This window comes from Rissa tridactyla, chromosome 2 (assembly GCF_028500815.1).
Source record: "Rissa tridactyla isolate bRisTri1 chromosome 2, bRisTri1.patW.cur.20221130, whole genome shotgun sequence".
NCBI classification, from domain to species: Eukaryota; Metazoa; Chordata; class Aves; order Charadriiformes; family Laridae; genus Rissa; species Rissa tridactyla.
Window position 1 is genome coordinate 7,889,442 of NC_071467.1, and position 144,179 is coordinate 8,033,620.

The 144,179-nt window shown below is 38.7% G+C and overlaps 1 protein-coding gene across 5 annotated transcripts; it reads right to left on the minus strand.

Annotated features, from left to right (window-relative positions):
- Positions 1-12,986: 12,986 nt before the first annotated feature.
- KHDRBS3 (KH RNA binding domain containing, signal transduction associated 3) lies at positions 12,987-107,005 on the minus strand. 5 transcript variants are annotated; one of them, XR_008464992.1, is made up of 12 exons: positions 106,505-107,005; positions 82,853-82,971; positions 71,439-71,555; positions 66,013-66,159; positions 60,773-60,912; positions 51,296-51,406; positions 49,720-49,912; positions 38,419-38,501; positions 21,966-22,024; positions 17,873-18,022; positions 16,441-16,497; positions 12,987-13,729 (listed from the first exon to the last, which is right to left on the minus strand). XR_008464992.1 is itself a non-coding variant. In XM_054192344.1 (10 exons), the coding sequence occupies exons 1-10, from the start codon at positions 106,590-106,592 to the stop codon at positions 17,931-17,933; spliced, it is 1,146 nt and encodes a 381-aa protein (XP_054048319.1). In that variant the 5' UTR covers positions 106,593-107,005; the 3' UTR covers positions 17,413-17,930. The 5 variants fall into 5 exon arrangements, 4 of the variants coding, with proteins under 4 accessions (XP_054048319.1, XP_054048318.1, XP_054048320.1 ...); XM_054192344.1 differs by lacking the exons at positions 12,987-13,729; positions 16,441-16,497 and having other exon boundaries at positions 17,413-18,022; positions 51,296-51,403; XM_054192343.1 differs by lacking the exons at positions 12,987-13,729; positions 16,441-16,497 and having other exon boundaries at positions 17,413-18,022.
- Between the last annotated feature and the right edge of the window lie 37,174 nt (positions 107,006-144,179).

A 144,179-nucleotide genomic window follows, 5' to 3' on the forward strand; every position in this document is an offset into this window, starting at 1 on the left:
AACTGTGCAGTCATTACCCATTCAGATTATCGGGACAGAGATGGGAATTAGGTTTCCTATACCACAAGGCCTTTAAACAGCCCCGAGTGGCAAAGCCTGAAGCTTGATATCTTATTTGAAGCCTGGCAACCACCCCCTTATAGGGCCCTTTGCTCTGATACTGCTGCTATGAGTGCTGTTCGAGTGTCATCACTGCAGATACATTTTCATTGAGGAGCAACATTTGGTTACAGACTGAGTTTGCTGGTGCTAATAACTTGGGCTGCTTCCAGAAAGAGGAAGGGTGGGGGGGAAAAAAAAAAAAAAAAAAAGAGAGAGAGAGAAAAAATCCAAAAAACAGGAAAGGCACCAATCCAAATATGAATCAAAAGCTGTGCAACCCACGGAGTCAACAGGGGCCTGAACTGAGATAATAAATACCTGGCTCTGGATGAACGTTAGAAGGCTTAGCAATATGGTTCACTTGCTTCTCAAAGTGGGAAAACAGGGTGAAAAATTAATGCTGTTGCTGAAAATCTGAAAGACAAATAACCAGCTTCGCCAGAGGCTTAGGAGGTGGTGGTGGGTTTCCCCATAAAGGAATTTTGGTACACCTGATTAAAGAATCGATACATGTAAAAGGCATCCAAAGAAGGAATATCTAAGCACTTCTTGTGAAGGTCACAAATCACTGCTATAAACAGAAGGCTGGTGGTCTGTTACTACCTTCCTACACAGGTTTTAAGTCATCAGAAATGCCTGTTTTCATAGGCTTTGCATGACCTGCTTGCATGACAGGAGTATGCCACCCTGCCGCTAACCCACGGGCCTCTTCGGGAGAGCAAGAGGTGACCTTCATATGCAAAACTTAGGCTTAAGTGAAAGATTTAGACACTGATAAACAGACGCTTTTGAGTCCCACTGGAGGCCTGATCTATACCACCACCACCACCACCATCTGTAACAATATGGGAGTCAGACCTGCTCCTCTCATCCATTCCATATGGACCCATGGTCTGGCAGCCCTATGTACTCAGGCTTTCCAAACAGCCATCTCGAGCTTCGCGTGCCAAGTAATGCTTAGATATCTTAATCAGACATTCATACATGAGATAGGAGGGGGGACTTATCCAAACAAACCTCATCCAGAGGTCAATACCCCTTACATTTTTTTTTTTCTAGTTTATTTAATCCCCAGAATATTATTGCAGCAAAGCGTTATGCATGACCATAGCAGTACTGTAACAACACAGAATTGATCCTGGAGCACAGCACGCTGGTAACTGAAAAGAACTCATCATCAGAAATAATTTCAGAGAGTTATTGTAGAAGACTGAGACATAGTACGTGGCCTCTCAGGCAGGGAACTCGCAGGCCCAGCAGAAGACAGTTACACCAAACACTGTGGGACTTCTGCTCCTGACGCTTTCTGCCATGTTGGAAATGGAGAGATATGTAGGTTATAAAATGAAAAATCACTAAAAAGTAATAACGAAAGATTGAGGCTACTATAAATATGCTTAAGATGATGACAAAGGGTGTCTGTGTCCTGGTGGTGGCAGTGGCGCTGCCGGGCGGCCTGTGTGTGGCGCGGCCGGGGCTGCCCCGTGCCGGACACAGCCGGTCCCAGCCGGTCCCAGCCGGCTCCAAGGGCCCCAGCGCAGGACACAGCTGAGCCCCTCAGCCAAGCTGGGGGCGCCGGGGGGAAAAGAGGTTTGCGAAAGGGCCGAAGGCGGCCCAGGCAGAGGAGGAGGAAGGCAAGGAGGGAGCAGCAGCAGAGGGAGCCCCAGGGCGGAGGAGGAGGAGGGCAGGAGGTGCTGCAGGCCCGGAGCAGGGATCCCCTGCAGCCCTGCAGAGACCCCGCTGGAGCAGAGACCCCCCCTGCAGGCCGGGGAGGGCCCCAGGCCGCAGCGGGGGGATATTTCCTGCAGGAGCTGCGGCCGTGGAGAGCCCAGGCGGGAGCAGGTTGTCCCTGAAGGACTGCAGCCCGGGGCAGGGCCCGCGCTGGAGCAGGGAGAGGGCTGAGGAGGGAGGAGCGGCCCCGAGGGGCTGGCACGGACGGACCCACACCCCCATCCCCAGCCCTGCGCCCCTCGGGGTGGGGAGAGGGGTCGGGACTGAGGGGGGAAGCTGAAAATGGGAAAGGGATGGGGAGAAGGTGTTTTCATTTGCCTTTTTTCTCACCCGTGGATCTAATTTAATTGGCTGTAAACTAAATTTGTTTTCCCCAAGTTGAGTCGGTTCTGCTTGATGAGTGATTGTATTGGGTTTATGTGGGAAGGTTTTGGTAATGGAGGGAAGGCTGTAGGGGTGGCTTCAGCGAGAAGATCCTAGAAGTTGCACCCCCCAAGTCAGAAAGAGACAATGCTGGCCAGCTCCAAGATGGACCCACTGCTGCACAAAGCTGAGTCCATCAGTGATGGTGGTAGCACCTCTGTGATATCATATTTAAGAAAAGGAAAAAAAAACTACTGTGCAGCAGCTGGGAGAGAAGAGTAAGAAAATTACAAACAGCCCTGCAGACACCAAGGTCACTGAAGAAGGAGGGGGATGAGGTGTTCCAGGTACCAAAGCAGAGATTCCCCTGCAGCCCTGGTGAAGACCATAGTTGTCACCCTGTAGCCCACTGAGGTCCACAGTGGAGCAGATCTCCACTCCGCAGCCTGTGGAGGACCCCATGACAGAGTAGGTGCATATTCAGAGGGTCACAGATTCCTTCAGAGAAGAACTGTCTCCCGTGGGAGGAACCCCACACTAGAGCAGAGGAAGAGTGTGAGGAGTCCTTCCGCTGAGGAGGAAGGAGTGGCAGAGATAATGTGTGATGAACTGACCACAACCCCCATTCCCCATCCCCCTGCCCCGCTCAGGGGAGCAGGTAGAGAAAATCAGGAATGAAGATGAGTGGGAAGAAGGGAGTGGTGAGGAGGAAGGTGTTTTTTGATTTGTTCTTGTTTCTCATTATCCTACTCTGATTTTGATCAGCAATAAATTAAATTAATTTCCCCTAGTTGAGTCTGTTTTGCTCGTGACGGTAATTGCTGAGTGACCTCCCTGTCTTCATCTCAACCCATGAGCCTTTCATCATATTTTCCTCCCCTGTCCAGTTGAAGAGGGGGAGTGATAGAGCAGCTTTGATGGGCACCTGATGGCCTGTCAAGGTCAACCCACCACAGTGATCTCCCAATCTTTATCTTTATCCATGAACTTAAGAGGTCTGCTTTTTTGGGTAAATGTAGCATCCCTGATTTGCAAATATTACCCTAATGGCAAAATTTTGAACTCCATTTGCTTCAAGACTGGTGACTTGTACTTGGGCGAATAGCTATCATCTAAATCAAAGCTGTGAATCTTTTAAGGCTTGCTCCATCCTAATCAAACTATAATATATTATGGCCAGGTACTTAAAATTCTGACTATTGATCTTTTGAAAGATACAGGTGGATCAGGAGGCCCATCCTAAAATATAGCTGAGGTTTTTTATATTTTAAAGACTCTTACGCAGAGCTAATAGGAACAATACATTCACAGACACGTGAACTTATGCAGTGTTGTGTTCTGCCCACTAGATGTGAAATGCTGCAGGTGCTCGAAAGTAAGCAATGAATTGTGGTTTGCTAGGTTTTTTGTGGTGGGTTTTTTGGGGGTTTTTTGTTGGTTTTTTTTGTTTAAATACCAGGAATCTCTTTGAAAAATAAATGCCTGCATACAATTGAAAATGTCGCCTGCTCTCTAGATGTACCTGCAGTGGAACAAAAGATCTGCAGGGATGATTAATAAGTAGCGCTGTTTCTCAAGCACTATCTGATTAACAGCATTCCCGTTTACACAACCCTCCACTTGAATTAGCAGAACAGGGTATCGTCAGTGAATGACAATAATGGGTCTGGTGGTGGAGTAGCATAAGGGAGTCAGCTCTTTCCTGCTAAGATATGCTGATCATTGGGAACTTATTTATAATCAGCTCACTTACAGTCTGTGTTTGCACAAGAGAACAGACAGAGGAGGGAGCAGAGACTTCATCTTGTGTTTATTCATTACTAAATTAATTCAATTACTATATTAACAACTACAATTATTTCAAAAGCCATTCATGTGGGTCAGCGAGGAGGTGCTGGCCAACATCAGGCAACCAAATGAGGCTCCTAGCATAGAAGAGGAGTGCTCTCATGTTCCTCAGGCTAGCCAAATCGTACCTGGCACACCTCTCTCTCTCTTTCTTCAATCGCTTTCTATCACAACTGTCTACAAAGGAACATAGAAAACTACAGTCCAGACTTAAGATCACGTGATGTGGGTCCATTATACCTGAAACATGTAAGCTTCAATATACAGTGGAGGGATTTACACTCCCTGACGCTGTAGGTACCGTTGAAAAGCCTGAAGATGCTTACAGCATCCTTCAAGACTGCACTGAACAAAACTCTTGTAATGGTCCCAAGGCCTGTTGACTGAGGGAGAAAAAATGATGTGTAAACATCTTTCTTTTGTCATGACTGACTTGAGAGAATAAGTAACAACAAGAAAGCACGTAGCATATTTTGAACCTCCTTTTCATGCATTTTACAGAAGGGAAAGGAGGAAGGTTCTCTACAGTTTCAGGTTCCTCTCAACTACCTTCAGATGGGTAAATGCTGAGTAACTAGTCCAGTGTACTAGGTAATTAAGAATACAGGAATATTTGGGGGAAGACTCATCCCACCTCCCTCTCCCCTGACATATATAAAATTAAATTTACAGAAAAAGAATTATGTTCTTGATACCTGCATGTCATGTCCACCATCAGGAATGAGGATCAGGGAACTACAGTCTGTCTGGCCTAACCTTGGCCTCTGAGAAGATTATGGAGCAAATCCACCCAGAAGCACAGTTCCACGCATGTGAAAGACAAGAAGGTAACAAGGAACAGCCAACATGAATTTACCGAGGGCGAATCATGCCTGACCAACCTGGTTGCCTTCTGTGGTGACTGGCTTGGTAGATCTGGAGAAAGACATCAACATCATGTACTTTGACAAGCGTGGCAAATGTGCAGTCAGTCTGGGTATATAAAGAGTGGTTGGATGGACTCCATGATGACTGGAAAACCAGGCTGTATTGATAAAAATAACCAGACTCCAAGGGTAGTGGTCACTGGATTGAAGATTTAGTGGCAGCCAGTTCCTCACAGCGTGCCTCAGGGATTTATACTGGAGCCAATACTGGACAATAGGATGGAGTGGCCCATATGTACACCTGCAGAAACCAGTTTGGGGGTAGGGAGGGAGGGGGATGGGGACACAGCTAATACATTGCAGGACAGGTCTTCTATTCAGGTAGACCTCCATCGCAGTGACATTATTGTGTTACAGAATCACAGAATGGCTTAGGTTGGACGGAACCTCTTGAGGTCATCTTATCCACTCCTCCTGCTCAAGCAGGGCCACCCGGAGCAGGTTGCCTGGGACTATGTTAATACAAAGAACTACAGTTTGAGAGTTCTATGTCAGTGTCCTGCTATTCTGGTTTCTACTTTTTTGTTGTTTTCCCTCCTGATTGATTTTCTCATGTCTGTTGAGTGGACATGCCAGCAACACCAGGCTTGTCCTGAGGGAATGTCATGCTCTAAAAATATACATCTTAAAAAAAAAAAAAGTTTTGAAATAATTTATTTTAAAATGAAATAGTAACTCTGTTCCCAAAACCTGTTTTCCTGCAAACCAAAGTTTTTCTGAGAAAAATACAGTTTCTGAGGCATAGCAAAATTATACAAGTTCAAAAGAAATAGAAAGCCTTATTGGAAGAATAGTATCCCCTGAAAAATTGCACCAATGGTAAATTTCACGCTCGTTTTGGCTCTCCTTCTGTGTAGTGCAAAATGATCTACATGTATCACCTCTTCCTTAACACAACAGCGTTTGAAAGTTAGCAAATTCTTTAAATGTTTAGAAGCGTGGAAGTATTAAGTTTTAGATTTCCATTAGCAGAAGTGCTGTATGTTTTCTGTTTCCTAGTTAAAAGATTTCCTGCACACATTCCAAAGAAGAGCTAATCTTACTTATACATCTCTGGATAACTGGATAAGTACACTGGAGATTTTTATTTTCCTTCTGTGTGGCATCCAACTGTTATTAGTGGGGGCTGGATACTAATATTTCAGACACCAGGCTGAAATAGGAAATCTTTTACTTCCTATTATTCTAAGTTTTTATGCATAGAAATTCTACTCTTTAGACTTTCCTTCAGCCAATCCCATTTAAACCTTTCCTTTAAGCAGGGACTAACATTTCTAGCATAACCACAAATTCCCTTTTTGTACAAGTCCTCTCAGCCAATATTCTAGTTAATCCTGAGATTTAAGATGCTTACAAACAAATAAAACCATGTAGCCATGTTTAACAGAGGGCTCTGGAAACAAACACAGAGTATTCAAATGTCCTGATAAATATGCTAAGGCCGCTGTGTCACAGAAACATTCGGCGCAGAAGCCATCAACGCACAGTCTGCCATTTCTGCTTACAACAAGCAGAGCATGAAACTTTTGCTGAAGGAAGGACAGAGAGGACAGACAGCAGGTAACAAACATGGTTACAGACGCATCCTCTCACCTACTCCTACCTATTTGGAATAGTCCCCTCTATACTGTGTAGCAAACCACATCTTCTATGCACATTGCTATGAGGGCTGACTTCAGTGATTTTCTCCAAGTATCTATTTATGTCCAGGCCTCATCAATTGCTATTGTTTTCAAGGTATCAACAAAGCTGGATTTGGAACAGAAATATGAGTGGGAGTCACCATGCTTCACTTCAGACATCTAAAGTTTAAACATCCAAGTACTGCATCCAGCTTTGGAGTCCTCAGCACAAGAAGGACATGGATCTCTTGGATCCATGGTTTGCATGGCCCCGTGCAAACCTCATGAAGTTCAACAAGGTCAAGTGCAACGTCCTGCACTTGGGTCAGGACAACCCTCGTTATCAATACAGGCTGGGGGATGACATGGTAGAGAGCAGCCCTGCAGAAAAGGATTTGGGGGTACTGTTGGATGAAAAGCTAGATACGAGCCGACAATGTGTGCTTGCAGCCCGGAAGGCCAATTGCATCCTGGGCTGCATCAAGAGAACTGTGGCCAGCAGATCCAGAGAGGTGACTCTGCCCTTCTACTCTGCTCTGCTCTCATGAGACCCCACCTGGAGTACTGCATCCAGCTCTGTAACCCTCAGCACAAGAATGACGTGGACCTGTTGGAGCGGGCCCAGAGGAGGGCCATGAAGATGATCTGAGGGCCGGAGCACCTCTGCTGTGAGGACAGGCTGAGAGAGTTGGGGTTGTTCAGCCTGGAGAAGAGAAGGCTCCAGGGAGACCTTATAGCAGCCTTCCAGTACCTAAAGGGTGCTCACAGGAAGGATGAGGAGGGACTCTTTATCAGGGAGCGTTCTGATAGGACACAGGGTAACAGCCTCAAGTTGAGAGAGGGTAGATTTAGATTGGATATCAGGAAAAAACTCTTTACTGTAAGGGTAGTGAGGCACTGGAACAGGTTGTCCAAGGAAGCTGTGGCTGCCCCATCCCTGGAGGTGTTCAAGGCCAGGCTGGATGGGGCTTTGAGCAGCCTGATCTAGTGGGAGGTGTCCCTGCCCATGGCAGGGGGTTGGAACAGGATGATCTTGAAGGTTTCTTCCAACCCAAACCATTCTATGATTCTATAATAATGTACTTCTGTCTCAAAAAGATGAGTTATCCTTTGGGCTCTTTTCTCTTGGTTGGCTATAAGGGGAGCCCAAGCAAACAGTCAAGAGTTTGTCATCTCAGTTGTAGATACATAAATCAGAACTGAAAAATCCAGCGTGTTTCTTTTCTTTAACAAAATTTAGGGACTTAATTTGATAAGTAGGTGCTGTTTTTCAGAAAGCATAATTTGCAAGTTAACCACAGCAATATACAAGATTTCTAAATGTTGCTTGCATGAGGAACAAGAATCAGTAAATAGCCATTTACCATCACTTTCACTGTTTGTAAAGGCTGTAAGACATATAATAAATATATAATACATATACAGAAAAGAAGAATTTATCCTTGCTAATAAGGATGTATTTTGATCATCTTAACCCTCACAGATTACTCTATTAGCCTGCAAACCAGGGAAAAAAAAAACACTTTCTTGTGATGGTTAGAATTATTATACAACAATCATGGATCCACGACTTTCAAGTTCAGACATGGTTATTAGATCATTCAATCTAGGCTGCTATGTAGAAGAGCGAACAGAAGCCCATTCTTCTGTACGTAGCTTGCTGCTGCGGTTAATCACTCTCATTTGAACCTAATTTCTCATTAGTGGGGCTTTTACACTCAGCGTTAGCTCTTACTTTTTTCCACTACCAGATTAGAGTCATTTAGTACTTGTTATTTTCTCCCTGTGCAAGCAATTATAAACGATAATCAAGCTTTTTAAGTCTCTCACAGTAAGATATCATCTTCTGTCCTTTGAACTATTCTTCTGAAAAGCCCTTACCAAATACGTTAAATTATGTACACACGCATATAAATATTATTCAGGAGTACACAAAGTGACCTTTCAAAGGGGTATTGACTGTGGCATTTACAAAAATTATCTGCTTATACCTTTGAAGGATATCACCAAAAAATAATAAAGTTATTCCTACCACATGAGGGATTCCAATGCCAGACTAGCTAGGTATAGGAGGAAAAAAAAATGGTAGTTATCATAGACCATGCCTGCAACCCATGTTTCTCTTACCCCTCTGACCTAGGATGCATCACTTCAACTTCCTCACATCAAATATGTCTAAATCAAGAGTGAACTCCAGGGAATAATTCTTGGAATAGTCTATGCCAAAAAATGACATTTAAAAGATCAGCAGCTATTGCCTGGCTTCCCAAGCTAGCTCAGGGAAGATATGCTCTGGAATATGAAGGCTTTTCCCTTCCATTCTAGAATTTGAAATCCAAAATGGCTTTTAGTATTTAGATTGATTTTTAACAACCTATCTTCTCCACCCCTATCCGGTTTCCTGTTGTATAATATGTTTTTATTATTTTTTCCATTTTCATTTCCTCAAATCTGTAATGAGCGTAATAAAAAAGTACACGCAACTCATGAGCACCACCGTAAAACACAGCACAAAACTTTACCACAATCCCTTGTGCATTTATCCCGCAGTTCTTTCAAGAGGAGTAACTGCCTGAGGATCATCTCTGCTTTCTTCACTTGTACTTCCTTAATTCTGTCAGTCTTAGAGGGTCTCTATTTCTGATGAAACAATAATACAGTCTTCAAGAGAATAATGAAAAAACCACACACGCTTGTCTTATTAATATGCTGTACGAGAAAATCATCACTGGAATATTTTAAGTATCTAAGGGAATTTTCTATTCAAACCATTTCAAGTCAGAGCCTCAAGTGCTGTGAGAAAGTGAAACTTACACCAAACAGAATAAGGTTAACTTTCAGATGTGGATAATTCTGATCGTCATCATTAGTCAGATGATTTCCAATATGCACGTAGGCAGCATTCACTATAGTTTATACTTAGTCTTCTCATTTGCTTTCAAGCCTGTAATTAACTATCCTGAAAGGTCTACCAAATTTTTAAAACAGTAAGTACTTATATCGATATGCACATTGCAGAATAATTCGGTAAAAGCCCAAAGTGCATGAATGTATGTTCAGCAGTGAAATTCCGTAGCAGTCCTACTATCTGTAGCAAGAGCATCTTCACCCATGGGTTTTTGAACTCATATTATCAGAAGAATGAACTTACGAGACAAACGTATTTGCCTTCCTTTTTTTAATATATCCTTAATAAGAATAGTGAATTCTGTGAGATGGGTCTGCATATTTTCTCTCGGTAAAAAACAGTTACCTCCACATTAAGAAACCCCAAGTCTTAATAGAAGAGAGAAGAAACAAGGCAATTTATCAAACAAATAAAAAGCGAGTGTTTCATCTTTGGAACAGGTTGCCCAGAGAAGCTGTGGATGCCCCATCCCGGGAGGTGTTCAAGGCCAGGCTGGATGGGGCTTGGAGCAGCCTGGTCTAGTGGGAGGTGTCCCTGCCCATGGCAGGGGCGTGGAACTAGATGATGTTGAAGGTCCCTTCCAACCCAAACCATTTTGTGATTCCATGATCTTCATGAGATGTTTAGGGCATCAGGATGTTTTACAAACAGATCAACAGCAATAGCACAAGTTGTCACTTACTCTTTTGCCATAGCAGACAATGAACTATTGAGTTCATAGTTGGCTGCTTGACTCAGCATTTGGAGCCATTCACTGTGTTTTGCATAAAAGTGAGCGGGGAAAAAAAAAAAAGTCTATGAAGGTCAGTAAAAAAAAAAAAAAACCAAACCCAAACCAACAACTTCCCTTTATCTTCACAAAGGGGCCAGTATTTCACTTCAGGTGAAAACTTTCTCTCTTGATTCTGAATTTCAGCAAGAATATAAAGATAAGCTCGTTTTAGCTATTTAATACCAAATGGTTCTAGGCATAAAGAACTAGTTAACGGTTTAGATTTGCAAAACCAGAAACGCAACTCCAAGGACTGATTTACATTTGATTTCTCTCAGGGTAATAAGAGCAGAACATTCTTTCGTCAGGAATTTTAGTTAAGTACCTTCCTGTCTTGAAAGAGCATGAGTTATTTTGATAACTGGATATAAAGATTCCTGTGAAATTTTGTCATAAACCTTTATTAAATCTAAATTATTTTAATTTCATAATTTTCAAGCACATCTTTGACTGAAAAGGGGAAGTTTCCATTAAGCCTCTTCCCTAATTTGCTATTTTTAGGAATGCAGAGATTTCGTACTTTCTTAATACTTTCCCAGTGAGGAACCTAAAAAAGAACGACACAGCAAAGCAGCTTTATTTCTGCCCTCGGCTACAGTTTCTAAGCATTTTTAAAACCCGAGTTTGCCAGAGATGTTCTCTTGACTTGCAGCCATAGAGGAAACCTGCCTGAAGACAAGGGTCAATGCACCACAAACTCATTGAAGTATCTGAGACTGCACAAACATTTATCATCTTAGCAATATGTGCTTTAAACGCTAAATACCTTCAATAATTTCCATTACCAAAGGGGTTTTTCTCCCCATTAAACAAATGCAGCTGTCTTGGACAAAACTGCTGAGCTTGTGAAAATGATTCTCAGCCCATTCATCCAATTAATCTTTTTCATGAAGTCAAAGATATTCTGATTCTTGGTGTGCATTTGCTCGGCTGCAGCAGTACTGAGGTTCTTGGACACTGGTAACCTGGAAATTCTACTTTATGGTTGGGCCTTTCAGCACACAATTGTAAGCCTGCTACAAAAATCCAACTGTAATGCTAAATTAGTACAATAACCAGCAAAGGTCTGTGTGGAGAAATGGAAGCAAAAACCACTCAAGGGCACACTTGATCCTATTTATCAGCAATCATTATATAGATATATTAACTTTGCATTTTGGTCTTTAAATTATCTTCAGTTCCTTTGCCCAGAAGGGTAAGTCCCAACTTGAGAAGAACGCTCTGCAACATCATTAATAAAGACGTAGGGCCTTGATGCTTGTTTTAATACATGCTGTCACAGAATATTATTTCATACATTTATTATGTACCTAAATGTGCGGAGATCCCCACAGTAAGAGAAATGCTATTGGAAAGACCGTGATGCAGACTGGACAATGCATTTGAAGCAGCAGGCTCACATCCTTGTTTAAAAGCTTAAGTAAGCCGATGTCATGGAGAACTGTATCACGGAGCAGAGCATCAGGACCGCCTCCTAGTGCAGGTTAAAGTCATCAACAACAGCACGGGCAGGATGCAGATATACACCCGGTCTCTTGAAGTGAATGCCAGAACTATCCCAATGATACCCACATTTCACTCAAAACACAACCACAAGAAATACATCAATCTCCACTTAGTGATAATAAAAACCAGCATGAATTAAGTCCAGCACAGAAACAGTCAGTCCTTGAGTTTTTAGTGAGATCAAGCAAAGTACTTGCAAGACAGAGAGCTGGATAGACTGTAGCCAGCCCACTTTGGACCCTAACAGTTCCTGTGTTCGGCCACTCAGCAACCAGACAAGATCTCAGAAAAAATACCAGATTTGCAAGATAGCTTTGATAGCCGCATATTAAAGTAAATCATATTAGCAAAATATTTCAGTATTGACATTAAGAAGCTCTGTTGTTCCCGACTCCAGAGTGGAAGGCTTGATGTGTCACTCATTAAAAAGCTCACAGCACTCCTCAAATGAGATTGTGTTGCCAAGCCTGTTGTCCGGCCTGAATTACAGCAAGTGAAATTGCATTCTGCTTATCTAAATTCCCCCCACAGGATCTATATACAATTTTTATACTTGGCTAGCATTTCAAATGTTAGGTGCTGTTCCACACCAGAGGTTCCTGCCTGTCAGTCTGAAGGGAATCATTATTATACATCTCTTGCGCTTACTCAAAGGTTTTTGGATTTTGCGTTTACTAATTTAAATAATTACTATTGCTTGCTGTGGAAAACATTACAGAAACGCAGTTGTAGTCTAGTGAGAGATGATGGCAGGGAAAAATCTTTCCAGATTCTGAGAACATTAACTGATAAAATCACCTTAAATATTTGAAGGTTAAAAATACAGACTTTTTTTTTTTAACTGTCAAAGTTTTCATCTATTAAAAATGGTATCTTACTTAAGCCACTTTGATCAGTACCAGGTTTAATAGAAAAACCTTAATTTTCTCCACATGCCCACAAATTTTAAAGCCATTCTTCAATAGTCAGCATATGATATTAGAAGTTATGAATACACATTGAAGAGCAGGCATTTGGTGTGAAACTGCTAAGTGATACTGCTTATTTTCAAAATAAAATAAGTGAGACACCCAAATTATGCTTTTCTTGGGATGAATGAGATTCAGTGAAGAAAAATGCATCTGATAGAAACATAACTGAGGGATGGGACACTCATCTTCACAAGTAGTATTTAGGAAAAAGACGACAAGAAAATAAACTATCAGAATTTTATTTCTGTTACAAATTATCACAATCACAATTAATATAAAACAGAGAAAGCACTGAGGAAACTTGACTGTTAGGTACAAGATCTATCAAGGTGTAAAAGCCTCATCCAAGACTACTACTAGAAAAACCTGTGACTGTATATTAGAGAAAACATTTCTATGCATCAAACACCAAGTGAAAGAGAATAAGCAGCAGAGTATAACTGACAGGGATTAAAACACCTTCATGTTATAAAAGTTTCTGAAGAAAACGGAAGTTGGATCATCATTTCTACCCAAGAGTCTTGTTTTGAGTAGAGCCCATTTATAATTAGCTATGAAGAAAAGCTTCAGCATAAAACACTAATCTTCATTTCAACTTATCCATGTCAGTTCACACATTAGACAAGCTATTTCCAAAAGCATTTAAATTCTAGTCATGAGACTTCACGTGCTCTCTTACACTTGCTGCGTAAGGCTGAAAAGACAGACTAGAGGGACATGAGCTTGCATTATTGCTTTGTAACAGGAACTTAGATGAGAATTCTTTATTGAGCTCCAAATAAAATATTGTTGCATCACTAAACAATTAAGAGTTTAAATATACCATTATTTTAAAAAGTCTATAACATTATATACTTTAAGGCTTTAATACAAGAAATACAGAATAGGGTTTTCGTACTCCGTAGCCTGTCTCATCGTTGTCTAGGCACACGGGTAAGTACAATGCTCTAAGCAGTCCATAATTAACATGGCAGAAGTTCCTGAAAAAGAGCAAAATATAATTTATTTGTATACATCCCGACACTACCAACTATGAATTCTCTGAAGACTGTCAGATTATAAGCAGTGGGATCAGGCAATTATGCATATAATAAATGTATGTAGATTTATGGAAACCATTGCAGGAACTGCTATCATTGAAATTCAGTGCAAATGTGATGAAAGGGTTCAATAAAGGCAAATTAATAATATGGTTAGTGATAATCATTACCATTACTTGTTTGACAAGTAACACAGAAGTTGACCAGTGTTAGAACACAAAACCCTACCAGAATGGATGAACACTCCTAGGTTAGTTTGTCACAATAAAAGAAAGGCTGCCTTCTACATTGTTGCTTTGGTTTTTCTTTTAAATTTAAGGATCTTTTTAGATTATTTTTCCCTCTTTTCAAAACATAAAGGATTTCTTTGCATAGATTACTCCAAAGGAAAAAAAAAACAAACAAAAAACCAAAAAATTGCAATAGCAGAACACAATGCTAGTGCATGGTATTTCAGGAACTGTCAAGGGACGTTTTGTACCACAAATATGTAGTTTCTTAGAAGATCTAATGCCAGCTGTTTGAACTGATGCAGCTTATTGTGCACACATGTATAGGATGTGAGAACTGATACACATTTTTAAGAGATACAAACCCAAATTTTCATAGGAGAAATAAGATGTATTTATTTGGAGCATTGGAAGAAGGAATCATAGAATGGTTTGGGTTGGAAGGGACCTTCAAGATCATCTAGTTCCAACCCCCTGCCATGGGCAGGGACACCTCCCACTAGACCAGGCTGCTCAAAGCCCCATCCAGCCTGGCCTCGAACCCCTCCAGGGATGGGGCAGCCACAACTTCTTTGGGCAACCCGTGCCAGTGCCTCACCACCCTCACAGTAAAGAATTTCTTCCTAATATCTAGTCTAAATCTCCCCTCTTTCAGTCTAAAACCGTTACCCCTTGTCCTATCGCTACACTCCCTGATAAAGAGTCCCTCTCCACCTTTCCTGTAGGCCCTGTTTAAGTACTGGAAGGCTGCCTTAATGGATTTAAAATTCATACAGCTATCATGCAAAATAAGCAGACTTTCTTAGATGTGTCAAATCTAAATCTTGCAACTCAGTAAAAGAACAAAACTGGACTAAAACGGTTAATTTTTCTTGTCAAGGTGGGACTCAGCTACTTAACTGGAGCACCTCACAGCCACAGACTACTCCATCGTCTGTCAGAGGGACACCTGGCCCATGACCAAACCAATCAAGGGCTGCGCTCTTAGGAGGGGAATTTTCTTTTAATTCACTCATATGACCTGCAACATCCAGTCATATGACACTGTCACACAGCAGTGCACCCAAACAGCCTCTGCATGATTTGACAAGGACACACTTTCCCCCCAAAACGGGAACCTGGAACAATTTAAATGTTTATAGGACTTCAGGGCAGAGCAGCAGAAAAGCAGCACAAATGCATACTGGTACGTTCATCCTCCATATAGGAGGCATTAAGCAAAGATAGCATAAAAGTAAAAAAGAGTTGGATAAATAATACAGAAGGTCGAATTCACTTCTGATTCACGGATTCATCTACTTGCCATCTCTCTACTAGGTATTTTAGTTTCAACCCATCAAAGTTTCTTCATATACGGTTAATATGAAACTTCATATTGAAAACTTGTTATGACTTGTATACTCATATTACATGGTTTAAGATTTGGCCAATTCAATTATAAATATTTTAAAAGATATTTATATACTCAGTTTTGCCATAGCAGTTCTAGCAGCTGGTATCCAGTATTTGCCCTCTGAGCCCCAGAGGGCATAAATCATCTTCAAGCTCTCCTAACCTTAAAAGGGTCCTTTGCTTTAAATCTTTAAAATACTCACAAAATGGCTTTAGAACAATTTTGAATGCACAAAAAGTTTCTCTAGCCTGTGACAGCAGTCTCTTAAATTTATTGTTGTATACAGAGGCCGTGCAATGTATGCAATATTTCAAAGTACAGAGCTGTATTCACCTAAGTTATGTCAAATCAAGGCACTGAGATCATGGGCTTAGCAGGAAGAATTACCATTCCGAGTAGGAAATACAGGAAAAAAAATCAGTTCTATTTAAAATATACAAAAGCTCAGCATAAAAACAGTCAAATTATTTCTTACTTTATATATTAAATTCACCAGAAACAGTAACGCTAGCTATTCTTCAGATGTTTCTCAATAGACTTGTCCTCCTTTATTTGTGCCAAAAATCAGTGTGCTCCTCGTGCAGAAATGGTTGTCTTAGAAAAGTTATTCTACAAAATGCTTTCTTCAGCTTTCAAAAATCATTTTAGACGTGTTTGCTGACCAGATTAGAGTTTTAAGTTCCCATTTGAACACTACTAGCATAGTTACATTCATATTCTTTCACCTTCCTCTGCCCAATGAAATACTCAATTGGTTGAAATGTTGTAAAAGCAACATCTACCTTTCAATAAACAAACAGCCAGAGGACAGCGTCCACACACCGGGACAGTTTAACGTCCCATTTAATGATAGTTTAAAACTACGATTTTTCCCTCCAGAACTCAACATAGCCAATGATTTTTGCTGGCCTCCAGCTCAGTACCTGTAATCATGATGTAAATTAAAGCCTTGTGTATAAGGAATTATGGACCCGATCAAAAGCTCCATTATTTCTCTAGTAATTTCACAGATGAGTAGAGACACCTACCAAAGCATCAGGAGATTAAGGTTTTTGTTCTCTTGGCTGTCCAAGGTGGTGGGTTTCCTGACAAAAGAAAAAAAAAAAAAGATATTTTTACTAAGTTTCAAAGACTTTAAAATAAAAAACTATAGAAAACAATGTAAATCAAACTATAATTCATAGAAACTTAATGATTAACAAAAAGCTTTAGATAACATTTGTAATGTTTAAGTTACTAGAATTTATGGAAAAATAATATATTACAAACTATTGGTTATGAGGTTTTACAGTTGTTTAATAGGGAATAGTTTGTCCAAATTTAACTAGCTAAGCTAAGGCTTTTTAGATTACTAACACAAATTAAACGTTTTAAAATGAGAATTTAGGTGTCCTTACAGTCTTTCCTACATTCTACAAGGAAACTTTCTAAGTTGTAGCCTCCCTGTTTTTATTGGTTATATTAAGATAAATTAAGTGAGATTAAAATCTTATTTGATTTATTTACCTTTGCAAATGAAGACCGTTTTAAGGGTTACACATCCTCTGCCTCTGACGAAAGCGACCTCAATTAGTCAAGTCAGAAAGTCTTTAAAAGCTTTGTGTTTATTGCTTCCAGCACGGAGCGAGGTGGTCATTAACGTACCAAAATTCTCATAAAAATTCCAAAGTTGCACTAGTGAAAAAATGCTCAACAAGATGAAAACTAGTCACATCTTTTTCAGAAAATTCATTAGCTATTTTAAACCATTTTTAACAAAAATATTTTGATTTAATGTGGCACTCAAGCAGATCCATACCATTTGGATACTTTAAACAGCATTTATATCTACGGTGAGTATAAATATACATTTAGGTTTATACCATTTTTTAAAAGAAGTCGCGCAATGTTTAATATGAGCCTTTTATGCTGATCACTGTTAAACGTATTTCTCCCTGTTTACTACTATTTATGAAGTTTTATTATGAGATAAAGCATAAAATTAATCTCACACACACTGATTTTTCTTTCAAAAGTTTATTTAGTATCAAGCAAGGGTAAAACTTTGCTTAACACTACAGAACATTTCAAGACTTGAGTTACAAAATACCACATTATTTGCATTTCTAATTTGCTTCCCTTTTTACGCATGTTTGCAAAGAGAAATACTAGCAAATGGCTGAAAATAAAAACTAAAAACTAAATTGTTGAAAACCTTTAAAATAAAAGGTTACGCTTATGTTAAAAGAATGGACTAACATATTTAGTAAACCTATTTTTTGTTTAACACTAGTTAATCAAAGGTTATTTTTTTGATCACCTATTTTTTCAAATACAGTTTGGAAATAACAAAGTTCCTTGTTTTACATATCTTGCTGTCCCAGTTGTTCTTTCGACAAAATATTTTAAGTTCAGTCCATCCATTCAGATTTTTTAAGCGCTTTGATTTAATAAAAAGGGATTGTTCATAGAAAAAATTACTTTGAACAGTATACAGGACTGGTGGAGATTGGATATTTCACAACATCAGACAGTACAATCAGTATCTGGCATATGGCTGGTCTCTGTAGACTCCTTTTGTTGTCCTTGCAGAAGGTGCCTTGTGTCTTGAGTTGGTCCATTCTTCTTGCCCTACAAGAAGGGACAATATAGTTAGACCCCTTCCCGTGTTCTCAGACACTGTACTTATTTTTTCCTTATTTAACTGTGAATTAAATAGTGACATTTTATTTTCTGAAACCAAGGCGTGCAAAGTGAAGTCTAACACTTGAATAACAAAACTCTGGGTACAACACATCTACATGTACATACAACAACACTCAGAGTTATGACCCCACAATGCTTTTTCAGCAGGTAACAGTAAGGAGGGTGACAAGTTAATGGCAAAAAATATTTAGGGCTCTGGCATTCAGCTGGACCTGCTTGTTGCAAATACAAAGGAATGCCAGCTATCGTAGCAGACCTACAAATAATTATGCTAGGATGAAATGAATGGAGGATATGAATGATGTAGAAGCAAATAAGCTACCCTCAGAAATAAGTTTATTTGCATCAGTACCAATTTAGGCTTAATTCAAATATGCAATCCAATAGAGAAAAGCCTCAAGTATAACTACAAGCACCTGTGGCTTCTAATAATCCAGGGGCAATATTCAACTTCACTGTAAACATACACCTCCTCTAAAACACAAGGAGTAGGAAGATGATTATAAAAAAAAATTAAAAGGGGAAGGGAGATTGCTTGTTTGAATTCTGTCAACAAAGCAAGTTTTTGAAAAGCTTGTGCTATATTCAATCCTTCATAGTCTCACCACGTTTTAGTAGTAATAAGTATTACCAAAAAGTAGCAAACTATTGTGTTAATAAGAACCAGACCCACTGTGCCATGCATTTACAACAAAAAGAGAAGACACAGGACCAAATGCAGAGTATAACGCAACAGTACTCAGGTACACTCTAATCAGGTAAACAATTCGGAGTACCAACCCTGAGCAAAAAAAACCCCAATAAAACCCCAAAAGCAAACATGCCTGAAAACCGCGTATGTGCTTTCGGGCCTGCTTTTGGAGAATTGCCCTGCCCTAAGCAGACAGGTGTCCAAGTGCAGTCCAGAAACTAAGGGTGGAATCCAAATGACTGGGTATGGTAACCTAAAATGCAGGCATCAATTCATCTGTCTTTTTAGTCAATTAAAAAATAAAAGTAAACAGTCAAAGAACCGTTGTACTCTGAATGGCATAGTAACTTCCTCAGGTAGCAGATATCTGAAATTAGGTGACAAGAATCCTCTAAGTGAAGGGTCCAATTTCACAATCTCTTTGTAAAAGTCTCATCCTAGCTGCTTTATTTGTAAAAATTCAGGTGGTTGCCTGAAGATCCCAGGTTATATATGACACCTGGGTGATCAGAACATTTGCCTAGGTGCTAAAAGGAACAAGTTCAAGTTTGGTGTAAGGCTGAAAGAAACTTATACATCAAAGTTCCACAGGAATCTGATAATAAAATAACATACACAAGAAGCAACTTCTTTTGCTTAATCACACAGAAAGCAAGGCTCATATTAAGTATGGAAAAGAACCCCAGCCTGACAGTAAAGACAATTGGCAGAGCCGTAAGAATTGAAGAACATCCTAGCTTTTTAGCACAGCTGCAAATAGCCATTTAAACGTAAAAAGCAGTCTTGGTTACAGTTTAAGGGGAATTCTTGCTCCTTGTCAAGTAATTGGCTAAATCAATATGGTAAAGAGTCACCTTACTTTTTATCAGTTTTCATTCTGTTGCCATTCAGGGCTCCGAATTCTAAAAAAAAAAAAACCCTGTTACTCTTCCTGTATCCTCTGGGTTGGCACCTGAGCTTCTCAAAAGAGGAAAAGTTAAGGTACTTCCCGAGGAACTGTTTCCTGCTGGCCAGTACTAGGCAACTGTCCTGGGGTGCATTAAAAAGAGTGTGGCCACCAGGTCGAGGGAGGTCATCCTCCCCCTCTACTCTGCCCTGGTGAGGCCACAGCTGGAGTACTGTGTCCAGTTCTGGGCTCCCCGGTTTAAGAAGGACAGGGAACTACTGGAGACAGTCCAGTGGAGGGCCACGAAGATGATCAAGGGACTGGAGCACCTCTCTTATGAGGAAAGGCTGAGAGAGCTGGGTCTGTTTAGCCTAGAGAAGAGAAGGCTGAGAGGGGATCTCATCAATGCTTATCAGTATCTAAAGGGCAGGTGTCAAGAGGATGGGGCCAGACTCTTCTCAGTGGTGCCCAACAACAGGACAAGAGGCAACTGGCACAAACTGTAAAGCAGGAAATTGTCTGAGCAGAAGGAAAAAGTTCTTTACTTTGAGGGCACCAGAGCACAGGAACAGGCTGCCCGGAGAGGCTGTGGATTTTCCTTCTCCGGAGATATTCAAGACCCACCTGGATGCATTCCTGTCCAGCCCGCTCTGGGTGACCCTGCTTTGGCAGGGGGGTTGGACTAGGTGGCCTCCAAAGGTCCCTTCCAATCCCTACCATTCTGTGACACTGGGATTCTGTGATCTGCTCACCATGCAGTCTCATGACTTTTAGTTCAAGGCACCTAATATTCTTTATATATTGTAAGGATGATTACTAGTATCTAACTCTGCATTTAAGGATGTACTTGAGGGTCGGCTGGTTCAGAAATAAAGCACATGAATAATTTGTAAGTGCAAAATCTTCAGTGGCTGTAACCCATAATCATTCTTCAAGGTATTTAGTCTTCCTCTCAACTTGAGTACATACATCACTTAATATTCTGAGTGGCTGTGCTTTGATAAATAGAAAACCAATTTTAAATGCAAAAGCAATGAAAAATCCATATTTCCAACCTTAAACACTACAATCCACATTTTTCCCCTATCAGTCAACTGTCTGCATTAAGCAGTTTTGTACATTTTTTCCCCCCATCAATTTTTCATTCATAAAATAGTCTTAGAAATATCAGGCTTATAACAGCAAATAGTTTATTTTAATGCAGAAATAAAGATTTAAGCTATATATCTATCAAGACCAATTGAAAGTGCTGGGGGACAGAGGAATTTCAAGTGATCTCTTCTTTTGATGAACTGACTTCCTCCTCAAGCGAAATAAGAAGTTTAAGGAGACTACATTGAGTAAACTTCTGTATTAGGTGCATTTATCACAACTTAGTTGAGGTCATTTTATTTTTCACCAGGAAGCACTTCAAAATGGAGTTCAAGAAATACACCACTGAAAATTTTAAGTAGGGCTCTAAAAATCACTGAAGCATCCATTACGCAGAATTACAACTCTTTTTAAACTAGTTACTAACAATCAAATGTTTGAGATTTGAGTGATCTAGATTATATTTCTGTGATCTCTAGCCAGAGATTTAACATTTATCCCTTAAGCAAAGGTGCCTTTTAACATGCATTATGCTTCTAATCTGTAACAGATTTCTTTAATTAAACCTGTCACTGACACACTTCTAGCTTAAGAAAATGTGATCTTTACCACTGGCATATGTTTTTTGCTTCATTACGCATTGTTTTGTCTCCATATGAGTAACCCACTGCCCTCATGTCTATTAGCTACCTGAAGTACTTTCATAACCTTTACATAATGACTCCCTGCTTGATTTCACAAGACTGATGCATGAAAATGAGCTAACGCAAAGAGACCATACGAGTCTTAACTGCGCCCAATTAGGCCCCGATTCAGCTGAGAACTTCAGCATATTCTTACCTTGTACCAAGTTTCAATGCCAGTTGTGCCACACTAGAAGCATGTGCTTCCAGCTGCAAACTCATGAAAAAAGGTTGCACATCCCCTCGAATCTCATTGAACAAGATATGAGAAGGGTAGGTACGCATTATTTTTTTTTATTTCTTTGATTTTATTTTCACATGACTATGTTAGCTAATAGACCACAGAAACCTCCTTGGGTATTTTTCTCAATAACCACGCGAGGAGCTCTGTGTCAGTGCAGGAATCCCTGAACAGCTGTTACCCACTGCAGAAATGAAGTGTGCCTTCTGGAAATTCTCCTTTGATTATTTTTTCAAGAGTCTACTACTGTAGTCACTCAGCTCAAAGCTACTCACCATAAGAGTCATATGTTTCTTCACTCAGTCCATGGCCATAGTCATAGTAATCTGCTCCACTGTATGGGAGAGGGGAAGTAGGAAAAAGAACAGGAAATAAAGTAGTTATTCAAGAAGCAATGCTTATCATTCTACCTCTGAAAAGACGACAGTTTGAAGGATACAGACATGCCCTAAGGTAAGAAAGGTAAGCGTCATGTGACACAATTTCAGCTTAGGTCCTGTTTGTTCATTAATTAGAAGAGAAACTAAACCATATGTACTTTCATTTGGATTTTTTTTCATTACTGAGCCCCTGGTCTGCAATGTCAATGTGGATGTGGGAATTTTATATTTAAAATCATACTTATAGTTGGGAAGGCTAAAGATCTTACAAGTGTCACCAAAAGAATAGGAGGTGTAGGTACTGAACCAACCATTTGTCATATAAACTGCTGTTCATTACCTACTGCTGCCCGGTATTTTGCCTTTGCATCTTTGAATTTACTGATAAAAATACAATAAAAGGACAAGCAACTTGCTGATCAGAGGGTTATATAGTTGCTATACATGTACAAATTCCAGTGTCTTCAAAATACGACAAGTGTGCACATATGTAAATGCTATCATTTTAATAGGAAGACAAGAAACAACAGCAGCAACCAAGTTAAAAGCAGAAGTCTGCAGTCATTAGGATTCAAAAGTACGGATGAATACCATAACCATGGCCTAAAAAAATCTTCCATTTCATAACAGCATTTCTACTTGTATTAAGACCACTGAATGGAAACTGAAGGACAAGCCTTATTACATACTACTTTTCCATTAGGCTTTCATATTTCATGTAAGCATACCTATGTACAGTCTTTTACATAGTTGACAGAACAAAAGTCTATTAGAGGTGTTTGTAGCACATCAAAAGCAAGTCCCTTAATTGTTTCTTTCCCTTTTTTTCCTAACCACAGCCAGACCCAGGGCTGGCGATATTCGGAAAATGCTCTACAAACTAATGTGACCAAGTCTTTACCTTCTGAGTGAGAAGGAAACCACTAATAAGTGTTCACTAGCAAGTATTTTCTAATATTGACAAAATGTTTCTAATATTAGATTGATAACGAAACAAAAACCAGAGAGAAAAAGCAATTTATAGCCTTAACATGAATTAGCAGGTAAAGCATTTTTATAAAATAAATAATACAGGACAATTGCTTCTAAACTGACAAAAGACAAAGATCATTTGTAGTGTTTGGGTTGCTTATGTTTTGGTTTGGGTTGTTGGGTTTTTTTAAACTAAAAAGTTCTAAATACCACAAAATAATCCAGGCTAGAAATAATACAGTTCTGCTGTGTGAAAATGCTTACGTAAAAAGTGTGGATTAGCATTTGTTCTTGCTACTATAATTCTTCTCTAAACAAAAACTTAACTAGAATGCACTATGAAGACCCACAAAAAGTGTTATCTATGGTTTGTCAGTCCCTGTGATGAGGACCCCAAAATAATAAGGGCAAAGTTTGAAGCATAAAAAATTTGTCCTGTAGCAGCCAGTGATAAAATAGCCTTTATTCTCACAACCAACTTAAAACTGACATTCACAATTCTTCCCCACAGTACTTGATTGTTTATTTTAAGGCTGTCATCAAGTTTAGAAGCCTATAGCAGCTGAGCCTATCCCCGTATCTGTCCGTCCTGTCAGAACGGCTCTTGCAGGGTTTCATTTCATAGACCTAAAATATCTAATAAACAAAAAATGACTCATTTTACAGCATGTAAATTGCAAAGCGAATAAACATCAGAAAGGAAAAGTCTTTTACTTATACTGAAAGTATATCACAACCCATCTTTATTCATGGACAAACCCTTCAAAATTGATAATCTTTCCAAAAAGCACAAGCTATAATGTGAAGTAATGTTGCTAGCGCAATCCAATACCCCCTACTCCGACCACTTTCATTTGTGCTCTATGAACGTCAACACTCTCTCAATTCAACTGTACGTTAAACAAATGCAAAATTTCAGATAAGACAACTTAAAGACTATGACCCAAATAAAAGGGTACATACAGACAGCTGTAAGGAGTTCTGTGTAAAAAAGAAAATGTTAAAAAAGTTTATTTTTCTTTGTTTCCCCTGTAACAATCTGCATGGCCTATGGAGTTCACAGCCAGAATCAAGATAACTGAGTTTTTTCGGGAGGAATTAAAGAAAAATCTAGTACCATGTATGAAGTTATAAGCTTACAGAACTGTTTTCTTTTTTTCTAAAGCAATCACTTGCTAAATGGAAAGTTAGTCAAAGGAACATGCAATATCAAACTTCTTTGTAAATTGTATGCTTGAAGACATTAACTGAGATAGTGGAGGTCAATTCTATTGTTAGGAATTAAGTAGCTCTATTAAATAATTCTCCCTTTGGACAGAAGGTGTGATGTCAAGGATGCTTTTAAAAGAAAAACTGACCTTTTTTTTAATGTATATTCTCTGGCATCTTGGCATTCTGACTGGAGACTATTCAAACTCAATTTCCCTTTAATGGATTTATTCTGGAAGGGAAACCCTTTTCTTCCTATTAATTTCCTATCATAAAAAAGAGAACAAAACCACAAAATAGGTTTGTTCTTTACCTCATGTGCCTCCCTCCTTTCAGAACAAGGGAAAAACCATACCATGGATCCCTTCCTGTTTAACCCAGAACACTAAACCTGGAGTCTGCTTTGAGTTCGTACGAGGTCATTTTCTTCAGTTTTCTTAATTTTCCCTTACTTCTCCAGTTGTCTGCAAGCAGTTTCTTCCTAGCGGCAGATGGGGGCAGTACCTGAAAATTCCACACTGTCTACTTTGCAGCTGGATAATTGCATTGCATGATAGTCAGGTGAGTTTTCAAGCATTTTCCTAACCATCAGGTAAACAGTACAAGTGCAATCAACACTGGAGTATCAGCTGTGAATCAGGTCTTTTATACATATAGAGCCCTTGCTTATATCTACTCATATTTAACTTTCGTATTCCCACTCCAGCACAATGTCTTTGGGCTGACAAGAAAGAAGCAGAGATGGCAAAGGAAAAAATGCTTTGGTTTTCCATGTCGACATAAAAACTTGGAATCACACAATGGCACAGAAGGATTAGCAAACAACAACAAACTCAACAAGTATGTCAGATCTAATTGCTGAAGGCTGGGCATTAATTCTACAATGCTTAGAGGAAGCATGAAGTGAGGTTTAAGCAGTTTAAATAAGGCCAGGGCAAAGTATCTGCTTTCTCTGATCAAGAAACAGCCTGAGACAGAGAAGAGCACCCTCAGATTTTAGCACTGCATCATTGATGAAGGAAAGCCTTACAGAAGCTTTTTTATCTAGTAAAACAGAGGACTGGGAAGCTTCTGCCGCTTTTCTAGAATCACTGTGCTGTGAGAAATGTCTTAAAATACTTTAATTTAGAGGTATTCAACATAAGCCTTCGAAGGTCTTATGGAATATGACCTGAATTTCTCAGGCTTTTCTGCTAAGCTGATTGTTTCTGAAAATATCTTGATGAGCCATAATAGAAGAACAAATCTTTATAAAAAAAGATAAATAGCAGCAACTGCTTTTGACATGATGTCTAAGTCTTAAGGAACTCTTACCTTTTATACTATATTAACTGCTAGCTTATTCTGGGTAGCAATGTTGGGATATTCTCTTGGGAATGGTAGACAGAATGGTAGTTTCAACCTAACCCTCATGAAGATATCAGAATAGGTCATTAGGCTATTTTTGTGACAATCCTAGAACAGGCGTGCCAGCCACACAGTGCCAGTATTCTAGAGTATTTCCAAAATATGCATAAATGTAGTCAAAATACATTGTGATTAATGAATGCGACTGCCATGGCCCTTTAGATTTGAAATAGGCATCTTTTAGAATCAGCGCTATGCCGTTTCTGTGTTTGAAACGGCAGCAGTATGGCAGGGGGCCTCATTGCTATGGGGAGAGTAAACGGTGTCTGATTGAAAGCTTCTAGTTTAATGGAACAGCCCAGTCTTAAGCACTGACATGGCCAGATACCAGGTTTAAGCACTGAGTGACTTGAAACTTTCTTCATCTTCATTGATGAAAAATAGTCTTTGCAACCAGTTGAGCTTCCTGTAATGCTTACTAGGGAAAAATGGAAAAAGTACCCTGATTTTTCTTTTACACATTATTATCACATGTAACTGTGGAACTGCTCCCTTTAGACAGAAGTCAGGGCAGTTTGAGAAAGTGACCAAAAAACCTTCCAAACATGAAGGTTTCCTTTTGTGCCAACATCACCTTTGTCCTTCTACACAGAGGTTGCACAGAACAGCAGCAAAGTAGGAAGAACAGAGGACGTCTCATGTTGAGGATATCCCTAGCAAGAGGTCTTACATGGCAGACCCTGACTGATATGACCACATCTGAACAGAACTCTTCCACAAGGACGCGGCTCTTTCCATAGAATGGTTCAGGTTGGAAGGGACCTTCAGGATCATCTAGTTCCAACCCCCTGCCACGGGCAGGTACACCTCCCACTAGACCAGGCTGCTCAAAGCCCCATCCAGCCTGGCCTTGAACACCTCCAGGGATGGGGCAGCCACAACAACTCTGGGCAACCTTTTCCAGTGTCTCACCACCCTCACAGTAAAGAATTTCTTCCTAATATCTAGTCTAAATCTCCCCTCTCTCAGTCTAAAACCATCACCCCTCATCCTATCACTACACACCCTGATAGAGAGTCCCTCCTCATCTTTCCTGCAGGCCTCCTTTAGTGCTGAAAGGTCTCCCCGGAGCCTTCTCTTTTCCAGGCTCAACAACCCCAACTCTCTCAGCCTGTTCTCATAGGAGATGTTCTCCAGCCCTCTGATCATATTTGTGGCCTCCTCTGGACCCACTCCAACAGGTCCATGTTCTTCTTATGTAGGGGGCCCCAGAGATGGATGCAGTGCTCCATGTGGGGTCTCACCAGAGCACAGCAGAGGGGCAGAATCACCTCCCTTGAGAATCCTACCAGATCCTCCTTCCAGATTCCTACCAGTTCTTCAGACGCAGCTGCTTCTGATATCAAAAAGCACCCATCTACAGTAAACAGGAAGAACAATGTAACGCAAATGTTGCTGTCAAGATAACAGTCACTGTAGTGAAGCTTCTCATAACTCCACAATTGTCTTGAACACTGAGTTGAGTACCTGTTCTTAATGCTTCTGTGGATCACTAGAACACCATATTCTGTAACCCAGTTAACAGCAGGACAATACAAAACCAGGATATCAAGAGGAGATCCACATCTTTTCTTGTACCTTGCAGACAGATTTTTATTTAGTGGCAGAAGTGGCACTTCTTAGCAGAAGCTTTTGGTACATATTCTCATCCCTGTTTCTCAGTTTATGTCTGTAAACAGATAATGATCTCAGAAAACATTTGAGACCTATAAGTGAAAGCTTTATAAAATACAGAAAAAATGATGCAATCTTCCTTAAATTATATCCCATTGTGCTCTCATATGGATAATACAAAGAGCAAATCTATTACCTATAATCCTAAAAGATGATCAGAGTGCCCTCTCAAGGATTCCCTTAGCTATCACTATTTAGAAATTACTTTTTACAGCAGAAGATGTAATAGATTTCACTTTTGAAGCATAGTGAAATGCCCTCGGAGGCATCTGTGTTCTGGTGCTACCTGCCAGGCAGGGAACTATACAGATTTCCCTAAAGCCAACAGTTTTATGATCTGAAACGTCCAATTACTGCTGTCTGTGAACTCATTTAGTATTCCCCCTTCCATGTCCTATCTCTCAAAACAGGAAAGGTAAATGGCAAGTAGCAGAGGTGACTGAAGCAGGCGGTACAAATAAGGCTTCTTCTCAGGAACAGCAGAGGCAGCTATAGCTTTACCTTGAAGCTGTGAATAGGATACAGCAACAATCCATTCCTAAACACGAAAAATGTTAAGTAAAATGTCAAAAATTTGCTACTTCAAACAAGAAAGCACCAGCAAAAAAAAAAAAAACTCAGGCTGCCTTAATATCACATTTTGGTTCAACCTGTGAATTAGAACCAAATCCCAGCCATCCCCACGATGCATTTGTCTGGTTGGCAAATGAGTCTGGGGGAAGTGAACGAGACTGGTGTCAGAGGAAACTGAACTGGGAGTCTTAAACTATCCAAGCGTGTACCAAGTGTGTTCCAACTGCTAAATGGAGAATGGAGATGAGAACTAACATAATTATTAACATGGAAAATGATGCGTTTTCTTCCCTTTCCCTCCAGACAAGGCTACTCGGGACAGCAGAAGCAGCAGAGAATAGTGAAGACCTGAAAGGTCAAAACCTTTAGACTATCCATTGCGTGTGGGTATTATTGCATTTAGTTCTTGCTTATCCCTCGAGCCCTGCGTAAGATGTTGTTAGGGATCCAAGGTGATGTTACTTGTCACAGATTGGAGTCCAAGTGAACACCGCCTCTAATACATCATCGTCCACAAAAACCACACAGACGGTATGTCACCATTCTGCCATTAGAAACACTACTCAGGAAGTATCAGTACAACTTTCGCCAGTTTCTTATAAATTTGATACCCTTACTCATCAACTGAAATTGAATAGCATTTGAGAAAAAAAATCATAAGAGTGCCATCAAGTAATGCATTCGATTAAAGAAAGATTATGCTTACTGTTTTCGGGGCTCCATAATCATAAGCATCTGACAGATTTAAAAGCAATGTATTCCCAGGTTTGAGATCTTTCCAGTGCCTCCCCAGTGCCCCTCACTCAGGCGAGGTTCCAGCCTTGCCTCTCCCAGTACAATAAGGCAGATCTCTGCCTCTTGAGTTAGAGAGAATTCAATCCACTTCACTGCTAACACTTGTCTGCTGGCCTTATGTGAGCTCTACTGCTTTTATCAACATGTATGTTCCAAGCACATCGCATCTGACACAGCACAAACCTCAAATTATGATGGTTACTAAACTGTATTTTTCATCACCTGTCAACTGAATGACGACAAAATTGTGCTTAAAAGTGCAATTTACAGCTCCCAGTATTTCTTCTTAAATAAAATACAAGCAGGAGAAAGAAGACCAATTTAAAGTTTTCCTGCAACCATCTCTGTTTTCTGGAGTTGTCCAATTAAATAGATATTTCCTCATAAACACAAAGAGGCGAGACTTTTCTTCCCTTGAAAGCAACCAAGTACTACAGGACAATCTAAGAGAAAAAACTGCAACTTTCAAGTACTGCTAGTAAGCAGACATCGTATGTTGACTAGCAACCAGCAAAACAGTGTCAAATCTTCAGCTACAAAAAGGTGTTCTGTGACAAAAATATGTTCTGAACTGATGAAGCCTGATTTCTCATGCCTCTCTCATTCAACTCGTAGACACTGGCTTCCAAGAAAGCATGGGTTTCCAGTGAAGTTCCTTCTCCACTCCACGCTGGGGAAAATAAATCTTCCCTATGGATATTCTTCACTGTCTGCTGTGAGTGTGAATTTATGATGCTGCCCTTTCTCTAGTCATAGAGAGACTATGTCGTCTCTCTTCCTTGTCCTGGCATCTCCTAATGAAACCAGTAGGAAGTTCATTATGTGAGACATTTGAAAAGTTATTTCTAAATGAATAACTTTAATTTGTAAGATTCGGAAGTCTGATTATCCAGGCTCTGTCCCCAAAGACAACACATCTAGGAGCACTGCTGCAGCATACTGCTGAGGCCTAGCAACAGAATACACTCCTTCCTTTTTCTTACCTCCACCATCCAAGCTTAAAGTACCTTTTTAAAAAAAACAAACCATACTGTAATTAAATTGAAGCCTTCATGTAATTACAATATTTTAAAACTATGACTAATTCAACGAGTTACCATTAATAACTACAATATAGCATTTTATATTTCAAAATTATTCACCATTAATGAGTTTTCTTTCTAAGGACTTCTCAAAAGATCTTATTTGACCTATTCATTTGTCTTGTTTTCACCTGTGCAACCAGTCAAGGAAAAAATCCTACAAAATACTCGTCCTCTTATAATTATATTGTGGTAATTCAAGCACCCAGTTTAAGATACTGTAGGATCACCCAAGTAAAATTAAACCAATCACACAACATAATCTAATTTTATTAAGTAATCGCTTTTTTGGATTCCTCAAGTAGTTAAAATTTCATGTTACTACTTTTTGTACTACTATAACACCCCTAAGTTTTCTCCAACAGGTCTCTAAATTTATTTTAGAATGCATTTTCATTTGTTTAGAAAACATTGAGGCATAGTCATAGTCAAGTTTAATACCTAAGTCATGAAGAAAACAAATTATTTTTGGTATCTAAAAAGCACTTTACTAAGTATAATTAGTACAAATTAAAAGTAATCCTAACATTTCTTAAACAGTAATTTACTAATGTTAACATGACAAGGATTTTAAAAACCTTTCCCAATTTTATGAGTGCAGCATGTGATGTACTTGTGTTAAGATTAATTTTTTCTTTAAAGATAAGCTTTCTTCCATCATTACGCCTGGATTGCCTTAGTCTTATTCCTGCTTACTGAGGTTTCAGACCAGATTTCTGCAAACCGGTTTTAAAAGCAAATTGAAACGTGTATGCGAGACTCACAGATGAAACTATCTGTGCTATTGAGGCATGTCCGATTATTTTATCGTGTCACATTTTAACAGGTAACAAAAAAGGAAAACAATCTATCTAAACCTGAAGAACTAGATCTGAAAAACTGCAGAAAATCTCTTCCAATAATATGAGCGTAAAATTTAAGCAGAAAACCACATAGCAGGGATTTTCAGTTAAAAGATACATTAGCCTCTTTATGCTAATGCTTTTGCGGCTTTAGTTGTGCAGAATTATAACCTCCAATAAGCTCGTACATAGCAGGTGTTCAGAAGCAACAATTGCAAAATACTAGCCATTTGCACTGTGCCCAGAAATCAAACTGCTGTGGATTGATTTGATTTATTAGCCAGAGCATGAAATACAAACAGCTCCTAGCATTAAAATCCAGAGCATTACATCTTGGAAAGCTACAGTAACAGACACTGCTTTGCATATAATGCATATTTATACACCCTGGAAATGCATGATTGCTGACAAACTTAACAATGTAAATTTAAAACACTGAGCATCACAAACAAAATGTTAGCAATTAACTTTCGAATACCAGTAGCAACACCTCTATAATCTAATTTCAAATCCATATACTCAGCTCTTTATGAAAATCCTCCTCTTTTAAACAATACTGTCGTCATCTTTTGTAGGACTACTAAGCATGGTTTCAGAATGTACCTAAAAATTTGAGTTCTAATGGAAAAATGGGGAGGGTCTTGCCACAAACTACATAATAGGAATCAGGTTCTCTCAAAACTAAGGTGCCTCTGGAGCCGCATAAAATCAGGGATTTAGAGATTTGAAGGATTTTAGAAAACCAATTTATTTGCATTATTTAGGCATCAGTTGAACAAAGGCCGCTGCCAGATCTGAAGGTGGGGTTTTTTCAGTCCTCTTTTCAACCCAATCTGGTTACTTAGTTCTTCAGTAACCACCGCAAGCTCTGAATGACAAGGTTCCTCAAACCCTTCAAACCACGAGGTCTTTGTGCACAGTCCTCCCTATTTTAAAGCAATTTTGTGTCTTGAATCAGTCACTGTTGAAAACAGTGGTAAAGAACAAGGCTTCACCGCACGGTGTTTGTAACGCTGCATTTTTAACATGCTTAGGAATTACCACATGCTTTTAGATAAATAGAATAAAGTTGCAGTATGTACTTCTCCCTTCCCAGCACCTTCTCTAATAAACAGAATGAAGTAGCGGTACTGAAACATAGGTATACTAAAGAGAATTTGCCAGTTCCCTCAATTCAGACTAGCCAGCCTGCATGGCTCTAAGGTTTGCAGGCGACTTACAGGTATTGGAATGTACCACATTTTGGTGTGATTTGGAATAGTAGCCATTACTGGCAGGTATGCAAGCAGAGCAACTGAGAAATACTATGTTTAAGCCAATTGCAGAATGGTTGTTGCAGACAGAGATCTAGAGCATTAATAGGCAAGCGCCCCCCTGCTCTGGCAGGGGGGTTGGACTAGATGATCTCCAGAGGTCCCTTCCAACCCCTGCCATTCTGTGAAGTGGGGAAAACAAAAAACATTGCAGAAAACAGTAGCCAAAACCAGCAATTACCCTAAATCCTAATCTCTCCTCTTTTGTATCAGTGCTTAGATTAAATTCTGCAATGGAGTGAAGGCGAAAACACCCTGACTGAAGATTTATAATTTTAAAACTGTTTTAGATAATTTCTGAGAACACAAAGCGACATTACTACACAAATGACTTTCTTGCCTGTCCTGGTTTAGCCTGGGGTGAAGCTGACTTTCTTACTGGCAGCTGGTATGGTGCTCTGTTTTGGATCTGGGATGAGAATAGTGTTGAGAGCAGACTGGTGGGTTTTTGTTGTTGCTGAGCACTCAAGGCCTTTTCTGCTCCTCACACCACCCCACCAGTGAGTAAGCTGGGGGTGAACAAGAAGTTGGGAAGGGACACAGTTGGGAAAACTGACTCTAACCTACCAAAGGGATATCCCAGACCACATGATGACATGCTCAGCATACGTAAGCTGCGGGAAGGAGAAGGAAAGGCAGGGGATGTTCGGATTGATGGTGTTTGTCTTCCTAAGTAACCGCTACACGTGATGGAGCCCTGCTTTCTTGGAGATGGCTGAACACCTGCCTGCCCATGGGAAGCAGTGAATGAATTCCTTATTTCACTTCGCTTATGTGCAGGGCTTTTGCTTTACCTTTACCTGTTAAAGCTTTACCTTTTAAACTGTCTTTATCTCAACCCATGAGTTTTTCCTCACTTTTACTTTTCCGATTCTCTCCCCCATCCTAACTGGGGAGAGTGAGCGAGCGGCTACATGGTTCTAGTTGCTGGCTGGGGTAAACCATGGCATTGCCCCTAAACAGACACAGGCATATAGTTATACAAACTATTCCTGTTTGCTGATCCAGACTGCTGATCTCTGTTGTAGATAAAAAGACAATGAAGCTAGACAAAAGCAGGTTGGTTGTTTTTTTTTTTCTCCAAGACAAGCAGTATTCAGTTTTAAATACCAGCAGACAAGCCTAAAGTTATTTGAAACTTCTGAGTGCCATGAAGCAGACAGATGGGGTTCTCCGCAGTTTTTTTTTTTTATACTACAGTAGCTGTGTTACCCATTCTCTCTTGATAGCAAACTTAAAAGCACACAGTAAACCTTTAATGTTGTTGGAGAGGTAACAAACCCGGCCCGCTTTCTCGGCAACCTTGTCACATAATCTGAATTTTAGCAACAAACATCGTTCTCTGGCATGTTAACTTTCTGCAGCATCTGTCACTGCTATGAATGGTTGATCATAAGTACCTCTCTAGTCATCTCAATGCTATTAAGCAGATGGCAGCGCTAAATCCGAATGATGTAGTACATCTCCCTGGTGGACTTTGTTTCCATACACTACCATTATTCTACAATTCCTCCATGATAAATCTTATGTATTCTGGAGAACATTAAACAGTGAACTGACAGTGGCAATTGATTTATTAGCATCCATTTCCCTTTGCCCTATTATTGTCTTCGCCAACACTTGTGCGGATCATACATGGAGCCGCTAAGGGGCAAAAGCACTTTTGCTCAATTTGAAACATATTTCAGAGATTTAAAATGAATAGATTTTTTTCTTCATGCTGAAAATGTTTTAACCTGATCTACAAATTTAAATGAAGACTGAACTAAATGCTCCCGTTTCCTCCATAATATTCTTCTCTAAATTTTCATAGTAAAATCGGTCTAGCATTAACATCAGGCCATTAAAACACCCACTACTTTCTGCAATAAATCCAAATAAAGGATTACAGTTCTAGACAGATGTGGGGAAGCCCTTTAAGAGTCAGCTAGGTCATGTAAGTAAGGATGCATATGTGCTGGTGAGGGGAGCTGACACATCTGTGTTCATCTGACCTAAGAAAATACCAGCACCAGCAGTCACATGAGTGTGACATTTCACACCTGTAACTCACATTCTATCGTAAGATCCCAAAGAGGTTTTTAGCATACAACTGCACATGTTAAGTTACTACATATGCATATAGAAGATATTTTACGAAGGAATTACTGACTGCATAATGTGAAGTCTCCCTGCCTGGCAGAGTAACGTTCAGCCTAGTCTTGCTGCTCTCCTTAGCTAGGCACTGAGTTATCAGCCATAAATGATGATCATTTTGACAGCATTCATTATGCTCTACTAAGGTAAAACTGTCTTGGCTGCTTTAAGTGTTTGCTAGCCTTTAGTTTTCAGAAATTAAGAAATATTTTGTTAAATTAATTGTATATTTTTTTTAATAAAAATACTGAACAGCCCAGTTGATTAACCATCCCAGTTCATATTGGTAAAAATAACACCTACCAATCCTCTGCAAAAACTATACACATAATTTAGTCACATCTCTTCTAAAAATCAATTAAGATATTAGTAAAGCTCAGTACAACTCCAAGGGATAAGTCTTTTTGACCATACAAAAAAAATTCTGTTAAAAGACATCCTGAAGCACTATTTGGGGCTTTGTTGCACAAACAACCAACTGTGGATAAGAAAATATTTTAAAGGAAAATAATTTTTTATAGGATTACAGGGCGTTAAGGTAGATGAGAACTCGGAGAAAACTCTGATGTTTCTCTCCCCATTAGTGCTGTGACGGGTTTTAACTAAAGCTTCAGATTGCTAAGCACAGAAAGGATACAGTCGCACACAATGTCAAATAAAACACCATTAAGCTTTTAAACACACATGATTTGGTAGCAGCAAGGAGTTAGGCTATAGAAAGGAAGAATTGTTTACAGAGGTATCCAAAGTCTCAACTACCTTAATGCACACAAATATACAGTGCGCTATTTTTCATATCTGAACATATCACCCATCCTATTCCATCTCAAATTTGGCCATTTCTGGGAAATACACTAGAAACATCAAAATTAGAAACACTAAAGGATAGTCATGTTGTGTTTTACTGAATGGTCAAATTCGGAGAATTTCCATCTTCAACAGATGAATCGCTAAAATAGGCAAAAACTTCAAAACCAAAATGAGTATTTCAACTGCCTCCACTGTATCACACATGTACACACAACGTACACTTGTGAACATTAACCAGGTAAGAGAGGCACAGGCAGAGGGGTCATATACTGAAAAACTACTGCAAATAATTTAATGAGCAAATCCACCTTTTCAGTTTACTAGCTATTTCTCAAATTTCTTCTTTAATACCCAACATCATCACAACCTTCCAGAGAAATTAATATCAGAAGACATACTAGAAATACTATTGCATTTTAAGATTACTACTTCCAACTCACAGGAGGAAAGACGAAAAGTTATTTACACACGGTAGTCACTAAATGGTGCATTTTAAACACGTGAATGCCCTCTATGCGCAAATGTATTTTCTTCACATTCTTTATGAGGGCAAAATAGCAAGAATGATATAAGACTAAACTATGAAAACAATACAATTTTCCCTAATTTCCTTCACAGTAAGGACATTGTAATGCACCTAAATATGATAAGTGTCTCTTAGTGGTTACAAAATGACATTTTGCAATATGGGCTACTATTTGATATTCAGATTAAAGATAGGAATGCTGTTCTAGGTAGCTCAGATGGCTGTTTATAGTTATTACTTTTTGCCTGCCAATACAATCCTAAAAATCTTTTTGCCAAGCCAGAAAATATGCCAGAAAATGAGTGTCGATACCCCATGAGAAACGTACAAGTGAATAATTTCTTGTTTTCTTTTACCGTGCAGCACTTAATAAAATTACAGGGAAAAAATGAAGTAATCATTCAGAAGATAATGGATTCAACAAAATCTAACAGTATACGTATTGTGAAACTACACGTAGAATACAAAGCAAAGCAATCATTTTATGAAGTATCTCCTTCCAGACTGGGATAAGCATGTGCACATATTAGATCTAAGAATATTTATATATATTCCTATGTATTAGCCCTTTACAACAGCAATTTCATTTCTTGGAAGATTTGCTTTCTGCTAATTTCAATTCAAAGGAAAAAAAATCTTAGTGAAAACCTTCTTCACATGGAAAAAAATAACAAATTCAAGTAATGTTTAGTTTTGTCTCAGGCAAATGACTTTGTAATGCAGTCCAAACGTTTGTGTGCAATAAACCCATTTACCAACACTATAAGTAGTAAAACAGAATAGAATTACCAACATAAAAGCTGAGGACTATTTTAGTAATTTTCTTTTTGGACAAAAAACCATTATCAGCAGCTGCTCCCTAAACGTAACATCCCACAGAACCTCATATTTTGCAGGTCCTACACTGCTGGTTTCTTAAGTCATATTATTTTTGTCAGTTTTCAGTAGCTTACAAGACTCCGTAGGAACCAAGTATGAGACACAAAGGGGTTTTCAATCTGTTAGTTCTCAACAATAATGACACTTGAACTTTCCACTAAGCTTTTTCACATTGACTAAATAGTTGGGCACAGGGAAATATTCATAAAGCCCTGGAGGGAAGAGTGGGCCAAGAAAGCTGGTTAATATTCAAGGATCACCTCTTCCAAGCTCAGGAAAAACACATCACAACAAAGAGGAAGTCAGGCTGCGTGCAACAGAAGCGTGGCCAGCAGGTCGAGGGAGGTGATTCTCCCCCTCTATTCAGCCCTGGTGAGACCCCACCTGGAGTACTGCGTCCAGCTCTGGAGCTCTCAGCACAGGAAGGACATGGACCTGTTGGAGCAGGTCCAGAAGAGAGACACAAAAGTGGTCAGAGGGCTGGAGCACCTCTGCTGTGAGGACAGGCTGAGAGAGATGGGGATGTTCAGCCTGGAGAAGAGAAGGCTCCAAGGAGACCTTACTGCGGCCTTTCATTGCTTAAAGGGGGCTACAGGAGAGACGGGGAGGGACTCTTGATCAGGGAGTGTAGTGATAAGACAAGGGCTAATGGTTTTAAACTCAAGGAGGGGAGACTTAGATTAGATATTAGGAAGAAATTCTTTACTCTGAGGGTGGTAAAACACTGGAACAGGTTGCCCAGAGTTGTTGTGGATGCCCCATCCCTGGAGGGGTTCGAGACCAGGCTGGATGGGGCTTTGAGCAGCCTGGTCTGGTGGGAGGTGTCCCTGCCCATGGCAGGGGGTTGGAACTAGATGATCTTTAAAGTTCCTTACAAATCTAACCATTCCATAATTATACAACAAAATTTAAGTGAGGTGTGTCAACACAACAGCAAAGCAGATATCAGGTATAAACAGCTTTGTTTTCAACTTTGCTGTGAACAGTTCTGTACTATTTCAGATATAGCTACACTGTAAAAAAGTCTTAAATATTTAGCAGAAGGTGAAACAGTCTAATCAGCATCTATTTATCAACATCACAATATCCACCAATATCTCCCTTTCCTACTGTTTTTGTCTTCCCACAGCACAAGTTTTGAAGCTCTAATCACTCCAAAAAAACCAAAGCAGTAATGCAGAACTAGAGCACTTTTTTTTTTTACCATTTTCTCAACATTCTTGTTTCAACTATTTGAAGTTTATTGCCGTAGAAGTTTGAAGAAATTCTCGATGACATTACAAAATCTACTACTGACTAACTAGGAATGCTTGGTCTAAGAGAGTAAGAGCAAGAATAAATTACAACTCAGTAAAAGGTGCACGGAAGGTCCCCTTCCAGATGTGCACATTAGAAGTACCTAATGGGACGATAAGTCAAGCTGGTAAATAATGTGTCACATGATATTTGCCATTAAGTTCAAACTATCACCTAATACAAGTAGTTTGTACTTCATAGCATTTTTCCCATCATTCGGATACATTAGTATTTCTTGTAATTCATGGAGTTTTTCAAATAGCAACTTCTTTGAAGAAAGCAACATTTTAAGAAAATAAATTGGATGTGCTTAAAAATACTCTTGAGAATAAAATGGGGAAAGGAACACAAATGGCAAGAGATTCAAATTTCTCACAAAGACAATTCCACAAAGGAGTAAAACTAAAGGGTGTACTGCTGTTTTAACAGTCAAATAAAGGTGAAATACTGGAATATAACCACATATAAGTAGTAAGAAAATACAGTCAGCTCCGTGTTTCAGATGATTTAATACCTTTATAAAGTTTTTTTCCTCTTCCTGCCCCTACTCCCTCCCAAAATGAATCTGAATTAAGTTTTCCTGAACTTCTGAAAGCTTTCTGATTTATGATTTCGCATCACTAGAACTCTTTGCAGTTCTCATTTCTGCTTCTTTTCAACTACTCAACTTTACTTTTATACTTATAGAGACAAATAACACTGGGGGTTATTTCTAATAAGCCTCTTATAACATTTTTGCTGTTTAAGATGAAATTGAAAAAAAATCTTTAAGTAAAACTAACTTTCCAACTGTAGAATATTTCAAATGTAGTAACAGCATATCTGGAGACTTACCTTTGTGCTTGAGTGCTATAGCTGTTATCATAGGAATCATAGCTTTGCTCATCATAAGCAGTTCCATAACCATCATCATACTCCTGAAAGGATATAAAATAAAGGCAATATTAACCGTAAGCACACTCCAGAAACAAAGTAGCAACCTAGTGCTAAATATAGAAGACAATACTTTCCTGAAATCATATATGACATACATATGTCATGAAATGGCAAAATCTTAGTGATATTAATAGAAACTACTTCCATTTAGGAGGTAACACACACCTAAGTCTATAATTACTTTAAAAGTATTTTGAACTATTGGCAATGTGCTTTGATGAGATTTTTTTTAAGTTAACACTGGCTCATGCAGAGACAGTACAAATGCTTCATGTCTCCACGTAATTGCATTTGAGATGATTGAATTACTGATCTCGAGAGCAGCTCTGGAAAGCACCTCAAGAATCAAGACATCTCAAATACTATGCAACTTACTTAGGTAGCTGGTTTGTTTCTGGACAATAAATTCAATATTATATATAGATTATGTAGGGGAAATTCCCTGTAGATAAGACTAGTAAGAATGACTGGTTTCCTTCTTTGAACGCCCTCTGTATACTCTTCAAGTTGTGGGAGCTCAGCATCCATTAAGAAACGAAGAGTAAAGATTTCCTCCTCCTCCCACATTATCCGCACTATTTAAGTATACACTGTAGTAACACTCTTCCCAAAATAGCACTGGATTTAAATACCAAGTTAAACAAACCACTAACTCCAGCTACAAGCCATACAGAAGTTTAAGCTAAAACCAAGTAACAATAATGCTGTATTTTCCCAGAAACGGTTGAATGACAGAAATCCAAAGAACTGTCACCAATTTGTTTCATCCAATAACAAGCCCAAGCTAAACCCATGAAAAGTGGAAATGGCACATCCTTTGTAGTGATTCCTAGGAAATCCCAGTATCCAAATCCTGTCCAAATACACCAAAGACCTTAACGGATATTTAGGCATATCTTGTCCAATTTTGCCAGATGAGTGATCTATTGAGGAGACACTTTGAAAATTCAAGGACTCAGAGAAATGAAAGTCAGGCATCATCTTATATACGATGTTTTCTGAATAAGTGTCTATCAAACCCTGGCAATGTAAGGATAGAGTCTCATGAAAGAACAAACTCTTTACCAGGAAGAGAAACCTTTAAGAATCTTTCAATGATGACAGAAAACAAAAACAACCAGCAGTATCAATTAGGTAGGGATGACAAATGATGGATTGTCCAACTCTAGTAGAAAAACATCTCCAATGATTGGAACCTGACAGCTTTCTAGGCATTGGAAGGAAAGCTTTCTATAGCAGAAGCCAATGACATCCTCAAAACAACTGATAGGAAACCGTGAATTTGCTAAGAGTTTTTAGCATTTTGCCAAGTCATTTGAAATTGCTTGTATGGAACACCAGGCAGTCTGCCCATCAACACTGCTTCACCACCGCTAGATCAGCGAACATGATTGTTTCCCAGCAGTGATTAGTAGAAGGGTGTCTATGACTATTTGCCAGCACAAATGAGTGACAGCCTATTCATAGGTATGGAAGAAGAAACGAGGATTCTTCCAATTGTCTGTTGCAAAGAGATCCCCGGATAAATAGTCCCACTTGAAAAGGAATTGCATTGTTTTCTCTTTCAGTAATTCACTGTCCTGAAACTAAACATTAAAACAGAACCTTAGCATTTTCTTTGCCCATCTGATACAGACATGGATTTTTCTTGATAAGCCACAGACTAAACCCACAAAAACATTGCCTCCTGGCAGCTCTTACGAATAAGCACTTTATTACTTATTGATGCCATACACAGACATCTGTTAACAATACAGACATTGATCAACAGCAGAAGCTGAGCCAACTTATTTGCTCTGTTCCAGAACATTTACATGACATTTGTTCTTCTCTCACAGAATCTCCCAACTGTGAAGCAGCCATCCCTACGAGGGGCTCCCAAACTTCAAACCGCACACACCCGGCAGTGACAACAAATTAAAGCAGAGGACTGAAATTAAGCGTTTTAACATGTTTGGAAAGCTTCGCCACTAAGGAATCATTGGAGAGTTCTTAAGCAATCGGTCTTGTTCTTCACATTTATGTTACTTACTTTACTAAAAAATTAATCATGAAAGAAAATGGGAAAAAAGACTACTCTGAAGTTGTGGTGTATCTATGATTTCTTGAAGGCAAAGGAACAAAGTAAATTTGAAATAGAAAGACCCTTAACAAAATGTCCAGCGGAACAAAAAGAAAATGTTGGGAAGCTCCATGCTATATCAGATTTAAGTTTTTCTAGTATTCACATTTCTCTTCCAGAGAAATTCTGCCCAGAACTCATTACTGTTCACCATTTTGTGTTAATTTCTACAGTAATCAATTTATTAAGTCCATCATTATTATTATATTGTTGAAGGTGGCTCTTATAAGCTCTGAATGGAAATATATCTGGTTTGTAGTTTATATGTGGGACACTTGTCACTTAGCATTAAAAAGATCAACCTGTGCTCTTGCAATTACAACAATCTGCTTAAATGGCTCAATTCTTCCTTTTTATTACTGTACTTACATTTATAAACCCAAAAATTTATATTAAAACAGAGATAAATTTCATGTGCCATGTGCTGCAAAAATAGAATAGGTTCAAAGAGCTGCTCTCAAAGAGCTGCTCTGTTAGAGATAAGAGATTCAAATTGCAAAACATTTGTTTATTGTGCACTATTCCCTTGAAGTAGCAATTAGGCAGGGGCAGCTGAAGTATTTTTCAGAGCTTTCCCTGAATTAGGTCTGACACAGTATTTTCTCTTAGTCATACAATATTTGAAAACTTTCTCTATCAGGAGGCTACAAATAAGGTTGGCTAAAGGCAGAACGTTTTACGTTTTAGTTTAAATCTATACTACTTGGGTATTTTCTTTCCCTAACACAGACCTCTTGTGGCTTCAATATATGTTTTCTTTAACTTCACTTAGTATCTAGGTGAAATATCCTTGGTCATCTGGCCTGCTTCAGTACTATAAAATAACATGCTAGCTTAAATGAAACCAACTATCATTTTTACACATATATAATGAAAATGGACAGGACAGACCTTAAATACGCACAGATACAATGTACTAAAGTACGTCACAGATTTACTGACAAGCATTGCTATACAAATTTCTTTGTGTACAATACAGGAAGAATTACACCTTCATAAGAATATTTTAATTGCATTTTTCCTACTGTTTTTTTGGCATATTTCAGGTATTTGTAAAAGCATTTTTATATTTAAAGCCATTATTCTTCATGTGAACGACAGCATTTGTGTTCCTACCACCTACCAAATGCAATACACTGGACTTCTCTACTCCAATGACCTAAGTCTATAAATAGCTCTTCCTGAAGGTATTCCATAATCAGGAAGAGTTTAGTGGTGAAGCTGTATTTCCTCTCCTACTCCAAAAAACAAAAGCCCAAACAAGATCACATTTTCATTCCGTGAATGGGAGCATTTTGTTTGTTACTCATTATTCCACTTCTCAGGATAACCTAGACAACTAACACTCATCAGATTTAGTCTGATCAAAAGAAGGGAAGTGTGCTGTATAGTTCATGCTTATAACAAAAATGTAGAAAAAAAATTAGCTGAAAATGTATTTTCCACACATTTGAAGTATTAAGTAGGAAGGTATCAAGAGTGATTGTCCTGACTTGTGTTAATTTCAGTCTTAAGACTCTTCCCCCAAAGTAACAGAACAACTAGAATTACAAGACAGATCTTCTGAAAAGAAGATGAAATTACCCTGTAAAATCTCAAACCTTATTAATAAAACTCCTTTATTAAGCCAGCCTACAAGCCAGAATCACATTACATCTCCTCTTAAAGAGAGCTTCTGCCCGCAGTTGTCTCAATGGCAGTGCCCGCAGTTGATATAAATCCAAAGAGCAGCACCGGTAACAGTAATTGTTCAGCGCACAAAATGCAGACATTTTTCAGGACCAGAACCAAAGGCAATGTGTAAATATGCACCCTTCAAATATATTAAATAGTAACTGACTATTACAGGTCAAAAAGATGATAAAAGCAGTGAAAACAATCTTCACCAAAACTTCTGCACTACCCAAAACATTATAAATCATGCTAAGCTTTGCTCATCAGTGTTTCTTTCTAATAATTAAGTACTCTAAACATACCCTTATTCGTGGGAAATAGGAAACAGTGGCTTTAAATGATAATCTGCTGGCAATGACAATGATGGACTAGTATTTGGGCCCTCTTTAGAGGAAATTAACAATGTTTCAAAGAGAACAAGACAGAGAAACAGGAAGAAAGACGAGGGTAAAAAGTTCATTTTAACAAAAATGCCATTTGCAGTGCTGGAAAAAAAAAATCATGAAATCAATAAGAAATCAATTTTCCAGCTCTCCCCAACTAAGGAAATCCATCCAAGGGAAAAAAATTAAGGCTGTTATCACTACAACTAAAAGGTTGTTGTTTCTTTTCCTCATCATTCTATAAAATTAATACTGATACCACTACTTTATCATGGAATACTGGAGGAATGTCTTCTTTTTAGGTAAAAGCTATCACAGTCGAAAAACTGTTTGTGCAGACATTAACTTGAAGGAGTAAGAACATGAGACATCACTACAGTGCAATGAAGAAACTTTTTTTTCGCAATTTAGAATTATAAAGGGAAGGAACAGCCATTTTGTTATGTGGAAATAACATCACTCCCATCGTTTAATCAACAGGGAATATGGGACAATCAAAAGAAATATGGGCAGCTACTACCATCTAAACTCTGAGTGATAACATTAAGGACACTAGCAGCAAACATGCACAGACTGTAACCTCTTTATTTTGTAGATTTTCATCTGTTTTCATCTAGAAGGAGCCTAGTGCATATTCAACCAGAACAAATAAGGTATTCTCGGAATAAAAGATGTTCTAGTGGATTGTCTTTCACACACCTCAAAAAAAAAAAAAGGAAGAGCTGCTAATGAACAGAGGCAGTAACATTTAAACCAAGTTACCACCAGGCCAAAACAATTTTGGTTTTCTATATACAACAGCAGGGAGCAATGTCAGAATCAGGAGGACAACTCATGGTCATTCAAAAAATATAGTCAGAAAGTGGTCAACTTGGATCAGCAGCTTTAACTCTAAAATAGCTTAAGAAAATATTTTATATGCACATTATGGGTGAACTTTCAACTTCAAGACAGGCGGGTGGAAAAGCTTTTCAGCCTCTCACCAGAAACACTCCACTGAATTCCACAGCTTGAGTTCCAGTCAAAATGAGAAGATTTTTCCATTCTCTCTCCACCTCACCCTGAAAACCCCAGAGAAGGTAAGTGCAAAAGATTAAAAATGAAAGGAAACAATTGAGGGACTTAACTTTAAAAAGGGTTGTTGGGTATTTCTTTTGTTACATTTGTTTCTTCTTGCTTATCCTATTTAGCATGAAAAAGAACATTGTAACCAGCAAAAAAAGCCAAGAAATTATGGTTTGCTGTTATGAACTTGCTTTCCAAAGTCTTACCTGAATTCACCCTGACTTTAAGAATAGTCTTAGCACTTCTGAAAAGCCACAACTCAGTAAATACATTGCCTAAAGAGACAGAAGACCCAAGTGGAAACCACGACATTATCCACAGAGGGTAACAGAGACAGAATCGACAGAAGATCGTTTTTCTAATTCCTTAAGAATGAAGCTTCCTCAAACGCTTTTCCAGGAACCCAAACAAAAAGCTTTACACTCAAAACAATTAAGCAAACAAAAACATTTGAAATTAACATTTTAATCCAATAAATTAAGGGAGAGTTTAAATTCTTTGCAAAGTCTCACATCACCTGGATTAGCCCTTACCTTTGCCACCTTAACCCCAAGAAGCATTTCTTTATAAGAGATTGGGGTTTTACATATTGTATACAAAGTTTTTGCTCCTTTTTCAACAGATCTTTCCTTTTTCAACCACAGACAGTAAATGAGCAAATGAATGTTAATTAGAAAAGTCTACATTAAAAACAGTTTACCCTGCAAAATCATCATTGTGTTAACAGATCCAAGAAATTGCTTCCACAGTATGCTTTTTTAATCCTAATTTTCAGTTTTTTTCAAATCTAAACCTAGTATGATCTCAATGAGGAGATAAAGAATTCAAACTTAATGCTGGAGATCAAAAAACTATTTGCATCAGCTTTCTAGGAAAGGGCACTAAATAACAGGCTATAGGTTATTCAGCTGAATGGGCTCTCACCTGTAAATAATAAGACTTTTGTTCATTTCTTTCACTAATGGATAGATAATGTGTATTTTATAACAATCACAGGATTGTGAAATGGATTTCTGTTCTTAGCCATCCACCCAAATGTCACTTGAGACCAAACCTCCCTTAAATCTTCCCACAAATTTGTAAGGATTTCTTGCAAAATCAACAGGACAGAAACCACCGCTCCTGACACTGTGTCTAGCAGGGCAGCCAGTATCCTGGTGGTCAGTGCACCATCTCTAGAGAGAACCAAAGGAAAATGAAGATCCACAACCGGCATCTGAACCAAGGGCCTTCCACTACTGGAGAGACACTGAGCTCTAAATTAAGAGGAGACATATAGCATTGTATCTTCTGCTCATCGTTTGAGTGGTATCTTGTTAGCCAGCATGTTGCATGTCTTCTGGGTCTTCCCCATTTTTCAGGGGAAACAGTATGAGTATAGTCTCATACTATTGTAGTATCTATAACATACATGTACCTTCTAGTATATGTAGTTGAGTATAGTCTCGTAGTACAGACTTAGTGTAAGAATTACAAACTTAAGTCTGAAGCACTGCTTTGTCCACCAGTAAAAGCAATGTATTTCTGGAACTATCCAGACACATATGCTTCAAGAACTATAAACTTTTCAAACTTAGCAATCCCTAAGGCTTTAGGATCTTCCAGAATCAGGCAATAACTTAATGTGGATTTTAACGAGTAGATTTTGAAGTCTGTTACCGTCATCCCTTTTGTATCCAAGTGTTCTGTGCACCCTTCTAAGTCTGTATCTGTAAGTTGAAAAAAATATCTTTGCATGTAATTGGAAATAGTTCATAATGTTCTCTTTCAAGTTACAATTTACATTACATTAGAAAGGCTCCCTAGGTCTCTTACTGGTAGACATTCCATCTTAATTCAATTTTTTATTACAGAAAGTAATCTCATTGAAGCATTCTAATTGAAGCATTAACTGCTAGAAATTATACATGTGGTCACTGCATTAGAGAAATCTGCCGCTGAGGTAAACCTTGTCTGAACACAAAAGAACATCAATAAAATTGCCAGGAACAGATCTGAAGCTCTGCCACAACTTTCCCCAACACGCACTAGGAACACATATAGATCTGATTGCTTTCACGAAGTAGTGTTGAACTAAGTCTCGGCCATAGCTTGCTAGATTGCCGAGTTTTATTTCTCAGTGCAGACATCCCATACTGCCGCAGCAACAGGTTTTAAATCTATGTTTAAAGTCCAAATCTTAATGCCCCCCCCGCCCCCCCCAAAAAAAATCTGATTATCAACTCAGATCTCACTTTGCATTTAACACATTTAAGCAGCCCAAACGGGACAGGGCATGATCACTAATATATTCATACAAAGTACAGAACTGAAAAACTTACAGAATTTTTACAAAATATTTACTGTTGTAAAATGAAAACAGCAGCAAATACAAACCCAATCTTAAAAAAAAAGCTTCAGATGCATTACTGCGTTACTAATTTTGAAAAAGCCTCAAAGTTTGAAGCTAGTAAAAAAAGAAGACAACAGGAAGAGGCAGAGCACAGCAACTGTTACTAGACAGTAACCGAGACTGCACCGTTATGGTTTAACTGAGGTTTGACGGAACATTGGCTAAGGAATTAACACTAAAGAATAGCAAATTGCTAGCATACTGTTACTAATTTCCTGCTTATTGAAAACTATGGAAAAGCTTAAAATCTCTACCTAGCAAATACAATTTCTATTTCTTAATACAATAAATTATCGACTTACAAATACATAACGATATTTTTAGCTAGTAAACAGTTTGGTTCAATGAGTAGAGAAAATTCTCATACAATTAAGAGAATGATGTCCCTGAAACTACCTGTAAGCACTTTGATAAATCTAACAACCATTTAATACGATTTCCCTTATCCAGGTATTATGAAAATAACCCTGGCCATGCTTCACACATCATACTAGGCTTTCTCCTGACCTGAGCAGTTGAGGACATGAAAATGGGAGGTGTGTTAGCCTTCCCAGAAAGTTTATCACAAACACAGCAGTGAGGTTAGAACAGTGATTATAAAGCTGGCTGGCCACAGAGGCCTGAATTTTCGCTATCATCTAAGCTGATGCTACAGCTATTAAAAAGACAATATTCACAGAAAGTGATAAGGAACTGTCATTTCAGTGGCTTCCAAAACTTCAGGTACTAACAATATGGTGAGGTCACAGGAGGAATGAGTCCTGGGGATGAGAGAGATCCATAAGTGAGACTGGCAACACTGGAATGGAAAAACTAGTTATACTCAACTGGAAGAAACATACAGATAGTGCTGCTAGTCCGATGTGTTGTGTGACTTCAGCCAAGAAGGCCACATCAAGCATCCAGACCCAGCATTACAAACATCCCGGCAAGCTGACAGACAGTGGAGGTAAGTCTACCTCTGAAGAGCTTTCTGTAACGGGTAAATTCTGGACAACTTCCCTACGGACTCCAAGCACAGGACAGCGATAATCACCTGGCTCTGTTCATCTCGAGCCTGCGTTAAAACGCATCTAAATTCAAATGAATGATTTTTTGCCTGGGGCACGATTGTACCCATGAGATACTGCCTCCATAATTAACCCTTCCAATTTTTCAGAATGAAGTAGGTATTCCACTTCCCATTTTGATATTATCTTTTAAAGAACAACTTCTTAAACAATTAAAAGAGGAAGGGGAAGATTAGGATAGGCGGGAGGCAGAACTGAGTAAATTCCTCGTAGGTGTCAGATTAATTATCTCAAGGACTACAGCAAAAAAGTTAGCAAAGGGAGTGAAGGAAAATGGATGCTGTTTAACTCAATAATGGCCTCATTTTTGGCACAAGGTATACTTAGTAGTACACCACCGAGGAAACGGGGAAGGACGTATTAAAAGCCCAGCATCTTTGAGATATTTACAGTTACAGGAGGCAAGTGGTTGAAGGCTTCCACCCAGAATATAGTTTGCTCCTTTCTGAACTTGCATAGTTTCACATTATTTTAATGAGTAGAAAGCAGAGGCTTGTAAGCCTAAGGGAATTAAAAGCTTCATGAATCCTGGCAGACTTTCCAATCCTCGATGGAAAAGTTCTAAAGGCTGCTCTGTAATCTCTCTGGATATCTCAGTCTCCGAGGCTCTGAAACTGTATGCTGCTTAAAATAACATCTTATGATACCCACAGCCTCACCGAGGTTTTCATTCTACAGACACTTCTCAGCAAACAGTGACACCTTACCCTGCTCAGATATTCAGGTGGGCAGACAAGCACCTCATACTAGATATGGCCACACAGTAATTAGTAACGAAAGGACAGAAATACTAGTAATGACTCCTAACCGTGTTACCTCAACCTGTAAGAGATACAGCTAAGGCACTTTGATAATGTACTACAAACGGGCAGGTAAAAAAATACCATGCATTAAATGTAACATTTAACATACAATACATTAATGGTTCATGTCCTAGCAAAACTTTATTCTAATGAATTTCCATTTTAACAACGGAGACACAGGAAATACGGAATTTTAAAACGGACCGGTTAACATTGCTTTATCAATTACGGCTTTAAATATCTCTATCCCAGTTAAGATATCTTGTTTGGAAGATATGTGATCCAGTTCTAGAGAACTTTCTTTTCAGAAGTTATTTAGCAAAGCACTGTTTTTCTTTATAGTGGTATTTTCTAATTATTCCCTCTCAGAAGTAAAGCATACATCAGGACACTGACTCAATCAGCTGTTATTTCCATGCCACTTCTATATACACGTGCTATAAATAGCAGATATATGTAAAGTATATTTTCTACCACATCACCATGTATTCTACGGTGTATGCCCTGGAAACAGGCTGTTAAATGAGGACTAATTCCTTTGAAAACATTGCGAAGTAACCACTTATTTGCACTTTGCCTAGTTAAGTCACACATGGCCAGAGGACATTTAGATACATTGTTTAAGTACTTGTTCTCATAACATTAATATACTACATTAATTTCCTCTGAATTGTTCAGGTGCATGTATAAATGACATTAAACTTCCTTCATAGAGCTATACATGTTACATAGAAATTTAGGTTTCTGATCAAAAGGACAATGGTTGACATTTGATTTAGAAGGTTTGTGGGAGAGTGAAAGAAGAGATGGAGAAGGTACATGGACGAAAAGGTTGAGAGAAAAGCAAGAAGTGTCTAAATAGCAAAACCATTTTCTGGAACTCAGGAATTCCTTTTTCACTAGTCTAAATAAGAGACAAAGTCCAGACAGACTTGGCTGTAAAGAGGGCATGCTAAAAGCTTTAAGATATATAAAAACATTTAAAGCATCGCCCTTGAAAAATGTTATTTTTCTGTAAGACTAAATCCATTTTATGACTATGGTTTTGATTTAATAAGGTTTTTTCTTTATCTCACTGCTCTGTAAGTTCAGTTTAAATTAAGTTTACCCTAACAATTCATAACTATCTATAATTTTCAGTCATATAGAATATAAAGTACTTTGATATGGTTTTTTTATTATTTTTAATACAATAAAATCAAGATAAATATGTATGGCTTATTGACATACACCGTACATTGTTAAAATTTTAGGATCAATTCTGAAGCTTTCATAAAAATATTTTAATTGTCTAATTGTTGAACAGTTATACGACCCCAAAGATAGGTTTAGGAAGAAGAGTAGAATATTATTCTCAGTTTGAGTTGAGAATTAAAAATCTACTGACAATATGATTTTTGAGATTTTTGCAAAGTGGAAACCTAATATAATACGTTTAAGAGGTACATTACAGTGCATTTGGCAAAACAGTTAACGTCTTTATGGCAGTACATATAACCTGAACTTTTATTAATATGAAACAGTTCAAGCCTGAGAAAGTGATGAGAGATGACCACATTTGCTGCAGATCTGGGTGCAAGACTCAATTAGGTACTAATTAAAGGGATTCTACTGAGTTCTAGAGTGAGAGTTAGGATCACCCCTCCAAAATTATACACTTTATGCACAGCGTATCAACAGCTCAACTTACATATTCACCATACGTCTCCTGCGCTGGAGGTGGTGGAAGGGGCCGGTAGCCTGCGGGTGGAGGTACTCCTCTTGCTCTGGGCGCTAGAAGTCCACGGCTACGACTGACTGGTCCTCTACTGGGAGGCGCTCCTCTGGGTGCTGGTGCCCCTCTGGGTACTCCCGCTGGTGGTGGAGGCACTCCTCCACGGCCCCTGTGAATATATGGACCACTTACCATTAACTACTACACCCTTGGCCTCCCTTTCAACAGCTCCCTCCCCCCACATCATGACAATTTTGCTTTGCTACCGCCACAAATAGTCTAAAAGAGGTTCATAGTTTGTCTTTTTTCTGTATGCTTTAATCCAATTACACACATTATGCAAAAAAAATGCTGAAAGATACAAACTAGGCACATGATTCAGTGATGAACTTCTCACTAGCTTGAGCCATTCTCACATACACAGAGACACCCAAACCAATTGGCTGGAATCAGTCAACTTCACTAGAATTTGACTTCTAGTATGTGAAATCACAGTCACACAATAACAGGTTAATTTGAAGCTGTCAGGCTATATCGTACTCAAACCCTGCACAGAGGCATCAGTTGCAACTCCCTTCTGATCCTGCGCAGGCGTCTAAATGCAATCCAAAGCTCACACTGCGCCTACGAGTGAGCGGGTCAGAAAAATTACGTTTTCGTCCGGTTCTAAAGAAGAGATTTCTAGCTGTTGCAGGAGATGTTCAGACATGTAATAAATGTGCAGGGTGACTATAGGATATAACCTGATGTTCTATATATATTTAAGAACACGAAATAATCGCATATTTGTTTTTAAAGATCTGAAAGAATGGTAGGTATTAACTTGCATTCCATTACTTCGGACACTTAACATATACATGAAAAATCTGAGACTTAAACAAGAACAATTTTCAGAAATATCTGATCCATTTAGAGGTGACTTTTCCCCCCCGCCTCCCTATAGTAAAGGGAGACACTTAGAGGCACAGTCTGTGAGAAATTTGCATCATTTATCCTCTTTTAAATAGGATGGCTAAAACATTACTAATAGACATCTCCTTTTTAAAGGAGATCATTTCACCCCATGGGCTATACTTGAGTTTGAGTTTAAATGACTGCTTTTAGGCACATAGACTTATTCCAAGGAAGTCACGCCCTTATTGTATACTGTAGCAGATACACAGAAGAAAAACAAGCACAAAGTCTAGTTTTCTACTTATCAAGCCATCATCTAATTAATCTCTAAGGTAGTAATTGAGTGAAAATACTCTGTCCTGGTTTCAGTAGAAATTTCCAACTTAAACAACATCATAAAGATCCAGATTTGGCCTTAAAATTTCCTATCCCATTTCAAATAAGTCATTTAATTTCTCAATGGTAAGATTATCAGAAAAAATATAATCATTTTATCTCGAGTAATTAGTATTTGAGAAACTGCATGAAGAATGCAAAAAACGTAAACACTTGACACAATCAGGATAGATTTTATTAATTCTAACTAATGATCAAAACACAGTCACAAAGTATTTTAAACAAGCCTAGAGAGTAAGTGATTTAAAACTGTGCTTATTACTTGGTTTTGGCTAATCTGTAGAATGCCTCCTCAGGACAGGGTACCAGCTGCTTATTTGACTTCATTGTAGTGGGGGCAGGGGTGAGCAGAGAAGTTCCCAGACACAGCCTGCTGAAGTAATATAAAGAAATAGCAAATGTGATACTTTCCAAGTGAAGCCAAAGAAAGGGAAATGAACCTATTGGCATAGACAATAGTCAATACCAAGTTAAAAAAAAAAAAAAGAGGACAGAAAAAGACTCAAGAATCACTAGTCATAATCTTCACGGCATCCTTCAGACAGGGTGCAAGTGAAAGCTGCAGGAAATGGGATATGCTGAAAAACATGGAAAAAAAACGTTTGAGGGATGGGAAAAAAATGGTACAGTTTTTAGAGCCAGCATAGACTTATTCCTGAAGAGTAATTAGAACACCAGATCCACGTGATGAGAAGGTCTTTTCTGCATTTTAAAAACAGTTAGCAGGGTTGCAGTGGTGACAGGTGGGAAATCATATTTCTCCTACACTAGGAGACCATTTACAAGCTTATTTATTTATTTTTTTTTAGAATTACTGTAAGAAGGCTAAACAATCTGGGATGTATAATTCAGTATTACACCACTCAGATGGTTACTGCACCAGGCTGAAGGAGACTAGAAAGATGCAGAGATAAGAAACCCAGTAAACAGGAGAGTTCAATTACCACTGTGCAGATTTGAGTCATCAGGGTATGATGCTAAAAGCAACTTTTTAGAAACTGTAAATCACTATTTCACTAAGAAGTTGGCAGGGAACTAAAGAAGTTTGATTGTCATTAACAATGACAGAAACTGACTCAAAACATTGAGGAACCACATGAACAGGAACCTTGGCAAAAACAAGAGATCGGTTCTGGTATCGCTTAATTTGAAAAAGGGCAGCTATATAAGTTATGTTTAAAAAGATTTAAAGGAGTAAAATTTATATACACAATACGGGAAGACATTTAGCGAAATCCCTTGGGAAGTCAGGGAACATACGGAACATCCGTCAAAAAAAGGAAAAGCTTGAGAAAGGGCAAAAGGAGCTCAAGTAAGGCCAGAACAGCAGGGTAAGGACAGGTATTAAAAAGAGGTATCACTTGAAAAGCTGAATCCATCTCTAACCTCAAAGGAAAAATGCTAATAAAACGAGTGTAAAATACTCAGAAAAGCAGGTCAGAAAATTAAAAAAAAAAGGTAAAATCCTAAAAAAAAATAAAGGCCCTTCAAACATTCTGGAATCAGGAAACCTGCCCGAGTGAGGCCAAATCACCAGTGAGTAACAGTATGATAGGTATGTACATATACATTAAGTTTTTATCTACACAATCAAGAAAGATTGGACAAAGTTCTAATGGCAGAGCCTTTCCTTATGGGGAACACATTGGATGGTGTCACCAACCAAAAAAGGTGCAAATAAAAGTAATTGCACTGTCTTTCTGTAAACTGCAACAGGAGTTCAGATGCCTAGCTCTTTAATCAGTATCTGAATCCCAACCTGACTGTTAAGGAAAAGAAAATAGCAAAAAAAAAAATTTCAAAGCAGCAAAGTACAAGAGGGGACACTTGGGAGTTAATACACATACATTCATTTATCTATCTTAATATTACAGGAAGTAATAGGTTCTGTGCTACCACTACCCATAGAAGATGTAGAGTTAAGATTGGTGGTCAGAATAGCAAAAACACAAATAAAATCTCAGTAATAGAAGAGAACACAGAAAACTTCGTTACCCAACTGTGTATTCACAGACCTGTTTCTTCATTTGGAAAGAACAGAAAAGAACTGGATGTGCATCAGAAACTATGTCAAAGGTGACCAACAGTACAGAACAGCTTACACCTAAGGAACAATTAAGCAGATTAAGGCACTTCATACTACAAGTGACAACTGAGGCTTATACGATAGAACTCAACAGAAATCAAAGGAATGGAGAAGCCTGAGGGGAGACCTCATGGCAGTCTGCACCTTCCTCAAGGGGAGCAGCAGAGGGGGAGGTGCTGGTCTCCTCTCTCTGGTGACCAGCGACAGGACACAAGGGAATGGAATGAAGCTGAGTCAAGGCAAGTTCAGATTGGACATTAGGAAAAGGTTCTTCATTGAGAGCAGGGCTGGTCACTGGAACAGGCTCCCCAGGGAAGTGGTCACAGAATCAAGCCTGTCAGAGTTCAAGGAGCATCTGGACAACACTCTTCGGCATATGCTTTAGTTGTAAGCAGTCCTGTGAGGAGCAGGGATTGGGATTCAAGCCTTATGTGTCCCTTCCAACTTGAGATATTCTAAGGTACATAAGGAATTATTCAGCAGTTATTTCCAGTGTAAGAATCAGGGGATATCAATGTAAAGGGACAGAATATAAAACCAGATTGCCCTACGGACTGGACCTGTGAAAAGTGATCACTGAATGACAGAACAGTCAAGGTTTGAAGGGACTGCTGGAGGTCATCTTGATCCAGCCTCCTGCTCAAGCAGGGCCACCTAGAAACGGTTGCCCATGACGGCCATGTTTGTGTTTTTTTAATGTCTCCAAAGATGGAGAACCCACAACCTCTGGGCAACATATGCCAATGTCCTGTCACTAGGCACCACCCAGAAGAGCCTTCTCTTCTTTAGGCTGAACAGTCCCAGCTGCCAGGCTTTCCTCACAGAAGAGATGCTCTATACCCTTCATCATCTTCATGGCCCTTGGCTGACCTCTGCAGTATATGCCCACATTCCTCTTGAACTGGGGAGCCCAGAAATGGATCCAGCACTCCAGGTGTGGTCTCACCAGTGATGAGTAGAGGGGAAGGATCACCTCCCTCAGCCTCACTAAAGCAACACTAATGCAGCCCAGGATACCATTAGCCTTCTTTCCAGCAAGTGCACATTGCTGACTCACATTCAACTCAAAAGGACCACCCAGGTCCTTTTCTGCCAAGCTGTTTTCCAGCTGGGTGGCCTCCAGCATGGGGTTGTTTTTCCCCCACAGTGCAGGACTTTGCAATTCCCCTCGTTAAGCTTCACAGGGCTCCTGTCAGGCCACTTCTCCAGCCTGTCAAGGTCCCTGTGGAGGGCAGCACAACCCTCATGCATATCGCCTGCAAACTTGCTGAGGGTTCATTCTGCCCCATCATCCAGACCATTAAACAGGCTGGACCCAGCACTGACCCCTGCAGTACACTGCTTGTTACTGGCCTCCAGCTGGACTTTGTACCACTGATCACCATCCTCTGGGCTCAGCCATTCAGCCAAATTTCAATCCACCCATCTCATCCAGCCCATACATCAACAGTTTCTCTATGAGAATCTTACGGGAGACAGCCTTCCTGAAGTCACAGAGACAATATCCAACTGCTCTCCCCTTACCTGCCAGGCCAGTCACTTCACCACAGAACGCTATCATGTTGGTCAAGCATGACAAGCAGCAGAACTACTGGAAATAACTTTTCCGTTTGATAAGGAAAACTGTGCTATATTAACCCTCAATCAGAATGCTTCTGAAGCTGAAATTTGATCGATCTCCCAGCACATTTCCTTGCCTGTTAGCCCCCTTAGTCCTTCCACTATTTCTTTGTTACAGAGGAAAAAAATAATTGTTGTTTCCACCTCTATAGCATTATAGCACAAAGCATCACCCCCAAACCTTGAGAACTGTACATTATCAAAACTCTTATCACCCATGTCAGCCTTGACTACCCGCTCATATTCTGAAATACAGAAAAAGGGTCTTTTTGCCTTTATTTTCCTTCCCCACTACCATGCTGTCATCCCATTCCCTTTCAAGAGTCTTTTGAATGTCCTCTTTACCCCAGTGCCCATTAAGAACGTCATCTACAGTACAGAGACCGCCAATATATCCAGGCTAATGGTGTACACAAATGGGCACTGAAAGCCCCACATATCCATCTTCAAGCTTTTTGTATACTTTGATTGTGTACTTTGAAAGAGAGTTAATGTGTCTTACTTCCAGGACACCTGAAATAAAGAGGTCCTTGCCTGTGATCCCTCAGATTTATGATACTGCAAATACACAAGTACTGAAGCATCACAGCAGACGCTAGTGTTTGGTTTGCTGTTTGATACATTTGTAAGAAAACACTATTTTTCTGAATCTTACATCAGTATATTATCCATAATCTCACAGACTTCTTTGCATGAAGGCAATCCTACTCCTTAAGTACCCATTAACTGTATTTTATACTAAACACTGTAGTAAAGTAGATAGTACTTAAACATACTCAGTAAATCCTAGCTTCTAGCCAAATGCCATTATCACCTCCAGACATGCTTTAACAACAAAGAACGTTGAGTCCTACTCAAACAAACACTTTACTGCCCTAAACCAGATTGCTACAGCTGCGTGAGAAAATTGGAAATTTATTATCAGTTTAATAAATTCAGGAAAATCAAAACCAATCTGGCAGCAATGAATCCAGTGAAGGAAGTTAACCCTTCCCCCTTAAACACGCAGGTAGTTTAGGTGGTTAAATGACTCTCATTGCTATATAATTAACTTATAGGCTCTGCAGTGAAAAGGTCTTTTTCAATCAGGCACCATGGACTAGAAAACAAAGCAAATCCCAGTAACTATTTAATATCTTTTGTTTTCACTACACACTGAACAGTGAAGCAAAACAGGGGGGGAAATAATCAAATTTAACTCGTGTCACAGCATCCCTTGAAGATAATGTCATGAAAACTATTTTTATTGAAACTTGAATCTTCCCCCCATAAGGTTATTTCATTATTTATACTTCCAATATAGTATGAGAAAAGGAAAATAAGTGAAGCTTCTATAAAACTATCATGAATACATTAAAGAATGGAAGAACCGGCCTCTCTCAAAAGTGTTAGAATGTGCTAGCGTGATTTGTAAATATAGTTAGTAATTATAGAAGAGAAATTAATGTATAAAAAAGTAAAGTGTACCTTACTGTGTACAGTTAAAATATTATGTAATACATTTTGTAACTGATTAATCTCTTACTGTTTGAATAAAGAGTTTAATGTGTGAAGAGACAGTCTAAAGAAAATCTAGTACCACTCAGACCCACATTATACTAGGTTAGACTTGGAACATTTGTGAGTCTTGTGAATTAATTCACAAGTACTAACCTAATCACTGATTGTCACAAAAATAATATTTTACCAACTCATACAACTTACATACATCCATAGAAAACTACTTAAAGACTACCTCTTTGGCCTTTTTTAGCAATAATTTGACACATCTACTTTATAGTAGTCCCAGAGTGTTTCTAGGATTTTTCCAGCAAACTGAGTTATTCCCCTTGACCATAGCAGGCATAGCATCTAGCTGATACTCCCTTCCTTTATCTTTTCACTTTATTCTGTCTAGTATTATACTGATTTTTTTATTTCAAGTTTCTCCTTTCTCTGGATGATTGAGTTAGTAAAATTACTCTGATTACGAAATCACAGCCAGAGTCAGTTCACAGCTTCCCTTCATTTGTTTTTGCAAAAGAATAACAATTAAATGAGTTTATGTGGTATGAAGCCCCTTCTCAATAGCTCCCCTCCAGAAGGGGTAGTAAACATAATAGCTCTAAGTCAGTGTTCCTCAAGCAGTAAATATTTTTGCTCATGTTTTATATTAGATATCTGAAAAATAACAGACCTATTATTTCAAAGTGTCAGTACCAAAATATTGAACACTGATATCCAGGTACCACTCACAGAGCTAGGATTCCTGCCTTTTCATCTTTAAAAAAAAAATCACCATTGAAGTTAACACACAAGTTTTATTCCACATTTTTATCTGAAAACAGCAATATGTATGTTCATGTTCCATTTTTTTTGAAAAATGAGAGATTTATCACAAGACTAAGGAAACAAAACACACGGAACATAATACCTGCCTTTGTTCTGGATCCTGAATTGGCTTTGCCAGATATTTTTTGTGCTACAGAATCTTTTGCAGTCCTACATGTTGTCAACAAGAAGTTATTCTTCAAAAAAGAAACCAGTTGATTGCAGACATAAAACAGGAATGAGCTAAGTTTGATCTGATGACTAACAAAGAACAATTGGAAGTTGTGAACACATTACAGCAGCGATCCACATCACTTCTTATTACTTTGAGGTGTAAGACAGCAAATTCTAACCTACAAGTGACATGTCACCTGTAAGTGACATGAATTGGTTTCCCTACCCCAGCAAGGAAGATTTATCCGTATTCTTAGACTTACTATTATTGTCCTCTAGAATTTAACTTATCCAATATATCTTAGTTTGAGTAAGAACTGATTGACCCTTAAATCTTATTTTTACTTATTCTGAAGATAGGAATGTGAGGTTTTAGAGAGACAACACTACTTTATTTGTGAAGTGTCCTTACAGGTGTACATTAACATGTATTTAACACATGTTTATTTGCAGTCTTTAGTTAATCATAAATCTCAATTCACATTTCAGTAGTATTATCACTTACATTGCACTGATTCAGGATGGGAATTCAAATGCATTAAAGAAACACTGATTCCAAGAGGTAGATCTTGCTAGGTACTCACTATACCAGCATCACATTAAACAGCATGGATCCTCTAAGCTTGCTAGCACAATAAATTAAGAAGTAACTGGTATTATTCTTCATTTTATACAGTTGCCTCCAAAAAACCATGTAAGAATAATGTCAGTTTACGATAAAAACAGAGGAATGAAACCCAGACTTTCACCAGGGAAAGAGTCTCATGTCCCTTGTCTTGTTGCACAGAAGAGTGCACTTTAGGCGCTACCTAAAGAGGTTAAGTGCTCAGCATAAACATCACAAAATAGAAGTGCTGTGATTAGAGCTGAAGGTCATCTTTAACTGTATTGGGACAAAGAAAAATAAAAATGGGGGTAAGAGGGCAGAAGGAAGCAGCTGTTTGCCCAAGATCAATGATGAGAAAAGCATATTCCTACAGGTAAAGCTCAAAACACATACAGCCCTTCTACATCGAATTCCATCCGCTCACCCGTAAAATTTTACTTGGCTCTAGCCATTAAAAAAAAAACCACAGTCAAGAAAATCTGGAACAAGCCAGAAGTAGCAGAATAAAATACCAATGCACAACCATTATGAATTTACTTACCATATACAGGAATACCTGTGCACAAGCTAGAATTTTGTATGCAAACACAAACAAATTGTTTTTACAAAGAAAAATTTTGGTATGGAGCTAAACATACATGTAACAAGTCTTCTTAAAAGAAGGCACTTGATAAGATGCATTATCTCCAGTTTCAACATGTCTGATAAGGAGTAAAAGAAAGGCATAAATTAGTACTTTGGTTCTTTTAAGTGAAACTATTCAGGAATAATAAAGGCTTAAAATTGGGATCTTAAACACACTCAGTTATTGCATCTTCAACAGGATGTTTCATGTATCAAGGCTAGTATCTGAAAAATATTCTATGGAGTATAAAGAGGTTAGGATGGAGGTTTTAGACTTCATTTTACAAGTCCTTTCAAGATTTGCCTCAATCTCTCCTAGATATCTCAGGGATGCTTGCTATTAAATCTGTTTTATTTAGCACTAAGACAAAGCCTTTAACAAAGCCTTCCTGCAACAAAAGCATTACTCACTGAAATCAATTTTTGCTAAAAAAGAATCAGAGCATTACAAGTGAGTTTAAGATCTTTAACTCAATGGCTCTAGTATCACAGTAGCAATGGCATTAAATTCCACTTAAGGAATCTTTTATGCTAACAGAGCCCTTGAATTTGAGGGGAAATAAGGACAAGCCAAACTTTTTCTTTAGAACATATATAAAAAAAGCAGATGACAAATACAGTTTTTAGCTGTCATTTCCAAATCAAACAGTAATAACTTTTAAATTTACCCTGAAGACACTTCAACAGTTTAGGCCAATAGGATGAACTACAAAGGATTTTGTGAGCTACTTAACAGCATGTATTATCTTATATAAATTGCAGGTTTGAAAAAATAATTCACCAAAATCCAGAGGTTGAAACTAGTGATGTTAGAAATTCAGTAGTATGAAAATTTAATTATGCATTCATGTGCTAGATACTAGTAGTGGAAATTAGGTACGACATTTTAGTGACAGTCAGACCAAACAACTTCTGTATCAAACACTAGCTTAAGGATATATGAAAAATTAAGGAAACAAAATAAAACTGTGAGCATCTCTAGTCAGCATCTGTAGCTGAGCTGTTACAAACATCTACAGGAAAGCTAAAACCAGACATTTAAGAACTGAAGTAAAATTAGCAAAAAACCCAACTCCAAAATCAAGTGAGATCTCTAATTTGCAAGCACTTTTGTATGGCTGATAAGAGTGCTAGAGATGTGAACGCTAGTATATAATTACTGCTACTCTGAACAACATTAAATCAAGAAAAGTAGAATAGATATATTACACAATATTACTTAAGGATATAAGAAAAAACATTTGTTGTTTTAGAGAAAATTTTATATTCTTATATGATACAACCAACAGTAAGTGTAAATTCTCTAAATTAAGATTAATTCTGCATTCTGTTTGCAATCATTATTACAGGATACATGTAAATAAACAGCTGTATAAATGGAATAATTCCTAGTGGTTTTTTTTCCTAACTTGCTTAATCTGAGTTAAGACACTTCAGAATACTATTTTGAAGTTATTTAAAGCACTGAAATGTAAGTTTCAAGCTTGCATTAATAAGTACCATAGCTACCACTGAAGGAAAATAGTTCACCGTAGAGAACTGTTGCACTTAGCTGCTGCAGCCACGATCTCTGTACTGTAACAGAAACAGTTATGCACTTTATTTAGTTTTTGTTTTCACACTTCAGGACTCAAAGGAGTTGAAGCTGTCATCTCAGTACTGCAAGGAAGACTGGGGATGCTAGAGTAAAAATAAAACATCTCCTGTGTCAGAGAAATAAAGCAAAAGCAGCAGCAGACTTGTCTATTCCTGACTTGAACAAAAGCCCCTTTTTTATGAAATAAGCACAACACATGAGACTAGATTCAAATTCTACCTACAAAACACTGCCATAACAGTATTTTATCAGACTATAAAAACTTTAATACCGTAAAATACGTATATTCTGTAAGTTAGAGAAATGGACCTGAAATTCATGTCTATTGAGGCAAGGTTTACCAGTTTCAGGGCCATGAGCTCCACAGGGCCAATACACAGACCCTACATGCACCGAAGGAGCAACTGAAAGTTAGAAGTCATTTCAAGTCAAGCAGCACAGAAGCAGTCTTGCTGTGCTGCCCACAGTAAGACTGAACATCAATTTACATTGTTTCTTAACTTAGGTACCATTCAAATTTAAGAGAAATTTCAGCACCATTGTTAATTCAGTTTAAGCTATACTACCTTCAACAAATCAAGTTTTGTTTCCCTTATCTTTTGCTCTTATTTTTGGGTGTCCTTCACATATTTCACTATTGTACTCTGTGGGTTCTTTTGCATTTGAAGGAAGAAGCTTGAAACAGACACATTCCAACTGAATTCCACGGCAACTGAGATACCTGGACAAAGCAGGAACTGGTACTCCTCTTGCTCGAATAGATGGTTTCCCACGAACTACTGGAACTTCTGCATTTTCTGAACCACCATTTAAATATGTTAATTCTTGAAGCTGTGCCTGTCTGATTTCATCATTGTAGTCCTAAAACAGGGGGCAGAGTGAGAAAAAAAACCAAACAGTTCAACCACTACACCAAGTTAGTATCAACAAACACTGCTCCTGAAAGTTTCCTCTTGAGTTGAACATCCTATTGAAAAAGTCAAATATGCAGAGTATTATAGGCATATTATTCAGTCAAAAATTTCTAATATAATTACAGATATATCTGCAATTTTTGCTTGGGCATGTTTTTCTTTCCCACTGCATATTACCTCCATGTAGCTTTACCAATTAAAGTGTCAACATTAATATGCTGTAGATAGGGAGAAACAACAAAAAAGTCCAATTTCTGAGCTGAGACCTGGTTTGTTGTTCCAGTTGGAGAATAATAGTGTGTTAAAAACAAGTAAAATTGCATTGCCTGGTGTTGCAAAGCAATACAGAATAAATACACTGTAGAGAACAGCCCCTGACAGCTAAGGAATAGATTAGACATCTCCACTTTTAAAATCAAGAGTTAAAGAAAGAATAAACAGTGACATTCATACAATATAAGCATGCACTATTATCTAATAATAAGAGCTCCAAAAGTTTCAGTTTCAGAACATGCAAGGATAAACAATTTGAAGACACATGGCTCGTTTCTTATTCTACACAAATCTTCTCTCAAGGCCTATCAGAAAGAAAGCTGAAGTTATTTACATGGGATTAATATGGTACTTCTCAAAGACACAAGAGCCTTTTCAGGGACCTTGAGCCAACCTCCAAAACTAGCACATCACACAGGATAAAATAGATAGAGCAATCAACTTGAGCTGCACATATTTTTCTGCTATGTTTTCTCCACCTAAAGTCAAAGAATGCATCTGTAAAGGTGAATCAGAAAAAGAAACACTTTACTCTATATACATACACACTAAGTATGAAAATGCCATCCAGAGCGACCTTGACAGGGTTGAGAGGTAGGCCTCTGCAAACCTCATGAAGTTCAACCAGGCCAAGTGCAAGGTCTTGCACCTGGGTCATGGCAATCCGAAGCACAAATACAGGTTGGGCGGAGAATGGCTTGAGAGCAGCCCTGAGGAGAAGGACTTGGGGGTGTTGGTGGATGAGAAGCTCAACATGAGCAGGCAATGCGCGCTTGCGGCTCAGAAAGCCAACCGCATCCTGGGCTGCATCAAAAGAACCATGGTCAGCAGGTCGAGGAAGGTGATTCTGTCCCTCTATTCTGCTCTGCTCTGGTGAGACCCTACCTGGAGTACTGTGGAAGATGTCCCTGCCCAGGGCAGGGGGTTGGAACTAGATGATCTTTAAGGTCCCTTCCAACCCGAACCATTCTATGATTCTAAAATATTAATAGGTCCTCTAGTAAGAATGAAGTAATACTTCTGATATGGGAAATCTGATTTTATTACACATATGCACTCGGCAGGTACCAAAAACACCATCAGGCAGCCTTGGATCAGACAACTCACTGAAACAGAACTCCAGAACCTGAAAGGAGATTAAGAGATGTCTGAACTCAAAAGATCTGTTGTCCTTGAAACATTCCGCTTCCTCTAGCTTCCACAAACAGAAGTAAGAAATTTTTCTTTTACACACAATTGCTGAAGATAGTTACTAGAGTTAATATAGTGGCACTAAAAGCATTATGTCCAGACTGTCTTAAATAGGTTCTGAAATTTAACTCACAACTGTCCACCTGAGATCATCCTCTATTTAGCAGCAGCAACCAACCAGCAAAGATGAATCTTGATCAATACACCAGCAGCAGCTCTCCTTGGGATCATCTGTAACTTGAAACCTTATTCCAATTTATCATTCTTTTTATTGAATGTTAAGACAGATCTCTGCAAAACCCTATGCAGTTTTGCAAAAAACTATAGTCTTTATCCTAGCAGTAATCAAAAAATAGTTACCAGGTTTCCAGCCACCTTTATACAAACACAATTTTCACCAGCTTGCTTAAAGAAAAGTGAGTTTGCAAAGCCCACCAGCTCTTCCAAATGCCATTAAACACTGTTTCATCATCACACCTTACAAACTGAACATGCAGGAGGCAAGGTAGACTTTAGGAAAAAAACTTGTAAATTCTGCTCATGTTGTAAATGGACTCCTAAAGGCTGTTCTCTCAAAGATATTTCTATACTTAGCTTTAAAGACATGAAAAACAAGTAACTCGGGTAACCAACCACAAAGCATAATTAATGTTGTGGCTGTCAAAAGAATGACTACCACTACTCAAAAATTAAGCAAAACAGTCTAAGAAAAGTCCTATTGGCCAAAGCTGCAGTAATCATGGTATAATACAGGACACAGAGGTGAGGGTGAAAGTACTTGGCTTTTTGTTTTAACTGACAGAAGTAACTCTGGGATAAATTAATACCCAGCACAACAGCCATCAATCTAACTGTCGAACTGACTGCTGACCAGAGGGTCTGGCCAAAATGAAGGGAGTGGCTCATTTAAAGGAAGACAAAAGAATATACTTGAAGTCAGAAACCACAATTCTACCTGCAGAAGACAGGGGAGAATCAAGGCAACATAAGCACAGCCAAATAAATTCCAGTTAGAAGGTTTTATGTCTTGTTTGAGTTATACCAATAGTTTAAAGGAAAGTACACCACTGCAGCTGCTGGAGGCTGAGCTTCACTGCAAAGGTGCTTGTCTGTGGATCTTAAAAGACTCAAGAGGAGAAGCTAAGGCATTTTTGCTATAGTCAGCTACAACAAGGATATTTTGTACCCTACATTCTAGCACCAGTTGTGATTCATTTATTCAGGCATGATCTGAAAACTGAACAATGACCATATTCAATTACAATCAGCATCTGAAGTTGCTGGAAGACACAGTTAGTTTACATTGTAAGAACACAAATTAAGATCTAACCATATATACCAATAACAGGACTTACTTTAAATAAAACTGATAGTTTGCTAAGAAAGCCACAACAGACCCTATAGAAAGTAAAAAATCACATTGCATTTGTCAGCAGTTAACCAAATGGTAGTTCTAGAGAGGACCAAGTGCTCCTTATTGCTGCCTGGATTGGCTGCTGCAAGAGGATGGGGGGAGCAGGGGGAAGAGATTAAGGCATTTAGAACCATTCTGATAAGATTACATTTGAAAAGCCAAAGGGAAATTAAGACAGTGTTGGCTTGATCCCACAGTTCAGAAAAGATTATGTAGCATCGGTTCAGCTCAGTACAATACAGATGCAGCAATCAAAAATTGAGATGGAGAAGTGTACAACCAATAAATGGAATTGCTCATTATCAGTCCATAATTCCGCTGGCTTAACAGCAGCAGGGGAATGGCTAGGTTTTGATAAGCTTGCTCCATTTATTATGATATTAGGTGAATCAGGCTCAATGAAGAGGAGTAAGATATCCGATAAAGGGAGCAGGGTGGGATCAGATATATCCTTATTTCCAGTACATGCAAAAAGTACTATCAAATTGAGCATGTTTTCATCTAAAAAGAAAACAGATGTTTCCTCACAAGAATAGCCAAGAACTTCGTTCTCCCTTAGCTCTTCATGCAACCAAATCATGAATCATGTAAGAAGAGTAGCCTTCAATATTATGACAGCCCGGCATCCCTACAAATATTCTGTTGAGTATCTCCTATCTAATTAGTTAGAATTTTTGAACAGTAGCATGTTTATTTACCTCTTCATACACATCAAGACAAAAACCATTCAGAACGAGCAGACGAAGTTATGATGTGGTACTCGCTTCTTAATAAGAGAAGATAATTCTCAGGGCATTTTTTTGGGGGGGGGTTGACTGTCTTAATGTGCAACCACATTAGTACATTATTTCACATCAGGATCTATTCCTAAATGAACCTCCTGATGATCCTTACTTATCAAGCTTTGGTTTGTGTCATGGGGTAGTATTAGGGCATATGAATTAACTTTCATTCAGACAAAAACAAGCCAGAAGAAACACTCAAGGAGCACATATCAACTCCAGTCACTTGGAGACTTAAGTTTCATGGATCCAGACTAGGTTTAGTACGAATTAAAATCCCCAAGATGCACCCAGTAGCACTCAGGTCATTAGCACCAACTGCTTCACCCTAGAGTACAGCTGTCAGTTCTGCCCCCACCAGGCTGCAGTGGCCACACAACACATCCCCAGCTGGTCCTAGAGTACAGCTACACTGACTACACTCTCTCAAATATTTATGTGCTGCTGTCACTCAGATACACACCATCGTAAAGTTCCCTTAGCCAGGTCCCCCACAAATCAAGACTAACACTTGGATAACATTTGCAGGAGTACGAAATAAACAGAAGTCAACGCACCTTGAGGATGCTTTGCTTTCTATATTCATTCCTTTGATAACCAATAAAAATAGAACATTCACCAAAGAGCTACTACAGTTAGGAACTTTACACACAGTAACACCACCTCAAATGCCTCAGCTTTTTAGGACAGCTTGGATTGTTCCAAGCAGTTAAATGTCACAAAGCAATCAAGGTTGGTCCTTACATGAAAAGCAAATAAAAGAATCTTCCGTAGAAAGACACTGGAAACCCTGCAACACCATTGTATATACATATCCCAAACCTGGAGTAAAAACTTATACTGGAAATCACATTTCATACATCCATCCATCGCAAGTGAAGTATACACATATAACCCATGTATCACTAGCTTTGCTAAAAAATACAAGACAATTTTATTGATTCTCAGCACTGAACACTAAACCAGGATTATGGGTTTTTATTCACATTTATTTATTCTTAGTGAATCAGAACCCTATGCTGGTGCTTTAGGTGTATAGAAAACACAAGGAAAAGCTCTACCTTAACCAAAGTTATTTTTCCATATTTTACAGGGTTTTTACAATTATTTGTAAGCTTAAATATTTTGCACATAACCAGTTAAGCAAGAATAAGTTGCTTTTTAACTAAAGGTCATATCATGTGGTGAGAGTGTATGTGGACAGTTATGTATTCACCCAATAACTGCCTATATCAGAATGAGAGTTATTTGTGAACATAATCACTACTTTCACAGGTGAATGAAAATAAACAACATGACCTGACCGATGTCACACAGTAAGTTAGTTTTACAGACAATTTCTCACTTAAGGCTACCAGAATTTTTATGAAAAAATTAAAATACTAACAGGGATGAGGAACTTCTTGATTTCTTCCAGTGCATGTCCCATTCTGGCATATGCTTCTGCTGGTGGAGCAAATACTTCAATTAAAACATGCAGGTCATCATTTAGGTGGAAGTACTTTGCCTCTCCACTTTTTCTCAACTCTTCCTCCTAGGAGATAAAAACATTGTTTTTTTCCACCTTCTTATTTTAAACATATTATAATGCAAGTGTTAAAGTTGCTTCAGAAGCATTTGCACATACTGTTTATTTATGTTCAGATGTCAAGAAGTAAGAGAGTATCACATTACACTTCAAACCAATCATGTTGCTAAAATACCAGAATAGTATCAGTTTGCTTATCAACAGTAAGCAACTAGCAACACACGAAACAGGGTCCATCAGCTTCTGTTCACATACAGGAACTGCAGCACACGGGAGAATGCTTCCAGGAGTCTTCCCAAGTGCACCAGTTTCATGTAAAAGACACTGAGAAACATAAGTAAACTTGAATCCTCTTTTCTCAAGAGTAAAGTCTTCAGAAACAGATTTGATCTAATATTCCACAAGAGCAAGGTTCTTTTACAAATGTTATTTCAATCTTAGTATTATTGCACTGCCTAGATACTTCTCATTTATTCTCTGTTCTCACTAAGACTTCAACCCCGTGAGTACATTCTTCACATTCTTACATTCTAAGAGCATATGAGACAAGGGAGAAGGACATCAGAGGAAAAAACTAAAGAGTTCACTAGCTATTTCAGAAAATACTTTATTTCTTTTATTCTACTTCACTCAACACGACTGAAGAACCATGATTTCAGTGTAGTGGAATGGAGCTGAGTTCTCAAATACTTGTGTTTACACACAAAATGTTCACAGACCTGAAGGACATCATTTGTTAAATCTCAAACAGGCTCCCACCTTCCTGTCTGTATCTGACAGGTGCATTCCATGAGACTGAACCACCATTAAAAATAATTTCATTGTATTACCAGATAACATCATATCAAATTCTTAGCAGTTCTGCTATTAAAAAACCAAAGCCCTAAGAATTCTCCCTTGATGCTTATGGTATTTAGCAAGCACCAGGTAAGTACTTTATCCTTTACTAAAATTATAGCTCCAATGGTAGCTGAAATCTGCCCTCACACACACCCCTTAATTGTGGGTTGAGGTTTGTAAGTGTCAATCCATTTCTGCTTCTCGTTCTTGTCATCATGCCTGGTGTTTGACTATGGGGATGCTTAAAAAAAAAATCAACATAATCCAGTCAGCTGTTAGAGCATCTACAGCAAGAATAGTAAGAGGCCAGAGTCAGCAGGGTTAGACTTTGTCAGCAAAAACATTATCTTGTCAATACAAATAACAGATCTTAGAAATAGCAAGTAAACCAATATAAACATTACAGCTCTTAAGTATTTAGTTCTAACAGGAAGTGTTTTTCACCAAGCATTTACTTTCAGAACAGTTTTCAAGACATACGAACTGTCATCTAGCACTGAAAGCTAGATGTTTTCATCAGTGGAGTTCCCCATGATTTTTGGTGTATACACATGCTATGAAGTATTCCCTGCCTCTTTTTTTAAAGGGAAAAAATACCAGTGTAGTTGATGTGCAGAGAAGTAAAAATTAAGAAAATTCATTTCTGTGGTTATCAATCAGCTTGCCTAGTAATAAGCAATAGAAGAGTCACAATTTCATGTGCAGCGCCCAGTGAAAAAGAATTTCAATCAGCAATTTTAACAAGACATAAGAAATTTCAGTGCAGGTCGTTCTAAAAATCATTCCTGTGAGCAAGCTTTTCAAGTAACTTTATTCTTTCTTCTTGCTTCACTTGTAAAGTTCACTGTGATTAAAGTTGGTGGCTTTTTTTCCAGTTCTGTATCATGACTTGGCAACATGCTGCTCTCCACAGCTCTTAACAGCACACAAGTGAGAATGAGCTCACTCGCTGCCCTACATCTCCCAACCTTGGGCATACATTAAGCATTTCAGGCTTTTTTTATTCCCCACAATGACCGACACAAAAACCACAGCTTGTTCCCATTCCAGTATCCTTCACCGCCAGTATTTAGAGCTCCCGCCAAACCCTCTGCCTTCTGTTACTTGGCAATACGCACACTGGCCAGGCTCGCCTGGTCCACGTGGATGCTGCGTGGCTGGCCAAAATGGAGAACTCTTTTTATCCTCGACTGCAATGGAGATTTGAGAGCTGATGAAAGTAAAGCAGATATGGAACAAGGGAGCTAAAAGACAGCAAGGTGGCTACTTCCTTTAGCTTTTCTAAAAACAAAATCTGTCATTTAATTCTCCATTTATCACACCAAACAGCTCATGGCTTGGACAGTCTGATTTTAACTTCATGTTTCCAGTAGACACATCCCTGCAGTACTGCACTCTGGGAGCCCTATGAGAAAGCTTACTCTATTTCCTTTGTACCTTGTGTGTCGTATTTCATCCCTTCATGGTTCCGAACAATGCACAGTACTAGGCACAACTTATGATCTGTAGCCACACAAGACATCTGGCAACATGCTTACTAAAGACAGTTAATACGCTTTGCCCCGTATTCTGTTGCACTTATAGAGCCTTTTGCTTTTCATCCTACTTTTTAAGCTACCAAGAACCAGATACCAGCCCTAGAAGTCCACTGCTTTAAATCTGAAGCTGAATAGCAGTATATCAAAATACGCTCATATTACTGTCCATTTTCTTCACTAAATCACTGATCGAAGTTCTGAGTTTCTTTAGGCACTACCTGGTATTTTTCACGTTACCTTAAATTTGGCTTCTGTCTGATTTTATAAACCATTCGGAATACTCAAGTTGAAAGGCCTGTACCAGTCCCAAACTATTGCTAACATATGAATAACCAATTTGAGTGGAAGGTTTTAACTTACTTCTTTGGATTCACAACAGTCTTGTAATGGAATAAAGAAATTCTGAAATGGGTTCTTTTAATTTTTCACTCACCCATAGACACATGAAAGCCTGAGTGGTCTAGAGAAGGTATCTCAGCACTGACTAGTGAAAAGTCAGTGATAAAGTGACAACACAACTTGAAAAAAATCACGTTAGTTTAAAAAATTTACTGATTTTTTTATATTGGATATCACGAGTAGATACATGAAAAGGTCCTCCAGATGTTGACAAGTGATGGAAATAGAAAACTAGACTGATTCTAGAACTCAGCTAAAGGAGTAAGGAAGAAAGATACAGGAAAAAAGATTTCCCCAATGTGCTCTTAAACCCAAATCTATTAGGAAACACACTGGACATTCAAAAAAGGCAATTCTCCAGTCAGAGCTGGAGAAATACTGCAAGGGCATGTAGCAATAGGACAAGGGGTAACGGTTTTAAACTAGAGCAGGGCAGGTTTAGATTAGACATTAGGAAGAAGTTCTTTCCAATGAGGGTGGTGAGACACTGGAACAGGTTGCCCAGAGAGGTGGTGGAGGCCCCATCCCTGGAGACATTCAAGGCCAGGCTTGATGAGGCTCTGAGCAACCTGATCTAGTTGAAGATGTCCCTGCTTACTGCAGGGGGGTTGGACTAGATGGCCTTTAAAGGTCCCTTCTAATCTAACACATTCTGTTATCTAGACTGGCAACTAAAGAACCAAGAAAAAGCCAAATAAAAATTTGAACAATTAATTCATTACCAAAGGAAACAAGAGAAGTTCACATGATTCAAACAAACTTTTAAGATTCTTCCCCAGGATTCTGACCCAAGTTAAGATCTGAACTTTTCAGCTTAAGCTTCTGCTTTTAATAAAGCAAACTTTTTATACTGCAGAGCCATTAGAAACACTCAGGGGCCCTCCTACTCCATGACACATCATGTTTTTATGTAGAAACATAATATAGCAACAGAAGAATGTTACACATGCCACAGTAACTGATAAAATTCACCAAGTATCATTTAAAACTTGGAGACTTTGTCATTCTAGCTTCAAGCAAGTTTAGTTTATATTTTTATTTCTTTTCTGGTTGAACTGTCTTATTTCCTTTTAAAGTTATAGCACTGTAGTTTTTCATAATTACGTAGAGTTGCATTATCTGTATTATTTATTACATTAACAGCTCCCATTCAAAAAAATCCCTCTCATCTTCAAGCCTTTATGTATTTGTATAAACATAATTTATATTTATGTAAGTTATTTAATAAAAATATTTTCAAGAAGGAATTAAAACAAAGAATTATCACAGAATAATGAAATTTCTTGGTTTTGACCAAGTTAAAGAGTAATAGTCTAAATCACATAATATTTATATTTTGCTGATGAAGAAATGTCCTGAAAAATATATAGTTTAGGAAATTCAGTAGCCAGCCCTCCAAATCACTCTTCCATATGCATGTCATTATCAGTCTTTACAGCACACAGTATCTTTTAAGTTTCAGACTACGTAACCACAGAAAGATTTCACTGGAGGCCTATAAAACATGGTATGCTACAGGTAAGAAATATATTCACTTTTTTAATTTATATCATCAGGAGTACTCCAATTAAAAAATGCAGCTTACCAGACAGGTGACATGGTATCTCCTCACTGATGTACACATATCTACTACAAATTTACCCAGATTTATTTCAGTAAAGAGTGAAACTGATTTGTACATACACCTATCAAGCTAAGAGTTTCTCTTCTGCTGTCTACTTTGGCTCCTGTAATGTATGCATCCACTATAACCAAATGTCTCCCATAGGAACAACTGCAATTTGCCAATTGCTCAAGCTGCATAAGTCATCCTCAGAACTGTGAAATTTTTTTGGTTGTATTTTATCTCCTTTCATCAGCTGTTTTTCTTTCTGTCTAGAAATTTTATGAAGTGATATTAAATTTAAATGTTAAATGTTAATGTGGGGGTGGTGCCACACTGGAACAGGTTGCCCAGGGAAGCTGTGGCTGCCCCATCCCTAGAGGTGTTCAAGGCCAGGCTGGATGGGGCTTTGAGCAGCCTGGTCTAGTGGGAGGTGTCCCTGCCCATGGCAGGGAGGTTAGAACTAAATAGTCTTGAAAGTCCCTTCCAACCCAAACAATTCTATGACTATTATTCTATGACAATATATTTTACATAAAAACGTTTGATTCTATCTAGAAGTCAGGTTCCTTCAAAAGGAAGGGCACTGCCATGTTCACTTGCGTATTACTTGCTACAAGTTGTACAAGATGAATCTAGAACATGCCACTGGTAGCACTCCACTTACATCCCCAAGCACCACAGCTGGGGGGGTGAAGTACAACTCATTGTTGCCTCAAAATACTCATCATGAGAACGGACTTCTTGGCAAAGAGACTCCATCTGAATCTAACCAACACAAGGATATCTATGCTTTTTACTTGCTCCCCAATTTTTGTCACCGTGTTTGTTCACCTCCCCCAAAGATTTTAGAAAAGTTACAAAATCCAGGTATTAAGCACTCTACTAGCATACTCAGGTCTTACCTTTGTCTTGTCCCTCATAGAACCTTTTCCCAAAATAGACATTTTTGTCAGTGTTTCTTCCTGTAAGCGCTTTAGAGAATTGCCACGTGGACCCAAAAGTTTTCCCACAAAGTTGAACTGCAAGAAAACAAAAAAGTCATTAAGCTCACTGGATTTTTAAGCATAAATGAAGTGGAATATTTTACTGAAGCAACTTTTTGTTCTAGGTGCAAGCAAGTATTAGATCATAAGCTACAGCCATTAAGTATAAATGTGTAGGACAGTTAACAGCATGCCAGTGGCTCCACCAGCTGCCAACAGAAACACAGATGTATCTGAATTCAAAGAACTCAAATAGCATAAATAGAACATTGTTTATCACATTCAACACTGAGAACAGATATGCTCAAACTGCAATTCAATTCTCAACAATTGTTACCAGGTACCTAAAAACAAAGCTGGCAGCAATCTCAGATAGCATACTAACCAACCAAGGCTCTGAAAACAAACAAAAGAAGTATCTTAATTGCCTTATCCTCCCTTGAAGATTTATGAAGTAATACAGCAACCTGTACAAACCAACCAAAGCTCTGAAGACAGAAAATATTTAATTGCCTTATCCTCCCTTGAAGATTTATGAAGCAATACAGCAACCCATACAATATACCCTACACTAAAAAACAAGCAGGGAATTAAATCCAGAGAACATCAGGATTTAAGTCTAGTCCCAAACCAGAACCAACACTCAAGATCTTCTCAACTGCCAGACAAACCCCATTATCACTGAAGTTTACCAAAACCAGTTGGGGTTCATAACCACGGCATTAGACCATTGAGACAACTAGGGAGAAGTGGTGAGCCACAAAAATAAAGGAAGACAAGGAAAATCCAACCATTTCCATTTATTGAAAACACCAAAACGTACAGCTGGTGCTCTTTCAACCTAGAAGGTGCTTCAGAGGGAAATTAAGCTAAAGAAAACACGTATTAAAAAACATTCATAAACGGACAACAAGAAAGGAGACACTGCCTATTGTCATTTCAAGGACACAAAATTGTACTTAAAGCCAGGATGTGTGAAAGTTCTTATGAGCAATGCTCCATAGGGCATATATTCCCAGCCCCACATACAGGGAGAAAAGCTGTGTACATTCAGCAGTCTGCTTTTGTGTATCACTGCATTGCATTTTGGAAAGTATATGAAATTTGAAGAAGAGTTACAGAAGAGACTTCAGTATTCACCAAAAGTATGCAGACAACTATTTTAACTGGGGAAAAAATTCACAGGAGCTGATAAACATCAGCTACACTTGGAAGTTTGTACAGAATGTTGTAAAAACTTCCTGAAAGTAATGATTTATTTCTGTATTAGATTTACATAGCAAGGCTTTGCTAGCAGGAGGACTACTGGGGTGGCTTCTGTGAGAAGATGCCAGAAGCTGACACCATGTCAGAGAGAGCAGCTCCAGCCAGCTCCAAGACAGACCTGCTGCTGGCCAAAGCTGAGGCCTCAGTGACACTAGTAGCACCTCTGGTAAGATATTTAAGAAATGGTAGAAATTTCTGTGCAGAAGCCAATAGGAGTTAGAATGTGAGAAAATTCTGCAGACTCCAAGGTCAGTGAAGAAAGTTGGGGGAAGAGAGATCCCTCCAGGTATCAGAGTGGAGTTCCCCCTGCAGCCCATGGTGAAGATCATGGTGAGGCAGGCTGTCTACCTGCAACCCATGGAGGACCCCACACTGGAGCAGGTGGACATACCCTGAAGGAAGTGCAGCTCACTGAGAGCCCATTTCAGAGTAGGCTCCTGGCAAGAGCTGTGACACATGGAAAAGAACCCATGAGGAGCAGGCTTCCTGGCAGGACCTGTGACTCCATGGGGGACCTACACTGGAGCAGTCTGTTCCACAGGGTACAGTATTTCAGGAAGGGACATATGCTGGAACAGATCTTGAGGTGTAGCCTGTGGGAAGGACCCACGTTGGAGAAGTTCATGAAGGACTGCAACCCATGGGAGGAACCCCCAATGGAGCAGGGAAAGACCATGAGGAGGAAAGAGTATCAGAGATGAAGTGTTATGAGCTGACCACAATCCTTATTCCCCATACCCTTGTGCTATACAAGAATATTTACTGTTCCAAATGAAACTTTGTAAAACCAAAATACTCAAACTGTTGGAGTCTCAAGCAACACCATCATGTTAAGATACTTTTAGACACAAGAAAAATAGTGATGCTAACCCTGTTTGCTCTTTAAACTACTTATTTGTGGCCTCAAATTTATGAAATGGTTTGTAAGTTCTTTGACTGTTTCTTTCACTGTCACTAAAGGGCCAAGATGGGCTCCTTTGATCTCCCTATTCCTCTGGAGGAATCTGAAATTACTTGACAATGGGGTAGCAGCTCAAAACAATCCTTTGTTGCTACACAGAAAGTGCTGACACAAAAAAGGCCCAGCTGCAGTCACCCTACAGCTCAGGAAGTCTACAGCTCCATTTCACCTACTTCAGCTTTAGACAAAAAGAAATGCAAGCATTAAAAGCTTACTAAATATGAAAATATAATTTTATTCCCCTTAGTACTTGCAAGTTCCACACCCAATGTGGACCGGAGTTAGAACCAAGACACAATTGAGCACGTTGCTCATGGATGACTATAGTCAACAGAAGCTACTAGATTTAAGGCCCTGCATGGACTTGTCTTTCCTGAAATTATCAGGCCACATCAAGAATTCCTCAGGCAATTTCCTTAAGTTTATTTTATTAGGTATATTCCTTTTTTCCTTATAGGTCCTAAGATACAGTCAAGGAAAACATTCATCAGAAATAGGATGCCCAGCAAAATAGTAGAAACTCCCTTGCTGAGAATATTCAGGACATTCAACAATATATTCAGAATATTCAGACATTCAGAATATTCAACAGTAGGCTGGACCACATGTTCTCTAGAGGTCACTTCCAACTTGGACTTCTGATTTTATTATTACTGAATCTATAACTGCAAAGAAAGCAAACAAACGGAAACAATTCATAACAAGTCTGGACTTCCACAAGGCAATAATTCCTTGTCAACAGTTTCCTTTAATAAAGGATCATTACTTATAAACCGGGAGTTCATAGTTAACCTCAAATGAAAGCTTTCATGTAGTAGAATACCACATCAATTTTTCAAGCATTACTTAAGATTACTTAGGTTTACTTTAAAATAGCCTTGTAAGTTATTAGGAACAAAAAGAAACACTGCATACATTTAAAAAAGATTTTTCATTTACAATGAAGTATGCTGAAATTGCTTCAGGATGTTGAATACTTACAGTCTGATAGAGTCTAAATTTCTAGCAGTAATCTTAGTTAAAATATTCAGATTAAATGTCACTCAAAGTTTTTGACTGCAATGTAGGAGTAGGCAAGCAAGTATTTAGTATGCAATGCATAGCTCTGAATATCACTTCCCAACTGGAACAAACAACTACCTGACAATGAAAATACAAACTACAAATCATGACAAATGGCAGTGCATATCTGCAACAAAAGTGAAATCCACTTTGTATGTAATCGAAGTAACTAGGCAGCTTTGGAGCTCAGAGAAGACTTGGGTGTTCCAAAGCACAATTGTTTTCTCCAGATGTATTGTTCATTTTAATTAAAGCAAAATAGTTTATTTAAATCTTGACCTACAAAGCTTTAATGCCACTAAAAGCTGCCATCTTCTCAAAACCAAAAAATCTCCAGCATTGAAGCTAGACATTATGGTAGCTATACAAGTAGCCGCACAGATGACATGTTCTAGATACCACACTAAATGAACATGAAAATGTATTAGCTATATCCTGAGATCCACTGAACTATTCTTTCCTGTGCACTGGGGCTCCAAATATTAGATCTGACAAGTCTGAAGCATGAGAAACCTGTGCTGCAAGTCTGAATTTCTGCTGATTTGAAAGCTCATACCTCTAGATATTGCTTAAAGACAAAAACAGTGAAGGTTACTAAAAAATGGCTTACAACGCACTCCCAAAGCCTTTTTGCTCCAACATAAAGCTAAAAAGCTTTGGAATATTCAGTTGATTATTCCAGAAATAAAACCCATTTATGATATTGAATGAATCCTTTCAGTAGAAAAAGAGATTTACCTTGAACAGGCACTGATTTTGTTCGAACTATTTGGTTTTTTCCCTTTTACATCAAATTGGAAACATCTGATCAGCAAAAGGGTTGGTTTTTTTTTTTACATATTTCATAGAGATAGAGAAACACTCAGAGTTAAACCACTAAGTTACTATCATTATTTATACACTTCATCACCAGTATTCAAGGAATATGAGGACACAAAGTTACAAAGCTGACACACAGCAACACAAGTTTTCACTGCAAAATTAACAAATCCAGCCTATCTGCTGGTGAACCAGAAGCAGATAAACCTGGACGATCCAAGCTAGCTCTTACACAAGATAGCTCATGTACAAGTTTCATAGGTACTTCCCACACCTCACATTCCTAAAGTCTATTTGCCCAAGAACAAAAACCAAATTCAGGTCTAGTATTGAACTCAAGCTTACAAACTCTGAATTAGAGGCACTGAAAAGTAATAAAAAAGATATCTGAGCACCTGTGTACAAGTCATATCAGTCATAATCACTAGCTCTGGCTCAGAGTCAGACATGCCAGACTCTCCTCTTCCCTCACGCTTCTCCCTAGTACAGCTCGATCATATCCAAACTGCCAACTGCCAGAAACACACAAAGTCGTCCTCAAGTTCACCAACTTCAGTTTAACCTTGTATTAAAGCAGTCACACTGCTTTCCAGAGCAAGGTGGGCTGGAAGCTATTGCCATGGTCACAGTTCTACACAACAGCTGAACTCTGAAGAGCCAGCCATGAATGTTATTCTACACTGGATGGATCATCTGTGTTAAATCAAGGATTGTCTATACCCTGAAATGCTTCAGATGTCTTAGATAAGGATCAGGTTCTTACAGATAATGGTATATAAAACAATAAAGACCCCAACTCAAAGCTGCTCCTAGACCAGCAACTTGTTACCCCCCAGCTACGGTTCAAGCCAAATAACACTCTGGTTGTGATAAATTATAACATCTGTAGTCTTACATCATGACAAAGCATCACTAGACACACATTAGTCTGAGCAAAAGGATACAGGATTTAAGAGGTGTTCTTACTTCCTAAAACCTCTGATCACTGCAAACACATCCTCCCATATCTACAGCTCAGGTTTACTTTATGGTTAAAGATACACCACGAAATGCAACAGCCCCTTCAAGTTCCTCAGATATAGGATTCTAACCCTTGGCCACAGCGTCTACAGGCCCACAGATACTGCTTAACCATACTAAAAACAAATATGTTTCCCTTCCAGAGATTATCTTAAACTGCTGCATAACTATAAAATCTCCAGTTTCAAATACATTTTTAATATAAAAATATATAAAAAATGAATCAATAATCAGCTTTTTGTTTGAAAATGGTTTCTCCTTTAGATATTCATAAGTCCTCATTTTAAGAAGCATTTTTGCAGATATAGTACAATGGAGATTATGGGTATCACTGCTTAACATCCATTTCTCCAGAACCTCCAAATCAAAATGACTTCAATAGTTATCTAGAGATTTATTTCCTTACTACATCACTGCATGAAACTATTCCCTGAAAACAGTTCTGGAGAAAACACAGCAACAAAAATGACACAAATGAGTATACATTCTTTTGTAAGCATTTAATCTACTACATGAATTTCAGCAAAAAAGGAATTAACACCAATGCTACAGTGTTTTAAATGTATATGTTACAGAAAGGGGGATATAATAGGAAAAGTAATCCTTGTTTATCCCCACCAAGACAAGTCTGCTGAGAATGGTTCATCCAGCTTAAAATACTTAGTGAAAGTATAAACACTTGACCAAATGCTTTCCTGTAAAGCCCTAAGCAAGCCATTGTCATTAAAGCCATAGAAAGCTCTCTTGGCATATCAGTTTCCTGCAATGGTTCCTCTGTGATAGGATCACTAGAGGAAAATAAAATTACTTAAATTAAGATTCAGAGCACTTTCCCTTACAATGACCTGAAACCTGGAAGACAGCAAGGTTTTTCTTACCCATTTGAAGAAAATAAGGTTCCTATAGAAAGGTAAATACTTCAAGCTTCTACATTGTACCACATCAAACTACTCTCTCCTTCACACAACACTGTAATAGGTCTTTAAACATTTATTCACAACAGGAAGCTTGGTCAATTACTATAAAGTCACTCAAAAGTTATCCCTGGCATTACATTTGATGTTTGTTCCTCCATGTCACTTAGGGTTACACAACAACATTTTCTCATTCCTCCTTTTAGTCTTTAGAGCTAAGCTATTCTGAAAAATTGTTTTCTAGTCATGTGTTTAAAATATTAATCTCTCCATGACTTTACATAACTACAGATACATTGTATATGACAATGACATTTTAAAATTGGTATTTTCACTTCAAGTGTTGAGCTAAAAGACTTACATGGATACAGTTCCTTAAGTCAGTAACTTTTGAGAATATATATTTAAAGTATCACCTCAGGGAACACAACACAAACCATTTCTTACCAACTTCTGAGATTTACCCAGTATTTAAGTGTAGCTCTATGAGTAATTTTTTTTAAATGGTAGCCTGTCACAAAATGGAAATAATTGTTCCCATAGTTTTGATCCATCTCATGGAAAACCATCATCATTTTATTTGCCATCCATGGAAGCTATTTTTCCTCCAAATTCAGAACACTTGAATTCACAGACTGTCACAGCAAAATCAGATTTCTGAAACTAAACTACTTCACAATGCATACTGATTAAATGCATGGGAGGGGGATAACACCCTCCTGCCTCACTTGAGCATATCTAAGCTATGAAACAGCTTTCACACATGCTGGGATTTCACAGCAGTATGGGTGAAAGGACTCTCTGGATCTATCCCAAGACAACCACATCATGACCTTCCATGGCCAGCTCGCTTTTTCTACCTTTATCTTTAAGTCTGTGCAAGTCTGAATACTATTTTCAAGCATGAAATGCAATGAAGTACATGTTTATGGGTCACATTTTCACACTTCACCTAAAGTCAGTTGAGGTATTCAGTTGATCAAATAGCAAGATGTATTAAATCACCCTGAACTCCATCACCTAAGCTGACAAGATCTCATGCTGCTAACTGCAGTTTAGACATACAGCATCCATGTGACTCCTACATAACTTGATTTAGAACTGAATCCTACCTCAAGAAATTGGCTCTTTTCCCAAAAGGTTACATAAAAGCCCTAACCTCTTTAATCCTTGCTTCTAGCACCTCCCAGTTACAGTAAGATCGTAGACGCATTACCAAAGCTTATTCAAGCCTCACCTAAGTACTTCAGATTAATTTCTCTGTCACAGCAATTCAGACTTCTCCAAGAAATGCGTAGAGCAGGACCAATCTAAAAAATTCATAAACAGACTGTATACAATCAGATTTTGAAGAGACTTGACTGAACCTACAATCTACAGAAGAGGTTCCACAAGGTTTCGTCTTACCAAGTAAGAATAGTGTCACCATATCAAGACTTAAGGTATTTTTAATGTATACAAGAGTCTGGAAAGAACACAAATGAAGAAATTAATTCAAATGCACAACCAGCCTCAAGCAGAAATTGAATATAACTCCTAGGACTATCCTGACAAATTATTTCATAAAGCAGACAAAATTCAGGCTGTCTTGGTTATTCTATCACCTTCTATCATGAAGGTACCTTTCATGTCTTCCAACAAAAAAAACCATTTAGGCCAACCAGCTCCAGTATGAGATATCAGGCCTGTTAGCATTGCCAAAGTCTGAGCAAGACAAAAAGGTCCCAGCTAAAGGATATAAATATATAGCACCACAGAAGCTACCAAGAGCTGTTAGATAGAAGGCAAGTTAAGCACAGGGACAACTGTTAGCACACCAAGCAGAAGACCAGAAACTCTTAAGGTTTTTTCAAGGAAAGCAAAGATGCTCAAAAAAGTGAGATAGCTACATTTTTGAACCTGAGGTCTACCAGATTCTTTTCCAATAGAAACCCAGCTGCTTTGAACTTCAGTGGAATAGCTTTCTGCTGCAGTTAACCTGTCACCTTCCAGGGCTGTCAGAGGTAATGAGGCTGAATTTGCCCAGGACCCAGCTCTGAGCCTGTGAGAATATATCTGACAGGACAGGTAATGTGAGCAGGCATTACAATGCCAGGCTGATCAGATCAGAGCTAGGGCTGCCTGACCTGTGTTGAAGCTGTTATGATTTATTCAAGGAGTCAGAGAGAAGTTTTGAAGAGGGAAAGGGCAATGAAATACTTAAAGGAAACTTAGTTAACCCTGTGTCAGGTCTAGGAAGCTGTCTGAATGGGGGTAGTGCACTGGTGGACCGCTTTGGTCCAGAGACATCATTTATCACAAATTATGACTGAAATCTCATTAATCCTATCCGTATAAGCAGCAGTCATCTTTGCTTGCTGGAGTCATTACTGGCAAATATAAACAAAGGAAAAGTTTCTGCTAGCAAAATCACTTGCATTGTAATTAAGTTTCATTTTCAGATAAACCTGTTAAGGATTTAATAACTTTAATAACTTGCTTTTTTGATCCTGTTTAAGAGCAGGAACACTTATTTGGAAAAGCACTATTCTATTCATAAAGGCAAATATTTTTTCTTCACCACTTCCTGGCTACCTGAGTTTACCAGATTCAACCCAAACTGGTACCCTGATGTTAGTTTGGCAGATTTATCAATTATTGTAGTGACTTGATCAGCTTCAAATAGCACATTCTCAGTTTACTAACTGAGAAATTAGGTGTGAGAACATTCACACCTCCTGAAATACTGAAGGTTTGTTTTTCAGGATCTTGCACAATAGCTAACAGCATTGGTGTGGACTGCAGGCATAAAGAAACAGACACCAGCTTGCCAGGAAAACTACTCTAAATTCAATATTCACATGCAGAAGAGCACAGATTTCATCCATATTTAAGTCTTAAGCTTCATTCTTTTGAAGCATGTGTCACCAATCCTGGACAGGAGGAAGGAGAAAATTGCTCATAAATCAGAACCAAATCTTGTAACCATTTTTCTGAGGAAGTATCACTTGGCAGCTTTGGCAAATGACACATTTGCACTAGTACTAACATCTCTTATAGGCAAAATGGTCTAGAAAACTGCATACAGGCACAGAAAAGAATGGCACAGAGGCATAAAGCATTTACGTGAAACATCATTTCAGGTTTATAAGCACCACATAATGCTTTCTGCTTAAGTTCTGCAGAATCTGAATATACAATCCATGCACTCTAAATACAGCTCAGTGAAACCACGATGGCTGGAATGATTTCTTATCTACACCAAAAGACTTGACAAAGCACCCCCCGTTTCTGAGTCCTCCTCTGAACACACCTAACAGGAAGAGGACTAGTTTTTAGAGCAAATATTAGGATGCAAAGAGACTTTGTTCCCCTGTGTACAGGCATTCAAAACTCATGTCACTCACTGCAGACTACAGTGTGCCAGAATAAAGCTCTATCTGCCACGTTGAAGCTATGTCACTTCATACAATTATTTCTGATATCTAATAAATCTAAATACAAACCAGAAGCCTGGTCCTAGTAAACAAGTGATACTAAACTGCAGTGACTGACTGTGGTTCAGGGTGGATGTTTTTCAGAGAAGTTCAAGAGTACCTGTCATAAGTCTGAATTCATGCTTACCTCCCAGACTACACAGTGAGAAATTTTAAATCCTTTTGACTATATGGAACCTTTAACGAGTAAGCTTAAAAAATAAATATCCATCTGTATGTAATAAAACAGAAATTTCCAAGAAAAACTGACACAAACACACCCCCTGTATTGAGGTAAAAATATGGTTAAATAGAAAATACTTTGGATTTTATTTTCTCTGGCAAAAGGGAGATTTATGTACACAGAGATACCCATATTCTGCTTTGTGTGGAAAAAGTCCAAGTGGAGCCATGGGAACTCCCGTGGCATGTCTATTCTGCACAGCAGTTGTACTCTGCCCCCTGGATCCTGCTGGCCTGAACATAGACATACAGCATTACAAAGATCTACCTGGATATAAATTCAGGTTCCTTTCCATAGCACATACCAGGCTTTCCTCCAGCTCAGACAGTTGAAGTCTCCATGGACCATCACCACTGATTACTCAGCAGAGCACACCTGCCCATTCAAAAGATGGCAAGGGCTATCCTATTAGCTATCCTAAATAACAATTCCAGTATTTAGTCCTTTAAAGAAAGTTGACACTACATAAAGAAGCAACAGAGCCTTTCAAAAGGCACTGTTTCCCTTTTTAATATCAATTTTGCCTTTTCTTCCCCTTGAGCCCACATATCTACATCAACATCTGTAAGACAAACATCCTGATTACAAACACTATGTAAGCTTCCCCTTTCCCTTACCTTCCCATCTTTATATCTATGATTGTACATAGCTCTTTCCAGTCATAAAGATGTATTTTAAGTCAAGAGTTCCAAAGAGGTGCCCACATATAAATGGTACGCAATCTTGAATTCAAAATAGTATTTCATGAAACTTCGAACAGCAGTAAAGCGATCCCTGCAAGTTACTCAGCATAGTCTGTGAGGAAGAAACTGATAGTGTGAAAGTCTTCCTAAAGAAATGGAGGAAGGAATGAAGGAATTCCTTTCCTCCATGAGCAGAAACAGAAGCGGTCTTGAAATTTCTAGCAGGAAGAAAGTCATTCCAAACAAGTGAGAGAATGCTAATCTGATTTTTCATAACATAAACCTTAAAACCTAACCAAAAGAATAAAGTTCCACAGCCTACTGGATGTTGGATAAATGCTTCCAGGTAGCAATATTTTAGCACAGGGTAATACTTGGCAGTAGTGTTAAACATTCGTGGTGGTCAAAGATATTAACAAAACAGCCACCGCCCCTCCAGAATAGACTGTATAATTTAGTAGTGCAGATTTAACTAATTCTAGACTAACTAACAATGGCTGAAACTTAAGAGGATAAGCAGAAAGTTTACTCAGCGAGTTCCTTTAACAGTGCATTTTAAGCTGTATTTCTACCTACAATAAGAAAGTTTCAAAGCCTGGCAGAGTCAACTTAAAAATATTACATTCCCTTTGCTATTCTGAAAAGGAGGATCCTGATATCCTGAAAACATGATTCATTTATCATTTGTTCCCAACATACTATTTTTTTGTGCGACCAGCACCACATTCCTGCACATTTATTCCAAAAAGAGCCATTCCTACCTTAGAACTTCTATAGAACAGACTGCAGAGCAGCAATAGTAGAGCTTGTCAATACTGTTTTCAATGTAACAGTTAAAAAAACTAGTTAAGATTGGTGCAGTATCTTTTATAAGCACTTAGATTTATCATATATGAAAACTGGTCTTACCTTAGGGAATTGTTTTACTGGAATCAAAACTTTTTGTCCCAACTTCATATTTTTATTGATGACTACATCAATATACTTTTCTTCTTCCTTTCCTTCACCTTTTTGGAATTTTTCAATTTCTGTTAAAGGAAAAGAGTTAGTTATTTTCTCAGTTTAATACAACAATCTAAAAGCTAAGAATCTTCAAAAGCAGTATAAATTAAAAACTTTAAAATTAATACTGTATGGCATAATACATATGGCATAATGTGTAATTAATACCTATAATTAGTTACATAGGTCAGTAGGGTTAACCATGTTTTCCTTTTTCAATACTCATGTTCATATCAGCACCTTGAATTAGCATTGCATTTTAAATGCTAACTCTTAGTTTAATACTTAGGATACATTTGTTCTACATGGCTCAAGCAGGAAATACTATTCTTAAGTACCTTTATTCATTTCTGAATTCAAAAGCTTACAGCATAATTTAATACTGGACTATTTTATTCCTTTATACTATAAACAAAGTACAGTTTCAATGGTGGTTGTCTACAGCACACTTATGAGCAAGTGTCAAATCAATCTTTCAATATTGCAGGAATGCAACTGAGGCACATAGCTCATATCCAAAAATCTGAGACTAGCATTATACCAATGACAACAGAATTAGAAGAGAGATTTAGAAGTTCAAACCCAAACTGCATGACTCTACTCATTCCAGAGGTACACACAAAACTGACTCTTGATTTAATTCTCTCCAAATATTGACTCTCCAGTGTGATAATGAAAAATTGTAGATTTCAGTGGTGGAGAAACATGAGGAGCATACAAGGAGACTAAAAATGAAGCACTGCCTGAAGTCTTTGCTCTATTGCAGTCCAGCAACATTGCAAGTTGCAGTGTTAAACATGTTAGCACAGGACATACCAAAATACAAGCAACTTCAGAAGTGCAACCAAAGTTCTTCTATGGACATCTAGCATTTGCCCTCACAAATCTTTACATATTGTTACTTTTTCACAAAAAGAAACACCCTTCTACTCAACCAGTGGAAGTTAATGACATTTATCAAGACCTTGACATTTCCTTAGTGGGAATGTGGTGTTATGCCAACAGGAGACAGTTAACAAAAACCTTTAAGTGCAAAGAAATTGATCAAAAAATACAAGGAGAAAGCATCTTTTAGGTACAATTTAAAAGACAATTTAGTTTGAAATGACTTCCAGTAGAAAAACAGAAGGAGTAGCAAACCAACACGTTTCTTACTACTGAAAAAATCCATGCATCATTAGCAGCTTTGTGTAATTAATACCAGTCCATTCCCACTTACCATAAAAATTAAGATGCTAACCTCTTTCCCAATAACTGAAACTCCAGTCTTTTATGTAAGTTTTCACCTCACTAGTACAGAACAGGAAATAAATTGCACTTATGCAAGTTAGTGTTCAGTGACTGAGGAACTAAGAAAGCCAAACTAACCTCAGACTACCTGAAGGCTTCTTGAAAGAAAAGCCTTCCCCAGCTATACTGTCAATTCTTGGCAAGCCCCTGGGAGGTTTTTGATTCTTATGGATTCTGGTAGTGTAAATATTATTCTGTAAAGCAACCTTCCTCTGAAGTGTCCCCTATGTCACAGCATGCTCAGAAAAAAACTGCAAACCCCTCAGCCTACAACTACAAAGGAACATATTTGAACAGCTGAATACAGGTAAAAATGGAATTCACACGTTCTTTGTAGATGCCACTTTATGGACAAGAGAATTATGGGCAACTGAACAGATGTAAAGTTACTTTGAAGTTCATTTCCAGGTAAAACTAAGACTGAAATTTTATAGGGCATGATGGCCCCACTCAAAGCAGGTGACTGGTATTTTTCAGAAGTCAAACTTTCTTAATATCACATTCAGACATAAGGGTGTAGTATTATCACAGTACTCAAATACAAATAAACTTACTTTTAACATCCCTGCCTCCTGACAAAAAAAAGAGCAGTTATGATAAAGGTCTTTGATTTCTCTTGGAAAACAAGACTGGATACCTAGAGGTTTGTATATTTTACAAGTGGAAAACAAACACAACACTGATTTTTAATGCTGCTGTTTGTATACACTATTAACAGTATAAATACTCAAAGCTCAAAACTGATCTGAAGCACGCTGTTTAGCAACATTTTTCTCTAAGAAATACCAAATATTAAAATTGTAATAAAAATACAACCATTTTGTTATGACTGAAGCAAATGCAGTTACAACAAAATTTAATATTACTTCACTTAGTCTTGCCTTAAACGTTAGGACTAGAATTTGTTCAAAAAAAACTCAAAAGAATAGTTCAACTCCACTCAGGATTAAAAATTAAATTAATGCACTGTGCTGTACTATTTTGGAACAGCTCAGTGGCACTGAAGACTCCTGGTAGACTGACACAAGATCTTCAGAAGTTTTCAATTATTATAATTACTGTTACAGTGAAGGACTTTTTCCTGAAGTAATCTAAACTTACAAAATAAAAGTACTTTTAACATCAAAGCCCACCACGTTTTTATGAACTGGTAAAGCCAAAAATTTCGTTTCTCCTATTAAGTCATATACTATTGTACACAACTGCATACACTGCAATGCCCCTGCTTACCTGAAAATTTAATTTCATAAAAATTGTACTTCCAGAAGTAGTAAGGATTTTAAATTACAACCACAAGTTTATGGATGAACAGTGGTTTAAAGATCTTAGAAATTGCCAAGAAACATTAAACCTCAGAGTTTTGTTTCAGGAACATTCAGATGTCTCAAATGGACTTGTCAAGATTAAAATGCATTTGAGGAGTTAAGAACAGAGTTCTAACCATGTCTCAGTAACACTCCTCAGATGAGACAGCTGCATAAATTCCTCAAAATCAATACAGTATTACTTGTATTTCCTAAATATTTTAGCTTAAATAAGTTATTTGAAATCAGTATTTGAAGGACTTGACAGCGACAAATTGATTGGTGCTAGAAACACTCCTAATTCTATAGTATTTTGATTTAGTTAATACAAAAAAATTAGAGTCATAGAAAGAACATTCCCTTCTTGTTGTAGTAATCACAACTTGAAGTAAATCCATTCATTACTCTCAAGATCAGTTTTCCTACCCCAAGCAGCTACAGGCTTTTTATTGACCATTTTAAGAACTATTTCTTTATTTTTTAACTTTCACCATTTCATCAACTTTTCAGTTGCTTGAAGAAGCTACTGAAACCCATAAGAGGCTTCCAATCAGCTCCCAGCAATACAGATCAGTTTTCCCCATTTGTTTTAAAGTCAAATGAATTAGCTTTCTCCTAATAAACAGCCATAGCCCATTGCCACAGCACTACAAAATAAAAGAATTTTTTCCTATTGTAGTCTGAAGTTAATCAAACTGACTTAAACTTTATGCATATTCACTTGCTATCACAAGACTTTCAATTTGAGTGAACATAGCCAAGGCCACTGAATTACTGAAAAAATATCTTACATTGAGACCACATTTTATCTCAAATTTTTCTGGGTTTTTCTTGTCATTTCTTTGCACTGAGATCTAAGATGAATATGAAATGAAGTTAAGCATTAGAATTTTATCCATATCTGCACAGCTCATTCAATATCTATCATTCACATACATCAAGCTTTAGATAATTAGGGAAAAATCATGCCAGATCACACAGGAAATCCAATCAGATTTTCAAGGTCAAATGGATAGGAAGATTTGACTTCTCTTAATCCTTAGATTACATTCTGTACTGCTTAGCTACATGAAGCAATGACATTTCCTAGCTCACAAATAGTAAATAAACATGTGATTAAAGCTTCCCATAATGCTAGAGATTAAAATCCCATGTTCTCAGACCAAAGATGCAGCTAATGCAACAGCCCAGGAATTTAACTGGATGAAGTAATAACTGCATAGATTTTTTTTCCTTTACATTTAATCATAGCAGAGAGATCTAAGCAATGATTACTCCTCAGTAAATTCACCAAATAACGTTGCTAGATACATCAGATAATGACAAAGTAGAATTGTTTCATGTTAATCTTTAGGTAGAATTAATCTTGCAGCAGAACTACAAACCAGCATTCCAGCTCCCTCTAAGCCAATATATACACTTGCTTTTATTGTGGAACAAAGTGATGCTCTGTGTTTGTCTGTAGTAAACCACTATAATCTATGTAAGATCAAATGTCAAACTCAAAGTAAAGATAAAGTTTACTGCATTTGTCCTTAATACAATGTTTACAAAACTCAAGATCAGGAGAAACAAGAGCAAGGTAAATTTGTCTGCAAGTCCTTAAGAAATATTCTAATTATTTTTCTCAGATCCAGGAGTCTTATCAGACACCCTATTAAATCCAAATAATTTCATACTAATTCTTTTTCTACTGTAGACGGAAGAATGAAGAATCCACAGCTCAAGTTCTAGGACATGCAAATGATCATGGCTTCAGAAAACAAGGTGTTGACAGAACATCATTGCAATTTCACTAGAAATAGTTTTCACATTAAATTTGAAAACGCAAATACTGTAAGAACATTATCCTTTTTATAAATACTCCTAAATAATGCCTGACAAATACACTGAAGTAGGTCTGGAAATTGCTAACACTATACAACAGCAGTAATATATTTTGCTTTATTTGGACAATTCCAATTGTATTAGCTTGTAGCTAAGAGAAAGAAACATCAAAATTTAGACCAAGTCAACCAAACAAGTTTGTTACATAGCTATGGAGGCATGCCCCAATAACAATAGTATTTCTTAGCAAATTCTCAAGACTTCATAGTTAACTCAAAAAAAACACCATCTTCATTTCAGAAAGTTCTTAAGACAAACTGAAGGCTGTGGAAGTGTCTTTATATACTTTCCCTGTCCTTTTACTTGAAAAAAAACTTTCCGCTCCTGACCATTGCTGGAGATACAGCACTGAGCTAGATGGATACTGGGTCTGACAGTATGATCCCTTATGGTTTCACATTAGAAAAAATATTAAAGTGATAGTACTATAAAACCAGACTTTGGCTTATTAGTTCAGATTTGATAAAGATCTCCTTTAAGGAACACACCCAAGCTTTGGTAAGAGACAGGCTTCCAGAGGAGGGGACTCCAAGGCAGTTGTAGCAGGTTTCATACCAAAAACAATTTTTCCTTAATGGAGGAAAAACCATGGACAATATCAGTTAAGTTTCCTCAAACTTTCTACAATCCTTCCAGTTCAGAGTATCAGCAAGCACTTTTGAAACAGTCTTTGGGATTAAGAGATTACTTTTATATCCTGTGTAAAATTCCCCAGCAGTCTATCGTGTTTCTTACTGGAAAGTTTTCATTGTGACAAAATCCATATTTATTCTCAGAAGGCACATTTTAAGCACACCTATTCTGAAAACAGTAACAGACAGAACATCTGCAATGAAGCCAAGTCATAGGAAGACTGCTATGCTGGATGTTGACTTATTGCTCACAGTCCTTCCATGACTTGTTCTGCTAAATCCAAAGTGCAGTATCACAGAATGAACCCAACGATAGGTCCAATTTTTAATGACATTGATGACAGCTTGATCTCATTATTGTCATAAAATGGTCTCAGCTGTGTTTCAGATTATACCTCTCTTACACTGGACTCATTTATTTCCTCCCCACCAATGGGGCAATTAAAAGTTATCGGAAACAGTACCTCTCCAACAAGGGGTTTTTGTCTTTTCAGCTGACAGTAGTACTGCACAACATGAACTTGGCCTATAATCAATACACTAAGACTTTATTTCAGAAAGCCTCTTGAAATTTATTAAACCCCACAGATTTCCTAAAGGCAGCCTCTAAGAGACCTACTACCCACTCTGTCCTCTTGGCCAGTATGAAGCTGGATGACCCTCCCAATTTTCACACTAAACAGGAGATAAACTTAGCCTCCTGCTTTTGGGTATCTTAAAACATGTCTAGCATAGCCTAGTTAAAGCATTTTTTTCTACATAGTCACACGATACACAGAATTCCTCAGTTTTAATTATATGTAGCATCCCAATCCACCAGAAAAAAAACAATATTAAGACAGCAGTGGCTAAACATTTTCTGAAGTAAACACTTCGACAAACATCACTTTTTCCATCCATAAGATTTTTTCAAAGCAAATACTGATTGGCGTAGCTTCCTGAAAGAGGCAAATACAAGAACTAAAGTAATCAAGCAAATAAAATATAGCCTCAAAAATTTGAAAATAAGGGAGTTAAATATATCAGGAATGGCTACATCTAGATCTATCCTGAATGTGTCTATAAGACTCAAATCAAAAATGCAACAAAGTTTTCAATTTTTAATGCAGCTGCCCCATTACTGCACCCATCCCCATACCTCCATGAACTTCGGAAAAAACCTGTGTATCCTCCTCAGCCATCAAAAAAAAGCCTTTTTAAATCACAAATTTAGCCTCCACAGTAGGTCCTAATTCTGAACTGGCATAAGTAATATGTTATGAGCACAAACTGTGCATAAGAAACACAGGAATTTGTTTCAACAAACGCACATTATTACAACAGTTGAATTCAGAATAACTGTCTTTTATAAGCCACCTTAATTTTGTGGAAGCAACTGACAATGAATCTAATTTGACTTTACAATAAAATAAGTGGTTCATGCTAGAATGATGTCTACAACATTCAGCATACTCAAATTAATAATAACCCTGTTGAAGGACTTAAACCAATCTTTATTTAAATTGCATTCACAGGCAATGTAAGTTCTATTTTACAGTCTAAGTACTACTGTCTGCACTGATCTGAAAATACATTTCAGTCACCAATATGACAAATATTTTGAATAGGCTTTTTTAAGCAATTCAAAACTAATTGAACACCTATTACCTCCACATCAAAAATGACTATACTAAAATCCATTCAGACTGATTAATATTAGGAATAAAGTAGAAAGTACGACAGTAGAAAATGTCAAAAGCAACATTTAAGACATGAACAGACATTCAGTCAGTCTTGCTAAGGAAAGAACAAGATGTAAACATCGGCTTCAGTCCCATATACCCACCCTACCCCACTGAAAATTATTATTTACCTCATTGTGAGGAGAACTTCTGAACTTATAACAAAGTGCTAAAATTTCACATATGATTTACCTACTGTTGACAATTTTCTTTAAACGTGAATGTTTGTACATTAGCACAGTCAGGAATCTGCTAACTGCAAAAACATCAACTCATTTGCTCCATAACTTAAAAATAAGAAAATTCCAAAGGCAACTTATACACACTGAATATCCAGTGTCCTTCAGTCAAGCACTTCAAACTTGGATGCTGCATCCTGGCAGGATGAAAGCACTCAACTTCCCTGGTCCTCCCTGCTTCAGGAACACCTAACCTTACTGCCTAAATACTGACAAGAGCATTGGCTTTTCTCCTGCTTTAAGCAGGAGACTGGACCTTCAGAGGTTTCTTTAAGCCTCAGGCATACAATGATTCTTCCAATATGGAGAAGGTGTCTAAAAAGGGACCCATGCTGTCTTGTATTTACCCACTGTGTCTAATGAGCAATAGCCTATAGATAATACTATTCTTTCTGCAAATACTTTTTCATGCTTCCATATGACAGCACAAGAAGTCCCCAAGCCACAAAGCTCTGGAAGCCCTCTAAACTATTTAGATGGTATGGTAGGAACAAAGTGGAAGAGTTTGTATTAAGTAGTTTCCTCAAAAAGCAGCATTTGAAAACAACAACTGGCAGCAGAGACAAAAAGCTACTTTGGATGTGTATTTCAAATGTAAATCTAGGACTTCAGAAGGAGATCCATCATAAAGATTATCTACTACTTGGGGCATAGGGCTTCGACAAAGTGAAATTAATATTTTGTATCAAGAGCCCTTACAAAAAGCTGATCCGTCTTTTTCATGTATATGTATGAACACAATCAGATAGCCCTTACACAAGATTTAACCTGTCATCTTGGTTAGTCATCAAGAAGGGTCTATATCCTTTCTTCCTTATTATGCACACAGCACTATTCAATAAACTTTCTGTGATTCCTTTACAACTTTCAACAAGGAGGAAAAGCATAATTCAGATCTCATTTGAAAATGGATATGACCTGCAGCTCTTAACATGCATTTTAAACTATTGCCAAGCTTAAACACTAACCATAGCATATCCAGTTATCAAACTCTAAGGCAGACTTGTGCACTATTAAAGACCATATTTAAAGCCTTTCAGGGCACCGGCAAAAGCAATGCAGTCTAAAAATCTGCCAAATTCAAACAAACCACATTTAATGCTGGAAGATACCCTAAAAAAGATGTGTCTTGGTGTAGTGTAGGTATCTTCCATCCCCATATTTTGTATAATTGATAGTTACACAAGTGTACCACTGTTTACCTAGTACTATGCAAGATTTATGTAGCTATTAGCAAGACAAAGCAGTATTAGCTTCCCCTACTTCTCTAAAAATCAGTTTTAGCAACTCTAGAGCTTTGCCAGCACCCTCCATCTCAACCAACAGAAGGCCAGGGTACGGCCTCACACTCTGGCAACCCTGAATTCAGTAAGGTGTCATATCCTATTGATAAATCCTAATAAAACACAATTCACACCTCTAAGTCACAATTTACTTGAAATAATCACTAAACCAGATATTTCAGGAAACATTCACAAGCACCCAGGGAACTGGCTGATGTCATTGACAGGCCACTCCGTTTTTGAAAGGTCATGGTCATCAAGGAATGGTCTTGATGACTTAGGCAAATCAAGTGTCAGTCCTATCTTCAAGAGCAAAGAGAAGGATCTGGGGAACAACATAATGGTAAGACCCACCTTAATCCCTTGGAATGTGATGCATTAAACAGCCCTGAAAAAACCATTCCCAAGCATATGAAGGACAAGGTGACTGAGTAGTCTGCATGGGCTTATGACAAGGAAGTCACACCATACCAAACAGTGCCTTCAACAATATGATATCTCTGCATCAGCAACCTGACCTCCACAGATGAGACAAAAGCAGCTGATGGGTTGTCCATCTCATCTGTAGTAGGGCTTTTGATACTGTCTCCCATACCATCTTCCTGTACACTGAGGAGGTACAGGCCAGACAGACAGACAGCAAGGTGGACTAAATACACTTGTCTGGCCCAGAGGGTTGTGATTAGTGGCATCTCAATGAGTCCAGCTGGGGGCCAGACACTAGTGGTATGCTCCAAGGGTCAGTACTATGTAACACCACCAACAACCTGGATGACAGGATAGAGTGCAGCTTCAGCAAGTTTACAGGGAGAAGCGGTTCAAACACCAGAGAGTTATGATGACACTCAGAAATACCTTGACAAGCTGTAGAAATGGGCAGACAGGAATCTCATTTAGTTCACAGGAAAGTGCAAACTCCTGTATCTGTGGAGGTCTAACTCCATGCAGCAGAACAGACTGGCAAACAAACAGGGACACAGGAATTCTAACAAGCCAAGGTAACTAGCCAGGAATGTATGCTTGAAGGCCACCATCACCCTGGGCTACACTAGAACAGCATTGCCAGTACTTTGAAGGTGGTGATCCTTCCTCTCTATTCAGCACTGGTGCAAGCTGCTGGAGCATGTCCAGAGGAGAGCTACCAGGCTGGTGAGGGGTCTGGAGACCAAGTCATATGAGGAGAGGCTGAGGGAGCTGGGCATGTTTAGCTTGGAGAAGAGGAGGCTGAGGGGACACCTCATTGCCCTCTACAACTACCTGAAAGGAGGTTGTAGGGAGGTGGGTGTTGGCCTCTTCTCCCAGGTGAATAATGACAGGACCAGAGGAAATGGTCTGAAGTTGCACCAGGGGAGGTTTAGATTAGACATTAGGAAGAATGACTTTACTGAAAGAGTGGTCAGGCACTGGAACAGCCTGCCCAGGGAGGTGGTTGAGTCACCATCCCTAGAGGTGTTTAAGAAACATATAGATGTGGCACCTCAGGGCATGCTTTGAAGGGCAGAGATTGTAGGTTGGTTGGTTGTGGTGGTGTGTTGGTTTTTTTTTGGTGTGTGTATGGTTGGACTTGATCTCAAAGGTCCTTTCCAACCATGAAGATTCTATGATTCTAAGTTTTAGCAAGCTACTTGTTTGATTTCTACTGTTTTTTTCAGAAAAGTTTTGAAAGGATTTGTTTTTAGAGGAAAGACTTTTTTCCATCTTTGGTATTTTTAAAGAATACTAGTTCTAGTGAATTATGTCCCCAACCCAAAGCATATTTCTCATGAAATACTGTAGCCCAAAAAGCCATGATTTGTGTGCAACCTGAAAGCATGCTAGATTTTCATGTTGCATCATAGGATTATCATCAAATAGGCCAGAGGAACAGATTTGCACAGATGCAGTGTACGGCAGTACTTTACTTCCCCTCTCCATAGCCCCACCATTACTCTGCTCTGCATGGCTGGGAGTGTACACATTCTTCTAAAGTCACACATCTCTTCACATCACTTCCCAGAACACCATACTGTCAAAAACAGACTTTCTGTCCAATAAGAAAACTTGTCATTGTTCATATTTCACACAGGGATAGAGAAAGGAACAGAGACAAGGCTATCACAAGTACCTGTACTACATCTAAATTCCTACACTGAATTCAGTGAAACTCAGTTAGCACCAGCCACTGTTACAGCTTAGAAGACTCATACCCACTGAATCCAATATAACCACTACCAACACGTGTTATCTCACTCTAACTACGGAAATTGAGAAAAGCATCTATATGTTCTGTGGCACTGCCCTGGTCAAGTGAATGCCACCACTGCTTTGGAGCCTGTAAAAGATTAACTATTGAAAACAGAATATGCTGGAGTAACTTTCATGCATATCTGCATTCAGTCAACCTGCTGCTCATAGTTTTCTCAGCTTGTTGATTCTAACACAAGTTTCCTGGTCCTTTGATGTAAACCGCTCTGAGACTCCTGAGACTTCACGGCTGCAACTTTGTTTACTAAAGCACAAACTCTTAATGTGCAAGAAAGATGGGTGAAGAGGTGAACTTGTACAGAAAGAATATGAAACTGCAGGCGAGTGTGAAAGGACATAACATTGTGGATGGGTTGCATTTAAATCCATAAAACAAGTATAGCTCAAGAATTTGAAAAATGCTTTCAGAATACTTATGGAAAAGGTAACAACCCAAAGATCCTGCAGTATTTGTGCATTCTGGCCCACAGATGTATGAAACAAACCTATGGAAGTTAGTTGGTGCACATAGAACAAAAGGGACTAACTACAGCACATCACTCTGGATTACTTTAACAAACTTCACATCCTTCAGAAGTCTAGTACTCCCAAACACTACTTTTGATACTGTTATTTAGGCAGTACTTTTATTACTTGTCATCCATTACAGGCCTTGGTTGCAGCAAGATAGATCATCAGGGAAAACAAAGGCAGCTTGTACATCTACTGCCCTGTGGAAAAGCACAGTTTCAGAAGCCACATCATCTCATTAGTTATGTGATGAGTTAATTTTAGAAATCTTACTGGTTTTAGTTTTAATCCAGCTCATTTCAAAATCCCAGCTTTCACTGAACACTACAGCTTTTCCTGGTGATGATAGTTTGTGTTATGAGTTTTCTTATTGGAGTAATTCCTGTATTTAATAGTTTGAATAGCAGATTCCAGTACACTTCTACAGATTTCACACAGAGTAATCAACTACTAGGAAGTGTCACATGCACCAGGCCGGTGACATCTTTAAGATCAGTGGAACAATTCACAGCCAGGGAAGTACACCTACATTCAAGCTGAGACACCAGAACTAAAGCCAAACTGGTCACTGGTATCAGTAGTGCTGGGAAAATGCTACTAAACAGGCAGCTGCCCTGCCTGCCCCCCCACCTGCCTTCATAATCCCATATATTAAAATTTCTACTCCTCCACCACTTCTGTCTGCCAAGAAACAACAAACATGTACGTGTCAAGAACCTGAGGTGCCATTATTTCTTGGTCCAGTGATGTCTGAATTGCTTCTGTATGGGAAAGGAAATTTTGATGCTCCAGTTTCCAGAGAAAGCAATAACCACTTAATATGGTAAATTGTTCTATCACTCCTTGCTACTGGAGAGAAACAAAACATAAGAGTGCATTTGGGAAGAACAAAAGACCAAAACAGAAGTCACACTGTGTTCTTATAGTCCCACAAATAAGTCTTCCTAAAGAATGGTTCATGTGCATATTAAGTTTCAAATCTCACTACTCCTCGATTCATTGATTTTAGATCAAGTGCAGGAATGACTTACCTAGTTACAAACAGACTAACCACCTAAAATGCTGGAGTGTGCTACTTCACATAAACCCAAGAAAAAGGTGCTTAACTGAACTGAAAAAGATCCAACTGCCCACTAATAATAAATCTGGAAAAGACATTTAACATGGGAAGTTAAAGTCTTTGTCAAACCAACAGGAGAAATATAGGCACCAATACCTCTACAAAATCTGATCTGAGGGTCTGAAGACTCAGCGTGCCACAGAGTCAGGAAATACCAGAAATGCTAAAATGAATCTTTGCTGAATATAAATGGAACTACATTCCCAGGATTGTTCCTTTTTGTAGTATCCCTTTCCAAAGGAACACACAGCTAGTTTAACAGGTTATTATTTCAATTTACTATTGTATATCTTACATATGAACATAAAACTAAATTATCAGAAAGAGCTGCAAATGAGGAAAAGCTTTTTTTCATTGAATTCATACAGCTTTTATTTTGCTCTTGCATAATACCTATCTATTGGCAGTACCTCTGGACAAGAAGCAAGGGATTAACTACATAGCTGGCCAGGAGCATCTATTCTCTTTAATCTATTTTTCTGAAGGAGCCATCTGCTCTTATTTCTACATTTCATAGCCTAGCCTGAAATTGCCATTCACTACTCTGTTAGTATTTCAATTAGTTACATGTAAAAATTTCTCCCATGTCAGGACAGCTGTCTGGAGGATGAAATACTGTAAGGTGAAGAGGGAAAATGGGTTATTACAAAAAGCTGATTGACTATAATTGATACAGCTCAAATAGCTAATTAGTCATATATAAAATGAAGGGGAAAATAATGCTCTAACATTTGTTTCATTACAACACAGCTTGACATCCGTTACTGACAAGTATGCACAGCCACATTTTAAGGTGCCAAATCTGAATAAAAGGACTATGTTTGCTTTCTTTGTATCTGCACTCTTTTTTTTTCAGATGACTCTGCAGAAAAGCTTCAAATCTCTCCTTTGATAACTGCACCAAAGCCTTCCAAATGAGGTACCCAAAAATACCTCATACAAATGCTGACAAGGCATACCTACATGATTAGCACGACTTGCAGACTTATGAATAATGAAGAGTTACCGTGAAAAATTTACTCACTACAAACTCCTGGTTTGAGCTCTAGCCAGGTATTACTCCTATACAATAATACCAAGTTAAGCAAAGGATTCTGAAAGGACTGTACAGAAAGCCTATAGTTTTATGTCCTACTTATTCAAGTGGCAAAGAAAAGTACTTCTGATTAATTTTTTTCTAACCATGTTACTGTTTTCCCCAGCAGAAAGGCCAAGCAGGAGTCCACCCAGCAAGCTGAGTATGTAAGTTAGTGCCTAGAGCCGCTAACTTCTCAGCATCACCTTCATGCAAGCCATCGTAACAGGTAGCCTTCCAGCCAATACAACCAGCCACTGAAAGCTCTGGTCATTGCTTTGAGCACATTGACAGAAATAAGGCAGCAGTGTCTGGAGGTCCTACAGACTACTTAGAGGCAGAAAATACATTATGTTAGCATAATGCTCAGCATACCACTGAAGTCTAAAGAAACTATGATCTACTAGTTAAGAAAGAAAATCACATACATTTTCTTCTATCAGGGGCATTAATTTAGAAAGGCTAATTTGTCTAGAGTTCTTCATAGAGCTGATCTCACAGCCAGCTACTTACCACTTATATGATAATGAAACACACATCAGCAATTTTAATTAACCTTATATTGAACTATATGACCTATTACTTAGTGTTCCAAACAAGGACTATTATTTCAGAAGACTTGTAAATTCTTTAAGTGTATCTATGAACAAACTATTTATAAGCAGCATTATAGAACTTTCCCTGAACTCTCCATTTAATCAGCTGATCATAACGTGATTAGGAAGAAATTCTTTACTGTGAGGGTGGTGAGGCACTGGCACAGGTTGCCCAGAGAAGTTGTGGATGCCCCATCCCTGGAGAGGTTCAAGGCCAGGCTGGATGGGGCTCTGAGCAGCCTGGTCTGGTGGGAGGTGTCCCTGCCCATAGCAGGGGGTTGTAACTAGATGGTTTTTAAGGTCTCTTCCAACTCTAAACTTTCCAGGATTTTAAGAGCTTAGATCTTAAAAGTCTGGCAAAGTACTTCTTTTAAAACTTCATTCAACACTTATCAAATTGGACTAACAGCAATCTTACTAGTTAAAGCATACATCAAGAGAACAGCACAGGCCAAAGCTATTTCAGCCCCCATCCACATCTCAATCATATTTGGAAGCCCTGTGTCCAAAGATAAGGCAGTTCTATTACAGCCACAGCATTCTGTCTATTTTTGAGCCTAAACTCGTGCTTGAGGTATGAGCAGTAAGGACAAATACGTCCAAGATGGCCAAGCAGAAAGATGCAACCAATGCTAATTTCAAAGAGACCAGTTACCAATTAAAGCCTTTACACCTAGAGCATCAACCGTTTATATCCGCTATGTGAAAAGTAACATTGGCAAAATGATTCTCGAACTCTGAAGTCGCAATCAACGGAGTGTCCGCTTTCAGCGGGGACCTGCGTCTTAGGATGTGGACGGAACACGTCTGGCTGCAGAGACCGCTGTCACCCAGCGCCCGTGTGCGGGTCCCCGCGGCGGGGCTGACACGCACACATCCCCCCCTCCCGTGCCCGGGGAGCCCCGCCCGGGCCGGGCACCGGCTCCCCCTGCGGGCAGCGCGGCGGCACCGCGGCTCCACACCGCGGGGAGAAGCACAGCTGCATCGCATCTTAAATCATCGCATCTTCAAAATTTCAGCATCACTGTATTTAAGATGATCTGTAGGTATTCTACAGGAAAACCTATTGTGGAACACTTCTGCTCTTTCCAAAGTGTGTTCATATTCATAATTGCCCGAGATCCCCAGATTCACAGAAAAAAAGGCTGGAAGAAATCTTAAAGGATTATTAGTTCCCTCACAAGCATTTTATATTACAACACTTATGTCATTCCCAACATTTGTTCCACATGGTATTAACAGGTTTTGTGAATATTTCAAGTGTCTGCAGAAAAAATATCTGAAGAACAGATACAGTAAGCTTCAAAAACATGATAAATCTTTGTTGTATGCTTTTATACAGTAGGCCAATAAAAACCTAATCATTTTTCCAGACCACAGATGCATGGTGTAATAAAAAGGTCAAGGGTATATGGTAAGTGAAAAGAATCTTTAAGACCAATTTGTGCTACACAAGACAAGTCAGACCACAGTGGTCCTTCCCAGTCTTAAAATCTAGTACTAAGATGCCACACTTCACCTTGCAGGCCGGTCAGCCTAGGATATCAATTAGCATATCTCTAGAAAAGCAGCAAGCATTAACTAGAGCTAAAGATACCACTGAAATCTATCTGCTGTGAAGCAGATCAGCTCCTCCACACACATCAGGATTTAAAGGGAGAAACCAAGTCTAATCATTAGTTAGAAACCATTTCACTTTGAACAACTCCTCCACCTACCACAAAAGTTTTGGGGAACCCCTGTAAGGAAGACAGAAAAGTCACTGTGATACTACCTTCTTCCTTGAAATTAGGACTTCTTGATCCTAAAAAAAAACCCCACAGGCTGGAAGTGGTCATGAAGCAGTCACTAATTAGTAAAGTGCAAAACCACTCTAGGTTTCTGAACTTCCATGACTGTACAAATGGACCAAGAGCATTGTGATCAAACTATGTGAAGTCAAGTCTAGAAGAGAAAAAAATCTGTTTTCCTTCAAACTCAGGAAGAGGTGTAAGGTATAGTTAAGCATAAAAAACCATGAAAGGATGAGTACTTTAGTTAGTGCCTAGAGCAGTGCTTCACTGCCACCTCTAGTTAATTAGGACACTGATCAAAAGGGACCAGAAACAACTTTTGTCCTTTATCAGTTAACTGGAAAAAGACGACACATGAAAGCAAGAATAACTGCATTAAAAGCAGTCCTTCCACTTCTACACCCTTTTAAAACACCATCACAAAGCAGCAGGGGAAACTGGCTGAAAATATCTAAAACTTTTTGCTTTCAAACACATCTGGTTCCCAGAGCACCATTACTGGATGAGGCAGTAAGATACTACAGGTGCATTTACTCTCCAAGCATTCAGTACATGCAGCATCAGAGCAACAGAAGCAATTTTGACCTCCTCCTAGATTCTGTCTTGTCCACGAAAAGGCATCTTCCTCTACCGACTACTCCTTTTGTACAATCCAAATGGATTAATAAAGTTGAAGAAAATCAGTAAATCCTCAAAGGATTTGCAACTTTGGATTTTCACTGTCAGTACATTATACCAAGATCAGCACAGCAGCAGTTGTTATAACAAATTTTCTTTTGGATTAAGTGCCAGAACAATAGGTTTACTGAAATGATTTCTAATCTTTTTGGTTTCCAATTATTTTGTCAAGAAATGCCTCATAGAAAATGAAGACCTATAAAAGAACACCTATATAGGCCAAAAAAGTGAAAGATTTACCAACTGCAAGAATTAAACTGACATTTGTTTGCTGCCTTGCAACTTTGTTCCTGTTGAGAGCTGCTAGCTGAAGCCAAAAGCCTGATAAACACATCAAAATAAGAAATGGAAGGCAGCCAGCAAAACAGCAACTGGAAATGGAGAATAGGAAGGAAATCCATTTAACTTTCCAGTTTCTTATTAATTTTACCTTGACAAAAAGGTAAAAGGATAAAAATAACACAAAACAGAACAGTAAGTGATAAATATGACAGAGTTGAGTTCAAGCAAAGGAATATTTTCAGATAGGATAAACACAAAGAATAACACGTGGACTGCTCAGTTGTTGAAACACTCAAAAATACAGCTTTCTCAGCTCAACAAAAATGTTTCTTCATTCCACCTCCCCAGTTGCTACTCTTTAATCTGCTCCTTACCATAAATAGCCAGTGTATACCTATTGTATATCCCAAGTCACTGGCAGTTTAAAGAGCCTAACAATTTAGTAAAGATTAGGTGGCCAGAAATGCATCTCATTTTGAGTTAAATATGCCAAGAGATGCAAAGTCTACCCCGTTCTTCTATTTAAGAGTTAATCATCCATTGCTAAAGCACTGTGCTTTATTTTTTCATTCACACTTTTTTGGCCAGACACCTCATTACCAGTTTGAAGGGCCTCTTAGCACCTTTATTTACCTCTGTGAAGGCAGTAAGGCAGACTAGCAAGAGGCCTACAGACCTTCTCAAGCTTGCAAAGCATTGTGGGTTTTCCCGTTATCTTCTTCAAGATTAAGACACATGATTTCTGGCCCTAGAATGTCACAACAAAATGAAATTCTCTAGTCCGTAAGTGCTTAGAGCCTTAGCTTAAGGCCATAAAGACACTCATTTTCCAGCTAGTGATGCACATGGAGCTCACAATTAGCTAGCTTTTAAGCCATTCCCAGAACTACTGCCACCCCCACCATGCAGCTCCCATTGCACAGGTGAGACTGGCCTTCCCAGCTCTCAGGGGTAGATAACCCCACTTTATCAAGATACTCCACTTGCCCAGTATAAACATCCTTTATAATTTTCTATTTGAAAAACAGTATTAATAATGTAAACACTAAGCTTGCAAGATTCCTGCAGAGCTCAGCTAAGAACAGTTGGTTAATTCACCATAAAATATTAGGCATGTCAGTTACCAGTTCATCTGTTTAAACATGCTTTTTACTGAAACTGCTAAATGCTAATTAAAAAGTCATGCAGTACCACACTGAATACTTTACACAAGCTACTCAGGTCTGAACTGTGGTACCTAATTCTTTCAAATCAAAGCACATCCTAAATTTTGTTTCTTAATTACCCTTCAAGTCAGAGGGGGGGAAAACTCAGAGGGCAGGAAGGTCACATACATAGATTTTAAGTACATGCAAGTTAAGTCAAACAAGCCACAGGCCAGGAGAGCAGCCATTTGGTGCTGTGACCTTCTTTCTGATTTCTCCAGTAAATAAGTACTCAGAAGGTTACAGTTTTAATTTGCATGGCTGGTGTCGAAAAGGATTGAAAGTGACAAACCATGTCAGTCTAAATTTGAAACCTTTAAATTCGATCTCTCTCATTGACTGCCAAAGTAAGTGTGCAAGTGAATTAGAAGTCAGCTTTAGACTAAATGTGATCATTGGTGAGTGGCTGCAGGCTAGAGTCATGCTTCAGAGCAGATGAGCCTAGGGTGAAGTATGTATGATTATCTTCAGCTGCATTTCACAGCAGCCCTGTTAACATGACTGGAATACCTGATAAATCACTTCCCCAGCCTTTTAAGGGACCAAGACTGGAATCTAATTGTTAATAAGTCCTGTGACTTTCCCAATACAGTTTCACTGTAGTAAAAGCAAATAGCCAACCATTAGAAAAACATGAAGTTCTGAAGTGTTACTGAACAAGGAAGGCTGAGACACAAGGGACAGTCTCTGAAATATCCCTTCTTGACTCCGAGCTGTATTACTTTTCATGCTGTTTTATGAAAACAGAAATAGAACCAACATCAGCCTTCTGTTATTTTTATGGTTCTACCATCACATCATATCCATTCCCATTACTGTCACTAAATTTCTCATCACACTGAGCCTGACAAACAACTAATTCCCCCCCCCAACTTTTCATAAACTGTTTTGAAGTCTGATTACTAGAAGACAACGGAAGAGTTCCTTTTGTCTAGTTAACCTCTAAGAAAGATGACTTAAAGTGACCTGCTGTCTGAAAAAAAAATCTTTCTCTGAAAGGCATATTACAAAATTTACTATGTTATTCAAATCAATAAGACACTCCAAGTAATCTTAAAACCCAATCATCTTTCTTCAGTTATATTTGCTTTACAAAATGCCTATGACCTTCATAAAGTGTTTTTCCAGCCTCTAAGAGCAAGGACACTTGAAACAAGTGTTGCTCATATGATTGAGACTACAATGAGAAACAAAGGAGAGTTTGAGGTTATTCTGCAACGGAGTACATGTAACACCATTAGGGACTGGGAACAAGCAGCACCACACATCTGTTCCATGCCATGAAATGACTGTCCTCAGAGGAAAGTGGATAATTCAGTAGCAAAGTGATTGTTTATATCACAACATATACATGTCACTTCACTACATATAATCAAATACATCTTTTAGATCTGTGAAAATTTAAAGAAAGTCCTTGCTAAGGACCTAGAAGCCCTTACGTAACAAGACATTTATTCAAAATCAATAACAGTATGAAACCTTAATTTATAAGTTCCTACTTCAAAGATTTTTTACAAATCTATCCCTCACCTGCTAAAAAAATCAGAGAGTTAATATCTTCCACAATGCAGAAAGTCAGTACACTTTTCCTCACACTCCAGTCTCCCTGATATTTAGGGAGGTACTGGTCTATTTGATTATTGAACTCCTACTCAATTTGACACAAGCAGCAGCAAGCCTCTGCTGATCACTGCTAGTCACATGGCTCAACAAAGTCATTCGATATAGAGCTAGCACATACAGCCATCTACTGATGGAAAGCCTTCTTATTCCTGTACATCATCTCATTGACAATAATTTAAAGGTAGCCTCGCCAATTTAAGACATCACCTCAAATCTCAGTGTAGCTAAAATGAGCTTGGAAGGACAAATACCACAGGTACAGCCTACAGAAAAGTAAAAGCTGTCTTTCAGCAATGGCACCAGGACTCGTAAGGATTTCAGTTGCCCTAACTTTGATTACAGAGTCCTCTCTACCTACATATTTAACATTACACAGATCAAACAAGTGCCAGGCATTCATTTTAATGTCTCCCCTGTGACAAAACTTGTCTGGTATCAACATGTTTTATTTACAGTTAGCTTCTATCATCTGCAATTTCACATACTTTACCCAATATTCACAAAATACTTGTCATGAATCAGTACTATGCATAGATGTGAGAGAAGGCAATGAAGATAAAGTAACTCTTCTCTTAGAGATCTTCCAAATTTTTTTTTACCAGCATCACTCGCAAATTAAGTTGTCACAATCAACATTGCACTTGCACATTTACATACAACCCCACATGCAAACAGTCAGCCTCCAAAACAAAGGTCTCAAAAAGGTTAAAAAGTAAAGCTGCTCAGTACTCTGCAATGATACACACAAAGAACCAGCCTGATTGCAGAACAAGCATCACTTTCACACACAAAAATATTTTTCAGATTATGCATAAATATCAGCTGTAAATAGGAAAAATACAAATAAACACGTACTAAACTCACACTTCACAGAAACTCCTCTTTCCCAAGGTTCTTCAATTACAGAACTTATAATAAGATAATAATTGGACATAATGTTCCAGTTCCCATTGTCTGTACCAGCTGCAAAGTAATCTTATTAGCATGGTCACCTTACTACACACGCAAAATAAGTCTTCTGCCAATCTATAACATGTTTAAAGGTTTACAGGTAAAAATATCCCTTTTCAGGAAGGCTTAATGTTCAAGTATACAAATAAATCATCTTAATGAGAGTGAAGGATATAGTCTAGTCTCCTGTTCTAAAATTTAAGCAGCAGCTGAATGTTTCAATGACCATTTAAAGCAAAATTTAAGAAATACATCTTATATATTTGTCCCAAAGAGACAAGTCATCAAATACTTTAGCAGAGTTTTCAACAAAAAAAAAAATCAATACTTCCATGCACTATTCAGGAACAATGAAGGACACTGATCTTTGATTTTAATGCTTTCAAAATGCTTAAAACAAGGTTTTGTCAGGGAGAGAAGAGATGCTAGCATCTCTTAATTCTGAAATACAGATTAATAATACTGCCCTGGAGAGTATTCTTGCAGCATTCCAGTTACCTCCACATCGTTCTTTTTCAACTGAAGGGCTACCCTGGAACTCTAAAGGCATTTCAGGTTCCACTTTTTTCCTCTAACATTTAAAATTATGTAATTTGTATATACCCAAATTATAATTGGTAATTATATGCATAATATGCAGATGTGTCCACTTCCATTTGAGAAGTATAATTAACAGATTTTGGAAGACTAAACATGGGACTTTTCCCTAGAAACCAGTTTTCAACATGGTTAGAAATCTGTTAGCAGTTCGGCTCTTCCGTCTACACAGTACACACACTTCAATTCCTTCAGCATCTTGGAAGGATTTAATTCAACCATACAAGTCTTACAAATCAGTCTTGAGTTTATGAAGAAAGTTGGCTGATCTACAGTATTCCAGTTTAAGTAGTATTACATTTACTATCTGTATTATGACATCAAAATGCTATTACATAATTAAGCTGGTTATTTTAAGCACTTAAAACCTTTGCTAAGACATTCTCACATATCTGGAAGAAGCCAAACTGAGAAACATGTTTCATTCTAAATTGAAAAGCTAAACAAACCCAGTTAAAGAAGTTAGACAAGCCATTTAATTTGCCTGCTCACTGAACTATCATAGAAAAAAACTCAGTGGACCTGACACATGAAGTACAAGTGAGAACTATAATATATACATTTCCACTAATATTTGCTGCACAAAATTGTCACAATCAAAAAAACATCATTGACAAAGTTAGTGTCATAACAAGATGGGTTCGTAAAACATCTCCTCTTACATTTCCTAACTGTATTATACAGTCACTTCACCTTATTTGGTTTTTTGGTGACTCTACAATTGCCCAAAATAGATATTTTACATAGATAGTATGCAAATTTGCATTTCAAAACACAGTTAACCAGTTGACAGTCACACTCCTTAATCTTTTTTAGCTATCTCTAACATGTGAAATACTTCAAATGTAATGTAAGACTTCACTCTCAAAGTAAGCAAAAAATCTAGAGACATACTAGAACAAAGACATTAGATCCACATCCATCCACATTATTTTTTTCACTGGCAATATAATTTATTTTTGGAGCTGAAAATATGCATGCAGATACCAACTATTACATGATAAAAGCAGGCAGAAGCTCATCTGCCCTCTAATTTCTCATTTCAGTGACAACCTCGAAAATTACCATGGTCCTAAAAAGTCACAGTTTTGATAAAAGTCCTAGTGTCATATCTACTTCCATAAACACTGTTTGTAAAATAGTAAGTCACATACTCCTGTAACTTCCTGAAATAATTTACATATGCAAAAAAGACTGTTCCTTCAGCAGCTGGAGGAGAACTTCACTAATTTACAGCCTTAAATTCTCAGCCATCAAGCTAAATTTAAACAAGTTTATTTACAGGAAGCAATACAAATATGTATTTATTAACATAATTCTCCTTCTCCCACTATCAACAGTAGTATTTTCATGAAGTTAGGAAAAAATATGCAAAATACCAACCATCCAAAGACATGCAGCTACAAATCACATGGCATACACATTCTACAGCTGAAACATTGACAGTTACCCCTAACTCCAGAATATTTCAGACAATAGTTGATTCTCCTTCTGATTTAGTGATGGGCATTTGCAATTCATCAAAAACCTACAACAATGCATTAAAAGGAGCCACATTGATTTACACCTATTCCTGTTATAGGAAGTAAAGTACACTAGCACAGCTCTAAGCACTTCAATTGAAGCCCAAATCATTTGTGCTGTCATTAAGTTATATTAGAAGATCAGTTGGTAACTTATTTCACTTGACCATCCCAAGCACTGTATCAAGTGTTTGCCTCTACAGAGCTGTACTTGAAAGTCACCTGCCGATTATACAATACTGCCAAATTTAGATTAGATCACACTGTAAACCACATATTACTTTTCTATTCAGTGTAGTATCACCGAAACAAAGAGCTAGCACTTTAAAGCATATCTGACATGTCAGATGAAGAACAGGTCAGAATCACTTATTATTTGGAGTTATATAATTGCAAAAGAAAATATGCTTTGAGGTTTTTAAAAGATTCACCAAAAGGTATTGTTGGTTCCTTAATATTATACCTATAGAGCCGAAAGTTCCTTGGAAAGGGCATCAGTTGTAGGCTCCTTTTTAAAAAGGCTCACACATATTTAAGCAATAAGCTATTTATTTTTCAGAAACACATCAGCAGGGTAAAACAGGAAAACCTTTTGGCGTTTTAACCAACTGGAAGCCCAAGCAGAGCGCTGAAGACCCAAGCTGTTCTACCCAACAATCCAACTCGGAATAACGTGTAACTCGAGCAGTGAGCGATCACGCCTTCGCAGCTGTAAAAACCACCTAGGAAAGAGGCGAGATGTGGGGAGGCATCGCCCAGGGGGATGCGCTGGAGCAGCCCTGGAAGCCGGGCTGGGGCGGGCAGAGCCCAGCCCGGGCAGCGCCCCTCAGCTGCTCCCCGCAGCCCAGGGAGGGGAAGGGGCAGGAGCCTGTAAACACCAACAGCCCGAACACACAAAAAACCCACCCCACCGAGCGGTGCAAAGCGGAAAGTCACCCCCTCACCAACTCCGGCTCGTCCCCGCGGCGGGACGAAGCGGCCACAGTCGGCCGCCGCCAGCCCTCACCTTGGTTGACCAGCCTCAGGGCGTGAGTGAACGACGGGTCCAGCGAGTCCTTCTCCGCCATCAGCTCGGGCAGGTACTTCTCGTCCATGGCGGCGGCCTGGAGCGGCGGCGGAGCCGGAGCGCCGGGTGCCCCCGTGGGGAAGGGGGCGGCGGCGGCGTGGGTCCGAGTCCCAAGCGGCGGTAAATCCTCGGTGGCAGCGCTTCCCGCTGGCCGCCTCCCGCCCGGGGCTGCGGGGACGCATCCAGAGGGAAGCGCCGCAAGCCTCCGGCCGGGAGCGGGGAGGGAAGAGGTGCGGGCCGGGGGGACGCCCCCCCAACACCGGACAAGGGACGCCGAGAAATCCCTCTGCGGAGGCGCACGAGGAAGCGGGGGGGAGAAGGAGGAAGAGACGCGCCCCGGGAGCCGCTGACCCAGGCAGGACCCCGCACACAGGCGCGTAGACCACCAGATAGCCCGTGAGGCAGCTGGCACGGAGCACTCACACCGCTCCCCCAGCGGCGCTGCGCCGACTGAACCAGCAAGCCCCCTCCGCGCCAGGTTTAAATATCCCTGCCGAGGCCACGCCCCCTAACCGCCCATAAACCCCGCCCCTGTCCGCCCAGCCCCGCCCCGGGGCGCTGCCCCGCCCAACGGGCGGTGATAGTCGAGCCCCGTGCACTATCGCCCCGCCTACTCATGTGGCCGCTCCCATTGGGTGATATGGCCTGTCAGTCAGACATTGGCCGCAGCTTCGGATTGGTGGCCGCTCTTGTCGTTCCCCGCCCCGCCGGCGGGCGGGAGGGGCGCTGAGGTAACACGCGCAGAGCGGCTCCTGAGGGGGAGCGTAGCGGGCGGCGGGTGGTTGGAGCGCGGGGGATCTCCCATTAAAACCCTCAGCCGACCCTCCCCGCACAGGAGAGCTGGCGCTGTGTCCCTCCGAGAGCTCACAGGCCCCTCGACACACGATCGCCCCATCGGCACCGGTGGATCTGGGGGGGCGTTCGGCCTGCGGGAGCGCCCTGAGTGGAGAGCTGCAGCGAGGCGAAGGGGGTCCCGCCTGCCCCCAGCCCAGTCCTCTCCTCAGGACCCGATCGCCGAGCCCGCAGAGGGTGAGAGAGGGGCTCGGGGTAGCCCGGAGAGAGTCCTGACCCTCCCTTTCAAATCTCAAGGGGAGGGGGAACTAAAAAAAGGCAAGACTGGTTTTTAAAAGAGGAGCAAAATCTCGGGTTTAACTTCTTTTTCTCCTCCAAACAGCGGTGCTCTTAATTTATCCAGCATTTTTTACTTACACCTCTAGTAATGCAAAGCACTTCGTAAATACTAGCCAGAAAAATGTTATTTCTGCTGAATTACACCAATGGGCCATTGTAAGTGGGCTTGTGGTTCAGTAGCAGTCTATTTTCCATGAAAGAGAAGTGAAGTTTAAGAGCCGTTGCTGAAGCCTATTTTCCTGTTTTTTCAGTGGATACACTTGGTATGTTAGATCATTATTCTCTTTGATCTTCAGCTTTGAGGCTTTACATAGCTTCCTCATTAGACCGTAGGTGTTTCATCAATGAATCTTTGGTGACAATAAGCCCAAAGGAAGCGAGACCAACTGTTCTCTGAAACAGAGCACAAGGGCAAAATTGCTAAGAAAAGAGGAAAATTAGTAAATCACTGAAGATGAAATCATAATGCTGAAGTAACATTTTATTCTCTGTTGGTTTTAAACCAACGTTTACTAGAAAAGTCAATAAGAAACTTTTAAGTGACAAGCTACAGTTAAAAGACCACTGAAAATATTCTTATCTCTGTGAATCAAATAATCACACACTTACTTTTGTATTTGGTGAAAAAAAAAAAAAAGTTTGCAATGTATCTTAATCATGTCCTTGCAAGATGGGGAGGAAAAAAGCTCTGAAACAAAGGCTAGCATGAGAAATCACTCAAAGCTCGGAAGCAGAGGTTAAGGCTCCCTTCTCAGAATTACAAGTGCTCTTTTACCCTTAAAACAGAAAGGCCATATATTAAGGTATCTTATTTCTTTTTGTGTTTTGCAGACTGGAATATCTCATAAACCAACATCTGATATGTTACAATATGAAGTATACTTGATTTACATTCTCTCTACCACTGTTGCAAATAAATCTTGACCCGGGACTAACACAAACAAATTTACAAAGTTATATTTTAAAAATTCTCCGGCATGACATCAAGCTTGATGGATACAACAAAAACATACCAGGAACTGGAAGAAGTTGGATTACAATGAATGTTTTATTTCAACCTTCCATATACATCTTCTATATAAAACTACTGAAATGCAGCCATCTGTTGCAAAACAGGCAGACACATATGACTTTGACACAGAACAATATGTAGGAGTGTAATCTTTACTGAATGACCTGGAGCAAAATAATCCCTATCTTTGCCAGTAAAGCCAAAAATGTATTTAAAGTTCCTCTACAGCATAGAGGACCTCAGACAGAGATAGCTATATTATTACAAATGGTGTAAAACACAATGTCCCTTTCTTGGAAAGAATCATGTTCTCCCTGGTAACTGATTAAATAAACATTTGGTGTTTCAAGAAACCACTGTATTTCTTCCTGAATTATACCAATTCCCTCTGGCTTACAATAGAGAAAGACTTACTGGATGTCTAAAGACTTGTTTCTCACCAGGTCTATAATAATATTGGAACTGTAAAATAATCCACATTTTACCCTATTGTTCAAACTCAAACCTGCACATAACAAGTGCAGTATATTGTTTTCTCCAGTGAAATTCACTGGAATGTAATAAAACAAGAGGAGGACAGAAAGGATGAGAAATTACGAGCCTCAGGCCATAGAAAGCAGCCTAGGATGTGGTTAGCTGGGAACACCCTGCTGAGCATAGCTCTTGCTCTCCAGGAAAGCCAGGAAACACCAACTTCTTAAGGACTGGTTGCTTTCTTGCTACTGAAATCTATACAAAGCTGGAAAAGCTGCTTCATCAAGGAACTGCCCAGTAAGTATTAGCTTTAGTACTCACAAATGCTTAAAAGTCAGGAGTCCAAACTTTTAAAATCAATGATTTAAATGTTTTTATCCTTACTTCCCAATGGTAAACTAAACAGAATTTTTTACAGGTCCGCTGTGCTGTCTATATGCATGTGGTAGCCTCAGGAAGTTAATTTGGTTGGCGTACATCAATCAAGAACCGGTCTCAGAGTAATGTCCATTACTTCCCTTAAAGCACCAGTTGTCTGACCTGACAGTGTGCCTGTAGATGCCAAAATTAATATTCATATGTAATGTAAGAATTAGGACATGTTAGTACCTTCACTCTCAGAGATGAGATTCACTTTCTTTCTTCTTGAACCTTTTGATGGAGCCAACAGGACATCTGAGGACTGTGTGTGAAGAGGCTGAAACAGCTGCATCCTCTCTCTGGTGTGTAGGTTCTGTAGAAATTGCTGCAGTTACATTTTCCTTGTTTGCTGGGTTGGCATAACAAGCAGTGTTTTCACCATTCAAGTCTTTGTCCCTAATATTTTAAGTATACCTAAATATTTGTAATTTTACCTAAATTACTGTTCACTTGTATTTTTATTTCGTATGACTAGTGTTACTCCATTTATTCAATGATCATATCAAGCTGCCACTGACCATGGTAGACTTTACATGGCTCTAATGTAGTTCTCACCTCTGATGTACCTCTGGGTTCCTGATTTAAAGCTCAGACCGCAACAGACTGTTACGGAACCATTAATTATTTGAGACTTCAGCTCATTAGAATGCACACAGCTGAAAACCTATAGAAGCAGGGTCTATTTTGGGAAATAGTTTGTCACAAATACCACATCTAGTGAATATGTCCTTGGTGTGACTCACCACAGTTCTGATTAGCATGTTGCTAAGTAGGTGCTGGCTTCCTTAGTATTCCGATATATCACTTGCCAATTTGTATTAGGCACATGGAAATTACCTTTCTCCAATATTCATGTGGCCATTTATTTCTTTTTATACTAGCATGTGTGTTAAAGCATGAAAAAATAGACAGAGTATACTGTCATATCAAGACATCCCATCATGAACCATTTTCAAAAGCTCTGGATGCTTTCTCCTAAAGATTCATGGCTTTCTCTTTTATATCTTTTGCCCCATAGTTCAAAGGTTAGGCAATTTCTGTCCTTAGTAAAGCTTATTTCTTTATCAGCTATGTTAAGGTTGTTTCTTTTAAAAGATTTGTTATATTGTTTTCACATAGTGACTACAAATATAGTGGCAAAGAATTTATATGCTGGAAAGTCTTTTTTTTTTTCCTAACACAAGATATTTTCTTCCTGCAAACATGCACCTGTTCATCCAAGTCTTCCGTTTGTTTTATACTTTGTTTTATGGTATTAAATATCAGAAATGGTCTGACAGGAACCTCCTGAAGTTCAATAAGGGGAAGTGGAAAGTCCTGCACCTGGGCAGGAATAACCCCAGGCAGCAGTACATGCTGGGGGCCGCCCAGCTGAAAAGCAGCTTGTCAGAAAAAGACCTGGTGGTCTTGGTGGACACCAAGTTGAACATGAGCCAACAATGTGCCCTTGCTGCAAAGAGGGCTAATGATATCCTGAGCTGCACTGGGAGGCCTGTTGCTCACAGGTTGAGGGAGGGGATCCTTATCCTCTGCTTCATACTGGTGAGGTCACACCTGGAGAGCTGTATCCAGCTGTGGGCTTCCCAGTACAAGACAACTCTATCTCCTGGATAGAGTAAAACAAAGGGCCACAAAGATGATGAAGGATCCAGTGCATCTCTCCTATAAGGAAAGGCTGAGAAAGCTAGGACTGTTCAGGCAGAAGAGGAGAAGGCTCAGGGGGAACTTATTAATGTATATAAATACCTGAAGGGAGGGTGCAAAGAAGATGGAGCCAGGCTCTTTTCGGTGATGCCCAGTGACAGGACCAGAGGCAATGGGCACAAAATGAAATGCAGGAGGTTCCCTCAAAAAATCAGGAAACACTTTTTTACTGTGAGGCTGACTGAACACTGGTACAGGTTGCCCAGGGAGGCTGTGGAGTCTCCCTTCTTGGAGATGTTCAAAAGCCATCTGGACGTAGTCCTGGGCAACTGTCTCTAGGTGGCCCTGCTTGAGCAGGGGCTTTGGACCAGATGACCTCCACAGGTCCCTTCCAACCTCAAAGATTCTGTGTTGTACAAAAGATAAGCAAAAAAGATTTTTTTAAGGATTATATGCCTCATTCAAGTTGCACATTCGTATTTTTTATATTGCATTACAGGCTCAGCACTGAAAGAGCCAAAGGTTTATCAAGATTTTTGTTGAATCTGAACTGATTATGTTTAGTTTCTACTCTTCTGGTGTACCCATATCTGTGATGAAAAAAAAGGTGTAATATCCACAAGTAACTACTCTTCTGATGACCACAATTTTACATTAATGAGGGGCTACACTTAACTTCTCCTTGTTATGTATTGGCCTACAGTGTGTTTCCTTGAATGAGCTAAGATACTACAGTAGAACAAGTAAATGACTAAATCTTTCATGTTATGGAAAACATCATCTGTGAAATCATTCAGACTGTGATCCTAATACCATTTTTGTCCTTCCCTCCCCAGTTGCTCTAGATTTCTGCCAGTCTTAGTCATCATCTTCATTATGTTCTTCAGCTCTTGTAAGAAGAAAATATTTTTACTTGCTTTAAGCCCTAACTCTGGAAAGTTAGATATGTTAGATTCCTGGATCTAACCAAAATGATTAACACCAGTTTTTCACCAAGTGTAATTGAATTTTAGATTGCATTTCCTCATATCTTTTGCCTTTGACATTCAGATTTTGCCATAATCTTATTGTTGTTGTTGATGTTGTTTCAGTGTAGTACCAATAACGGTTAATTCCAGAAAGTCCTTCTAGTATATCATTCTACCTTCCTTAATAATCTCATGTGCAACAATCATGATAAAAATATTTTCTTGAACTGCTGTCTTCCAGAGACCTGGAAAGTGGGTTGCTATACTCTGCGTGGCCTGAACTCCTGGTGTCACGGGTAGAACACATAGTACATAGAATGTATGAGACCTGGAGAGCAAAAAAATTACATCACCTGTAGCAGGTAAATTTTAGCATTCCACCTCATTGTCCTTTTTATGTCTTAAAAGCTAATGCACTGTATCAGAACAGTTTCTCCAGTTTCTGCTGCAGTAATTGAGGCAATACATTGCAGTGAGTTCACCACCTTTTTCATTATATTCATGTATGCCATGATGCAACGGGCTTTTTTCTTTCCTTTAGGCATTATTGCTAATGGCAGTGGTAACAGTGCACACAGTGCTGGAACTGCATGCACATATCCCTTGATCATATGATGTGCCTGTAGGCGTCATGACAAACTTTATTTTCTCTGCTCTGAAGTATTTTGTAAGCTTAAAAGAATCTTTTCTAATTCTGTTTTAAATATGGTGCAGTGCTTTTACAGCTCTCTGTCCCCCTATTGGCTTTGTATGTGCACTTATTAAAAATCTAGATTTTGACATTTTCCTTTATGTGCTTGCTGATACTCACTTCATATAATTCTAATGATGCAAAAGTTATCAATATTATCACAGTGAAAAGTCTTTTTTTTATATTCTTTTTCTCTTATGTCATATTTTAATATAAATGCTTCTTTATTACTACTTTCTTGATCCTGAACTGTAGCTATAAAGGAATGTTGTACTATTCTTTTGCTAGGAGCTTTTGCAAAATTGTATGCTCTTTACTTTCCTATTTTCCTGTGTAGCATGCTTACAAAAGTGTTTTGCTTTGTGCACTTTGTGACTGCTTTCTCTAGTGCTGGACAATCAACATGTCTTACAAACCTTGATGCATCTGGTCCTCCCACATACCTCTTTTATTGCTCTGAACGTGGGTGATGCCAAATCCCGTACACCCTTGTCTTTGTTATACCTGTCTTCTTCCTCGTTGCACCTTTTTTCACACATTGTGTTGTGTGCTAATGAATGTTCTCTTTTGTTCTTAGGACAGCTTTTTCCAGTGTGAAATTGTTTGTTACTAATTTTTTTTTTCTTATATTCAATCCTATTAAAAGCCTGTCTTTCACAGACTGTCTTTCCTAACTACCAAGGCCTCATCAGCCATAACTTATCAGTTGTCTTAGTAAGACCTTGATGTGTCTCACAACATTTAGCTTTGTATGGTGATGTTTTCTTTAAAAAGAAACAGAACTCAGTTCAGAACAATAATCTGTGTTTTCCTGTCTGCTTGTGTGATTTTACTGGATACCTGAGCTTCAAAAATACCCTTGCCTTTTTCCTTGTTACCTAGTGGAATGAGTGGCTGTTCAGGATAAAGAATATTATCCACTCCAACCCTGAAAGAAATCTGCTGCATTAATATCTTCTATATACCACTATTTTCTGCAGTACTTCTTTTCTGATCTGCCCGTGGCCCATTTCTTTCAGTATTCTGCATGAAAACTGCAGATAGTTTCTTTTCTTCTGATAATATATCAGAAAATATCATTGTTCAGACTGCTCAGATCCTCAGAGAGCTAGGGTAAACTGAAGTTATTATATAATAGAGGCCATTTGGTGATGGTAGTTTATTGCATTTGCTTTTAAACAGAGTTAAGTCAGACACAGTAATCATGAAGCAGTTTTATAAAAAGCATTTCTTAAACTTCTCTTAAGGAGGAGGAGGAATAACAGTAAAATGTCCATTTTTCTTTCATAAAAAAATGTGTTTAAAATGCCGCAAGATGGGAGTTTTTATTCCGGGTGTTTACCTACACCAGCTACTTCTACGACAGTGAGCCAGAACATACTTCATGAAAACTTTGCAGACTGTGATGAGACCAAATTACACATAAAAATAATAATGCTTTTACGTGACCTTCAAGAGCCTGTGTATCTGACGTGAGATTAGGAAGCGAAGCAAAGCAGCAGCTGTAGGAGACCCCCAAAGGAACTGTTGGGAAAAAAAATATCATAAAGCACTCTTAACTCGTTCATCTTCTGTTTTAGGAATGGGAGCAGGCTCCTTCTGCACCTTCTACAGGCAACAGATGAAAGAGGATGAACTCGCCAGGAAAGACAGCAAGGCTCAGCTCCTGCTCAAAGTATACAGGCAAATCAGTATGTGAAACATTGATTTTGTAAGTGCTCCCACTCTGCCAGGCGTACGTCCTACAATGGAAGGATCAAGCAGTGCAAAATGTTCTCACTATCCTATGTTCTTGGTATCTTTTGTGATGCAGAGAATTAAGGCACAGAAATAGAATCATCAAACAGTTGCCATCAGAGATTTGCTCAGCTCCCTAGCAATTGCTGAAAAGGCTAGCGTGTTTTTATGTCAAGCTCCAAATAACGTCATTTGCACTTTTAACACAAAGTAGTTCTGTTTTCTAAGGTTCATTGCTTTCAAGCCGCCTATCAATACCAGCTCCACACTGAAATGTTGATGTGTTACGTATGTATCTCATTGCTTAATTTTGTAATATCACAAAGCAGGTAGCCAACAAATGCAAAACAATTGTTTTGAAAAATATTTCAGCTGCGTATATATTGATAATTATTAGTAATAGAAAAAGAGAGTACCTAAGCTTGCAAGGCAGAGTTGTACCAGATGCTATAGTTATGAATTTTGTCTCACAAGAAAATCGCTCTTTAAATCCATCACATGATAAATTTAAGTTCAGTTCAAATGGAACTTCTAATCATTGTATTTTGGTCTTATATTTTGAAGTAAAATGTTTCCTTATTTAAACTTAGCTTTCTCTAAATTTTTGCAATGAGCAAACTAAGTATTATCTCTTTAAGCTTAGCATTTCTTGTTTTAGACAGTAAATAGACTAGGTATCTTCCATTTCAGTAACAGTCTGATTTCATTTTTAGGTTTTCTTTTACATCAGGCATGAACTGAAATCTAAAGTGCCTCCTCTGCAATATGATACTGCGTTAGAACAGAAATCCTGAGTTCTTTGTAATAATTATATACTTTATAATAATTTTATTAAATGTGTAGCCATATATTTATTTCTCTATTTGAGATAAAGTAGTCTGGATGGAAGTATCAATTAAACTTGTTTATCAAGATTCATCCTCCCATTAATTGTGTCACTGTAGGAGGAAAACAATATTTATATCATGTGTTGTTTAAATGCTGAGTGGTCACAGCGTCAGGTAGCATTCCATGGAGATAAGGGGAGAAACAACACAACACTTATCACAACCCCTCATGTTGTTTTACAGTTATAAGGTGATATCTTGTTAGCTGTCTTTAAACAGATTAGGTAATTTCAAAATTTCACCTTAAAGATAAAAATCAGTTTTACCTGTCATGTTAAAAAAAAAATCCAGAAGGACGGGTTGTAATTGCAAAAGTGTATTGGAATTTTTATAGTGTAACAAGAAAAAAAAATCTACAAAAGTATTAAATCCAGTTACATTCTAAAAAAATATCTGAGCACTAATAAATCCCAGGGGAAAGTGCTCTGGGAATACAGTCTGGCAGTTGTATATTAGAAGACTGGCTTTTGAGACTTAAAGAGAAATTCTAGAGGTTGTCCCAGATTTGTGAGTCCTAAATGTGTTGTGGAAACAAGACAGAACACGCAGAATAGAGCAATATAAGAACAGTTGAGAGAGGTGAGAGAGGTGTTGCTTTTGGGGATGGTAAAAGGAAATGTGTCTGTGAGAAGAGAAAGAGAAGTCACTGGGAAAAAAACAAATAACCTATTTCTACAAAGTACGTCTGAGAATTCAGTAGGTGAGAATGACCTGATTTCAGATTTTTAATTTAGAACTCGATTGGGAAACAATAGTCCTGACCATATGTTCAGAAATATCGCAGCACTTTTGTCCACGTATTAAGTTTTAGCAAAATGAGGGAAAGTGAGAAACAGGACTGCTTCATTACAGATCAGCGTATAAAACGAAATGTTAAGACAAAAATACGTCTTTGCTTTCCTGCTGAAAGATTTTAATTAAATGTAGCTTCCCTCCCTCACACAATCATTTCCCTTAATAATTTGGGGTATTGACTTAATGCAGTTCTGTAACTTAAACTGAGAATTATATTTTTTGTCAAAAACAAGTTACTAAAATTCAATAGTTTGAGTTTTATTGCTGCACTGTCTTCTTTTGGCAGTGAACAGCCATGAATGTAAGCTTGGGTAAGAAGTGCTTAGTAAGGCTTAAAAGCCAAGCACAGGTTTCCTTAAAAATAATACGTCAATGGGCTAATACCTCAATTCTGGGTGTTATTCACAGGCCTCTAGATAGATTTTCTATTTTCTTTTTTTTTAAATTACTGGAGAATTAGAACATAATACTTCCCAAGGAAACCACTTTTTTTTTAAGGAAACTGTTAAGTTTTATTGACTTCTGAAGAGTTTACCTCTTATACAGTTCAAGTAAATGTGCAATGCTTGAAAAACAGGGTATGAATGGGTCTTTTGAATTACCTTGAGAAGCTAAGGATATCTTTATAGCATTAGTAGTTAGTAATTGGTGCATTCCACCTAAATCTCAACTTTGCTGCTGCAGCAAGTCCCGAAAATTAGCATAACAATCCTAAAGAACAAATGGGTCCCTAGCTGTAAGTTTCTCAGCTACTGATTTTTTCATTCATTACTGTGATTTATTTTTTTTTGGTGGTGGTTTGCCACAGATCTTTTGTTCCTGTGATACAACATGCAGTTAAAATTATCTCATTTTTTATTTGTTTTTCAATAAACAGAATGTGTTACACAAATGTGCCATCTTCTTGGTTGTATTATAAAACAAATACAATATTCTAAATGACACAAATAATTAGATTTTTAATATTCATTATTGTAGCTTTTTTTTTTTTATTCATGATGATAGCCAATGTTATAGCTCTAAGGATAATAACTTGATCTCTTATGTTCTATATTGCATTAGATTTCCACAGCAAAATTAGGAAGCAATCCTAAAAATATCCAATCCTAAGTATACCCAGATACATTTCTATTTCATTTTTTTTTTATATCACATAAATAGAACAGCTATAATTTTATACTAGTAACAGATCTAATTTCAGTAAAAACACTTCAGGTAGGCTGGGACAAATTAAAGCATAAAAGTGGGAATGTGTGAAAGAAACATATGCTTTCATTTCAAGATTTATGGTATTTAGCTACGGCAGTGTTAAAGTCTTGCTGCTTTTTCGTATGGAAGAAAATACGAATATTCAAATTTCCTTAACATAACGGGCCAGTGGTCAACTGCAGGTTTATAAAAGATTGCTTTGGCAGATGCTGTGGTGCTCTATGTGCAGGAAAAAAATCAACACGAATTTGCTTTCTTGACAACACTGTCTTACAGTGAGCTCCATGATACAGAACCAAAGAAAAACAGAGTGGAACAGACCCCACGAGGTCATCTAATCCAACAGTTTGCCCAAGGAGAGAGTCCAGGGGACACTGATATCTGCTGAACTGCCTTGCCAGAAAATTGGATACAATGGCCCTGGCAAGGGTCTTTTCTTATACCTACACACATCTCCTCTGATGCAGAGCGTTATGGGATGCAAGTGCACCAGGACAGAGCTCACTGTAGGAGTTGAGCTTTTGCTGTGGAGCTGTAAGACAACGTATATAATGTTTATCCCACTTGTTTAGGTTATGCAGGTTGCTTTTACGCATCCTGCATGCTGTTTGTTAATATTCACCCATCCTAAAAAATGTGAATAATTATGTTATGCTTTTAGAATCTAAGTCTCTATACAGGTGCCTAGTTACCCTTTCTGACATGAAAAATAAGATAAAAATGTAACTTTATCCCCCACTATACTATTTTCCATGGTATGAATTCTTTTTCAAGTTAATTCAGGGCTCGGAGAAGATGCTGCATGATACCACCATATTTACATGTGGAATGAGTAAACCACACATGAAAAAGTCCACGTTTTTCACACCACTCTTCTAACATGTTTCAGTCTTCAACAGTTGTGAAAATAACAGTAGCAATACTATCTCCCAGTTAACCTCTTCTTAGCTGAAAAGGTTAAGGATTAGTCTATTTTTTATTTGAAACCTACTGCAATAAAGTTGCTGCAGACTAATAGTCTTCTGTGTCTCACTAAATGTAAAGGCTAGAGGAAGACACTTGTGAAAGGTTGACATAAAAGTCATGGGCTTTTGAAGAATAAATTCTGAATAAAATCTTCGTAATTAAAATGTTAATGCTTCAGTCATTTTTAGTTAGATTGCTATGCATTGCAATGTGGGATGGGTGAAGTTCAGAAAACAATATTCAATCTCAAAATTGTTCCAAATGGAAAGGACTCAGAACCTAGATGTGGAGAGTGTTATTACTACAGTAGTGATAAAGATCTTAATTCAATTTAAAAAATAAAAGGGAGTCAAAAGAGGGGTGCTTGTCTAATTTTTCTTCTCTATTGTAAACTTGCAAAAACATAAAGGAATTTGATAACAGATGAGAGAAGCAAAGACTGTGATTTGAGAAACAAGTAAGTTGTTGTCTTCTTAAAGAATGAAATCGAAGTCAGTTGACTTACAGGATGGGTCATCCATATCAAGGAGCTTAAAAGATCTAGATTTAAGGCATTTCATTGCGATGACTCTCTTGAGATTGAGAGGACTAATATTTGTGTCCTTCAGAAGAAGAAAAATATTCAACTATGTAAGTTATTGTTAATAAAAATAGGAAAATTTAGTCCACATTCATTTCAAAGACAGAATTACATTGAGTATGTAATTTCAAAATAGTATATGAGACACAGGAATAAAAAAGAATAAATTATAAACTAATTTATTGTTCATATAATCTTGATTCTAGATAGCGTTTTCTTACACTGAGCTCTCAACTTTTGTTTTCACAGAATCACAGAATGGTTCGGGTTGGAAGGGACCTTCAAGATCATCTAGTTCCAAGCCGCTGCCATGGGCAGGGACACCTCCCACCAGACCAGGCTGCTCAAAGCCCCATCCAGCCTGGCCTTGAACACCTCCAGGGATGGGGCATCCACAGCTTCTCTGGGCAACCTGTTCCAGTGCCTCACTACCCTTACAGTAAAGAGTTTTTTCCTGATATCCAATCTAAATCTACCCTCTCTCAACTTGAGGCTGTTACCCTGTGTCCTATCATAACACTCCCTGATAAAGAGTCCCTCCCCATCCTTCCTGTAGGCTCCCTTAAGGTACTGGAAGGGGCTATAAGTTCTCCCTGGAGCCTTCTCTTCTCCAGGCTGAACAACCCCAACTCTCTCAGCCTGTCCTCATAGCAGAGGTGCTCCAGCCCCCTGATCATCTTTGTGGCCCTCTGCTGGACCCCCTCCAACAGGTCCATGTCCTTTCTGTTCTGAGGGCTCCAGAGCTGGATGCAGTACTCCAGGTGGGGTCTCATGAGAGCAGAGCAGAGTAGAAGGGCAGAATCACCGCCCTTGATCTGATGGCCACACTTCTTTTGATGCAGCCCAGGATGTGGTTTTCTTTCAGGGGTTTTTGTTTTGTTTTTATTTTTGTTTTGTTTGAGGATTTTTATTAAAGAAAAGAACCCCATACATCATTTTTACTGATTACTTTCATCCAGATCTGCTGATGCAGCAGGAGTCTTTACTGGGGTAATTTCTAACCCGATTTTAAAAAAAGCAATCAACCTCCACTCTTACAAACCTCAAAACCCTAAAACCTCACACACAGCTAGTGATATTTGTAACATGTTTCTTTACTCAATTTGAGAAAGAAGCAGCCCTGGAATTTTGAAGCCGTTTCTGATCCTCTAGAGTCTTAGAACCAACACACCAAAATGGAGATTGGCTCTAATATTAGAATTTTTGACACAAATAAAAGTTAACATGCATTAAAAATGTGAAAAATCATATTATCTTGTATTAAAAAATCCTTTGTGTTTTTTAAGACCCCCCAAAGTTGAAGGTCTCAATATAGCCGGAGGGGTTTGCTGTGCTACGTGTCACTTAATGCTTCCTGTGTTGAGGAAGTTCTTAGAAAATTTTGTTCCCCCTTCAATTATTTTTTTTATAAATACAATTGTAATTTTATAATTATAATTATAAATATAATTACAATATAATATTACATGTTATAATATACAACAGTGACAGATACAACAGTAAAGTAAGCTGAGATAAGATAAGGTCCCTATAAAAAAAATAATCTTTCGTCTTTGTTTACAAATACCTGCAAACACTGAGCGGAGAGCAACTCTACAAAACCAGTTGTAGTGGCTGATTCGACTGTGTCTTAAAATGCAGTCGCTGACAAAGGTTTGAGAAGGAGGTTTCCTGTTACATGGGTCTTGAGAGCTATTGAAAAGTAACTGCTTTGCAAAACAGTCTGGGAAACGTAGTTCTACTGCAAGTGCTTATTTTGGTAATTAAACTGTATTAACACACTGGGAAAAGGGGATGAAGAGCTGGCAGTGTTAGCTAAAACTGTATCTTACAGTTAAAGACAACGTGGCACTAGCAAGAGAGTGTTAGGGTGTAATAAGGCTCCATAACCTTGTTTGTGCTACATTTGGTCTAGGTTATCTGGTGGTTTTAGAGCCTGTGTTTTGATTTCTTTTGGTAAAGAAGTCAGATGTTTTTTATGAGCATAATGTAGGACAGTTTAGTTTGGGTTTCATTATTTGCTCAATAATAGGGTCTGGTAGCAACATGCAATAAATCATCTGTTGAAATCTGTTACAACAGATTTTTTTTTTGTAGTAGTAGTAGTAGTAGTTGAAATCTCGAGTTTTATTACATTATTTCAACATTCAGACAAAGGGGTGATATAGCTTTTTCTTTTATCCCTCTGTTATCTGTATGATGTAATCAATAGTTTTAATGCACCGTAGAAGTCAGAGTTTCCTGCAACACTGATGCTGTTGTGATCCTGCAGGTAGGTGTTGCTCTTCTTGGAGAACTTTTTTAGTCCTTTGAATCTGAATGAGAAAGAATTTCTTGGAAAATGAGACTTACTGTTCAGTTTGTGAAACAACAATCTCTTATATTTTTTAGAAGGTCACCAGAACTGCATGGCATCTTTTCGAAATCCTCAGTGAATTCTTTTTGCTGTCATTCTGAAGCTGCCGATGGATATTGAAACCAAAAAGCTGATTTCTAAACTTGATTTTGCACAAACTGTGTCTAAGCACTAAAAATGCGTAGCTTAAATTTTGTATATGAAAAACAATTAGCTCTTAATGAGATCTTAACACAACTTTTAGAAGAGAGAATAGAGGGTGAGTTAGAATTGCTGACAGCCGTAACTGTAGTTCTGGCTTCTCTGATTTCATTAGTGCCCACCATTACTGGTGGTCCTCTACCACCTGTGGTTCAGCATAGAGTGCACACCAAGGACTACGCTCTCTCTCAGCATAAAGGTGAAACAATGTTCACTTGGGTGGACAGCAGGTACCAAATACACATCTAGTGGGACATGCAGGGCCTGGAGTAGCACACCTGACCTCCAGCTGCTGTTGCAGATGGATGTGGATCACCTATAGATCTTGTGCTGTACCGTCTCTCCCTGTGTAAATGACACCTTAGGGAATCTCAAACAGCACTGGATGCTTATGCTTAGGCAACCGAATTGAGCCCTTCCCGTTCTTGGAGAATTTTTTTTTCATAACCTAAGTTACTTCTTGGACAGACAAAAATAGTTGGAGCGATTGGGATTTCTCATCCCGGTTAAGAAAACAAATACATTGACTTCAGACAGTGGTTATTCTTCTGTAAATGACTGAGGTGTATTCAATGGCAACATTCTGTTTCTTTGATGTTAACCCCAATTAAATCTATCATTGGCTGATTTGTTTTCACAGATCAAGTGATCTCTGTAAGGCCTTACTCTGTAAGGCTAGTGATTACAAAAATGTTTTAAAAATGTAAATGCTTGCTCCTCTCGTTTTTGTTTTGGTTTGGTTTGGTTTTTTTTGTAGGAATTTAAGTTCTTCACCAAGCTTTTCATGTCCTGACAATATTTAATGACATGATGGTGCTTTGGTAACCTCCTTAAAATATAGAAAACAAACTAACATGAGAGCAGTTGAAAATATCTACCAGCGTAACTGGTAATAGCTATGACCCCATTGTGCCAAAGGTTGTGCAGGTGTTTAATTTCAAACATACATGCAGAGCTCTTATGATGGCCTCTAACAAGCACATTTGTAATGGGGACAGGGAGCCACAGAAACCTCAGCCAAAATGAGCCTTCTGCATCTTCTCACTTTTTCATGATTTTCTAAGTCTGTGGAGTACTATAACCTGCTTCAGCAAGCAAAGATATCCTCCAAAACCAGCTTCTCTGCTTGGCTGCTCTGTATGGCAATACTTCAGTGAAGTGGGACTCCTTCAGTACTAGCAACCTAGAGTAAAATTGTCTCACACCGCCGCTAAAGACAGATGGATAAAGAGCTGCAGTGATTTTTTGCAATGGTTATTTTTTTAGGTGGCTGGTCCCTAAAAATGGAAGCCAAAGCCTTCCATATGCTTTCTCTGCAATGCTGTGGGGAGAACTAGTTCCTTTGGGGAGACAATCCAAAGACCCTGGTATTCATTAGGGAATTGCTAGTACCTCAGCAGTTACAAGTGGGAAATCCTGAGCACGGGAGAAGTCCAGTTTTTGTGTTCTCTCTGTAATTTAGGCACCACAGCTTTGCAAAGGAGATGCCACACAGCCTCCTCAGAGTTAAAACAGATTCATGCAGGAAGATGCCTAATCTGAAAGAATGGGAAAAAAAATGTTGTGCTAAAAACATTGTGATGCATTGCTTGTACAGAATAGCCTACTGGTTTTAACACTTAATCAGAAATACTTTTACACTAGTGCCTAATGCCTTGCTTGGGAGCGTGGAGTCCTGGAGTCTCGACTTGCCCTCAAGATTATTTCTTTTCTAAATCTATTGACTGATGAATGCTGTAGCTTGTAGCTACGTACAAAGTGTTCCCTTGTGCTGGAAAGGAGGAAAAATTCATATGGCAGGAGGAGAGTAGCTTTCTGAGAGAGGAGAATATTCCCGAAGCATACAAGTTAGTTCTCAACAGTTTCTGGGTAAATATTGCAATTACCGGACTACTGTAATGATAGATACTGCTGCAGCTGAGTTTTTATTAAAAAAAAGAAACTACAAGTGCATTTTGGCAGCATTTCTCCTTTTGAGCATGTCCCCCCACTGTTCTCAGAAGACATCTTCCAAACTGGGTGTCTTGATTTTTAGGCATTGCTCTATGTATTTTTTGGATCTCGACAGAGCTCATGCTTCAGGCTACTGGGGGAAGAGGACAGAACTGCACCTGCTTGGGAAAAAAAAATTGCCATATTTGTGTACAGAAAGGAGTTACTATAGCAAATATCCTCAGGTTTCTTTTTTATATGCACTTTTCTTTTTAATTGTGCATGAATATTCCTAAATCCTACAACAAACTTAGTTATAAAATTAACTGAAACACCTAGTGAATCTGTTCTCTAAGTATATAAGGAAGGCAACAAATCTCACAATCAATCCTGCAGGAATGTTAACATTCCTACTCCGTCCGCTCCACAGATGGGAAGATGCAGAAAGAAAAACAAACAACATATCTCAGCATCTCCAAGTTAATAATATTTCTTCTCTCTTTTTTTTTTTTTTTTTTTTTTTTAAGGAAGGGGATAAAACGTTGGGGTTGAGATATGCATTTGTATTGAAAAAAAACCCACAAAAATAAACAGAAAAAGTATTTACAGAGAAGTCCTCAGAGCCCTGGTTGTTACAACAGAAATTCCACGGCATGCAAACTGACAATAAACAATCTGTGTGCATAATTCATTTTATTTGAGGGAAGACGTGAGGAAAAAGCAATGTACTGAAAAGTACTTTTGTTTTTGTTAAACTAAGGGAACCCCTTGGGATGCCTTCCCCCATTTATCAATTTCCTTTGAGAAGCCAGCAAAGCTCCGTAAGCCTGTGTGTATGTGTGCGTTTCTAATGTCTCTAGAACAACAGAATATCATCCCATTAGAGTTTAGAAACAGCTACATTTCTTCATTGTTCTCCTGTCGCCTTTCCCCGGTTAAAAATACTAATCTGCATGATTTATATTTTATAACTGGGTACATTCTAGTTTTCACCATTGTGTTGCTCTTTTCTATGAAAAAGCATATAAATCCAATCATTCTCCAAAGAGTAAATTTTCAAACAAATATACTCCAAGCCTATCTTTTAGCTCTACAGATACTGAATTATCAAAATGGAAGAAATGGACAGCTACTTCCAGACAGTAAAGGTACGTAAGTGCATATTTTCTCATTTTTATATGGAAAAAATTCAATTTCTGTACCTTGGTAAAAGCAAGCGCAGCTTTAGTTAGTTTTAAGGTAATTTTCAGTAATTACGCATCTGATTTTGTTTTCATTGGTGCAAATCAGAAACAAGATTTCACTGTGAATGAAATTAGACTAATGTTAGCAGTTAAATAGATCAGGACAAATACTGCTATTCCTATTTCTAAAAAAAAAATTCTATCCAAAATGCAGAGTATAATTAATTATAGATGAAAGCTTCTACCAGGTCATGACATTGTACTGTACTAAGTTATTAATTACGATGGTTACTCTCTTCATCTGCAAGAGGATTGTAGTTCACAACCAGTCAATGGTTGGTTGTAGGTTTCCACTCCCACCAACTTACAGAAACAATATTGTTCTTCAGGGCAAAAAAAAAGAACCAATACTCAGTTCTGTACAAATTCATGTTCCCAATAATGAAGGTAGATGAGTTTCATTTGGTCAAATTCTGGATTTCTCTGGAACTGTCTCCCCTGGATGGCTTAATTTGTAGGAACAACATTGGAAATAGCATCTGCTCTATGCTCTCTGATGAGCTGCTGGGTGCAACTGGTTCAAGAAACCTGTTCTGGCTGCCTGTAACCCCACAAGTTGTTTAATAAAATCAATGGAACTGTTTCCTACCTGCAGGTTACCTCTGACATCAAGGTTGAAAATGGCAACTTTTAAAAATGAACTTTCTCTATAATATTGCTAAATCTCATTAATAGAGGAACGAAAACACACTCCAATATCGTCCCAGGTTCCTGAGCGGACTCTTTGGGACTCAGCACTTCTCGTCTTCTAGACGATAAGCAGGGCGAGGGCAGAGCTGCTTTGTAACCACTGACTTTGTGAACCACAAGTGCACGTGAATCCCACATTTAACTTTATAATTTCACAAATTGTTTTTGATAAAGGTGGAAGCAAATGGCTAGAATATTGGTTGAACTTTGTATTTTTTTTTCTTTCTCTCTGGAGTAGAAATAAATGATTGCTCTTTGTTCCCTTTGTCCAGCAATAAGAAATAAATAAATGCATCAAAAGAACAGATGTTTTTCCTCTTCCTGAGGCATGCGAACTCTGCTTGTCCAGCCTACTGCACTTCTGTAGAAGATAGTTCTGAGGACCTCTCTCAAGTATTTTATATGACCCTCATTACAACAATATCAAAGTGCGTGACAGTCATAAATTGATTTATCTCTACAACACTGTGATAATTAGAGAATTAATCTTTTGTAGTTGGAGATCCAGAGCACAGAAAATTGTCCAAAGATAAGCTGTGAGACAGCAGTGGGTTCTATTTCAGCTAGCGCCCCGTACAACAGACCATCCATCTTTCTCTGGTGTCCTGGTGTATCTTCATGATCTGACCTGGGCTAACTCTGCCTATGTCGGAGCACAGCAGGGTGCAAGGCAGGTGTAAAAGCAGAACTGTTTCATGCCTTTGGCTCAGGTTTCCACTCGAATCCATCATCTCGGGTGACACCCTCTTGCAGGAGCGGAGCTATCAAACCTGGAGCTGATTTGCATTTTACTAGCTTTGAGTGAAAGCAAAATTAAAGCCAGATGTTTCCACCTGCCTGAGCACACACTCTTGGCACAGACAGATATGCCAGGCAACATCTGATATTCCCAGGGATTAACCTACAAGACTCACTTTAACATTAAAACCTCTTCACTAAGAGGAGTTCCAATTGAGATGTGTATTGTGTTTCTTGCAATGTATTCTGTGTAGCGAGCTAAATAATTCAAACTGTAGTGTGCCTTAAAATTGTCCACTTTGGTTCTTTATAAGTTTTTCTATACTTCAAGCTACCAGCAAATCTTTCTGGGTTAATTGTTCTTGGGCAGTCAAGGGAGATGACAGCACATTTATCAATAATTAGAGGTGTGTGTCTTTCTATCTTCAGGTGAAAAAGGGCAAATATCCTGCATATGAAATATTTTGTGTAACAGCAGAAAAGGAAACTGTTATACGCATGATCAGTTTCAGGAGTTAAACTCTGGTATGTGTGGACCAATGGAGATCATAAGTACTCTTTAAGTTGCAAAAGAATTGTTAACTACATTAAAAAAAAAAAAAAAAAAATATTTTACTTAGGTACATCTGGAAGAAAAAAAAAGTCGAATTTTGTGGACTTCTGATGAGAGACATTGTAGGAACAGGATGTTACAGGCTTCTGTGTTTTCTGATTTTCATCTGTGCTGTGTGTAGCTTTGTTTCTTCTTTTGAGGTTATAATCAAGGGGGTTGACACAGTTGAAAATTAATAAAACACAAATTTAAGGGTTTTTGTCAACTGAGAGGAGAGTCACATTAAATCACCACTTTCAGTTTCTTCTTTTGCATAGCAATTTGTGGATTTGAAAGGTAAGTATTCATTCGGTAGCTATTCCTTAATTCCTAATGTACAAAGAAGCTTTTTCATTAGCACATGCAATTTTTCTTTGTTCATTGTATCCCTCTTTTTTGTTATACCATGGTTGTTCAGGATAGAGATAAATGATGCTATGCCCAAAAAAAAAGCAAACCAAACCACTTTACTCTTGGGTAACGAGCAAAACTTGCACAATCACTTTTATTGCGAATACTTTCAATACTATTCAAGATAGGTACAAGTGCATGAACCTCTAAATATCTGTCCGTGCCATATTTTCTGTACTTCGATGTTCTGCTTTGGAAGTTGACCTGCATCCAAGGCCCCTTCGCTGTGCTTCCCAGCGTCAGGGTCGAGGCCCTGCGGCAGCAGGAGAGTCTTTGGTGATGAACTTGCGAAGTGACAATACTGCCTCCCGGTGGCTTCCTCTGTCCTTCATTCTTGTCGCCTTTCAATTTTAAAGCTGGTTTTTGGCTGAAATACATCGTGTTGCTTCTTTTGTGTTTTGAATGCTGAATGCACACAAGTAAGTACACTCCTTTTTTGCATACAATAAGATACTGCTGCATCCATATGTGCGTTTGCAGGATGGTTTTTATGACTTTTTCATGTGATTATTCTACTACAGTTGCAGCAATTTAGAGGCTGAAAACCTCAACACGTTGTTTTCTTCTTATTCTGGCTTGGCAAGATTATTTCGGAAGATGCACTAAGTGGTGTGTTCCTGTCCTGGTTTGAGGAAAAAGTCAAATTTGGGTCCGGAGCAATTTCTTTTGCAGCGTACTGAGCGCTCTAATTGCTAGCAACTTCTCATCATTTTTGTAGAAGGTAAGCTTTATTCATGATTTAATGGGTCTGTATCCTTCAACTTAATTACATGCATTAGCTTTTTCTTTGTGTTGCTTATGGCTTTCCAAGAACACCCAGGTCCACTTGACCTGCCTGCACAAAGACTACTGAGTCACTCGGAGATGACCAGGTTTTCAAAAGCTGGAACTCACTGTGAAAAGACAGGTCAGCCTTTCTAAAGTTTGGGGTACTCGCTCCCTCCATCAGCGCCCACTGGCACATTCATGGCCGGGGTTTTTTTAACACTTCATGTACTAAGTAGCTGAAAACCTTAAAATGTGATCAAATTATAGGCAATTGTGACATATATATCTGTACATAATGAGGTGAGACTTGCAGCTACGAGTATGCACAGGACACGGTTGTGTGTAGAGGAACTTTCTTTGTAACCCCCAGAGAGTGAGATCTCGAAGTTTAAACCTGGAGCTGCTGTTTCAGAGCATTTCCAGGAGTTTGTCTCAGGAGCTGTCAGCTTTACCTGGCATGTGCTGGATGAGGAACGTGACGCTTTTCAAAGGCTGGTACAGAAGTCTCTGCTAGCCGTTTCCCTTCATACTAAATGTGGGAAGGAGGAGGACTGATTGTGCAACAACTGGCAAATGTCCTTGGTTTTAATGCCTCATTTAAAACATTTCATTTAATGTTTCATTTAAAAACAATGCACTTCCATTTTGTCGAGCTATAGCCACTGTTTATGGAGGCATGCTGTATTAATTCAAGCAATGACATAAAACAAGCTGAGACGGTTATGCCCTTTTCCATGTATTTTATTCAATTATATGTGAATTACAAAGTCTAATTAAATGTCTGTCTTACTGGATGTAAAACGATTCTCCTTTTTTAAAGGTGAAATAAACAAGAAAACTAAATTAACTGTGTGAATTTAATATTACGGCTGTATAGTTAATTTTGAATTTTTATATTAATATTTTAGTTTGCTGTTGAAATCATAATGTATTTCCATTTGGAGGTGTAGTTTTGGGGGTTGCTTTGTGGTTTTTATTCTTTCTCACCTTAGGACTGTGCTTAGGATCTCATCTGGCCATGTGAGAGAAGCTGCACTGGATGTTCCACGCCCTGTAAAAGTTAGAGCCTATGTTTTTAAAGATAGTTACTGATTTTAGATAACCATTTTAAGCATGGTAGCCTAAAACTCAAGGCCACCATACATCCATACATTCTTGGCTGCACCTTCTTTTTCTGTGTGGAATTCTGTCCAAAAGAAAAAAAAAAAAAAGAAGACTATAAGAATATGACCAAGCCCTCGTGTCCTCCAATTAGCAGAGATTTGCAGAGGCAAGCAGAGATGTTGCGGGTTGGTTGGTGTGTCTCATGTTGGGCTTCAGAAACTGAAGAGCCCAGAAGGGATGGTGACTTTTGTATATATGACCCATGACTGGGGTCAGCTGGTAATTACGGATTTAGACATCACGTTAAAGACAGGAAAGAAATGTGAGCTAGCGTGAATCTGTATCAGCAGCAGTCTCAGTGGAAGAAGAGAGTTACTGGCACGGAAATGTAGTTCTGAGCTGTTTGCGCTGTTGTGTCTCCACGGATGGTGCAGGTGTCGATATGCTGAAGCTGCAGGGCAGTAAAGCTGGATGAGCCTGTGGTCATTCTGACCTCTCTCTGTCAGGACATATGCGTGCATCTTTACTGTGCAATAAAGATGCATTAATATTGCCATGGGAGAACTATTTCTTGCATTTTCTTTCACTGGAGCAATCCCCGATGATGGCTTTCCCGCAGTGTTAAAAACCCATAGTTGTACAATGATATTTATTTTGTGTTCTTCAGCGTACGAGTGCCTGCCACAAGGCCAGGTTCTCAGCTGCTTTCTGTACTCAGCTTGCTGTGTGCCATCTTTGTGCGGTGGTGGTGTAAAACATGACAACGAGACTTGGTTTTTCCAACTCCACTTTGCAGAAAACAAGGACGGGCGAGATACATTCACCATGAGCCAGGTGATCAAAGCAATTAGGTCCCAGGTTTTCTTCTTATTATTGAAGCAAGCACTTACCAAAAAAAAGCTACAAAATTCAGGTCCACCAGTCTCTTTCTACATCTTTATTTGTGCGATTTCCTGTTGCCTTATTTTCTGTCATAGGATTGCTTTGTTTTGTACTCCAGGAGGAGGTTTCCTTCCTCGTCGGACTCCTTGGGAGAGGAGAAGCAATCCTTGTCATGCAGCAACTTTTCCTTTGTTAGACACTTTGTCTCTCTTGCACATTCAATTCACTTGTGCCCTGCGGTAAAGAACATATTGCCTGACAAGATAGTGCTGTTTAATAAGTGGTTAAATTTTTCTATGTTCATGATAGCTTGGCTTTGAGGAAGGCAGAAGGAGGGTATTAAAAGCTTTCAGTTACAGACGTGTGCTGGAAGGACAATCTTGACACTGTACTTTGGTAGCACATAAAGGTTAAGTGTAAGAGGGATGTTGTGCGTTAGTGATTACTCAGTTCTGTTTGTGCAGGAAAGCATTCTGTATCTTCTAATAATCTCTCTCAGGCATTCCTGCCTGACTTTAAGTTTTTGGCAAGCTCTTAGTTTAGAGCAAATTACATTTTTTTTGCCAGAGTAGGCAGTCCAAGTAAATTATGAATTTTCCCCCTTTTTACTTTACAACACCTGAGCCTCCACGGCAGTATTTGGTTGCAATCCTGTCCTCCTCCTGGCTCAAAAGCTTTGTAGAAATGCTGTTACCAGTTTTCTGTCCTCTGCTGATATATTTGAAAAGCAGAGATGCTGCAGCCCAGAATCTAGGACCTACAGCATGTTCATGATGTCTATGACAAATTGTCTGGAGCACAGCAGAGTTCTGGTAAGCATCTTGGGTTAAGAAAGATACATGCTGTAGCTAAAGCGATATTCTGTTGAAGAGACTGCTATATGTAAGAATCTCGAGTGCTAAAAGTTTTCCTTTCTAAGCTGTTCCAAATTAATTTATGACACTGCGATGGTCTGTGAGTGCTTGCTATGGCTTTCAGGGAGCTGGTTGCTCACATGATTTAGTCTAGATTTTTTTTTTTTTCTTCATCTGCTGCTCCATGTGTCTCCATTCTTTTTGCAAATGACAGCTCTGAAATGTGTAAAAGTTCCTGAATGGCAAGAAGAGAAGAATCTAGGTGCTGATGACAAGAACAGACGCTATATGGGAGCAGGAAGAGCTGTTCTTAAGGTGCTGCTTCCAGAGCTGTCATTTTCCAGAGAAAAAAGATGTCCCATGCAGGCAGGCAAGAGGCAGCCGGGCAGTGTATGCAGAGGATGGTGGCGAAGAGGGATTCAGGGGAATGGACAGTATTTCCAGTGAGAAGGGACCATTTAATATGGCAACCTAGCTCAGACAAGACGAGTAGACCACAAGAAACCACAAGAGTAGAAAAAGAGACAAGGATCAGAGTGTGACGAAGCATATTCAGAGGAGCAGAGAGAGGGATGAACAGATGGATGCAGTATCAATTTTTACACAAAAAAGGGAGGCGAATTGTAGTATTACATTGAAGACATATCTATGAAAGCATACATATGTGTAAATATTTACTTATGCGTATGTATATATACACTTATATATAAAATACATACATTTTCTTAATACTGTCTGTATGAACAACTGCTGCTGGTATAAAGTGATTCTTATGGTCTTAGTGCATAGTTTGAAAAAGCTGATGAACCCCTTTGCTGGGAGAGATAAGAGAGCTTCTGTACTTCTCAGCAGAGGGAATATTCCGTAGCGGTTTGATACCATTACCTTATTCTAGTCCCTCTGTAATTCTGTGAAGTGTATGTAGAGACTTGCATAATTCAAGTGTATGAGTTAATAAATTACAGTTAGAGTATATCCAGTTAGCATAATTGCTTTTAAATAATTAAACAAAGCAATCTTAAATAGGATACTGCTACACCGCACTAACTAGAGAGGTGTCATCAGAGTTCCTAAAATCCTATCCCTTAAGGTCCCATTCCACCGTGTACATAGAGTACAATTAGTGGCTGCTTTGTGGATCTAAAGGAATTGAGTATAAATCAAAGGCACAGAGTGCTTATAGGGAATTGAGTGGAATTTAATGACAAGAATTGTGTGGGTTATGGAAAATGTGGCTCAGTCGCTGACGACGATGTGTCAGATGAGCCGCCCAGCCTTGCGGTGACTCGGTTGACCTGCCTGTAGGATGGCTGTAGCCCACTTACAGGTCGCTGTAGGAATTGATGCTTATAGAGTTCTTTCACACTCTTCAAAGAGGACACTACTTTTTAAGTCAACATCTGGAATAAAGAAGTTATTGGAAGACAGTGGGGTATATTGACCATGCTTCAATCAGGCCTTGAAGTCCTGATGAAAGCAGAAAGCAATGCTCTCGTAATTAGTTCCACTAACATCTGACAATTTACTTGCATAAGTGAAGGATACGAGATTAGTCCTTTGTTAGGACTCTTGCAGGTGCTAAATTTGTACTTGCTAGCAATGAGGTAATAATGGGCTGATTGATCCTTTGTGCAGACCTAAATGAAAATTTTAACAACCAGAAGCCTAAAGCAAAGGAAAAGGAACATTTTTTTTTTTTTTAAATTCTCATCAAATTCTCATGCACATAAAAAAAAATGAACAGTGATATAAGCATAGTACTTTTCCATGGAAAACTAGAGAGAAAGTGAGTAAGGGCTACAGAGCATATCATCAAAAGTCTGTGGAAGAACTTTACTCAAAGGCTTTTACTGTCTGTGGTATTTCAGATGTTCTCACCGCAGATGGGCCATATATTGTGTTACTTTCTTTGAGAAATTGCAGGAAAGCAGCTGGTGAAATACCAGGTATCATCCAACACTTGTTTCATATAGAGTAAAGCAAAGCAGTAATGCAGGTTTCTATGATTTATGGATCAAGAGCCAACCATGTACTGGAGTGGCCTCTAGACAACTCACTCAGTGCTCTTTTAATAGTAATAACTGAGATTTATATAGTGCCTTTCATCCCCAAAAGCATTTTACGAACTCCTTTAAACACCCTTTTTGTACGAAAATACAAGGCCCATGAAGAAAATGTGACCACGGCTTGGGCGAGAAACAATTGTCTGGCAAAATATGCAACAGTTTGGGGCAGGAAGAGAAGGACAAAGGTGTCAAAACAGAATAGCAGATAGTATATAATTAGATATATTATAAATACATGCAGTTTATCTAAGTACCCTGGTACTGGAATCTAGGTGTTACACTGCAGGACTTCACTTCCCTTAGGAGTGGCATTTGTATTTTTTAAGCTTATAATGTGAAATCAATCCAACGCTGGGTGTTGAAATACTTTCCTATGTGTGCAGCTGCAAGGAGAATGTATTTTTATCACTGGTAGTTGCACTATCATAGTATCCAAAATATATCAGGTGCTGTTCAGTTGCTGTAGATATTGTTCTGGTACTAAAAAAAAAATCACAGGACAAGAAAAAGGAAAGTGAGGGATGCACAAGAAATTACAAGAGGTGATATTGCATCTTGCTCTACTCCTTCTTTCACACTTTGGGTTTGTCTCGATCATCAAGCCTGATTTGTCATTCTCATTTTCAAAGAAACAGCTTTTCTGCTTCATGTTAACCGGGAGGTTGTTTTCACCTTTATCTCAATCAACGAGAGCGGAAGGCAAGTGTTCAGTCTACAGTCAGATTGGGTCCAAAGCTGGTTTAACTTGTATGCCAAATAAATCAGCGAGGGTCTGTGAAGCATAAAGCAGGACAGCATTTGACATGCTGTTTTGTTTGTTTGTTTTTAATAAATATCATGATTTTGTCGGAGCAGGCTGCGATATTTTTTTTAATTCCTTTCCTTGCCCTTTTGAGTCTTCAGAAGCCCTGGAGGTGATGCCTCTGGGAATCGTTTATTTACAGACAAGGGAAGAGAGGTTTATTGAGTAGTGAAAATATCATCTTGTTTTGTTGCTGTATTTTCCACTTTTATTCTGAGAGATTAACCTGTACAAGAAAAGCACTTTAATGGAATATAACTGCTCTATGAAGAGGGCCTGAAGAGATATCTATGCAGTATTTATATGCCGTCTCAATTACCACTGCAAAATAGTTTGATGATTCAGCAAGGGGCCTTAACAGTATCTTCAATAATTCTTTCCCGTTTAGGTCTCTGAAGAAGAACCGAATCTATACTATTGCTTGGTCTTTTATTCCCTTTAGGTCACACATTTCAGTACAGAAAGCGTGCATGTAATCTTCTGTGAGCTGGAAATGCAGAGGAACCAGGCAGCAAGGCTGAGCTGAATGGAAAGCCGAGAGTTGGTAACACGGCAAGCTGCTCTCCATAAAATACTTTGAGGTAAACATTCCTGGTTTGCAGTTACATTAAAAAAAACGTGTTGTGGATATACCCCTTACAAGAACACTCACAGCACTCTCAACAGAAATGCAATGCAGCGAAGGAAATGTTTTCCTCCAAATTGTTTGTGCAGTTACTGTGCAAAGCAAATGTATAAATTTTCATTGTCTCCAAAGGCAAAAGCCCAGGAGTTAAGGCGAGTGAAGAAACCAAGAGCAGAAGTCGGAAAGAAATGGTGCACAGCGCTGTGTGGCGGATGCTGTAAAGAGGAATATTTTTTAACAGTGTCAGAAAGCACATCAGGGGAGTCGGCAGCAAGCGTCAGTCGCTCAGGAATACGCAACGAGCTGTTGTTAAGAATATTGTGACAAGTTATATGGAGCACCAAGGGATACTCCAGACTTTATCAAGAGTGAGGTGATCATTCCCACCACCATAAAAGTACCTTGGCAGGCAAAGACTATAAATGTGATAAAAGGGGGGGGGGAGGGGAAATGCTGTCTGTGCCCATAAAAGAGGACAGTGATTGTGTAGTTATAGTGCTTCATAAAATCCTTCAAGTTAGCAGGAAGGGAAGAAATTGGGTGAAAAGATGAGTACAAAGCAACCCATTATATTTTTGCTGGAAGCTGGTAAGGTGGATGAGGAAAAATACCAATTGGATCCTGAGTCTGATTTTATACCTTTCTATAAAGAGCAGCTACTGGCCGCTGTCGCAGACTCAGCAAGGTGGACCTTTTCTCTCGTTCAGTATGGATATGTTTTGCATTTCTAGCTAAAATAAAGGATAGTAGTAAGACAAGATGATTTCATTAAGCACATACAGTGTTTTTACACAGTCTTAGACAAAGAGCCAGACAAAGGGCAGGGTGGAAGCTGCGAATGAGGTGACAACTCATCTCTTTCCCCTCTGGAAATCTGTGGCAAAAAAAAGAACAAGCAACACAGCTGCTTTTCTTGATATGATTCAATAATTGTCCAAATTGGCTTTGCATAAAAAACTTCTTATTACAGGTTTCCTTTCTGACCTAAATGATAACTTTCATAGCTAGCAAATGGATGATATAAATTAGATCGCCAACAATTTTTGAGAAAAACACTTTTATTTCAGTTTGCAAGAAGTATTTTGTGACAGTCCTTTGCTTTTTCCTCATTTTCTTGAAAAAGTCTCTGAGACTGAAATATGAAGTTCAATATATCTTGGATACATCCTAAACACTAACTTAGGTGCTGCTGAAAGATTTGTGGTTTACCCTAATTTATTCAGGCTTTATTCTGCTTCTGTAAGACAAGACATGGTAACGGGTAAAGATTCAGACTTGAAAATACATGCCTTTGGAACAGGAGATTTCAGTTGTTTAGATATAGCAGTTAATGAGAGTTGTGATAGCTCTCTGGAGATACATAAAAGACTACTAATGACTGGTTCATTTATAAGTGATGAAGATCTCTCAAGATCAAAATCCTTCCAAAAATACAATAAATAGAGAGCTGTGAACTTGTGGAGATCTTGACAGTCATTGTCACCCCACTGGTGAGATTTCTTTAATGCACAACTTTTAATTCAATTGTTTTTTATTTGCAACATCTTGCAAGACATTTAATATACCTTCCCTCTTCTGCTTCCTATCTCTGCTTTGCAGAGCCCAATGGTTTATGGCTAGCATACATCAACATTTTCTCAGTTACATCTTTTTTCTGCCTGAAAATTTATTTTGAGTGGAGTTAGAAGATTTTATGCAATTCTGTGCAACTGCAACCTGTTCCGTGTCCCTTCAGACACAGGAGGACTCACAGCCTCCACTCCTTGGATGGTCAGCCCGTTTGAGAAATTTCAGAATCGTTGCGTAAACTTAGATCAGCTGGACAACATCCGTGCAGCAGGTCTTACCCTTGCTGAAACGTCAATACAGCTCTGCGTTCCTCTCTAGAAAATACTTATCAGAAATACTGCAGACCCCAGAGGTGAGTATGTGAAATGCACACGGCCCTCTCCAAAACAGCATCTAATCTCTAGGCACAGAAATACGTGGCCATATATGAACACCGGAATGATACCTTTATGTATTTGTCTCTTCTCAGATTTTAATTTTATTGATGTGCCAATACTTTTTGAAATTTGATCACTTAAGCATAAAATATAAAACCCAAACTTGGCACTTTTATGGCTAGTTTTACTGGATAAGTAAACTAAATGATTATTTCCATAAATGTTTTGTTCTGTTTTGTTGATAAACAAATAATTTGTTGATTACCTGGAGCCGTGAACTTGGAGCAAAGGCTAACCAAATCTTACAACAAGAGTTTATCAATCAGAATCGCTGGGAGAGTTGGACGTGAAATGTAGGCCTATGCTGTTTGTAAAGTACTTTTATGACTTGTGTATAGAATCTGTTCTACAAATACAGCTTTACTATTACTTAGTTGCCTTGAAGAATACTCAATGCAATCATGAGAAATAAATCTGTATGATTCTTTGCGTGTGGCTCTCTCTTCCCCACGTGGGATGGGGGGGTCAAAATCCATGATTTGAAAGTGAACTCAAATTACAGCGGACAGCATCAGTGCTTCAGTAGCTGCAGAAGCAGACGTTGGTTCACGACCTGAAAAGTATCAAGCATCTGTAACTTTCACTGAAGTCAAATTATAAATGCTTGAGACACCTCCCAGCACTTGTCCTGCTATTCTGAAATGTAGATTGTGACTAGAGGAGAGAAAACGGCAGTTTAGCAGGAATATTTCTTCAGGGTTAAGTAATCAGAAAATTCATCATCAGCTGAACTGTGCTATGGTGGATGGAGCAAAACTAAAATTTTAATATGCCACACATGGATTAAAAGGATTTTGACCATTATGTCACTATAAAAATTAATGTAGCTGTGAATAATAATGGTAATCCATTCCAATAATAGGAATATTTATATAATATTGCCACATGATAATGACTAGGTCAGTAAGGAGTTGTAATTACCACTATCGATTAAGTCTGAACTATGCATATTGATGACTAATGCTGAAATAACATGTTGTTTTCAAAATCCCTTCTTCCACTTTTACATACTACTTCTTTATGTCATTCAGCTCTTCAGTCTTTTCCATTAGTTGGTGTACTTTTGAGGGCACAGACACTCACCTCTTATGGCTTGTCCATTAGGAATTACCTTAATGAGACCAAAAGCTACCATTTAACATATATTAAAAAAATTGAATTCCAGTCTGACTTAATCCTGATAACACAAAAGTAAATAAGATCCTGGATTAATAATGGTGCAAACATTATTAATAACAAGAATAAAAATGGTAAATAACTGAGTTACTGAAGTGTTAAATTATCCATTGGAATATCTGTTTTCATGAGTTGGGACCAGTTTGTTTGTTGCAGATGTACGCAAGGGCCTATTTTTTAAATGATGGTGCAAATAGTTTTCACTTATACAACAAAATACCCATATCTTGGGGGATTCCCGAAGTGTTTTGCACATGCTAACATATATCTCTTTCTCCATATTACTCACCATCTTTGAGCAATGAAGAAGAGGACAATTTAACTCAGACAGAGGGTCGCTAGAACAGTGCAACAGAGCTCAGATCTATTGACTGCGGTTGCCCTGTGGTTACTGGGCCTTGAGGTTTTTTGAACAGTAGCCTATTGACTCTTGTTGAATTAATTCAATATAAGACTTAAGTATCTACAAGTGGAGTTCCCTGATGCCTAGGGTTGCATCCAGATCTCAGAGGTTTGGCTTTCTATCTGTTGTACAGGAAGATTTAGGCCGAGAAAGCAAGTTAAGTATGTGCACTCTGAGGGTGAGGTTTCATGAAAAAGGCTAAACTAAGCCAGAGGTATAGTTTTCTTTCCCCTCCTCTCTCTTTATTCCCTCCCTTATGCTAGAAGAAAACTGCCCTAAGAAGAACGAGTGAACAGTTTTCTCCTGCATTATTGAGGTGCAAGGTCTCTCATGAATGTAAGATGCAATGAGAATATATAATCATAAGTAGACCATTCCTCTGATTATCATGAGCTATTAGATCAACTCAACCATTTCAGAGCTCAGGTTCACCTCTCACCATGTAGTCTGTTGAATCTGCTAAACATGTGGATGCATTTTCAACCCTGACTATCTTCCAGAATTGAGAAGTCTCAACAAAGGTCTTCCAGAGAGATTTACCCAGTTACTTGGAAGCTAGAGCCCAAAGTCTTTAGGATAAGCCCCTACAATTGTTCTCTGAAAAAGGTCGTATGACGGTGATTTAAAGTGGAAAGAGAAGCAGTGGTAGTGTCACTCCTTTATCTTCAAGACAAGTGGTCAGAAGCTCTTACCCACAAAGTGAGACCCTGGCCCAAGGCCTTTCTCAGCCACGGTGGTTTCAAAGGATTTATCTGTCCAAACATCATCCTACCCACCAATAGGGACAGAAATTTTTTTCCCCATCTAGCATAGTCTGCTACCTGGGAGGAATGTACTAAGTGATAACGACGTATAGAAAATATTGGTAGTGCCATCAGGTATCACTGAAAATATACACCTTATCTGCAGCTTCCAGACAGCTGTTGGTGTTGCTGATTAGGTGACCCTGAACAGACCAGATGGGCTCGTCCAGACACTGTCGACCTACTTTGCTCACTCTTTTTACCCTGTCACGGCCCTGGTAGAAAGCAAGAGGTGGGGACCTGTCTGCTTAACCAGGGAAATTCTGGGCATGCACTGTGTGTTCACAGCCAGGAGAAGACCTGCTTTGCATGACCTGTTTCAGTGGTAGGTATGAGCTGAGCTGAGCCCCATGTTGGATTTACTCCTTCCACTTTTGTTTTATTATCCTTCTTCCCCTTCTCCACCCTCATTTGGCTCTTACACCAGTCATTTAATGAGCAGTGACCTCTGTGAAGCCATGGCCCATTTTCAGTGGTAAGAACCATTGCTCTCCCTAGTACCATCAATTGCTCTGGTGTCCAAGAGAAGTTTTAAAAAAATCCATGAATATAGATTTTTTAAAAGTGATGAAATATATATTTTACTAATAGGGTCAAAATCTTTCTACCTAGTTATCAAGAAATGTTTGATGAATCTAACCCAGATCGTAAGTTATTTAGAGAGAATAACATGTGGTGCAGTAGATATGAGAAGACATGGTATAGACATGTCTTTCAAACTCTCAACCCTTTAAGAAGTGAGAGGTAAGGGGGCAATAACCCTCTTCAAGCTGTGAAATATTAAAGAGACATCTGAAATGTTTCCCTTGCAGATTTTACCTAAAAAGTTGATTTATTAGTGCTTTAACACTCAAGCATATTCAGTAAGTAAGACCACAGAGGTGGCCATATTTCTGACTTGATAAGCCTGATGAATTATGGGATATAGGACCTTTTATCCTGCAGCCTGTGGTCAAAAGTGAATGCAGTGATCTCAGCCCTGTTTCTCATGGTCAGATGTCTACTTAGTGACCTTAATTGTTGGCCTCTGCAGTTCTTTCAGATGACAGGATGACAGCTTACTTGTTCTGGAGGCATATTTGTAGAATAAATGGCCTTAATAACATGCTTGTCAATCCACGACAAAGAAGTTATCTTTTTTTATTCCCTGTGCTTTTCTTGTACTGTGCAGAAGCTGGACAATTCATCACCTTTTGTGAGAAATAATTCTGCCTTTAAAGGAAAAAGTTGCATTCCAACCTGAGTTAGCCAGTAGCAGGGTTTGATGTTCTATCACTACAAGGGAAAGGTAGTAAAGATATTTTTTGCTTTGTTCAACTCCTTTATCTCACCTGTTCACCAGTCTCTTTCCCACTTTCCTCTACACTATAGTGTAGGAGCACACCCAGGAACAGAGAATCTCAGAATCACAGAATGGCTGAGGTTGGAAGGAACCTCTGGAGGTCAAGCAGGGCCATCTAGAGCCAATTGCCCGGGATGATGTCCAGGCAGCTTTTGAATATCTCCAGGATCTGAGACTGGACAACCTCACTGAACAAACTGTTTCAGTGCTCGGTCACCCTCACAGTACATTGTACCTGTTGGACCCATCCGTCTGGAATTGTCTTCATCTCCTATATCCACTATTTTTATAAACTGCCTTAATAACATGCACTGCTGGCTACTACAATGGAAAGGTGATTTTTATGATCTATGATGGCTATAAATTTCACCCTTTTGTAAGCATCTCTTTCTTGGCATGTACATTTTCATACAACAAAATCATAGACTACTGTTACTCTAACAAGTCAAAAGTAACCAAGACCATCATCTGCCACTGAAGCTAATAGCTAGTGTCCACACTACTGAAGCTTTGTAGCTCCCAAACCAGGGTGGCTACACCCAAACTTCCTTTTAGGAGTGATCCCTGGTCTGTGCTAACTCCCAAAATGTTCTTCAACATTTTTGGGGGGAGTGCTGGTTGGCATTGGCCAAAACAGCACCAGGGACCATCTGAATGATTTAGTGCTGACAGAGAATTGAATACCCGTGTCCGGGAATGTCCCTGGCACTGTTTAAAGTATTGTATAGACATAGCCATAAATTCTGTGTGAAAGCTACGTTAATGTGGCTATTAGGTAAATAGGAAAAACCTTTGACCTTAGAAAACACTTTCTGTGCTACTCTGTCATTGAAAGTGTGTATCTTTTAAGTAGTTGTGAAAAATAAGCATTTGGGTAGCCAACCTTCTGCTACGTTTGCTGTGAGTGTTACTGGGGGATTATGGGGAAGGGGGAGAATTTGCAATGCAAACCTTCGACCTAAATTTAACCTCACAGCTGAGTTAACTCGATTGATATCGAAGTAAGGCAGAATTTCAGACAAATTCAGTGGAGAATCTCAGCACAGAGAAATACTTCCCCCTTTTCACGCTTACTGGGCTTCAAAAGGGAAATAAGGCATTCCTGCACACTGGGCTTTGAAGGTGAGCTGCTTTGTGAAAACTCACTGCAGTGCTGTGTTGCTGAAACCAACAGTTTGAAAATGTAAACTTTGCTTTGTTATAACTGATCTTTTAAGTGGCTGCAGAGACTGAACGCAAATCACACAGTTTCTTGAGCTATATCTGAAAACAGAAAACAAAACCCCAAACAAAACAAAAAAAACCAACCCCAACAATCTGAGTTGTGTTTCCCAGCTCTTGTATTCACTTTCGGGCCCTGCTCACACTTGACTTCACGTATTGATGAGACCCAGATGCCCTCTCTTTCTTCCCTTTATCCATGAACTGGGAAGGCAAACAGGACCCCAGCAGGACCCAGTAAGGTTCCCAGCCTGGAAGATCAGAGGCCAGGAGAAAATGGATGAGGCCGTGGAGGTTGGACAATGATGCTCAGGGATGAACATAACAGCCCTGCTGGGAATAGACAGAGAGAATTCGGTCTTTGATTGTTTATACGGCTTGACTTTGTTTCAGTCCTCCAGTCCAACAATAGCATCAGACTATGTTTAATGCTCACAGAAAAATATGAATAGATGTTTTGTTGTTGCAGGGGCTGATGGTTTTCCAAGTTTTACTCATTGGGTGTATCAGTACAGAATTGATGTCACACACAGCATGCAAAACGGTTGCATTTCTGTTCAATCTAAGGCCCTGTGCAATGGCATTTGTCCTATGTGCTAGTAATACAATTATTAACTTCATGTTAGAAAAAACTCTTTTGCTGATTTACAGGAATTATGTAAAAATGATTTGGTATAAATTGTTTCATAGTCTTCCTTACTTATACTGTCTCAATTCATCAATATTAAAACTAGCTACCATTTATCTTCATTTCATTTTGAAAATTTCTGTGAATTCACGGCGGTTTATCCAATGTCCATTGAACCCAATGGGATATAAAAGGTCTTTTAACAGCGAATTAATTTTTCTGGTGGATTAAACGGCTTTAGGTAAATGGCAAATTAAGTAATGTAAATTTATCATTAGCCTAAAGTGTTATTCTAATATTATTAGTTTTACTATATGCAGATAACTGTTGATTTAGAGCTACTAAACTTTTTTTGAACATTTACTAATGTAAGATATCAAAATCCAGACTCCTTGTCCTTCTTGGTGGGACTTAAAAAGCAGGTTTCATTTGCTGGTTTTCTAGGTGCTATTTCTGGTGCACTCTACAATAGTCACATTATTTTTTATTAGTCAGTCTTGTTGAAAGAAACTTTTTTTTTTCCCCTTTACCATTCTGTGCTCTTTCTTTGGAGAAGAAAAAAGTGAAGCAGTTGCACAGCCAATAGCTTTTTACCTCACTACTGATTTAAATCCTCGCTTTCTTCAAGAAGTTATTGAAAAAACCCAACCAAAGCCTGAGCTTTTTCTCCAGCTTCTAGTGAAAAGGAGCAAGAAACACGTAATTTCTACCACTATGGAATGACAATTCTTTAATGTCTGTCTCCCTGATAAAATCTAGGGGAAGTTTATTTTCCCTAGGCAGCCTTGTACGTGCATAAATAACAGGGTTTATAAACAAGTGTCCTTATCCATATGGTCACCCATCTGGTGGTGAAGAATCCCAAGAGAGATACCAATTAGTGGGAGCGCAAACATAAAGTTAGGAAAAGCTAATAAGACTGTTATTTGTACAGTTTGTAAATGATAAATCCTGATATCCCAATGAGAACTAATGTGTTTCTAAAGTGTCTTTCATCTTGAACAACCCTGATGATGCTTTCCGAGGAGGAATTATTATAAACATAATTATATGATGAATCTTTGATATACAGGGGAGTTAAAAGAACTTTCTGGGGGGAATGCGCAGAGATTAAGGGTTGAGCACCTACATGACCCTGTTGTTAAAGACTTGTCTCCCTCTGCTTAAATTCAAAGCCTTCCCTTGGACACGTATGTTCGCAATTCAACAGGAAGGAGAAACCAAAGTTGTGGGAACAGCGACCACAGGAACCGCGTGCCCCTGTGTGAGTGGGTGAGTCACGTTACAGCAGCAAATCCCGGAGCCCTCTTTTTGATTATTTCTTATCCAATTACCTTTCTACCTTCCATCAGACAACAGACGAAGGAGCAGGGACCTGAGATCAGCATGAACACTTTCTGTGAACACACACACACACACGCTCCTCCACCCCGTGTTCTTGGATATGGCAAGGCTTGAATTTGCCAAGTTGTTTGGAGTGTGTCTACGCTAATTGCCAGTGTGCTCTGGGAGAGCTGGTGGATAAAGCTTGACAGCCCTTTCTTAAACCTGTCTGCTCTTACATTTGGTTTATCTTTGGATTCTCAGTATTCCTGAAAAGAAACTAGATTGTGTAAGAAACCAGAGCAGAGGTCTTTTTATACTGTTTTAAAGCTGCGACCAGAATTATCTCAACAAAGTTGTTTTAATTGACAACACCTAGGTGGCTGCATTCTGAGCATAAATACTCTTGTCAGGTTTCTGCTCAGCACAGTAGCTGTCCTGAGCTTCATTCTGCGGTACGCTATTCCCTATGTCTCAGACCCAAAGTCCAAACACTCAGCAAAGAGTTCTGGATTTTGCCTAGGGAGAATCAGACCTCTAAATGTCATATATTAGCTTCCAGGCATAGGAGTCTCTTATTGGATCTAGCTTAAGAAGCAAAAAGTACACACTTTGGGGTGCACACTTTGTGGGGAAGTATTCGTGTCCTTTTCAATGGCAAATGTAGGATACTGCCACTAATCATTTCTGCCAATTTTTATTACTTAGGCACTATTTGAATGTGATTTGAGAAAATTAACTAACTAAAAGACTCTCAACTGAATATTTTGGAATACAGAATGTTTAATCTTCCAGCAGGATCTGAAAGAATTTCTGATGCATAGAGTGTTTTGATTGGCGGTCACGGGGAAGATTTTCAAAGGTCAAGACAGAAGAGGAATGCAGAATTTATCCAGGGAAAGACTGGAGTTTGCTATATAAGCAAGTTAAATTT

Bases quoted from the DNA above. Each gene is read 5' to 3' on its own strand.
- KHDRBS3 (XM_054192343.1), bottom strand. From the start codon at position 106,592: ATGGACGAGAAGTACCTGCCCGAGCTGATGGCGGAGAAGGACTCGCTG. The intron at 71,556-82,852 runs GTAAGACCAGTT...GTTTTCTTGCAG, and splicing joins CAGTAAAACAATTCCCTAAG to TTCAACTTTGTGGGAAAACT. The intron at 38,502-49,719 runs GTAAGTTGAGCT...ATATCCTTTCAG, and splicing joins AGGAGACGTATGGTGAATAT to GAGTATGATGATGGTTATGG.